Here is a 137,404-nt window from a genome sequence, read left to right as displayed (position 1 = left end):
AAATTGATCTCGGTCAGAATCACATACCCAAGGGTCATTTGACTCCCAAAATTTTGACTCCCATTTTAGGTGTCGTGTCAAAAGATCCTGCACGGTGTCAGTGTAAAATAACACATCCAAGCGTTTTTGACGCTATCATGAGGAGTTTTTATATCCTTCAGGTGTCATTTCACACAGTTGAGCGTTTTCGCAATCCGTGACTCCCTTATTAGATGTACTTTGATCCTCAGTGGTGTCATAATATTCCGTTCAAATGACTTATTGAGTGTAATATGACCCTCGGTAGTGTCATAATATTCCGGTGTCATTTGAGCCCCATTGGGTTCAAATGACACCGGAATATTATGGCACCACTGAGCGTCAAATTACACCTAATAAGCGAGTCACGGATTACGAAAACGCTCAACTGAGTGAAATGACACCCATAGGGTTCAAAAACTCCACATGATGGTATAAAAAAAACACTAAATTATTACAGAAATTGTTTTGACGTCACTGGTGGTATGCCACCATCTCTTGAATCATCGTCAAGAGATTTTCAGTGAATCAGACTCCGAATCCAGCTCCGGCTTCCGATATCGACTCCGACTCCGACTACGGCCGGAACTGTCGTTTCCAACCGACTCCGACTACGGCCAGAACTGTCGACTCCAACGGACTCCGACTCTGAATCCGTAACCCTGGTGTAGGTTCAGTGATTTGAATCAATGTCCCGAGTGACGTCATGTGTGAGCTAGCCATGGCTGGTCCGCTACGAAGATGAAATAGGCAATAGCCCAATCAACAGGCTGCACTGTCAATTTGCGGACGAAGATTTGCGGAAAAAAATGCGAGACGAAGAAATGCGGAGACGAAGAAATGTGCGGACGAAGAAATGCGAGACGAAAAAATACGGAGACGAAGAAATGCGAGACGAACAAATGCGAGACGAAGACATGCAAGACGAAGACATGCAAGACGAAGACATGCGAGGCGAAGAAATGCGAGACGAAGAAATGCGAGACGAAGAAATGCGAGACGAAGAAATGCGAAACGAAGAAATGCGAGACAAAGAAATGCGCGGACGAAGAAATGCGGAGACGAAGAAATGCTCGGACGAAGAAATGCGAGACGAAGAAATGCGAGACGAAGAAATGCAAGACGAAGAAAGGCGGAGACGAAGAAATGCGCGGACGAAGAAATGAGCGGACGAAGTTTTGCGGACGAAGAATTGCGCGACGAAGAAATGTCATGCAAAGATTTGTCCGGATACGCTACGGTATCAATTGATTTTCGGTGACCCAGACTCCGACTCCAGCTCCGGCTTCCAAAGTCGCCGTCGACTCCGACTCTGACTCCGGCCACAACTGTCAACTCCACCCGACTCTGACTCTGACTCTGTAACCCTGCAGTGCGAACCACAGCTCAGGTCCAGTGGTTTGAGTCAATGCCCGGCCAATCAGCAAGCTGCATTGTCGTGTGACGTCATTTGTGTTCTAGCCATGCCGGTCCGCCACGAAGATGAAATAGCTCGACCTTGCAAGAAAACCGTTAGGAAAGCCGTTGACTTCCAGGGGTTGACTTCAGTTGCCGGAAGTGTGCCCACGTGGGTGCGTGTGGTGTGAGCGGGGAGAGGAACTTATTTGAATTAACGCGCTTTTAATGTCGCCAAACGTTGTAGATTTACTTTAAGTAATAGTGCTTTAACGATAAACTTCAGATATTATTTGTAGTTTGCTCAACATGCGTATTTAAACAACGAGGCGCCCTGCACTCGGCGAAATTTTGAAGTAGGACAAGATAGCAACGCACCATGGAGACGGAGGTAAGTTTTTATGTCATTAAGCTGCAGAATAAGGGCCGGGCAAGTAGCAACCGGGGTGATTATTGCTACTTACTCTACCTACAGGGTGGGGCAGCATAATCGGGAATAAATATCAAACGGGATTATTTGGTCATGAATTAAAAAATATAGCTCCAAGCACTATTTTAACAACATCCCATCAATCGGTCACCTTTTACCTATCCCTCATCCTATTTGACCGCCCTTCGCGTCGATGACCTTCTCAAGGCGGGTCCAAAAGCACGCGCATGCACGTGCAGCCTCCTGCTTGTCCATGATCGCCCATCAGCTTCGTACCTTGCACTGAAGACCGTTTTTACTGATGATAAGTTGTTCATTAAACTTCTACCAAAAAACGCTCCATATAAAGAATTTGGTCGGATTTAAATCGGCGGAGTTGAAGGACCAGAAGTTTTTGGTTCATCTCAGGTGGAGGTGCCCTACACAATAACATGTCGTCCTCACTGCAGTACCAGCACGGACAGAGTCCTCGTAAGACGTGATCTGGACCGTCAGTGATCCTCTCTTCCGACGACTCCACGTGAGTCTGCCAGAGTGTGGATGTATTTACCAGAGGTGCTCGTTTTATCCGGGCTCGATGAAGTAGGGTGCACCACGTGCACCTCCCTTGAAGACCACCCATAGGTCCATCACCTCAACAGGATGTTTACTTTGCATGACCGCTGCAATATTCTCGATACAATCCCCTATATGGCATGCCATTCTTTTTTATCGTATTCCAGTCGGTGATAAGATTTTTGGTCGCTGAAGTTTTGAACATTGTTTCTTTTTAATATGCTCAAGAGCTTCTTCCTTATATTCAAGTGAGTCATCTTGTATGTCCTCTGCTAAGAGTTATTTTACGACGATTACGTTAACTTTTTGTCCTAAGTATCCCCACACAATCCTTATCGTCCGTGATAACACGTTGACCTGTCCAGCAACCTTTACGTGGAATGGCATTGTTTTAAACAAAATGTTCTTGTTTTACTCGTTTAACATTAGTGTCTATGGGCGCGCGCAAAGCACTTGGAGCACCGTCGAACTATTTTGCTGCTCTTTTCCAGGAAGTTGCATGCTCATGGATGTAGTCATGTCAGATGATGCACAACTTTTGGGCGTTTCATTGCCATGATATAATTTATCAAAATAATGCCATGCCTACTCATGACCAGAGCCCAAAAAGCATTCCCGATTATGCTGCCCCACCCTGTAAGTAAGTAGCAATAATCACCGGTTGATGGAACATTGTTGAAATGTGAGTAATTCCTTACGGTGAATGGAGTCACGGACCCATGAGCCTTACGATAAGTTTTCATTAGATTTCGCCATACATTTCGTGCCCAAATGTTTTGGAATTTATTGTTGCATATAAAATAAAGAATGACATGCATGTATTGTTAATTTACGTCACGTGGTTAACAACTGCAATTATGACTCTGTTGGAGAGTGTATTTTGATCCAATAAGGTGTATGATTCCGAGAATCATTTGACAATATCTGGTATAAAGACTGATTGAAAAGAAGACGTCATCGTCAATAGATAAAATTGTAGCTGCAAGAGTGAAGACACATGCAAGCTACATTTAAAGTCTCGTTGCAGTCTGGCTAATCGTTCCTATAAGCTTCAGAAGCAGAACATATACCCATGGGTATGTTGGTTAGTTGTACCTATACTTTTGGTCTCAAGATAAGGGCCCAGGCGACCTGTTTTTCTGATGCGATGAATATACCCTTTATACCATCGCCGCAGCTCGGTTCGAGTGCATCCCTCACCCCTGCACACAACCCAATCCCCGCACTCGAATATTACCGGTATTTCTTATATAGGAGGCCAATAGTACCGGTAATATTGATATTAGCTGATGTATGACGCTAACAGGAACAGGCTCTGAGCCGGTATAGAAAAACCATCCCAAGAGTCATTTGACACCGTTGAGGTGACACCTACGAGGGGTGTTTTTTGAAGCGTACCAAAAATGCGCAGTTTCCAGGAGTCCGATTACACCCGGAATCAGACACCCCCGAGGTAATCCGACTGGTTGGGAGTTTATTTTATACCACATGTCGTCAAATGATTCCCGGAATCATACACCGTGTGGGATCAAAATACACCCTCAAAATCCGATTACTCCCTGAAGTGACACCTAAAAGAGGTGTTTTTTGAAGCGTACCAAAAACGCGCAGTTTCCAGGAGTCAGATTACACCCGGAATCAGACTATTATGACTCTGATTTGGGGTGTATTTTTATTCCATAAGGCGTATGATTCCGGGAATCATTTGACGCCGTACGGTATAAAAATACACCCTCAACCAGTGTCTTAATACCCTAGAAAGTGTCTGATTCCGGGTGTAATCGGACTCCAGAAAACTGCGCGTTTTTGTACGCTTCAAAAAACACCCCTTTTAGGTGTCATTATTTTTTTCAGTGTACGCATTAACCCTCGCCCTGGCAGGGCATTTTTCATAACACGGCCTGGCAGGGGGGGGTCGATGCGACCCCCCCCCCTCGTGATTGGCTCCTATGGCACCTAGAAACACCAAATTTGGTAGGTAGGTGGGCCCACTGGAGTTCTCGACCCTGTGCAAATTTGGTTGCTCTAGGTCAATATTTAGGGGGGTTTTGGGGGGTATAAATGTAAAAATTTCGCTAAAAACAGGTCAAAAGTTTTTCGCTTATAACTTTTGATCTTATTAAGATAGAGCAAAACGAAAAGCACCAGTGAACTCAGCACGTCAAGACGCGTCGAATGATATATTTTTTAGCTTGCTTAAGTGTGCTTAAAGTTTTTCTTAAATTTTAAGTAAACTTAAATTAATAAATTAAGTTAAAGTTAACCAAATTGCATCATATCGCATGTCATTCGATTCGGCTGATCACCAGGAACACAATGATACCATTTTTTAAGCTCTAGCAGCATTATGTGCCAAGTTATTGGCAAAAACGTCATTTGACCTCAGTTGACCTCATTTGACCTGACCCATGGATAAGTACACCAAACAAAGAAGCACCAAGTGACCTGCTGTTAAGTACTGTGGTTTCAAAGCACAAAAGTGATGGAACGAAGCGGATATCTCCAGTATTTTCCGAATTTAGTATTTTCCCATAGGCTTAACATTACGACGTAATGACTTCTAACTGACCTCAGGTCAGTGACCTCAAAAAACCCGAACTATATCCCTCGCCCATGTAGGGGGGGGGTTGGTGCAACCCCCCCCCCCCCTGAGGCTTTTCGGAAATAGTGCAAAAACGGCGGCGCGCAGCGCCGCCAAATTTTGGGTACCTTATGGGGCAAACCTTGCGCATCTTTTGATAAAAAAATTTGACCGGGTCATGTCAGGTCACGGAGTTATGACGTCACAAAGGGAACAGCCTCCGGCCGGATTTTCACAAACTGAGTGCCAACGCCCGAGGTTTCCTGCCGGTGGTACGGACATCGGTTGATGGATCGTGATGAAACTTCCCATGCATGTTGGAGCAAGTATTGGCTATCATATGGTATAAGAAACTTGACCGGGTCAGGTCAGGTCACGGAGCTATGACGTCACAAGAGGAACAGCGTCCGGTACTATTTTTGAAAAGCGCCCGAACCACTATTTTGCTAATTCTTGTCACCTCAATGGGAATATGCAGCAATAGTAGCTTCTATAGGGAGCAAATGGACCTCCTAAATCCAAAAATACAATCAGATTTCAAAAATTTAAATTTTGATTTTTCGAATTTCTGCCGCCGACTGTGACCTTGCCGACTTCCGGCGCTCCCAACGCGCCATTTTTAGAGCTAGGGAAACGAAATACATACCAAACGATAGAGAATTGATCAGGGAACACGATAGTGAAGGTTTCAAGTCGATATCTCCTACCGTTTTGCCGCAATCGCCGCGGACAGTTGAAAAAGTCTATTTTTTCCGAAAATTTGACCTTTGACCGGTCAAAAGTAGGTCAAATATTGACCTAGGACCAAAAAATATACCACCAATCGCGAGATCTCGGCAAGAGCAATCCGTTGGTCTTTTCCGCTAAGCTCTACGACGCTCCGTTTTCAAACGCCAAGGGGGGGGGGGTCGCACCAACCCCCCCCCCTGCATGGGCGAAGGTGGCAGATCGCCGTTTACGGGCGAGGGTTAAGTTATACAACTCGGTGAACTTAGCACATCCTGTAAGTTTGAAGGAAATCAGTGCAAAACTGTGAGTTGGACAGGTGCAAAAAGAAAATTGAAATTTGACCATGACCTTGTACCGGTTTTTCCGACCTGGTGACCTGACCCAAGGTCACCTGGATCTGAAATTTTCAGGTCATATGTAAAAAGGTTGCCCCATAGGCTGTGCCAAATTTGGCGGCGCTGCGCGCCGCCGTTTTTACGCTATCTTTGAAAAACCTTAGGGGGGGGGTCGCATCGACCCCCCCCCCTGCCAGGGCGAGGGTTAACTATGTTCATAATTTACCTACCAAAATGTATGCACTAATCGTAGGTTGACTTTGCAATGTACTGTATTAGTATAGTACAGGCACCTAACTCGTGCAATTAGTGTTGGCTGCATCAACTAACGGCACGGCCAAAAACATCCTAGTATTGCCATTTACAAATGCACAGCCATCACACTCCTCCCCTCCCCCGTCTGGGTCGCCCAGGGGACAGGCAAGGGGGGGGGTATACGAGCAGGGGGAGGGGCGGGAGGCTCCCCGCCCATTCACCCATAGCCGCGGTCTTTGAATGCCTTTCCGTGGGCGGGCCTCTGGCCTGGGACCTGACCTGACCCCGATGGGTGACCAGTGTGACGGACGACTGAATACGTCCCATCTGCGTCACATCTGGCGACAAAGGCACTGAGCCGCGCGGCGTAACGAGCGGCGATTGTGCGCACGTTTTGCCGACCAAACTCAATCCGGCCAATCAGGAGCGGGCGTGAGTCAGCTGGCTGGCTGATCAGCTGACGTTTTGACGTCAGTGGAGCAGGGTCGCGCTGGCGCGGCCGGCGACGTTTTTCGACACCATCCATCTTCCTCAGGGCAGGCCGCCGAACTGAAACTGGGTGACGGGAGGTCAACTCATGCGCAGAATATAAAAAGTTCGACGTCATGTGTGCGGACAGAAATATATAGGGATTCTGAGTTAGGTTGCCATCTTGGCTAATCTGGTTACACGAGTGCGTTTTTTCGCAATTCTTATCATTTTTACATTTGTAAAAAAGAAAAATCAGACCTAGGTCACCCAGGGTCAGGTCATTAGGTTAGGTCAAGTAAGGCAAAAAGTCAATGCGTTTCCTCGCCACACCTACAAATAAATCAGGCACCAACTACATAACCTGTTGCTACACCAGCTTGTACTCAGACCTATTACAAATATCATCGTTTCCAGTCCATTGAATGTGCGCGCCTAGGACGTCTCTCAATGCCCCGTCGCTCGGTACAGTAACCCATTGTGTTTCCCTGCTCTGAAGTCTGTCGGAGTGTCCGAACTCTGTCAGTTTATGCACGCAGTAAAGTTTTGTGTCGGTGCCCTCGCCAGCTACTGTAGTTTGCTGAAAAGACCTCTACTGAAAAGACCTTCACAATATCACTCAGGCGTCCGATCAGGACGTTCTATGTATTTCGCAACACAATATAGAAGCCTTTATATTTACTGAGTTTGAGTTGTTCAATGTGCATTAGTGCTGAAGCGAGTAGTCACGTGACCCTTGGATTGTGAAGTTAAGATGCGAGACAATTAGGTCCCATTATGTAAGTTGTAGTGAATAGCAGTGCTTTTCGACGTGAAGGTTCGGAAGTTGAGGAACTTGAATTGATCGTCTCTGTCGAGATGCAATTAAGATCTTCTTTTTTCGGCCACGCCTCATGGTTCTCGCTACGTCTTTCTATTGTCGCTAACCAATGACACGGTTGAATACCTATGCATCGATAGATGATTGGCGCCTGTCTCCATCACACACGCCACACTTGACTGGCACGCGTCCAATGTCGTAATTTCTGCCATCTGACAAGCTACACTTGCACACCAGTGACGTCATCAATGCTGTCTGGCCGGGCCACTTATTTCCCAGTGACGTCATTTATGTCGTCTCGCGCCGTCGCTCACGGCTGCGCTCCATTTAACTGGCCGTCGAACGCAGCGCGGCCGAGACCAAGTCCGTGGGTGACGGACTGGAACTTCGGTCCGTGACAAGGCGATAGAGACGGCCTGAATTTCTGCTAATAGATAGCAGAGGTTCGCTTTTTTACTGGTTTTACTGCTCGGAGGGTGCGTGCTATTCCAAAACAGCGAAACAAAGAGTTCGCTGAATTGTTGGGGCGCTGATGGCGGGTGATGAATCGAAGCATTTTTTAAAGATAAAATTGGTCGTAATTTTCATCGTATAATGTTATCCTGTTAAGGCTATCCTTGTTTTATTACAGCTGTATTGTACAAACTACCAATACAGATGGCCAGTGCATTGTGAGGTAAATTGGAAATCAAGCTGCCCTCGCCTGTCATCTTCAAGCTAAGCATAATTTTGAAATAACATTTTTGTTAACATTTAGACGCTCGATTGTTGGATACAGGATAGATGCTTCACACGTTGACTGAATTATGTATCACATTGAAGATGCCCAACCGATTTAACTTATACCATTACTGCCCACAATCAGTCAGTCATTTCTAGTTCCATTATTGTCCAGTACCGCACTCGCTGTCCACCGTATGACCATTTACACGGACCACCAAATTTCACCAACCCAAGAGTTGGGGACCTCTCTGAGGTCCCCAACTCTCCGCGACCCGACCTGACCAAATCTCGCCGCTGCGGCCCGGCCGCCCGTTGCGTTTCTCGCCGACTGCCGGCTGGGTAATACATCATCGGCTGCTTTGATCTTATCCCCACCGGCTAATGATCCAAAATCGTCTTCTCCCGGCGTCCGGGATATAGATGAACGCGTACCAGACGTAGCCCATCAGAGGCGACCGTTTACTGGAAAGATGAACGGTCTCCGAAGGTAGCTCATCTTTTGGAGCATTCTGATGGACCGGTCTTTGTAAAACTCGGTCCAAAATGTCCTGTGCTGATTGTAAGACCAATTGGAGGACGCACGCGTTGGTAAAAGATTTGCTTCGAGTCACGATCGGTGTTTTGGATTCGTAAGCCATTTAGATGCCATGATTCCATTTTAATGGTCACTCTGCCGGCCGTTTGACGGATAGGAGTGTAGGTAAGCACCTATCAGGGCTATTTCGGGTATCAGTTATGGCCGGAAAGGACAGTTTCCTGATGGCCATGTGGCAGAATATGATCACTCATTTGACCTTTGACCTTAAGTTATCAAGTGTCTATTTCTCAGCCCGAATGTCTTGCTCGAAATTCTTCATCCCAAATGAGTTTTAGACAGCACACCGAATAAAAATACAGTGGTAGTGTTATAGTCGTATTGCGATTTTTTTCCATTGTACTTGCATCTTATTGCAAAAGTAAGTCGATTTAATGCACAAAGTCGATTTAAGGTGAAATATGTTTTTTGCAAGCATTTGATGCCAGAAATGAGTAGTACGCAAGTACTTTTCTCTGCCGAGGGAGCTCCAAAAGATAAACAAAACAGGTTATAAATAACCGGCTAGCTTCTAACACTGACGGGCGTCCGCATCTCTCATGACCCAATCCGAGACTCGAGCTTGTTCAATGATCACGGGATTAACTAGCATGTAAAAAGCACTCCCCAATGCGTCAGAGTTCAAAGACACCCCGCCGCGATGGTTCCAACCCTGCCCACTGCCGTGCCTCCGTGTAGGGATTACACAGGGATTTGGGGCGCATCATTGCGGCATTGTGAGGGATTACGAGGAGTTCTTGTGCAGGGGCTGACGCTGACGGGGTCAGGGCAGAAAAGGACTAAAAAAACCAGAGCGCGTGGCGGTGTTGGAGAATGCTGGGTGAGCCAGACTGTTTCAACGCCTTTTTGTGGGATGATCTGGTGAATGGCTGCTTAGGATGACGTGGCTGGAACTTTGCGCCAGCAACAAATAGATCGATGACAGACGAGCCCAAGGACTGGAACAAAGAAGTGGCTATACTTTGGCATGGGCCACGTCTTTCTTTAGTTTTACACTTGTCATCCTTTGTAATAAAATCCAACATAAATGTTGTTCATATTGTTTTGCCTTTGAGCTTTTCCTCCGGTGTTTTGCAAAGCATATGCTTCCAAGTCTCTCAATGAATGAGCTGTTACAAATCAACAAAAATGCTAAAATTGTTGAAGTCAACACAATGCGATGCTAAAATGCTCTTCTGCTTGAACAAAAGAACTGCTTCTGGATTGTTTTTCATATAGTGCCAACTAACATTGTGTTCTACATTGTCCGAATACTTATATCACTCAGCATCTAATCAGGACATAGCGCGCACCGACCAACAATGCTGCTATTGCGACGCATAAAACCATAAGCGCTACGGCAAATATGCCTATCAAACCAGGAACGCCGCAAATACTGAGCTATGTCAGCAATGTTGCACGCGAAAAGATGCGAATGAGGACGTAATCAAGGCGCAGATAAAACTGCTGTCGCCAGTGGACCACCAGCCGCGAACGACGGATACGCAGAATAACTCTGATTAGCGGGAGCACTTCAACGCCTCTTAGTTCGACTACATCTTGTTACCCTAAAGAAGTTTTTGCACCGGAGTAGACCCGACGATCTGTCTCAACTGAAAGCGAGTGTTGAGCGCACCGTAGCCACCGCGCACAGTTGGTTTAACGAAAACAGTCTAAAAATTAACCCCACTAAAACGGATCTTATTCTTATCAAGTCAAACAGGAGGATGTTAACCTCTGAATTTTCTGTTCAACTTGGCGATGCTTCAATCAGACCGTCTTCAACGGTGAAAGTGCTGGGGATGGATGTAGACGCAGGGCTGACTTTTGAGAAGCATGTGTCTGGCACAGTCAGACGCTGCTATGCCACACTCGGAGGCCTATCAAAAATGGCTGGCAAATTGCCGGAGTCTGTAAAGAAAATGATTGTAGAAATGCTCATCTTTCCACATCTCGCCTTCTGCTCTACTGTATGGGCTGGTTGCAACGCCACCCAGCGCCATCGGCTACAGAAAGTGGTAAACCACTGTGCGCAGGTGGTGAAGGGGGCGAGGAGACGCGACCATGTCACGCCGTTGTTAGCGAAACTGGAGTGGCCGTCACTCGACAACCTTGTGGCCGAGCGCGACGCATCGCAAATGCACTACTTGCTCAATAACGACCAAGCGCCAACCGGCCTCACGGCCCAAATCGCACACCGCAGTGACGTCTCCACCAGGGACACGAGGGGCTCTCTAGCCGGCTCGCTGCAGATCCCTCGAGTGCGCAGTGAACACGCACGGAAGTCGTTCTTTTGTCGTGCTGTCTCACTCTGGAACCGCGCTCCTGCGGAAGTGAGAGAGTCCCGCTCTGCCAGAGTCTGTCGGAGAAGGGCGAGAAAGTGGCTGACGACCTCCACCTAAATAGGACACTGATACTTTTTTTAAATGGTGTTGATAACTTTTAGGCGTGTTTCATGTGTATTTTAATATTTTTAGTGTAGGGTGCAATCTTACTTTTATGCTGCATATTTTACTTTTAATAGGTACCTGATTTTATGTAAACCTGACACTTGTTCCGAAAAGCCATCGAATGTGGACGAACATAAGAATACATGATGATGATGATGACCCTGGTATATTTTGCACTTGACATCTGACGACAACTATGCATTTAAACTATACTTTGAGCCGTTTTTACAACAGACTTTGACATCGTCTGACCAAGGAAAAGTCGATACTTCTCAGAAGCGACGTTTCTTTATAACAACATGGCTGTTGCCGGTCTCTATTCGTTCTGTAGGCTGCACTACTACTGGCTCTGATCCCCTGAACTGCCTTATGGCTCGGTGGGCAAGGTCGGGTGTCGCTGCGGCGGTGTTCCGAAGTGTCTCCGTCTCTGTCGGGAGATCCTGTCAGCCGTCGACCGCACAGGGAGAGGGGTGGAGGCTGGAGCTGCCTGGGGAGAGGGGTGGAGCTGTCTGGGGAGAGGGGCGGAGCTGTCTGGGGAGAGGGGCGGAGCTGTCTGGGGAGAGGAGTGGAGCTGCTTCAAGCCTCCGGGGCTGTGACAGCCAGCAGGGCGAGCCGAGCTGGTGTCAGCCGTGCGGGCATCAGCTTTGTGTTTACGGCAGGGTGGGGGTCAGCTACCTGGAATGCCGGGAGCTGACATCTGGATCATCCGCGTTTACTGTCTATAAAAATGCTACATGTGATACTTTGTGCAATGTGCATCGATGAGAAAATGTGAGAACATAAAAACTAAACGAAATGAGAAGATGCAGAACTTTCACTCCGTTTCATCAATGAAATACACTTTCATGTATGTTTACAATATTTCGCGCAGCACGAGGATTCCCCAACGCAGTCTCAGTAGAATCGTGCCATTAATTACGTTCAATATCAAGCTGAAAATGGGCCACGAATGATCATTTCAGACTGCTATTTGAAAAGAATATATCTCATTCATTCATTCATTCATTCATTCATTCATTCATTCATTCATTCATTCATTCATTCATTCATTCATTCATTCATTCATTCCGGCCGTCCCGTCTGGGCGCCATCATTGTTCGATCAGGAATTGATCGGGTGCTAGTTAGACCCAGCGGTGCCCCGTTCAGTTCACCTGTGCTGGCCATTTCCAGCGCCGCCCGTGGCGCCACTCATTCGCTCAGCGCGACTGAATGGCTTCTGACGACGCGGCCGTGTCGATATTAGGGCGCTGGTGATGGATTGTGAATGACTTCCACGACTGGTCCAGTCCACGACTCGACTGGACCGTGCAAAGTAGACCAACTGGTGCTGACGCCGAATAATACCCAATTGTGCCTATTATGCATGCCTCGATTATGCGATGGGATATGAACTTAGCGGAGGACATTAGCTCGAATGAAAAATCGACCCATGAGTTTCATAATAGGTAGGCTTGTCAAAGTTGAGATCAGCCAACGTATTTTCAGCTATTTCTATTACGGATGCCGAAGCTAAAGCCGAACTTTCCGTTGGCGCATGTCCCTTATCAGTCAAGGCTTACAGCGAGGTAGCGTGTGGTCACTGGCCATGGTGCCTCTGCTCCGCACATAGCTACCTCACCCTTGCGTCTGAGTTTGACTGATGTTTGAAAGAAAGTCAGGTTCTCAGTACTGGGCCTCTACATAGATCACTGCTTCATATGTATTTTTCAAACAGAAATAAGATATTTGTCTTTTGTCAGGAGCGTAAAAAACGGGGGCCAGTTTGGACTGAAGTGACGGAGGGAGGAAAAATGGAAGAGAAAGAGAGAAAGAGAGCCAAGGAAAGAGAGAGAGAGAGAGAGAGAGAGAGAGAGAGAGAGAGAGAGAGAGAGAGAGAGAGAGAGAGAGAGAGAGAGAGAGAGAGAGAGAGAGAGAGAGGAGGGGATAGAGCCTCCCTTAGTGGCCATTAGCGTCAGCGTCAGTCGGCGGACCGGTAGCCATCATTTGCAGCCGGTCCATCGTTCGGCCGAAACTTCCCCTCCCCCTCTCTCTCTCTCTCTCTCTCTCTCTCTCTCTCTCTCTCTCGCTCTCTCTCACGCTCTCTCCCTCGCTCTCTCTCTCTCTCTTACTCTCTCCTCTCTCTCTCACACTCAGTAGCTCAGCGTAGTGTGTAGGATAAGTTAGTTCAGTCCGATTCTATGGCTATTGACACTGACGATGTGCCGGATACCCAAGTCATGTACACAACAGGGTATTTATGGATGTGACAGAACAGTCTTGGATTTTAGAAATCAGTCATGGATGTGACTGCAACATGCAGAATGAACATGCTTCAATTGAACAGCATGTGGGATGTCTTTTTCACAACGCGTAGTATTTCCGCTCCGACTGGAAATTTCAAACAGCTGTTGAAATAAACGCCCTTTATTCCATGCTGCAAACAAGGTTCAACTCATTTAAATCTTTTGTGTTCATTTTTTCTTAAGTCCTTAGCGTTAGTTTCATTTTTTCAATGGTTTTGTTACCTGAACTGAACTAATATTTTAGTGGCCTTTTTATTACCTCACCATGCCGTACGCATGCAAACATCATACGACTGCACTGTCGCCAAGTTCAGCTGTTGTCAACCAATGGTTTAGCGGCTCCATGTGACACAATTACGTAAACAGAGGACAGGAAGACCACTTTTCATCCTGCCGTGCGGTACACTGCTGACAATCCTCACGGCCCGGAGCCCGTTGGGGTTCTGTTCAGGGAAAGGTAATGTAAACGGTGCCTGCGCACTACTGACAGTGACGGCAGTGTGATGTCACTCTGCCTCTGCTAATGCATCGCTTACGGTCGACTGTGCTGAAAACCTGTTACAATCAACAGCGGATGCTGCGACGCTGCTCATCCGAGGTCTGTTATTTTGATTTTAACCATATTTATATGATTTATTTTGCCATTTCTCCCTATGTTTATGAAACTAGCGTCTACATTTATGCAAAGTGGGAGTCTACCTTCATATTATTCCCTTCATATCCCGATATATTTTTCATATCTCTTTTTCGCTAATCCCCGCTGTTTGTCTCTTCTTCTCCCTAACCACTTCTCCCCGCCGGTAATTCAGCCAACAGATCCGTTACGTCATCCTACCTCCCCCCAGCCACTCAGCCCCTCTTCCTCTGTTATTTTTGTAACGCACCCCGCTCCTCCCTACCTCTCTCCCGGCTCTCTCACTCTCTCTATATCGATGTTGACGCCCGCAATGGATCGCTCCCCCGACGCACCAGCACGAAGAGGCTCAGGTATCGCCGCTACATATCCCAGGGACTCCCTCCGCCTGCCTCTCACACTGTCCTAGACGGGCCGGAGCCGCACTCGACTGGCAGTAAGATCGGTAGATCACATTCAAGGCTAGATAAGATAATTGGTGTTTTGATATTCAATTATGAATTTCCTTCCGTCTAGGATGTAAGTTTGTTTTTATTGTGTGGGATGCTTATCACAATTTAACTTTGAGCAGTGCACACTGCAGAGTTCTCTCATAAGCTCCTGCTATCTGAAAAAAATGTCGATAATTCATTAGGAAACGATGCAATTTAGGTATCAGCCGTTGCTTGGATCATTGTTCATTATCGCCATGGCTTGTACAGCTTTTGTTTGTTGACCTGGCATTTAATTACCAACATCACATTTGATAGTTCCTCTTTGTTTGTTATGGCAGTAAAGTTGCGGTTGTGCAGCAACATGCCGGGAATATGCATTAAATAGTTTTATTCATTAAATATTTAACCAAATTATCCGGTGATAGCCCACACTCCATGAAATTAAACATTTGTGATGCAAATTTCAGACTTATATCCTAAAGGCACGTACAACTGCAATAAATTAACATGCGGGAAACGATGTCCATTTGAAGAAGCCTCATGTCCCCATATACGCCTCACCTAGCAAGGCCGTGGCCCATGTACCTTTATCGTAGCTTTATAAAGCCGTGGGGCTGCCATTCATCCCAAACTCGTCTAGCCATGTGTACTCCATCTAAGACCCTTTCCTTGCCCATAAACGTCCTCACCTGCTGTGATGATCGGCACAGTCCGTACGGGTCAAACTGCTGCACTTAAAGCAGCACACTGACCCTTACTGATCCGCCACAGTCGACATGTAGCGGGACGTTTACAGTGCTATCATCTGCTCTGCTGAGGTCGGCAGACTGGCTGATTATATTCACCTTCACCGGATGCAAGCTCATGGCGCGGTTAATGGGACCCTCCCACCTTAACCCTCGCCGGACCTATTGGTTTTCTACATACGCGCCGGCCGAGGGGGGGGGGGCGGGTACGACCCCCCCCCCCTCGCCGTTTCGCCCCTGGTGGAGCTAGCGCGTCGCGGAAAAAACGAGCGTGTGCGCCGTTACGAGACGCAGAGATTGGTACCCGATTTTAAGGTCCTAGGTCAACCGGTGACCTCTGAGGTCAGGTCAAGTGCCCCAAGGTACGGTTCAGTTTTTGGTGAATAACTTCGCAAAAAACGGCCGCAGAGCGCCGATTTTGGCAGCATCGTGTTCGTCTCGCTCAGGCGCGTCGAATGATATACTTTTTGTCCGGGTCAGGTCAACTTGGGGTGTTGACCTCAGGTCAAGGTCAGGTCAGCACCCCCAGGTCACGAAGTTGGTCGAAAGAGGTCATGTCGCATATCATTCGATTCGGCAGGTCTTCCTGAGTCCATTGGTGGCTTTCCCGACTCGCTAGCTCAATTTGATCAAGAGTTATTGACGAAAAACTAATATGACCTTGATGACGTCATAAATGACGTCACGCAAGGTCAACATTGCAAAAGTGACGCATCTAACCTTGCAAGGAGTGCATAAAATCACGATTCTGTGTGCTTGAGATAGTTGGAGATCGTTCCCGGCGCCAGAATAGCAGTTTTCATTTTTCCCCATTGACTTATAATGGTGAGGTCACGAAAATGACCTGACCTCATATGACCTTTAGGAAAAATCCGAGATATACAAGTTGTGGGACTCATAATGGATACTAGATCCTGCAAGTTTCATTTCCCTGTGACATCTCCTCTGGCAGTGAGGGCGTTGCGAAGTTGCGACATCTGAAGACCGTGCAGAGGTTCACTTATGACGTCATAGGTCAGTGACCTGACCTGACCCAAAAATGTGGTTGGTGTCAAAAGATGCGGCTTGGATCAAAGGTCAGGTATGCCAGGTTTCAGCTCTCTATCGCCAGCGTGTTCGGAGCTATCGCGAAAAAACCCTATGGGGGGGCGGCACCCGCCCCCCCCTCGGCCGGCAAGGGTTAACATTATATTTGAGTTGAGATAGCCAAAATGGGGTCCCTGGCTCACAATTACCGGTTTCGGCACTCACAACATTGAGAAATGCCTTAAATCGGAAATATTGAATTTCAAAATTGCAGCATTTTGATTCAGAGGGGCTAATGCTTAGGAATACCCTTCTGAATGTGTGACGTCAGCGCAGATACCTAACGATTTTGAAATGTTTGACTAAAACGTTTTGTAGCACGCGGTGGTATATGCTATTTGCGCGCAACATCTGCCGCAAACGCCGCACTTCTAAAATAAAGCCGTTAGAAACAGCGGAGATCCCAAAAAAGTAAACAAAAGTAAAAGTCTAATATCTTGAAAACCGGTGAATATTTTTCGGTGAAATTTGGTAGATATTCGTTTTCGCTCTTTCTAAACCGAGCGACATCACTTTCATGCCAATTCATAAACTTTTTTGAAGGTGGGAGGGTCCGTTTAATGGCGTTTATATGCCCGGGTTTATATACTGTTGGGCACAACTGTTCGTGTCAGCTCCCATTCACTGGGGCATTCCACGACAGATCGTACCACTTTTTTTCCAATTTGACACCCTCATCTCTCGGATTTTAACGATAATTGGTCTATGGGGTAATCAGGGGCTCTGAATCCTCCTGTGACAATTTCAGGCTAATCCGATGAGTAGTTTTTGAGTTATAATGTATAACATGTTTTGGATCTTGCGTTGCAGCGCCAAGTTTGGCGGGCTGTAACTCTAAGACGGATAATCCAAATGCCAAATGCTATACGGCATTGAAATTGCATTGAAACAAAGAATAATATGCATTTTTAAAATTTTGAAATATAAACTATTTTTGATATATAACACATCGAGTTTCCTTTCATTTGCATTTTTATGCCTTTGGGACCAAATTTTTTTGAATTTTTATTCACTTAAAAACATTTTTGGATCATTATTAAGTAGTATGCAAAAAATTAGGAAGGTGTTCTTTCTATAAATGTACTAATTTTGCGTCACCGTAATGGTCTCGAGTTGTGATTTCGGGAAGAGAGCCTACAAATGGCGTGGTAAAGGTGCCTAGTGACATCACTGGTTACTGAAAGTCCAATTGAAGTCATTTTTGCCTCAGGTTTGCATTCTTGACCTTGCGTGACGTCATTCGTACGTCACTAGGGTCAAAGAGTTTTTCGTCAATAACTCTCGATCAAATTGAGCTAGAGAGACGGGAAAGCTACCAATGGACTCAGGAAGACCTTGCGAATCGAATGATGTGCAACATGATCTCATTCACCCAGCTTCGTGGCCTGACCCGACTGTTAACCATCTCTGTGGCGGCGCTGTTTGTCCAGCGCCGCGCTGGTTGGCTTTGCCGCGGACTCGGGGCGGTCACGTGATGCCCGGCGGCTGGCTGCCGGCTGGGCCGCCCGGTCGGGGAGCGGAGCCAAATACACGGCTGTGTGCTGACCCAAAGTCAGCGACTTAAGCTGACCTCACCAGAACAAACAGTATACCATTCGACGCGCCGGAGCTAGGCAAACACAAAGATGCTAAAATTGTGGCTCTGCGACCATTTGTTGCGAAGTTATCTACCAAAAAACCGGACCCGTAATTTGGGTCACTTGAAATGACCTCAGGGGTCACCAATGAACCCGAGACCTTAAAATGTGGTATCATTCGATGCATCTTGTAATGGCGCACATGCTCGTTTTTTCCGCAAGGTTCTAGCTCCATTAGAGGCGAAACGGCGAGCTGGGGTCGTACCGACCCCCCGGAAACCCATTTTGTATGCATTAAAATGAGGAACTTATAGAAAGAACACCTTTCTAATTTTTTGCATGTCGATTTTAAATGACCTGAACTTTATTTTGAAAAAATAAAAATGGCAAAAATTTTGGTCCCAAGGACCGTTATAGACAATTAAAAAAAATATTGCGACTTTTTTCAATATGTGAAGCTTTTCTTTTCAATTTCAAAAATGCTGTAATAATCTTTGATTCACCGTTAGTTCAAAGCTGTTTACCGTTTGTTGCTTGCTTAGCTCGTTTTTGAGTTATAGCTCATCAAACTCACCCTTACAATCTGAAGTTTAGAAAATATTATGCAATGTAGCTCAACAAGTTTTCATCTGAGAAGTCTGAAATTTTGACAGGTGTTTTTGGAGCCTATGATTACCCCTAGTACCAATTTTCATTCAAATCTGAGAGATGAGGGTGACGGGCCTGGTACGATCTATCGTGGAATGCCCCCACTAGCAGCCAGTGCTGCTCGATTTTACTCGATGCTCGGTGCCGCTCGAAACTCGAAACTATCGCTCGATGTTGCGCGATCCTCTGAATATCCAGCGAGGAAGCACAGGGCGAGGAGAGAGTCTAGGAAACGAAGGCGGGCATTAGACGGGTGAAACGGTTTAGCAGGCAACAACCGCCTTCAATGAACACCTGCACGGAGCGTTAATCAAGGGCGGAAGGGAGAGTTTATAGCCGGCTGCTCGGCTTATAGCGCGAATGGGCCCCACTCCACTATCGGGCTTATACCGGTGGCATGAATTAATTCCGGGCGGAAATTTGCATGTGCTGCACAGATGCAGTTTTAGGAGGAGAAAAACCGGGCAGAGTGATCGTTGATCTGCATTAAAATGGAGATACGAGACACGACATGACTGAAGGTGTGGTTAGACTTGTTTCGCACCGTGTAGCCGGAAAGTTTCCACTGACTGACGAAGCGAAGGAGTTAGATTACTTTGCTCAGCTGAGGTCTCGAGTGAAGCCCTCTGCACTAGGGGCATGCAATTAGTTGCTAATTGCCATGTTTATTTACCTTCTTGCGCTAAGTTTTTGGTATATCAGGCACCGTTGTTCTAAATGTGTTACGCTCTCATTGTTTTGACTTGTTTTTAGTAAAGCACTAGTAATTGTGTTTCAGTTACAAGCTGAAGTCCGATCACAAAGCACGTGTCAAGCCAGTGCCACAAACCACGTGTTGTGCCTCATGCCGCAACTAGTATCACCCTAAACCGAAGTCACATTTTATAAAGTTTCCAAACACGATGCATTACGATGCGTCCATTTCAGGCAGTCAACATCACCAATGCCTGAAAACTTCGGACATAATGGGCCCATGAGTTAGTTTTTACGTCAAAGCGCATTGTGAATGAGACAACGACATTGCAAATGCCGGCTGTATTGGATAACTTGACGGGAACTGGCACAAAGGACGGGAGAGTGCATGAAAAGAGCGGCTCGGCGTCCGATGGCGGCGTCATTTTCAGTCATCTCCCGTCATTTTCCGTCCCACTATGCCAGAACTCGACCACCTAACGGGTGGGGTGTCTGGCCCGGCCGGTCGGCGGGACTGGGCCGGGCGAGCCCCAAATGGATGTCGCGCATTTGTGGCCGGGGCATTCCACGTCAAATCGAACAAAAATCGGCTGTTTTGCACCTTACCATCAGCGATTTCATTATAAATTTGTGAGCGAGTTCCTGTGTCGCCCCGGACATTACATTGATGTTTTTTGCACATTCTGACCACAGGTCTTCTAAATATAGGGCATCAAATTTTTACAAAATGTTGCATCTTTATATTTTTGAACGACCATAGCTTTGGTTGTACTTGTTTGATTTGAATGAAATAAACCCTACTGTTTAGGTAATATCTTAAGCATTTGTTTAGAATTGCATCGACTTAAATATATGACCTTGAAATTTGCTTAACTCTGTTCTTAAGCACAAAAATTGAAATAGCAAAAAACACGCCACCTTCGATTTGGCTCATTTTCATATATTTTATTGCCTACCATATTCTTAACAACCTGTGAAAAAATTAGAGTGGGCCATTCATAAGTTTTGAAGAAAATGGCACATATGCAAACGTATGTTAGCACGCGCAGTGGAGGGGGAAGAGTGAACTTCGCCCCACCCCTCCTGTTTTTCGCCAATATCTCATAATATTGATGCGAAATTACTTATGGCTACCTGTCCAGAATTGAATTGCACATCTCATCGTGCAAGCAAGAAGAAAATCGGTTCACAACTGTTCTAGTAATAGCGGTGTAAAGTGAACATCCTGTCGCCGCGGCGACACGGCGACTCGGCAGCCGGCGCCGACCGCTACGCGCCGCCTGAATTGTAGACTGTGCCGGGACGGAACGGAACGGTTCCGTCTTTACATCGCGCTCCATACCGCTGATTACGTTCGATTCGCGTCAAATTTTGTGAGAAGACTAAGAAATGTACAGGCAATCTTATGGTGAAAGAATTCTGAAAATAGGTTGGTAAACAATTGAAATATGAACGTGTAAACACAAAATTGTGACTGCTGCGTTTCCCGCGTCGGCCGATCCCGCCTCAGCCGGCGACATGTCATACTCTTAGCAGGACTATAACTGCCATATTTATTATCGGATTAACTAGAAATTCCCCATACATACTCAAAAATGTATGTTCTTTCGTATAGTGAAGATCAAAAGACGTGAAAATATCGTTGCGTGATAATGTTTTCGTTGAATTTATTTCATGATGCATTTCCGCACGGCTCAAAATTCACCGCAAAATACCGTTTGCCTGAGACACTTTTACAATGGAACGTGAATGCTTGACTACGATGACTATGCATTTCCATTCTCGCAGAGTTTGGGATATCACTAATCAGCAATCATTCATTTCAGAAAGTGTACACAAGCAAGCATGTCTTGACTCTGTCTTTCAAGGTCACGCGCGGTTGCGTGATGTTGATGCATGAAAACGGCGTTTGCCGCGAAAGTTATGAATGGCCCACTCCAATTTTTTCACAGATGGTTAGGAACATTGTGACGGACATAATATGTAAAAATTACTCAAATCGAAGGTGGCGTGTTTTTTGCTATTTAAATTTTTCTGTTTTAATTCAAGGTCAAATGCATTTCAAGGTCACTTCAATTTAATTTTATAATTAAAAATCAAAGCCTTATCAATTGCCTACAAGACCCTGTTAATGTCATTTTGATACCAGAAAAGGAACCAGAGTTATAAGCATTAAAAAAATGATGTGTGGCATTTTTGGCTATATTCGATGACCTATATCTCGGCGATACGTTATCAAATTTCGAAAATATTATACGTAACTCAGTTTTGAACCATGCCCAGTTTGCCTACAAATTTTCAGAAAAATCGAAGGGGATGACGGATTTCGGTGTTTGATCCTCAGACAGGCTGTCAACTGCCCCGGGGCGATGGTCACGTGACCTGCTGAGGTCAGTCAGACCTCGCGGTGACGCCCAGGGCGATTAGGTCCGCCGCCCGGCCGCCCCAAGTTGTAAACTGTTGGGGAGAGCGAGCGCTTTCAGTAATGTTTTGTCAATAAAGTGATTGAAAAGTTGTTTATTATTTAACGTTATACATAATTAGATTGATTGCTCATTATTGTTATGGTAGACTTGTTCATCTCTAAGCAAAATATTTGAGGCTTCAAATTGGAAGTGGCTGTACAATACTTTAACCCAGAGCACGTAAAGTGTTTAATTACCAATAAGCTTTAAGTAGAAACAGGAAGTGCATCAGACAGCATGCGATTGCGCGAAAAATATCATTAAATCCCATCTCCAAGCATAATCTCCGAATCCTCCTCCATGTTTCTCCGCCAGCTGTCTCTGCGCTCGTCGCTCTGTCGAGCACCGTCCAGCAGTCAAACCCGGTCGTCCTCTGTAGCCCGGCACTTCTCCAGGAGATAAAACTGTGACGAGTTGACCCCGATCCCGGCTGTGGCAGCGCCCCTCCGCCAGAGCTGGGTCATGAACGGTCGCCGACGGGTCGACTGTGCCGCTGCCCGCACCCGTATTGTTTGCCCGGGCGATGACACACTGGCGATTTTGAGAGCCGACGGCCGAGTCGTCGGCTCCGACGGTCGAATCGTCGGCTTCGATGGGGTAGAGTGACGCGTCGCGGACGAACGGGCGCGTTTGAAGGCGGTCCGAATGAGTATCGGCCTCGTGCCGGCCCCAACAGATCACGGTTTTGATGGGAGATGTCGCGCCGTCTCCTGGAAGTGGGTGTGAGATTCTGAGAGCCATCGATGTGTCGCCAGGCCGACTATGGGTCTGGAGAACCGACGGAGCGGGTGGCTGGGTTTGAGAGGAAGAGATCGAGTCCTGGGCCTTGCTCACTGCTGCAGCTATAGTGGAGGTCGATAAAACAGAATCTACATTGAACATCCGTTGACTCAAAAACTGCTTCACGATTAAATGACAAGAGAGTGTGTCTGGTGCAACATGGTGTGCTGTGATTTAGTGATGCTCATTCCATTTAGACATGCCATATTATACTCATGTTTTGTTCTCATCTTAGCAGATAAATGTACCTACCTATCACAAAAAGTGGCACGTGATTGACATCCCGATGTCGCAATACCTGATGTCTCATGGAATGACACACAGATGGCAAAACGTGTTGTCTGTATTTTCGTTTAAATGTCATTTTCAACAAATTGTTATTTCACTTTTACATAGACTTTGTGTTACACTGAGCTTAACCCGCGCGGGGCTTGGGGGTAAATTTTACCCCCCATCCCTCGCGAATTTTTGCAATATCTCAAAAACGGCGGCGCGCAGCGCCGCCAAACTTTCAGAACCTTTCTTACATCAATTTGACACGTTCCCTGAAAATTTGAGCCAAATCCGTCGGAAATTTTTATGAGAAATTGCCGTTTTAGTGGCGTCATGTTCGCCATTTTCGCCTCAAAAACGGCAAAATTTCAAACGCCGCTAACATCTTCATTTTTAAAGGAATCAAGACGTAACAAAAAAAGGTTATATGTAATTCTACTTTGTCTATCAAATGGCTATCTCGGTTCTTTGAAAATTTTGGATTTTGGTCCAAATTATTTCAAAAAACTGACTTTTTTGGGAAAATAATTATACAATCCAAAATTTTGGGTGTATCGAAAAACACCGGAATATATGTCAGAGGAGTGGTCTATATGCACCTACATACCAATTTTTAGAAGAATCGGTTCAAAAATGTGGGAGTTATTCAAAATTGTATGACGTCGCGACACACAAAATTTTTGAAAAATGATTTTTTTTTGGAAGTTCTAGACCTCGTACGGAAACAAAAATAGCACCATTCGATTGGCTGTGAAAAACTGCATCAGGTAGACACCTTTTTAGGCCTTAACAATAGAGTTGCAAAATTTCCGCCAAAGGCTGCTACCGGCACCGCCCCGCCCCACAAAAATTTTCTGGGATACCGGCATGCTACCACGACCCAAGCAAAAACACCACCAAATTACCGGCATACTAAAAAAACCTGCAATGTTGATTCTAGCTTACCCCTACAAGAGATGCCACACTTTGGCAATTTCAGTGCCCATCCCAGTTCCCACCCAGCAGCCACCCAATGTCCAACCTAACTACGAACAGGATGATTTTGGCTCAGTTGGCCCCACAAATACCCACAATTTTGAAACTCAGTTCCAGTCTATAACTGTTAAAATATCACGTGTAATCAAAGAGGTATTGCCTACAAAAAAGCAGTAAGTAAAAAGCATAAAAAAGCAATGACAAAAAGAACTTAAATCACTGAATTGTTTCTGAAGACTGGACAGTTCAAGTTAGCAGTAATCATATTAACATTTCAGAGGTGTTCTACTATTCCACATTGTCCTAAAATGTTGCAGGAACCTACCAACCAAAATCAAATTTTGAAATCTAGATGGCCACAACATAAAAAGTACCTACAGATTCGGCCATGTGCCTGAGGAAGCGAGATCAACACCTTTTTTCCTTTTCGCCATGGCTTGCTGGCTCATGAATAAGATACGAATCATTTGAAAAATGTGAAAAACTCACTTGTCCTGAGAACAGTCATCAAATAATATGCATAAAAACGATATAATATCCGCTTTCTCGAAGAATCTTCCTCTCCAAACACAAGGTTATCAACTATCAAAGATTTCGAAACAGATGCGCCATAATAACAGATACTTTTAACCAGCTGATTAAATTGCTGCAAAAAAAAGTTTCTGAACTGTAGCAAACTGCCTGATAAATGATTTGTTGATGTAAATGATCCAAAACGATATTGAATTCTGATGTAATCAACATTGTGAGTTAAGTTCACTACAAGAAAATGCATTCTCTTTCAGGAATTAAACCAATCAGGGGAGAGAAGATCTAAAAAGTCAATCCTTGGTTCCCCTGTTATTCTGCGCCACTTTGTTTATTTTGTATGCATATTGTGTTTTGTTGTAAAGATGAGACAAAATGTGAGATGATGTTTTTCGTACTCCAGCGTAGATGGGTAGCCATACGGCTTCCACGGTAGACAGTGATGACATCAGTCATCTTTTGCAAGCTCGTTAAAGAATTTGGGCTGTACGGGGACTCGAACCCCGGGCCTTTGGATTTAGCGCTCCAATGCTCTACCTCTGAGCTATACAGACCAAGTACTTTAACGAGCTTTCTGCCAAGTTTTATGCGGATCATTCTTAGGTGTTGTTTTTATCCGCTGGGACTGAGAGCGTGAGATGATGTTTTTCGTACTCCAGCGTAGATGGGTAGCCATACGGCTTCCACGGTAGACAGTGATGACATCAGTCATCTTTTGCAAGCTCGTTAAAGAATTTGGGCTGTACGGGGACTCGAACCCCGGGCCTTTGGATTTAGCGCTCCAATGCTCTACCTCTGAGCTATACAGACCAAGTACTTTAACGAGCTTTCTGCCAAGTTTTATGCGGATCATTCTTAGGTGTTGTTTTTATCCGCTGGGACTGAGAGCGTGAGATGATGTTTTTCGTACTCCAGCGTAGATGGGTAGCCATACGGCTTCCACGGTAGACAGTGATGACATCAGTCATCTTTTGCAAGCTCGTTAAAGAATTTGGGCTGTACGGGGACTCGAACCCCGGGCCTTTGGATTTAGCGCTCCAATGCTCTACCTCTGAGCTATACAGACCAAGTACTTTAACGAGCTTTCTGCCAAGTTTTATGCGGATCATTCTTAGGTGTTGTTTTTATCCGCTGGGACTGAGAGCGTGAGATGATGTTTTTCGTACTCCAGCGTAGATGGGTAGCCATACGGCTTCCACGGTAGACAGTGATGACATCAGTCATCTTTTGCAAGCTCGTTAAAGAATTTGGGCTGTACGGGGACTCGAACCCCGGGCCTTTGGATTTAGCGCTCCAATGCTCTACCTCTGAGCTATACAGACCAAGTACTTTAACGAGCTTTCTGCCAAGTTTTATGCGGATCATTCTTAGGTGTTGTTTTTATCCGCTGGGACTGAGAGCGTGAGATGATGTTTTTCGTACTCCAGCGTAGATGGGTAGCCATACGGCTTCCACGGTAGACAGTGATGACATCAGTCATCTTTTGCAAGCTCGTTAAAGAATTTGGGCTGTACGGGGACTCGAACCCCGGGCCTTTGGATTTAGCGCTCCAATGCTCTACCTCTGAGCTATACAGACCAAGTACTTTAACGAGCTTTCTGCCAAGTTTTATGCGGATCATTCTTAGGTGTTGTTTTTATCCGCTGGGACTGAGAGCGTGAGATGATGTTTTTCGTACTCCAGCGTAGATGGGTAGCCATACGGCTTCCACGGTAGACAGTGATGACATCAGTCATCTTTTACAAGCTCGTTAAAGAATTTGGGCTGTACGGGGACTCGAACCCCGGGCCTTTGGATTTAGCGCTCCAATGCTCTACCTCTGAGCTATACAGACCAAGTACTTTAACGAGCTTTCTGCCAAGTTTTATGCGGATCATTCTTAGGTGTTGTTTTTATCCGCTGGGACTGAGAGCGTGAGATGATGTTTTTCGTACTCCAGCGTAGATGGGTAGCCATACGGCTTCCACGGTAGACAGTGATGACATCAGTCATCTTTTGCAAGCTCGTTAAAGAATTTGGGCTGTACGGCTAAATCCAAAGGCCCGGGGTTCGAGTCCCCGTACAGCCCAAATTCTTTAACGAGCTTGCAAAAGATGACTGATGTCATCACTGTCTACCGTGGAAGCCGTATGGCTACCCATCTACGCTGGAGTACGAAAAACATCATCTCACGCTCTCAGTCCCAGCGGATAAAAACAACACCTAAGAATGATCCGCATAAAACTTGGCAGAAAGCTCGTTAAAGTACTTGGTCTGTATAGCTCAGAGGTACAGGGTGTCCCGAAAGTTTTGCAACATCCGTTTTCCCATATGTTTTGTCTCTACCGCTAATATCAACGTTCCACTGGCAACCTTCCGCTTGTCCCGGGTAGACGGCGCGACTGCCCACCCGACCCAGCGGCGGTTATTGCCGCGGGGCACGGCTGACCCGTCTGGGGCGGCCGCCGTCTGACCTTAGGTCAGTCGCAGACATGAAGGTGGCCGGACGGGTAACGCGCAGAGAGGCGGTGCGCTCCCGCGCGATCGGGTTGCTGGAAGGTGGTGTGGCGCAGGGGGTTGTCGCAGAGAAGCTGGGCGTCGATCGGACCACTGTCTACCGGTGGTGGAAACGTTTTCGCGACGGCAAACCGTTAGCCGACAAGAAACGTTCAGGCCGGCCGCGTGCCGTGTCCAACGTCGCCAGAATCGTCTGTGCCAAAGCTGCTGGCAAGCGTGGCCAAAGCGTCAGGAAATTGGCCACGCGGCTGACGCGAAAGGGTTACCCGGTGTCAAAGTCGGGTGTCCATCGGTTCATGACCCAGTCGAAGCATTTCCGGTCGTACAAAAGATCAAAACAGCCGAAAATGACAAGAAAACAGAAGCTTGCAAGATTGGAATTTTGCAAGAGGGTAAAAAATTGGGGCTTCGATGAGTTCAAGAACGTCATCTGGTCCGACGAGTCCATCTTCGAAATCCAGCACACGCCAAATCGGCAAAACGATCGAGTCTGGGCGAAATCTCGCGACGAAGTGCCCCCTGTTGAAACCATCAAGCACCCCGCGAAACTCATGGTGTGGGGCGGAATGACCGCACAGGGCCTGACTGAACTTCACGTGGTGCCAAAAAAACCAGACTGTCAACACCGCATACTACGTGTCCGAGATTCTGGAGGGCTCACTTCTGCCGGCGGTCAACCGTAAGAGCAGCAATGGCGGTGTCACGGAGAAGAAAATCGTCGACCGGAGGTCAGAAGGAATTTTTATGCAAGATGGCGCACCAGCACACACCGCAAAGCGGACACAAGAATGGTGTGCGGAACACCTCCCAGGGTTTTGGGGTAAAGGGGAGTGGCCTGGCAACTCCCCCGACCTAAACCCGATAGAGAATGTGTGGGCAATCATGAAGGAGAGCCTCGACCAGCAGGAGCCCGCCACCAACCTGGGTCAGCTCGAGCGCCGGCTGAAGAAGGCCTGGAGAGACATCTCCGCGGACACACTGCGCCGCCTGGTGGCCAGCATGCCATCACGTGTCCAGAAGTGTGCCCGGCTTCGCGGTGACTATGTTGGTTGTTAGATAAAGCGGAAAGGACAACTCTGAAGTGTTTAATTTACAACGTTAAGGATGTTGCAAAACTTTCGGGACACCCTGTAGAGCATTGGAGCGCTAAATCCAAAGGCCCGGGGTTCGAGTCCCCGTACAGCCCAAATTCTTTAACGAGCTTGCAAAAGATGACTGATGTCATCACTGTCTACCGTGGAAGCCGTATGGCTACCCATCTACGCTGGAGTACGAAAAACATCATCTCACGCTCTCAGTCCCAACGGATAAAAACAACACCTAAGAATGAGACAAAATGCCAGTTTATTTGATTTTCATTTCATTTTTGGGACCAAAGTCAGGCTCAGGGCTACCTAATACCTGCCTTTTCAGCTGGATTTTCAGTGTCAAATACTTTGTAGAGTATCTCAGACCACATCTCAGGACTCAAGGCCAGTTCCCAAACAATGTGTTTTGTGGTGTTTTGATTTTGCCTTTTCCTCTAGGGAACGTTGTCATGAACATTTATTTATTTTGTTGTATTTTACCTATTACATACCATTAGACTTGCTGATTGATCGAGCTTTTGCAGCATGAATAAGTATTGGTATTCTTCCATTTATTGACCACAGTAGATTCTTGACAATCCTAATTATAACGAAACCTGTGAATCGCTGAGGTCCATGTGTTATCCCTACCCTTAGCAATGTAACTTCTACCACAAAATGTATTTTGCAGTGGCTAATATTGCTGCTATTATAATTTGATAGCCTCTTAGTGCCCAAAGTTTAAACCATATGCTGATATTTTCTATTTTTGTGCAAAATCAAAAATACCGGCATGCTACCGGCAGGACATGCCAGATACCACGAAAAAACCTGCGGTAGTGAAAATTTACCGGCATGCCGGTAGTGCGGTAGGGAAACTTTGCAACTCTACTTAACAACCAACTTCAAAATTTGACCTCACTTGACCTGACCTTGACCTGACCTCGACCTGAAATTCATCCAGAGGTGGTCCATATCACTTATTGAGTGTGCCTATTGAATTCTATGAGTAAAATGACCCATAAAACGTGTCGCACATGCCCTTTTCTATATTTTGTTTTTTGGTGACCTGACCTGACCTGACCTTGACCTTGACCTCTGAATGATATTGTATGCAACGAATATTGTCTTGGCAGCCTATGAACACGTTTTGGGCAATCAGTCTCAGTCCATGACTCCATTCTTCGGCAACTACGGTGCAAGGCCGATACTGTAGAAACTTGCAATTTGTACCCTTGACCTGACCTTGACCTTGACCTCAAACTTTAAATTAAGTACATGTTTTAAGTTGTTCGTGATGAGAGCTTTCGATTGGCGTTTGAAGTTTCCAAATCGGACCATTAGTTCGGGAGATAACAGGGGGGGGGGTAAAATTTACCCCCCCCCCCCAGCCCCGCGCGTTCGGCTGGAGACCCCAGCCCCGCGCGGGTTAATAAGCCAAACACTACGCCATCGTTGGTCTGGTGCTGAGGCGTCCTATAATGGCTGCCATGTTTCTTCTGGGCCATTTTAAGCCACTTTTGTGTGCTGTCCTGTGGGCTATTGTATTTTTTCGTCTGATCTATTATTCATCCTGCCGAGCAGATAACTGGTCAGGGAGACCATTACCAGACCCAACAGAAGAAACAACAGTCCTTGATCGGTAAATAATGCAAATACGCCGCTCCCAGCTCACATGTGACAACAGCCACGTATTTATAAATGTCGTGTTGTCGTGCTCTTCGCTCGTCGGACAGCCAACATGGCGAACACAAACGTGACATTTGGGACGGGGCGCCTTCGTTTGTTTGCTTGGATCGTCCACTTATGTCCACACTGCCTGAAAACAGCTTATAGTCGACCATCTGGAGATTTGGCGATTGCCTTGTTTGCGTATCCTTTACAAGTCGTCTTTGACAGTAGGTATGTGATGTCACGCTTCAGTTATAGCACGTTAATGACTAAGAACCCTAAAAAATGTATGAATTGATAGGTCATACTAAGTTTGCTTCCGTGCTCATTACTCACTGACGGAAAAAAGTATATCTATTAGAGCCTGTCATGTCTTTTTGCTTTGTTGAACGTTTTTTGTTTATTCTAAAACATCGGATAAGGTGCACTAATTTTCAAATATTCTTTTATATAAAACTGTTCTGTATACCTATTTCATATCAGGACTTGCTACCCAGTACTTACACACATCCATTGACCTCACTAACGATGTGGCTCAGAGTTTTAAATGTTATGATACCTGCCGGCTGCCTACCTGATTTAATTGCATTGAAAACGCGGGATATAAGGCATCTGCGTCGCCGTAACTTATCTGTTGGCCATCTTTTTACGCCTGTCCACCCAATCTATGTCATCAGACGAGCCGCTTGTCTGGGGAACATCTCGGTGTGCCGCTAAGCGCGTGGTATCCTCTTCGTTAGCCCATTATTTACCGGCACCGACAACTAGGGGCGTGGACAAAATACGGCCGAACGAAGAGGTGCAAATTGACACCACTTATCCACAGTGCATGTAATAGTACATAGATAATGCCCTCATCTGGATGTGCTTCCGCTTACCTCAGGAAGGCTTGTTCACATAAATTATTCCTAGCACAAAGTCGAAACTATTCTTCGTTAGGATTTATGATTAATGAGCTCTGCATCGGCCGTATGTGGGTTGACATTATCCTCAAACTGGCATCTCTGTCGGGTCCCCATGCCACACCGGCCAGGCTGGTGACACCTGTGAATACCGTGGAGATGGTATCAGAACACTGGCCGGCAGTTGGGTACTAATTTACCGACCAGTTAGGCGTGCTGACACGGCAGTTGATCAACGTCAACTGGAACTGACACCGCCGAGAGTCAACTGCAACTGTGATCGTGTCGGTAGCCAGTCAATACGAACTCGAGTTGACACAATGGCGGGTCAACGTCACTGCAGCTGACACAAATCGAGAATCACCTTCGTGCTATTCTACGGACATTTTCAGTTACATCCATGCGCGAATACCTTCCAAGTAGCTATGGATGTTATGTGTAGAATACGATACTGTAAAAAGATGGGTCTAGAAAACGACATACCTTCGATGGCAGAAACGATATAGATGCATGTATATAACGTGTCTCATTTGTATTACACGAATCAATGAAACATAGGCAACGGCAATTTTTTGTGCACAAGGATCGTCTTTTTTCTGGAAACCCATGAGCCGTATCTTCGTAACACGAGGTCTGGGACTGCGGACTAAATCTCGACCACACGGCGACTCTCCCATGGTCGCCAATGTCGGTATATCACGCCAGAGAGCGATAAATTTCCCCGGAAGAAAGGTTTGATTCAGACTTGGCTGACTGAGCATGAAATCAAATCACTTCTCAGCGGCGAGCAATGACGCCTGTGCGTGAGCAGACGACGGGATAAGGCCACTAAATTCGGCCAGGGTGGCCATCAAAAATGCATTCATGGATGCCTCTGTCTAGAGTCAATCGCTCGCCACGCACGAATCAGCACTTGTTCCATATTATATGTCTAGTATTTCATTAAATATTTTATTTTTCGTCTTTTGCGGCACAACTATGCAAGACAAACATATAACTTAGACGGTACTGACATGAAAAGGGTGGCCAAACACGTCCAATGCGGAAACGATGCATTTCCCGAAAATGTCGTTTCTTTGCACCTATGCAATCTCACTCAGCCTGTTCCGTCATCTCATAGACATAGACATTTTATTGCCGCACGCGGTCGACCTTCCTTGACATATGTTCCCTGAACGACACATTACAGATGCAGCCATCGCCATTGACGGCTACAAATTAATAACCAATGCGCTCTGGACGCGTCACGAATGACTTTATCTCTGTCTCAGGGTGAAGCCAATGTTTTGCCTGTTGTTTTATGACTCACAACTCGGCTTCATTGTATTCAAATCACTTTGGAGGGTGGATGCGATCGTGGCATCTTCTGCGTTGATGTGGCACATAACTCCTGTCACCTCGACAGCCAGTGTCAGATGGCCACACACGGTCAGCCTATGGTCATAGGTCGTACTGAGAGCCCGGTTCGGGAGAAGCCTTCCCATGTGTTCTCTAAATAAAGATTGTTTGAGAAAAATCACTTTATTATTCGTAGAGTATTTCAATAACAATACGTTGATGGTTAAGCACCAAAATTAGAAGATGCATCATATTTGAAGTTTTCCTTGTCCAATTGAAGTATCTATAGAACACTGCACACTGTTCAAAATTAGAAGATGCCTTACTTGAAGTTTTCATTGTGCAATTGAAGTATCTATAGAACATTGGGATATTAAATATCCAGCAGCCAGAAAGGCAGATAATTGCCATGCACGTTTCGCTTTGCACGTATTGGACATACTCCCCCAATATAGGCATAATGGAGACCATTCAACAATATCTCACTGTCTCACGTTAAAGTCGGGTCGAATTTAACGAGCCATTCGTTTGCTAGATACACGCATTTATAATTGTTATCACAGGCTAATACTCGTAACACAATTAGAAACAATGCCCAGATGGGGCATGCATAGATCAAATGCACATATAGATCCTTTCTTTCACCTAAAGTATAGGCAGTTACATGCTCTGTGGGCATGTTCAATCCGTAAAACACGGTAAAGCGCAACAACCCCTTTGATCAAAATGCCGTAAACTTTTAATTGTCATGCGACTCGCGAGATAAAAGCTCGGCGGGCCTTCACTACGCTGAGGGGCAGGCGAGGCGCATACACACAGCCTTTATTAGGAGTCCTCGAGCATGAAATGTGTCCAATATACCTACAGTGTGATGTTCAACCTCTCAGGCATGTGGAGATAGCAGAGGATGACAGAGAGAAGGGGAGTTATGGGGCAAGAGTAAGATTCAGTAATAAGATTAAATAAATTATTTGTGAGCATGAAACGCAGACAGCTGGGTATAGGATGAATTTATATCATACCCGACATCTGAATCGATTTCAATTCGACGATATTGAAAAGGCAGTAGTGTCTTTAGTGATGAGAGGCTTTATGCGTCTTTCCTATTTGCATGCCAGTTTTAATGGATCAATCGTTTGTGCACCGTTTTTCTAACTGAAGACATCGAATCAACCAGTGACATAGCTGAGCGAGTGCAGTGGCTTGCCTGCCCTCACACAGCGGCTGGGCCACGCATGCTGAGCAAACTGGGGCGGGGGCGGGGGCGGTTTCGCCGCCGCCGCCGCCGCCGCCGCCGCCGCCGCCGCCGCGGACGGGCACCTCAGTCTTGTACGGTGTGCCGCGGCGTCCGCAGTCGCGCGGGGAGGGTCGGGAAGGTTTGCGACAGTGCGAGAGGCCGAGGCACTGCTGAGGACCCAGCAGGGCACGGAGAGAGTGGTGGACAGTGTCGACGAGAGTGGTACGGAAGAGAAGAGACAGAGCTGGTGGGTGAGCCGCAGCGGTGCCGCGTCTGGTGGTCGAAATAAGTAGAAAGTAATTGATTCTAATTGCTGGTCCAAAATTATGTGTGGTATGCAAACATGATGCTCAATATGACAGGCACTTGGAGAAAGTTATAAAAGCGTCCTTCAGTTTTATCCAAATTGCAACGACCTAGGTGATGGGAAGCATGTGTTTCTGCGCGGGCCAATCTATTTCCTCAAGCCATGGGAGGTGGGAGCGTATCTTGGAAGAGGACTAAGTCGAACCATTGAGTATACTGCAAATATTTTGTTCCCTTTGTTGCTTCAGATATTGCGAACTCACCCCATGTAATGTGACAAATGGGTGAAAAACCTTTTTAGAGTCATTATGAAATTCGATCATATATAATCCGCCCTCGTAAAATATAAATCTACACTGCAATGTGTCGAAAAGCTATCCCAAATAATTTTCATCCCTGATATCTACGACCTTGTACCATTTGCATGTTTATGTTTGGAGATACCTACAGTGCAATGTGCATAAGAAGAGCACAGATAAAAACACTATTTGATGGGGAAACCCACACCACTTTAAAAAAGCTATTAGCTAACGTTGATCTTTCCATGCCAAACACATCAAAGCTGCACCCATGAATTAACTTAAACGTTTTTGACAATTTTCACTGCCAACCCATATCCTGTATCTTTATGTATTTACCACTGTTCTAAGTTGGGGAATTATTTTGTTCGAGCGACTTAAACTTTTTAAATTGTACATTTTAATTTAAAGCTATAGTCTGACAAACTTCAGAATTTAAAAAGAACGGATTTAAAGCGTGAGATCCGTTGATGCACGTACCTTTTGTTGCCTTACATCTATACGAGAACATTCCTCTCACTTTTTTTCACATAAACTTTCTCAGAACCATATAATTCACGTGCAAAGTGACCCAGGTGCCTTAACTCCGTTCTTCCTAAGGTTTGTTAAGGTTTGTTAGACTAAAGGTACTTTTTCGTGAGTGAAGGTTGTAACTAAGAATAGTTATGAGCGTATCATATTTGACAGACTAATGTTATTTATGAATTCAAATGCGACTGCCCATCCATATAGCTGTGTCGCTTTACATATTGCCAAGGGAAAAGCATTATTTAGGCGTAGAAATTGCATTAAAAAGAAGGTAACTATAATGCAAAATATTGTTGTTTTTTAATTGCTGTTTTTTATTTAAACTCAACATCTATAGCCTGTTATGTCATCGTCTTAAGTCATTCGACAGCACCTTCGCAGCAGTTCGTCATTTTCATCCCTCACTTAGCTATGGACAGCTGTATCGTAAATGAGCGTCACATCACTTTTTTTTTCGACGGAGTAGTTTTTTTTCTACACCGCCACCCATGAACAGGTGACCAGGAGTGCCCCCTCCCTCTATCCCAGCGACACACAGAACCTTACGTTAACACCAGTGAACTTAAAATGATAAGTCGCGGCACTCCCAGCTAAGAGTAAGGAAAAAACAAAAAAAATGCAAAAAAACGAGAGAAATATCAGTGGAGTATGCATGCTGTTAATATAGTAGCTTAAGAGAAGCAAAGTAGTCACAACTGAAAACAGTTGGTGACTGCCCTTCTACGCCTGAAACGCCCACTGATGCACACTTACACAGGGTATTGTTAGTGGGAGGAAGGGGAGGGGGAGCAGTCATACATACATGGAAGATGGTCGTAGATGGTCATTTCTGGTCAAATTCAAGCAAGGTCATTCACTGAGCCTCTGTAAAGCTGTCCAACTAAGCAGAGCTTGTTGTCAGACAGCCCACAGAGGCCAGTTCCGAGGTGGTTGGAGTAGAAAATTAATGCAATTTAAGCAATATAACGAAAATGAGAGGTAACATCAACGAGAAAAAAAAAACGGAGAAGGAATACAGTTGGGAAGGAAAGACGGTCAAGAGAACTACTACCCTACAATAAACGTGGTTTTTATGTTTGACGGCCAGACGGACCGCGAGCCCCCGCCCGCACCCCCGGAAAATCATCTTTCCCGGGGGTGCCCCCTAACCACCGCCCGGGCGAGGGGAGCGCCGACCCGACACTTCAATAAACAGTCGCGACATTGAGAAAGACTCGAAAAGAAGACGGAAACAAATCCCGAATATAAAGTCCGGTGTTACAGTGACACCCGCCTCTGTAACAAGTAACTATCAGATCAGAAGTCTTACTCATCTCCGAAATATGTCCATCTGTTCCACCGAACGTCACATAAAGTACGTTGGAACGCGCTGTTTGTTTTATCACCAATAATTCACTGCGAACAACATATCATGTCTAATCGGTGCACGGGCCAGCAGCGCGGGGGATCTCCACCAATCAAATCGCGTGTCGCACACTGATCAGCAGCCGTAACCAATCAAATGCGCTGATTTACACAGCACGTCACACGAGGCTCGTGCCAAAATGCCGCAGTTTCGCGGTGCTTCCAGAGCTGTCTGCTGTCTGCGGTCAGCCAGCCAGCCTGGTGTTTGACACGGCCAAGGAGTCCTGATACGGGGACGGTCTCCAGCCGGGCCGTAAAAGTGTCGGCGCCGCTCGGCCGCCGTCGTCAGCGTCGGCAGTCGACGGCGGTCAGTCTTCTCGTTCAGTGGCGACCCCTCCCCCGCTCCGTTGTCAGGAGCTGTGGCGTTTTATGGAGGTCGTTAGATCGTGCGCGTCCTCTCATTTCCGGCGTGACCACTTCAGTCCCGTGGAAGTGCACCGCCAATCGACTCTAATGCCTGTATTGAACAATTGGGCATATAGCTAACTTCTTACCGATACAAAATGTCGTGCTCAAAAAAGCTGCTCTGCCTCGTGACTAGTGTTCACATTAGTATTCATCTTTCTGTGTCCGGGGTACATTATCCGAGTTATCTTCACACCATTTTGTCAGCGATAATTTTTCTCACACCACATAATTAGCGCTCGTAAATCCGCAACGTAACACTGCTACACTGCTCTCTATATGTCATAAACAAATCACCCAAACACCCCGAAACCGACATGGTACACCGGCACTGCGCTAAAATTCGTGATAAATGGCGGCTCACACCAGACCGCAGTGTTGCAATTAACACCTGGGGTGTGCAAATCATGACGTGACATCACCCTTAGCGGCACATGTGAGGAATGGGATCCTAGATGAAGGCTCTTCGTTTGACCAAGAGTCTGGCTAGCATGTGGCCAATGTTAAAGTTAGCCTACCACATTTACACATAACTGTAATGAATGCTCAATGTATCCCTCTATAACTCTTTATTCCCGGACTGTGCTTGACAATGAACAAGAATCGTTTGGCCTGGAAGAGCTATGCGGCATTATACAGCTCAAAGCGCCTCAAAGTGCAGAAAATTATTGAGAAGTGCGTTGTTGATGCATTGATTCATGTTATCTATACGTTGAGTTAAAGAGGGATAGTTTAGCAACACTGGATCGCCAATTATCCAAATGCGCAATGATAAGTTTCAATAAAAAGGTGATTGTGGCAGTTCTTGAGCTCTCCGTTTCTGCCGAAATCAAATCTTCTGGATTCTACACCAGGCTCTCATCAGCAGGGGTTTTAGCTGCCAAGACATGGCGCACTAAGCCAGCGGTGGCCAGGTCACGTGCCAGCCCTGCTCCTACACCTGCCTTTCCAGCCTGGCGACACCGGTACCCGTCTCAAACCCTCCTCGTGCCACCCCGTCCCTCTGTCCAGAGGTCGTCGGAGAGACGTTGCCGACCAGATGGTGGCCCTGGCGACCGCACGCGCTTTTTTGGCGCGAAAAAAGCGCGCGCACGTGGGCCGCGCAGGACGTCCACTCTGCATGACAAACCGAGGTCGTCGCGCGGCACCTCTGGAACTTGTCCACCTCCATCTGAGAAGCGGGGTCATCTTGCTCGCCCAGCTCTGTCTGGGGAGAGGAGAGGAGCATGTGTCTCCTCCTTCACTCTTTCACCCACACACAGCGCTTTTTATACACAGTAAACACAGATACATTTGCAAGTCGCAAGTTAGGTTTTTGTGCTTCTTCATTCGCTCATTTGTTACTTTCATTCTTTTGCTTTCACTGACTACGTCTCTCCATTTCTCAGTGTCGTGGTCTTTTTCCTTTATCATCTGTTCTATTCACCCTTTAGCATCCTCAGACTTGCATCTCTATCATTGTCATGTCCGTATTTGCATGCTCCATGACATAATTCGCTACAGTGTCTCCATTACTGCGATTACAATGGACTATATCAATAAAAGTCCTGCCCGAGCGCGGTAGGGTACTTGTTATTCCTCTTGCAGTAGTACGATTTATGGCGCAACAAAGTACCTTACGATTCTTAGAATAGCGTTAGGTCACCTGCAAATTAATTTGCAATTAAACTTGCTTCAGCGAACATGTTATAGCTTATAATTGAGTTTTGTCAGACATCCAGCCCTCAATTTCTCATTTCGGAAAAGTTGAGCCATCAGAAGGCCCGGTCCGGAAGGAAGGTCCGGGTCCGGTGATTCGGTCCACGTCATTGTCGTGTCTTCATGCTCAGTATCTAAGTATGTGATACATCTGCAACGATCAGAATCAGAAGAAACTGAGGTAGTCTGCCCTTACCAGTCGGTCAGGCCTGACGACTCTTCGGTGCACACTATTCGGCACCCTTCGGTCCGCACTATAAATGATTAATTTAAATATCCTCTCGTTTATAATCATTCCAGCAGACAGGCTCACGTCTGCAGGGTATCATTCATGCATCAATTGATACGGATTACGGTCGCATGATGCCGGAAACTGTCATAGTTTTCCTGACTATCTCGTGCATCCCCACTCGCCGCTCGCTCCCCCCCCCCCCCATTCGTTTACTCATCACACCCTCGCCGTGATTCGACCCGGTATCCCGCTGTGACGATTGTGCCGAGTCAGTCTCACCTCGGTGTGAGATATACCGCTCTCGATCGGCGGGTCCGGTCTCACCGCCGCGCTGCACTGGGGCGGTATCACCTCTGCCGTGATACCCACTGCGCTGCGCGGGCTCACCACGGGCGGCGGGCGGGCGGCCCGCTGGGTCCAACGGCAGAGGGTAACGCTGATGCGATGGTAACGCTGGTAACGCTGATGAGCGCCAGCTTTACGAGCAGCCACTGTCGGAATTCGACCCGGAATGGACGCCAACGACCGCCGTGGTCTCAATTGTTACCGGAGACGTGGGCGAACTGATGCCCACACGCTCTGGGCGAAATTAATGATGGGATATTTTGCCGGGACATTTGAAGACTGTGCTAAATGGTTCCTAATCCTCTTGACTTATTGGTGATTTCTAAAATACTTTGATTGATCCATTTTTGTCTCGCCCTGAGATAACGCAACCCTGCTACTTTATCTTAAATTAAAATCGAGGTATCTCACTTTAACCAAAACTCCGTTACGCCCATCAATTGCGATAGTTTTCGTTACGATGCTAGTCTTATTTGCCATAAGTGCACCAGCAAACATTGTCGTCCAAGCCTACCACTCGCCGCCCGCCACCTGCTCTGCCACCTTCATATCGCCCCAGGCGGTCTGGGTGTACTTCGGGCACACCCAGAACGCGTTTGTGGCAGCAGCTTGCCGCCCCCTCCCCCGCCTCCGCCCCCGTCTGGCGTGTCGCCTTCTAGTATGCCACCGCACGCCCCAGCTCGCACAAATCCGGGTCTAAATAGGGACGTTTGTAAATCTGACTGCCGGTCGCGCGAACAGGAAAACACGCAGAAAGGCCGCCAGGGAAGGATAGAACAAATAGCAAATGGGAGCAGATGTGGAATTGCAGAAACGTATAGACGGCCGTAAAGGTACTGCAGAGTACCAGATGAGTGATTTGCTTTATAGTTTCAAGTACTGCGTTGCCCCGATGGGAAAACGATTTTATTCTCATCAGCTACTCGATCAGTTAGTGCCGCGTCTGCAGTCTCTCCCGCTCCCCATCCAATCGCTGCTGTCCGAACGTCGTGACAGGCCCGGGATCTCTCAGCACGCGATACGCAGCTCTGAGTGGACAAGCCACCCAGCCAGGATCAGATGGGAAGCCACGGACACGACCCCTGGGGGAGCGCTCGTGACCTGAGGTCGGCCCCGCACCGCCCCGGGGCAATAAAAACACGGTTCACGCGCACGGCCGGATCTGGGGCGCTGTTGATGGGCAGTCGAAATTGATAATGGCCCGAGTTGTGACGGCATTTTAGAGAGCCGAGTGTGGAGTGGGGTTAAGACAGTTTCGCGCAGTCTAGCGATTTATTGGTGCTATCAACTCAATCATAAAACTGACCATAATTCCGTAAGATTTCGCTCATTTTAATCTTCATTTTACATTCTCAGCTTCGATAGTTCGTGTATTTATTCCCATTTCCCATCAAAATGTTGACTGCCACTCGACTCGACTCAACTATGCCACTTAAAAAAAAGTCAAACTGATTTTTTTTTCTAACTAAATTAGCCGACACCAGAAAATATCGACCTAATGCTCCAACATCAGCATAGTCATGACCACCACCATGCCTCCTCCACGGCCATGGTTTCCAGTGACCCTCCCCCAGTGTCACCATCAGACGAGTACGGCCAGCTTCAGCACTGCCGGCATCATCGCATTTGTCAGCCAATGGCTTCTGCCGAGGACAAGATGCAAATTTAGCATCCCGAGTTCCGTCTGGTCGAGATTTCACGACAATTTGTCTCTGCCGGTAACGATTGTCTGCGAGTCACGAGCAACGCGGAGCGAGCCGGAAAGCACTGAGACTCGCAAAGTTTCTATAAAAGGGAGACACAAAATGCACTAGGATACAGTTTTCATTAGCCCAATTGCGCCAAGGGAAAGTAATTGCTTCTATACAATGCAATACGGATGTAGAATTCCATGGATAATGTGGGGATGTTTGTGACGGAACCTAATTCACTAAATCACGTCTCATTATTTAGTTTGCCCAAAGGCCCGAGTCACTAGAAAAATTACAGTAATGTTTTTAGAGAGTTTCGATTCATGAGCGAATAACTAAGTCTCAAACAGTAACCTAAGCTTATTCGATAGTTACAAGTCAGTAGTCACATATCATTTGGTTTACATTGTCTGGGGTAATATTGTCCATGCCATATGCCAAGTTTTGCACTCGTGATTCACTGCGTCACAATGAAGTGAAGTACCGATGGCCACCGCCTAGACTTCCTCGTGCCCTGTGATGGATCGTGCCTCCTGGAGCGTGGTGTTTCTCCTGGATTTATTTTAGCATCGTCAAAGTTTACATCAATATCATTATCTTTACATCAATATCTTCATTGGTTTCTATTCTCGGCATTTTTTGTTCTGCGCAGCTATCAGTTCAGAGATTGATCGAGCAATATGTTCGGGTATCGACCAATCGTTTGTTTCTGACATAACCATGACAGATAACAAACAAAATGTATTCGGCACGGTGCGATGGATCATTAGGCCCCATCTCTAAAGTATCAAGCGTGCACTTACAAGGCCATTGGTGCATCTATCGCGCCAATGGCGGTTCATATTTCCTCGGTCGTGCTCCATCCCATAATGGTGTGTTCTGTAATTGCTGCGATTTGTTTTACTCCTATATTTGGTCGACAGTAGTGTTAATATTCACTGAACCGTCAGAAGTCGGCTTAGTAGCTCGTTTTCTCGTGACCATACCTACTTTTAATCTCATATCCGCGTTTGAGGGATGAGACTCCGTCGTCCAGTCACCTTAAACGGTGACAGGCGATATCACTGCTGAGAGCTGAGGATTTGTCGTACGGCATCAATAGATAATGTTCGATATTTCCAACACAGCATCACAGGCGCTTAGTTTGTGTAGAAGGTAATACTAAATTTAGAAAGAACCTTTGGATATATCACCCAACCATACAAAGCAACATGCATTAATGCATCCTTATTTGGAAACAAAACCGTGTTAGTTATCCTTTCCGCTTGTCTCTTTTTTTGATATTCTTCCTGCATACGCACCACATTCTATAGTCTACATGCACTCATACATTTAACCCATGCAGGAAATAAAGTGCCTGACTAACTGTGCGTCTAACCAGGCCAGCACAGAGCACTGAACAGCGCATGTCGCCGCGCCCGACTCGGCTGACCGGGTCAGCACATTCGCCTCATTACCGTGCAATTGGGCTCGGGAAGACCGCGATTTTTCACCGTACGAAATGGCGGCCAATTCAGCGCGTCTGCGGCAGTCGCCGGTAGTGCAGAGAGCTCCTGACGGCGGGGATAGGGCATGAGTAGTAGCAATGGCGAGTGGCGGTCTCCCTTTGAGGTCAGCCCTTAACTGCGTGCATACAGAAGCGTACGCATAGCAGCGTGCGTAGTCACACATCGACATACAAACGCAGATACGCACACAGATAGACAGAAAGACAGACAGACAGACAGACAGACAGACGGGTGAGCGGACTCTCGGCTCAGCTCTGGGACAGGGTCGTCGGCCCGTTGTCTGACGATGTCTGATCATTTATTCATTAGTCCCGTGGCGTCGAAGTCCGATTCATCACTCGGCCCCGTCCGAAACCTGTCCGCTATGGGGGAACAATGTTAAATCGCACGGCATCCCGTCGCCTGGGCCGAGGTCCCACATTGTGGCTCGTGTCGCCACCACCTCCCCGTCCTCCGCCGGGAGTCTGGAGGACGGAGGAGGCGGGGAGTAGCGACTTTGGCGCCGCTTAGGGCGGTAATGAGGTGCGAGGGTGATTAGCGTAACTACCGGGCGTGGCACCGCTGACATGGCTCACACGTGTCATCAGGTGGTGGCGCTCTGACGCTGAGGTGAGAACTGGCGAAGCTGCGATGGAGGACACTGCAGAAGAGGACTGGCCGTGGAGTGGTCTGACCTGACAAAAGGCACCTGTGAAGGGCGCAAAGCGAAGCTCGAAAGCGCGAAGTGATACTGCAGTAAGTGCAGTTAGTGACTAGAGACCCTGGATCCCGGAAAGGTGCATTTATAGATCAGCTAAGCTACACATCTAGACCTTGAACTCTCACATGATCTTCACTGACATTGGGAAGCTTCCAGCGACTTCAGCGACCCCAGGCCACAACGGGTGTCTGTGAGTGGCTTACAGTGACCTGCAGTGATCCCGGAGTCTTCCAGTGACCTTCATTGACCTCCGCTGGCCCGGTGACCTCGGCTGACCTCCGCCGACCACCATGGCAGCCACGGCGGTGCGTCCGCCGGCCCTTCACAGTCCTTCCCACCAGCGCCAGCGACTCCAGGTGAAGCGCTCGCGCTCTTTACCGCACGACGAGCTGCGCCGCCAGCTAGCGCGTAGTGAGAGCGGCATCAGCGGCGGCAAGGACTCCGGCATCGTCAGTGAGCAGCCCAGTATAGGCAGTGAGCAGGCGAGCGGGATCCACTCCGAGCTCCCCAGCGCGGCCGGTAGCGATCTGCCCAGTGATGTGGTGCGCGAAGTGCAGCGCGAGCGGGACTCTCGCGCGCGGCGTGTCACCACAGACGGAAAGACGGCCACGATTCGTCAGCACTACTACCCCGAGGGTGGCTGGGGCGTGGTGGTGGTGACCGTGGCGTGTGTGGTCCAGGTGCTCTGTCACGGCCTTCACACGGGCTACGGTGCGCTGCTGCTCTTTGTGCTGCAGGAGTTCAGGGAGCAGCGCAGCACGGCCGCAGGTGAGGAGAGGCGGGGAGGCGATGGAGAGGGAGAGGGAAGGGAAGAGAAGGCGGGGAGATGGGAAGGGACGAACAGGACATGGCGGAGGATGGGAGACGGGAGAGCGGGGACAGAGGGAGGTGTGATAATCATACTGTAGAATATGGAAAAGGAAAGCACTAGCTATACGCAGTGAAATGTCGTTTTGCTATCGGTGACAGATCATCATAAGTGAGTATGAGTATCGTCTGCGGAGCATACTACAGCTGTGGCTGCACTGGCTATCTTTCGAATTAAACGCATATATTCTTCGGTACCGTACCACTCACTTAACCAGGTACAGCTACACCTACTTATCTAAAATCAGCAATATTCACGTCACCCGACCTGCAAGTCCAGATGTATGCAGAGCTATTTATTGCATTCAATGTTCTACTCTGGGTTCATCGAGCACGTTAATGATCCATTCCTTACCTGCACTGCTGCAGCATTTGCACCAGACCTGTGCAACGCCCATGCGCATCGCACCTCAGAGCCCAGCATCCAGGAACCGGAGCGAGCCTGACTCTGACCTAACACCTCTGGACGAAACCGGATCGCTTTCTTGCGCGTCTAAAAAGCGCCGGCCGCCGAGGCGCGGTGCTTTTTTGTCGCTCCTGGTAACACCAACAGAACGGTATCTGAATATAGCCGCCGCCCGGCTCAGTCTATAGACACAGTGAGGCGATGACCGGGGCACGGAGACAGGGAGAGATGGAGACAGAGACAGTGGAGGCAGAGAGACAGACGCATAGACGGAGACAGGGGAGGGCTGATTAAGACAGAGGGAGAGGTATGGGAGACGGGGGAGAGATAAGGGAGACAAGGAGAGTTGACGGAGACAGGGGAAGCTAAAGGAGACAGGGGAGAGGAGGGGAGGGAGGCAGAGACGCTTGGAACGCCTCGATTTTTATGGGTGTAAAAATATATTTAGTTCGAGGTCTCTGAAGTTGTCCTATGTAAGGCACAATGTTATTTTCCTGTGGACCTCCCAGCTCTGAGAATGTAGTGCATATTCGCCGGCTGCCAACAAGCGTACGTGCCGGTTCAAAGGTGCCCTGTTATCGAGATGGTGCGCCGCTTTCGAAAGCTCCGGTCGACTGGCGAAGGGCGCTCGCTGGGGCGCTCGCTCTCCCGCGCTGCGATCGCGTCGGTGGCGAGCGCGAGGGAATTCGAGCCGCCGAAGGGACGATCGAGGCCGACAGAGCCGACAGGGTGTTTGTGATCGCCTGGTATTGTCTGTCCATCAATTGGGCGCGGGAAGAAAGCCGACCCGCTGTTTCAGGTGTCGGCGCCCTACTGGTACGGAGCGCTGATGAAGTAGATATGTTGATTGATTGATACCTATTCATTATTGTTACGATATGCCAAGGTGATGTGACAGGCCTGTGATAATTAAAATTCCGTTAATGATTTGGTGCTGACCTATATGACTTTTATGAGCCGTTATCTGTAGACTCAATTTGTTCTCCTGACTCACAAATGCATTGCATCTCTGTGGTCTGATGATCCTCTAATAATCACCGCAGTACATACAGTACAGTATTGCGCCTAGCGTGTGTTCCGTTCTTGTACAGATCCTTTATAACCTTCTTGCTTAGGATCTTGCCTTGCCCGTTCTTTCTCCATGCTCAGAGAGCTTCCGTTCCGCGCTGGCAGCGTTTCGTCTCTGACATTTTCGGTCGCCGACCTGCCGTAGACGGCAGCTGTTGTCGATCAGGGGCGGCGGGGCGCCGTTTAATCCTATACCAGCCCTGTGATGGGCGGATGGGCTCGGCTGGTGGCGCCGATCTGATGTAATTTGCCACCACACACCGCCGTCACCCGATCACCGCCGCCGCCGCCGCCATCGTCGTCCCCTCGGCGCCACCGCGGCTCTCGCCAAGAAGCAAAGTTTGCTTGAACGATAAGACAGTTGTATTGGTCAAATCAAATCATTACCATAGTGTAATTAATAGCATAGTTTCCGTTATTTATTACACTATGTCATCACTGTACTAACCTGAGCTGGGATCATAAGAAAATTGAAGGTTGTTTGTGAGCTGGGAAATCATTTGAGGACGCGATCCCTGCAGGATGCAGGGAAACATTGTTAGAGATATAAGATTTAAGTGATAAGTTTATGATTGAATGGTGTGAAACGTTTTTTTTTAGCATGATTATGATTATAATGGAAATCAGATGGATTAGTAACCTTTGCTCATAACTAACTTGAATTTAACTTGGATTTGTTTTTGGCTTACATTAGTTATGAGCAAAAGGTTACTAATCCATCTGATTTCCATGATAAGTTTATTACAGATAACACCAATCAGGGCTAAGCATACCCAAACTTAGTAACAGGCTGGTAGCAGTCTGTGCCCATGTGGTTAGTCTCCTGGGACGCAGTGCCATTTAACTAAAGGAGGTTGTGGCTGTGAGAGCAAAGGTCAGAGTCGTATTCCTTCAGCAGTTTCACGGTGGTGGGCGGTACCCACGTTAGGTGGGCTGAATATTAAACAGCAGGAACTAGCCTTCTTCAATGTGCCATTGTGAATCTATTGACAACTTTGACACGGACTTCCATAATTCATGTTTTCGACATGTCAACTTATTGTTGTTAATTTAGGACATCTTGGGTGGGTTTGATTGAGCAAGTCATGTGTTGAGCTATTCAAAATCAGAATCTTTTCGTTTGATTTCATATAATTTAAACATTCTGAGTGTCGAACCAAGCTATTCTAATAACTTTCGCTAAGTTAGATTTATATAATTAGCATCACATTTGCTTTGATCAACGTAACTTCACCAGTTTGATGCGACCCGACACGCAATATTGCAACAATCTTGCTGACAGACCAAACTCCAAAGAGAAACTACATAGTCGCTGCCATACTGCAGCTCCCCAGGGCCAGGTGCGGCAACTAATACAGGCTCGTCCGCCCGCGATCATAGTCGGGCATCCGGACCATGTATCTCTGCACTGCGGCCTCACCTTTCACATCGTTCACACGCCGCTCTCACATCCAAGTGACGTCACAAGACCACACCACCCCCGTGACGTCACGGCGGTATTCGGCCGGCTATTTCTAGAGCTGTTTTTCTTCGCGCCTTGAACTGAACGCACAAGAAAAAGTCTCCCAGCAATGCGAACGCAACGCTCGGACTCGGCATTGTATGTACTGGCGCCATGAAGGTGAAGAATTTTCTCCGAACGCTGCTGCGTAGCTCCCAGCGGAGCGCTCCAAGGTAGCACCCAATTACCTATCATGACTCCGCCACTCGCGGGGATTTTCGGCGAGCCAGGGAGTAGGTGATGCTATGCGCGTGAGGGGCTTTCACCGCCATACGAGTTCTGAATGAAGCGTGTGCGGGGTCCATTCAGAAAGAGGCCATTCCGGCGGGGAAGTGGGAGCCATTGGATGCTCGTGGATCCCGGGCCCCATTTCCGAGCAGCCGTAAGATTCCGACCACCCGCGACAATCACCGCCGGCCTTCGGCGGCCTGCGCATTCAAAAACCGCCAGCAGGTATAGCCAATTCTGTCAGTCTTGGAAGGAGATCGGTATTCTTCGCCTATTCTTCATTTGTCTAGGGCTCTAGCGATTTTCCTGATAATTGGAGCACAAACTAATGGGTTATCATGCTCAAATACGGCTTACCTGAGGATTTGACAAGTGTTGTTGCAACTGCTATAACTAAATTTTCGAGAGCACCATGAGTCTGCTCTATGATTCTGCGATCTTCATAAGCCGTAAATATGCAGTAAATCCGCCGGAGGTAGCCGCTGTGTTTGTTTTTCATTAGCACCTTTGAGTTTTATGTTGCACGGTCCTCCATTTCCTGACGCCCAATTACGCCTTCCGTCGCTCTCATCCCGCCGGTATTCGCGCCTCCATGACAGAATGAGTTGGCTGCTGCCAAAATCGTCCCCATACGCCACGCTTAATGGAAATGTGACTTTTATCGGCCGCATTTCATCACGGGAACATCTGGACCACCCACGAGGCCCGGGTCCTCTGGTAGCCGGGATTTTCTGACAGGCCGGTAGCCGCACCCACCACACAGCTAGTCTAAATCGCTGGTACTCCCGTTAGTTTCCTAAATTCTACGCATGTGGTTTCTACGTCCATAAATTGAGTACTTTACAAACGAACGTAGGAATCAGCTCCGAGTCGTTTCATTATGCCAAACATTTCCTAAGATCACATGCGTTCAGTCACTGTGTAAATAACGAAATTAAATCGACTGATTGCCTTGTTGATGGAAATCAGCTGCACGAATGCTCATGTCGAGAGTTGGACGATAAATAGGGGCACATTGGCCTCCAGCTGACGGCTACATAGTAGCTGTGAAATATGTGTCTCTTCCAGAAGGCCAGCTACGTGAGTGGCTTGGCAATATACAGTCATATGCCAGATATATGCCCTATATGCCACTCCAGTGCGTGCCATCAAGTTGAAGCTGTAGTTGAATCGAGCTGAATGTTTTGAAATGAAGCGATGTTACCCGCAAAATACCACGACGATGAATGGTTATATCAAAACATTGAGGAAATCTTAGCGAAATATCTTCGGATCAAATCCAGTAAACGAAGCCATGGCTGTCTGATGTTTCTTTTTTCGCTTCTTTTCTTGGGAACAAAAACATGGAGCTTTCTTTACATATGTAGACATCCTAAAATAGTTTATATCATCTCTCCAAAGCCTGACAGATCCGTCTCCGGCCCTCCTCTATCCGTAACCATCCCACCAGCTGTCGGCCATCATCCCCCGGAGGTGCTTGTGACAATTCTGCCTCTCGAGCAGCGCCACTCTCATGTTTGTCGGAGACGAGCTACTGCGGCGATCCCCTGCGCCGTTCCGCGCCACATTGGCCGCTGCCGCTGCGGCCATCTCGGCGCAGCGGACACGTGCGGCGGCGCTGAGGGCGCGCCACTTTCGCCTCATATCAGCCGAGTTCGCACCCGGCTGGTTTATGCGCTCGTTGCCCGACGCCCGGTGGGCCTGATTGAACTGTGCACCCGTCTGCGATCGGGGAGGGAGGGGGCGGGGAGAGGTCTAGGCCTGCATGGCTGACAGGCTGGCTGAACATTGCAAACATGCCTGTGTAACGCCGAAATGCCTACTATCAAAAAGGCATGCATGTTGTCACAATAGGATCAGTGACATGGGGACGAGTGTCGGTATTTTTAGGGGGAGGGAGGGGCAGTGAGAGTGGGAGCTACTGCGATGCTATGGTCACTAAATATGTCACTTATCGTTTGCAATTCAGTCTCTTTTACCTAAGCAAAAATGTTATCTTGGTAACCGATCCACCCTCGGCACTGGCCCCGTCAGGTCTCCTATGCTGAACAGACCTTTCTCACCCGCGCGCGGCGGATCTTGCAGTTCATTTTTTACATTGCACTTATGGTGTCGTTCTTGATTTACGGTCACGCCGACCACAAACTATAACCCGGCCGGCAAGATGCGCCTTTTAATGGGAGATGAGTCCGGCAGTCTCCCACTAGTGCAATGGCGATCACGACCTTTTCTCATATAAATTCCCGACCCGACCGAAGTGCTCCCACAAGTGTCATACCTCGGCGAACCCCGGGAGGTGTGCACCACTTGAATGAGGGCCTGCCATGTGAGCTGCCATGTAGGTATAGGTGCGGTCATGGGCAAATGAATGGCGAATCCTAAGACAGCATGCAATTGGGCTGAAGTCGACATGAGAACAGGAAGTTACGGTCGAATGGAACCAAGAGCACAAAACATTCTGAATAAATTGAAACGTCTCTTCTGCTGACGGCTAACATTATTTGAGCTGTTCTTTTCCACACGGACCAGTCCTTTTATGCATCGCTGCTAGGTTCAGTTTGGTCAACCCAGTCGACGATCTTGCTGGGCATTTATCGTTCCTCCAACCAGCAGCAACGCGCTGGCCAGAAACTACTCATCTAGCGTGCAATGTGCGATGCGCTGTGCAGTTGCTCTTGTTACAACCAGCAGCGCGCTGATCAGTTGCCACCCATCCAGTTAGCAGCGCGTTGGCCAGCTGAGCTGCTCCTGCTTCAACAAGCAGCGGCCAGCTCGCTGGTCAGTCGCCAGCTGCTGTTCCAGCGCGCTGGTCAGCCGCTGTTTCAGCGCGCTGGTCATTAGTTGGACGATGTGCTCCGGCGCGCTAGCTGCCTCTGTACTCTGTAGCCTGTAAGTCAATCCAGCTCGCCGGCCAGACGCTTTCAGCCCAGCGCGCTGGTAAGTTGCTGCTGGTCAGCGGCTGCCCAGCAGCGGCGCTGGCCGCCTCTGTAATCACCGTCCGCGAGGCTCGAGTGGCGGCGCGTCGATGGCATCGCTCGTTAACACCGGCTCTGATGGTGGCACCGCGCCGATTGATCAGCACTCTAATGCACGAGCGGGTCTCTCTGGGGGCGCGCGGAGCCGACAGCCTGGCGAGGGTCGCCGACACCGCCGTGGTAATGGGTCACGGAGTGACCGGGGGAGGCACGACAGAGGCCCGGCGCCAGCAGTGTCCCACGATGGGGATATTAGGGAGCGGTGTTGTGTTGGTAATCAGCGTTTGTGGTGGGCTGATAACGCATGTGGAAGAATGATGTTATGGTCAAGATGCGTGAATCTGCTCAACAGGATATGCGATTTTTGGCAGCTGGTGGGAAGGGTCAAGGTGGAGCAATTAGCATAAGGTCGACCAAATGCATCCCTTGATATACCTTGTGCACATGATGAAGGAACCTACTATTTTTTTAAGTCAGAAGGTATATTTCTCGAACAAAGTGATATCAACGCAGGTGCGTTTCTTCGTCTTGCATCAAATTCATCCATATGTCGTGGCATGGTGGCTATTCCATGGCGCCCACACGTGCGCACGTGCCGACCCCGTGCGGCACGTGCGGCTCTAACCACGGCTGGTGCGGCTCGTATCAAATGGCCGCGGTTTTTGCCGCGTGTTTGCCGTCACTGATTGATGATATTTACCGTGCGGACCTGAACGCCGCTCAGTGTCGCCGGCGTTTCTCCGCCCGACGCACGTGAGACGCGCGCGTCCATGTTTCGGAGGAGGGGAGTGTCCTCTGTGATAGATGGGATGGGGTGGTCAGTGCAGCGCCGCCAGTGCATGGGGAGTACCGGCAGCTGTGCTATGTACTAAGCGCTCCTATCCTTCAGTGGACGAGCGCAGCACGCAGCATGTCACTGCGTTCGTGCTCATGAGGCACATACGCATTTAGACGCAGAAAGTACGTTTAGCTCGTATGGTCTGTTTGCGACTAGTCCGTGTACTTACATAGAGCCTCGCGGTAGCTATCGGCAGCGAAATGACTCGAAGAAAGGCTTTGCTTTGCCATTACTTTCGTTCTCGTTGCAACAACCAGTAGGTGGAACATATTACCGTCATTTTGGTGAGGATTATCACCCGAAGTGCTGGGTTCATATCCGATCCGTCGTTTCGTTTCCATCAGCAGGGTACACATTACACAAATCCTTCTCCTCCACACCTCAACCCCCTGTTCTGAGCTGAACGGGCAACTTAACCCCATGCGGGTAGCTCCACCCCAAAAGCAGGCACGTAGCAGGGTACGGTGACCGTTAGCGGGGCTGGGTGGCCTGTCCAAGCACTGGGCTCAGCCCTGATGGGTCATCAGGGAGCCCGCCTCATAGATCCATGTCTCCCCCAATTCATATCATCATCCTGAAATGGTCCCCTTTGACCGAAAGAGCCTAACCCAACAAAACAAACATTGAAGTTCTGGGATAAAATTTGCGGCTGCTAGCTGCTACATCAACCATTGGCACTTCAGAGAAGTTTCCCGATGAAAACTGAAGTTGTTTGAGCCGGATGTTGAACAATACCAGCACCAAATCAACTTCAGGTCCTTGTTGTCGTTTCGTGGTGACTGGTGTCCTATACGAGATTATCTGAGTTACACCATCGCTGCCGTTTTCGGTGAATGGATCCCTGCGGTTGCTAGGAGGTGGGAGCTGGAAGTTTCGAGCAGTGTTTGAACAGACCTCTGACTTCGGACATATGATTGACTGGACGACATAGCGTGGGTGTAGTCAGTTGATGCGATTCTTGTCCAAATTCCTGAATCAAAGTGATTTTTGTGCTTCTTACAAAGAATAACTGACGTCTAATTTTGTTTTAGCGCTGTTTTGCGGTCATCAAGTCTCAAAATTGCCGAGTTGCCAGACCATGACACCCCGTGTTGCCAGGCGGCTGTCGGACGCTCACCTTGTGCGAAATTGCATCAGTTGCATCTGTTCCTTCAGGGTCGCGATCCTCCCTCTGCTGATGAGATCGTGCGCCGTGCAGGGCGCAGATAATGACGAGGTGCTGGTCACTGCACGAGCTGCCCCGGGACCGCGCCGAGAGGGGGGATGACGTCACGCCACAGAGGGGATAGTCTCTGCTCCGCTCCCGTCCGAAACACTGAAGACTGCTCTGTATTCTTCACGCTTCACTGGTTACATGTAATTAGGTTCGGTATTTATAGCAAACTACCTTTGTTACTTCAAATTAAACTGTTTATCGAGCGCGAAATTGCTGAGTAAGTGAAGACCTCAATAGATTGAAGTCTCAGACATGAATTGAATCAATGTAATAAACTTGGAGCGTGGTTGCTATTTTGGTTCCTAGCTAATACGTGGTATTCGTGCCTCGATATTCGAAGACAGTGATCTCCGCTTTCCATCCGTGTTTGTAATAATTCGACGCATAATGGGAGACTGTCCCATCACACATGCATGCTGACTCTTCAGTTCTTGACTCACCTCATCTGCAGGTGCTGACGATTCTGCACATCAACATGCAGGCCCTCAATGACTTCCAATCGTCAAATCTGCATTCTCTCTTGATACCTCTGCTCAGCGTTCAATTCACTCGAGCTGTCGATGTGAGCTGAAGCCATCAGACCACTCAACGTGCAACTTCTCCGAGCTGCAACTCAACAATACACCCCGCAATCCGCACAAACGCGCATCAATTAAACCAAACTAAATCATGCACCGTCACTGGCGCCTGTAGTTGTCTGGTTACCGGCTGTGATTCGATCAAATCGCCACGTAAAATGTGCCTGTCATCCTAGTACCTGCCGGCGGCACTTTTCTCTCGCTGTACGGCTGAAATGGTTCCGGGATGGGAGCCGGAGAGCGACCACTAATAACTTGGCCCCGCGCACTGATCCCGGTCAGCCAATACAGTTTGGGTATGACAAATGTGCGCGAGGGAGCCGGCAGCCCGCTGGTTAGTGAACATTTATCAGTAGTGATGAGTGGCTCCGTAATAGCTCCACCGAACTCGCCGTGAGTGATGATGAATGGTAGATCAATGCACGAACGTACGACGAATAGTTGTCTTTAGTTGTTTGACTAATTGACGCAAAACATCACATGAACTAGTAGAACATCACGAATCACGATGGCTGGGTGGTTGTGATTATTCAAAGCTGTCCATGACGAGCAGATCAGTTTCCAAGAATTCGTTTCCGTTATATTCACGGACATCACGAATTCAAGACTTTGTTCGACTGTTGTCTTACGTCCTGGAATGAAATCATGTTTTTTTTTTTAACCATTTTAGCTGCTGATGCAGCTAGCTGTGGCAGTGCGGTGTCTAATCCAGTTCAAATCAACACGTCCCACCTTTTTAATATAGCTTCAGTATCTCGCATGCTTTGTTCACCACGATGAGTCGGCTGAGCACAAAGTGGCGTCTCACCTCTTGCTGATGGACACTCATTCTGAAAATAACTCGGCTGGGCAGCGACATGCTCTCCCGTGCACCTGATGTAAGAAATAAATGACGACTATCTTGTATTTCTTCTTTATATTTGAGTAGATGAATCATTTCTATGGTATGTAATAGCAGTTTACCGCATTCAATCTACCTCTGGCACCGATGAGTGGTCCCAAACTGAAAATCCCAATTGGACGGTATTGCCTTTGAAGCTCCATTCCTTGGCGCGGGGCACATCCCTCAGTGAGGGACGCTGCCCTCTCTCCCTCTCTCCCCTCTCTCCCTCCCTCCCTCCCCCTCTCTCTCTCTCTCTCTCTCTCTCTCTCTCTCTCTCTCTCTCTCTCTCTCTCTCTCTCTCTCTCTCTCTCTCTCTCTCCCGCTGTCTGAGCTTCCATCCTCTGTCGGTGGTCAGACAGCCTCCCCTCCCGTATATCGTCTGTTCTGCCCGCGGCAGATAGCGCCAGCACGCCCACCAACGCAGCCCCAACAGCACTGCCCGGACGAGCTCATTGGTCGTGACGTCATCATGGCATCAGTGACGTCAGCATGGCACGAGGTGTGATTATGTGCCCTCAATGGGGGCGGAGGTGGTGTCTATGGCGGTCTAATGCGGCCAGATGGCCGTACATCGTGATTGAGCTGGGTGCACAGGTGATTTGTTATAAATATGCGTCAATTATGGTGAGATACCGGTCGTGATCGTCAATTTTGCTCGGGTTTGCTGCACGGAAAGATATCATGCGTCTGATATAGTAGGTGAAATGTTGCGAAATGCATTATTTATTAGCAGAGATATAAATGATCACATTTCGGCGTTCCTTGAAAGTGCAAATATGTGAATACCATGCAACGTGCCACACTAAACCGTGATCTCGTGGTTCTCAACGTAGGTGGAAACGTGCACTTAGCTTAGAATAGGAAACAGTTTTCATTAACCCTTAGTTTTATGGACCTTCGTCAGCCTCCATTTCACCAGAGCTGACAATAAACCTTCGGTAAAAATCTGACATTAAACCTTGTCGGTAATCTGTGTTGAATATTTTTTTTTGTGGCATTTTTTTTCGCAAAAAACAAGGCTAGCAATTAATAGCTGCAACAACTTGTAGGCACGATCTAAACAAAGCTGCATTGTAAATGACTGTGATCAATCTGAGATTGCTACAGCCTACATGCCAATGAAAATTGTTTTATTGAAACGTTGCGTGCTCAGATATGTAAACTTATGTCGCAAACATAAGCGCGTAAATGTTCAGTACACACCACACCATCCCTGCAGTTTTGAACACGGTATGTACCTGATAGTAGAAAAAGTGCATTACCTGTGTTGCTGAAATGGTGCGCATTTGATGCAGCATATGTAGTTGATTTTGCCTCTTCTAACTGGGTCATTTGTCTTTTAAGCGCAATTTTGTTGATAGGCAGGCTGCATGTTTTGCCTTCGGCTTTCCACTTACTTACTTCCTCGGCGGCAGCTTCGTGGACGAACGGGACCCGAAGCACCGCGCCCATGTCGTCTCAGCAACCCCCGTCCTGCTGGTGTCCGCCAGCATTCTCCTGGAGATGGTCCCACACACCAGCTGACACGCCAGACTTCCAGTCGCTCCTGAGCGGCGAGAGCTTCGCGCCCATCCTCGCTCCAACCCTCTTCCATGCATCCTTTCGACCTCTGTGCTTCCGTGGCTTTCGAGTTGATTGACCTCTCTGTGGCTTTGCATGAGCAGGTGTCTGACGTCAGAAGCTGATAGAGTGATTCGACTAATCATTCCAATATTTCGGCATTTTTAACATTCTATCTGTTTAACATTTATATGCTAATTTATTTCATTCATTACAATTATTTCCATTCATGAATGGCTGATACAAGCGCCGCGGCCTAGCTCAATTCGTTTTTATGCGCATTGCTGCCCAACGTTCAAGCCTCAAAGAATTGGCATAAAAAGATGACGTGCTTGAAGTCTGAATAGGTACACAGAGGTGCTTCCATTATGGCTACATTTGTCTCCTGTTTGCGTTTGTCGCATCCATCTTGGTCGAGTCATCGTGGTTAGGCGTAGCAGCTGACGAATGACGCGTATAAGACACAAAGGCGTTTGTACCTACTCCTGCGCTTTTTTTGCCCGAGCGTCTTGCAGAAGACGTGTAGCATCAATCTATAGAAAGATATTCTGCTGAGTACCTATTCGACTTTTCTCAAGTCGGTTTTCAATTAATTCTTGTTTGATTGATGATGAAAATGATCAGAAGAAAAGAAATAAGTATAAACAAGTATTCAAATCTATTTATAGTATTGTTTATCCGGACACGAACTATTTTTTTTTTCAATACACCTTTAGTAAAAGTTAAAAGTAATCATCCCATAAAGCATTAGCAGCTCGGCTGATATCTAATGTGTTAATAATGAATACAAACTATGCATTCTGGTATAACTCCCTCCCCATCTGTTGTGCGTTTCCGAGATGTTCACGCACCGGGAGGTTTGACAGGTCAGCATTTAGATCTGTCTCGAGTCACCCCATCACAACGCGCTCCTTGTGTGAGACCATTTGTCCTTTTTGGACCGGCCCCTGTGGTTTCCGAGACGGCATAGATAGCCATCAAAACCTGTGACATCAGCACATTTCCATGTTTGGCCGCGCACGCATTCCCTTTCACCAAAAGCTCACCCGGCACGTCAGCCCTCATTCATCAGTACGGTTTTTCATCTCTCCCGTTTCACCACCACTACGGTATATGCATTTCTCCCATTTCGCGCCGTCTGACCGGGGCATTGTTCGGTGCGGGGCGGCACTTCCTCTCTGGGGAGGGCGATCGGTCTCGTGGCGTCCCGACAGACAGTCGGCGTCACAGCAGACGCCCAATAAATTAATCGCCGTCCCTCTAAGGGTCTGATTGGTATCTTTCTTCGGGCGGCGATCAGCCGAGCGGCGCGGCGGTAGGCGATCGTGGCGCACCAGGAGTGGGCGGCGCCCCACCGCGCCACTATCGTCGCCCCACCGCGTCACCATCGTCGCCCCACCGCGCCACCATTGCCGCGCCGCTGACCAGTCAGCGCCACAATTGTCACATACGGCGTCCGTGACTGGCTGGTTCTCCGTCACGGCACACTGCCTATTGTGACTGCCTCTGTTTAGCCTACCTGTCCCCGAGACGTGAACATTGAACAACTGTTGATTTTACCTATTTACGGGGAGCTATTTGTCTTTGGTGTTGTCAGCTTCGGTAATGAGGTACAACTAGTTCTATTTACTGTTAGATTACTAGTGGTAGGGCGGTGCATGATGATGCAAGATGTTTGTGTCATAGAAGCGTTGATGTTTGAACTGATTTTCAAACAACCTGGACGGTTTCTTTTATCATTAGCATCTAGCCATATACCGTTACCGTGATCTATAACGCGGTCGCAAAAATTAGTTGTTCGCCAAAGATTGCCCTTTTGATTGGAATCACCTTGCCATTATCTTCACCTAGAACCACAGTCTCAAAGGTGCTTAACGTCAATCTCTATCTTGTCTTTGGCAGCCCGCTAGTCCAGTGCTCACTGCTGTCACGTTGTACTTTTTTGGGGGCAGCCAATCAGCAGAGGTCTCTGCGGCGTCAGGCTTCCACGGTCACTGGTGGCCACCCAGGTGTGATTAGTCCTTTCATGTGTCTCTGACGGCAACATATTGCATCAGGTAGCTGACTCGAGCGAGCCCGATGCTGAGTGAGTGCGAGTTGCACAGCTGCGAAGTCTCGGTAACACACAATGTTAGCAAAACATTTTTTTTTATAAATATGTTCATGGTTTCAAATGGGACAATGATTTTCAGTGAATTGAATTTGAATATACGTTTGTTTTAAGTGCAGCATTTTGGAAAAATCACAGAGAGACAGAGAGAAAGAGAGAGAGAGAGAGAGAGAGAGAGAGAGAGAGAGAGAGAGAGAGAGAGAGAGAGAGAGAGAGAGAGAGAGAGAGAGAGAGAGAGAGAGAGAGAGAGAGAGAGAGAGAGAGGAGAGAGAGAGAGAGAGAGAGATTCAATGAGTCGCCAAGATTGTTTGCGCTAACGCATCGAGGATGGCCCTTCAGTCTGAGAAGTATCCCCTTTCGTCGCGTCACCAGCCCTATTATTCCATGATGCCTGCTTACCCATGCGTAAGCCACCGCTTAACGTATTTGGGTTATCTCAGCTATCCCAGAAGCGTATGAAACTAAATGTGCGTTATGCGAAAGAAGTTGCAGCCAATCTCCAATAATAATTGTAGTTCCAATGCGAAATCTCTACAAATGTTCCATGCTCATGAAGGTATCTGAAGAAAGAATTAGAGTGGTGAGTTCTTATTCGCTCATAGCAGTGCTACCACTCCCGCTTCAATGTCCCCATTCTCATCAAAATTGTGTGCATTGTGAAATGGGAGTGCTGATGCTTTGTAATCCAATTCTAGCAATCCCTACACCAATGCCATTCATCGCGACCTGGCTTCTCTAACGCCGATATGAAGAGGTAGCCACAATCTCACCTAATGCCACAATTAATTTATCAACTTGCTGGTATATAATTTGCGCTGATGTGACTATAATGACGATCGGCACGCCAGCCGCAACAGCAACAGCATATGCAACCCTTGTTGAACGCGTCCTTGGATGCAGCATGCCGCCCATCGGAGAGCCTGCTTCAATCTCCCTGGTAATTTAAATTGTCTCGTAATTATAGTCAGCGAAAATTATGGCGAAGAATGTGTCGGTGTGCCAAACAATTTACATTCGATAAAAATCAGGTCAGGTTTAACAACATGTGGCGAACAGGCGGGACTGGCCAGCGGCTGCCGGGGTGGGGCAGATCGTGACGAATTGGAGAAGCTGAATCAGCTAGACGACATGTTACCAAATACCAATATATACGAGTATTGGCTACTTGCATTGTCACACGTCTGTTTGCTTTTATAACATTTTTTCTCGATTCCTGATTCACCTCATTCACTTACGAAAAAATTCTATCTTTTCCAAATTCCATTCACGAGAAGTTCGGGTACTTTGACACTAGGCGCGAGATATGCATCATTGCCTTTGGGCTTTAGAATGGTAGCCGATCCATGACCTTTACAAGCTCCGAAGCACCGATAGACTGGCTGCCGATCCCATAAATCATTGGTTCGTAGCTACTCGGCGTGACGACATAAGATCCTGGTCAGATTGTGTCGTGGCTGCCCCAGCCAAATAACGAAAGAATTTCCATCTGTCCCTCTTCGGTCACGTTTAAATGTACATACAGTTTTTCGGTAAAAATACAACACTTTGGAAACCAGGGCCGCATATGAGAAATATGAAAAAATAGATTGATGGTTGTTTCACTTGACTTTAATCATTTAAACCTTAAACCATTGCTTCTCACTGTGCAGCATGCAATATGCCTTGTGATCGTGTTTACAACAGTTGAATTATTTTAAATTTTAAAATATTAATTTAAACCAGGCATTGTCAGAAAGTGGGCATCTATCATAGCGTGATCGCTTCTTTAGATACTGCTCGACTAAGCCCTTGAGGTCACATATAAAATACAATCGATTTGTCAAGTTCTTACTGCATTTTCCAGTCATCACTCAATAGTCAGTTACTCGTTATTTACGGCCCATTCCCATTCGCACTTTACGCGTGACCCTAGGTCCAAACATCATTTGTCACTGACCCCAGCTCAATTTGTCTCTCGGCTCCGACACGACTAATCTGACTAATTGTCAGCTCATGGGTTGCGCGTTTTACACGCCTTCATCCCGTGAAATTCGTACTCATGGTTTCTTGGTCCATTTATTAGCGTGAGAAAGCGACTTGACCGATAAGTGAAGGACAACGTGCGAATAAGAAAGGGAATAGGAGAGTTGCCCTATGTGAGATCATTTAAACACATGACAGGCTTTCCATTCATTTCCATTCATCCCTAATCAATGGATGCAAAGTGTATGTGCGCTACATAAGTCTGGCTCAGCTTCATGACAAACGAACTGGTGACAATGATAACTGATAACATACGCCAGGTTTCTTTTCATTTGTTCTTTTAACCCGCGCCCCGTTGGGCTCTGCCGAGCAACGCGCCCGGTTGGGGGGGGGGGGGCCATTTTGCCCCCCCCCCTAAGATCTCGAGAACCACGCAACATAGCGACAAGCGGTAAACGGCGTTGGATAGCCCCAACGGGGAACTACCTTGTGACCCAATTTTATTGACCTAGGTCAAACCGATGACGTCACAGGTCAGGTCAAAGGTCCAATTTTCACCGTTTACAGGCACTTCAAGAAATGCGTTGTAAAATCGAGTAAAATGCATTTCATTGAAAATCATCGATGGGGAAATGTTCTTCAAACACATATTTTGCTATTTGAGGTCACTGATACCAGGTCAGGTCACAGAGGTCAGGTCACGGGGGGGTCACAATATGAAAGTGTCGTGTGATACATGTTTTATGGTCCATTTTACATGACAAATGCGATTATATGGGTCAGGCAGCCTTTGGGGCCAGCTTAGACCACGTTTTGGTCAAGGTCAGGTCAAGGTCAGGTCAAGGTCAGGTCAAGGTCAGGTCAAGGTCAGGTCAAATTAGGTCAAATTTCAAAGTTAATATTTTTGCATAAAATGGGTATCGAATCGATGCAGCTCGTCACGGGGAGTTCAATGGTGGTCTTTGTTTTGCCGTACGTGGTCTAGAATTGCTAAAAATTGAGTTCAAAAATTTGACGTCATCATTTTTGAACAGTTTTTTCGCTATAACTTGGCCAAAAAACGAGATATCAATCTGAAATTTGGTATGTATATAGAAGAGCGCTGGGACTATCACATATATTCCGGTTTTTTTCGAAATTCGGAAAATTTCTGGATTTTTTCAAAGTTTTTCTTAAAAAAATCAATTTTTTGAATTTTTTTTTGGTCAAAAACCGAAAATTTTGAAAATCCGAGATAGCAGTTTTGTAGCGCCGCTTTTTGTCTACTACACCATATAAAGAACTTTGAAATTGCTTGATAACTGTAGATTTGGTGAGCGTTTCAAGATTGCATGTTTTTTGCTCATTTTTGCTCGAACATGACCTCAGTTTGACCTCAATAACTCCTGACCTAAGGTGACCTAAGACTTGAAATTTGGTGTGAAGGTGTCAAATTGATGCCCGGGAAGGTACTGAAAATTTGGCGGCGCTGCGCGCCGCTGTTTTCTTGCTATTCAGGAAAAACCACAGGGGGGGCCAAAATGCCCCCCCCCCCCAACGGGGCGAGGGTTAACATGTGAGTAATCAGTAAGCGTAATGGTATACTTGTTGCTGGTTGCCCACACATTACCGAATATCGTTACTTCATAATCAGGGTGACTCCAGTTCTCGTCGATTCCAACCACCTATGTATGCGATTCTGTTCTACCACTGCGCTGGATAGACGCAAAGGCTATTGATTTTGCATTAGCATCGAGTAAATATTTAGCGATTGTGAGCCATTTTAGTCGCCGAACACAAAACATCGTTGGTGTTCACCAGGAGATAAAAACGTCACCACTGTTTGTTTGATTTTCGGCGCGGCTGATAAACGCCATCTCCAGTGTGCGAGCAGCCTTTCATCTTGTACTAATGACTGCGGCGCAAAACGCAAACACATACAAACACCGGAAACTGGGGTCCCGCGCCACCCCCACCCGATCCCGCCGGAAGTGCGAGTAAGGCTGCGAAAGCCCACACATCCGACGTGACATGCTATTTCGGCGAGTCTACATTGGAGCGCGCTAGACCCGGGCGAGTGGCCGTGTCCGAAATTACCGGCTCGCTCGCCGACGCAGCGCCCTCCAGTGAGGGATTGCCGCCCAGAATTCCAAACATCTCCATACGCGACAGAGACAAGACAGATGGTTTGATTGGCGCGACGTAATTAATGGCTAATTGGCGTTTGGTGGCGCCTCGGCGACCGCTCAGTCACGGGAGATAATGCACCGCTCAGAGCGCGCCGCGTCCTGACTCCATTAGTCAGGGTTCGGCAAAGTTACCGCACGACAAGGTGGTATGGGGTAAAAACTGAGCTCGGAGCTCCATTAACATTCTGGCGGACCGGGGAAACCGCGCAGTGGGTCAGGACGGGCAAACAGATCGGTCCGTGGACAGGCGCGCAGTCATGGGCTGGTCCGGGACCGGGGACCAGCGCTCTGGTGTTCCCGACAGAATGGAAATCGAGGTCCCGCGCGTGAAAGGTGTGGCTGGAGAACATACTGCGATCGTGTATTTGTCTGAGATCAATTAGCTGATGTCCTGAAACCTTTTGAAGGCCGTGTTTTGTGATCGGTCAGGTAACGATAATGAACCTAATCTCCATCCATCTTTTTTTTTTTTGAATTTTGCATCCCGGTTGCACTAAGGCATACCGGGGAGGGGAAGCTAATAGCCTCCATCCATCTATATCACATACCGAAATGAGCTCCATTATAAAACGTGATTAATGTATCGCATGGCAAATGCTGAGCGGGGGTGCAAGCTGCTGTCTGAACTCTGAAGAGTCAATCCATTTTTTTCCATTGACTTCTTAGGAATTTTATTAGAAATTTGAGGCTTTTATAAACCAAAAAAGCACACCAGTTACAACTTTTATGGCAAATTGAACGTGATGTGACATACCAAAATACCAAACACCGTTACATACGACCACCATCCCTAGCTAAACACCTACCCCTCCGCCTCCATCCCTTCACCATCCCTCCCTCGGTCACGCCACTCCATAACAGATTTGTCACTGAGAGCCGCCTGTTCGGTCGTAACGAGCACCCCAGTGTCTCCGAGCAGCGTCCCCGGTTTCTTACACCGCTCACAATACCAGCGCGCGCGCCAGTGAGATTGACAGTGAACGTGCCGGCTGTGGTCGGCCCGGCCTGGACCGGCGACTACCATTACCTGGCAAAAACCGGCACGGTGCCGGCCGACCCGCGTACCAGCGGGCTCTCACAGGGGGGGGGGGGGGGACGCAAAAACCCGTTGTCACCCAGTAGAGGTTTAATGGCGCCGCTACACACCTGGTGGGTCGATTGAATGCCGACGGTCGGCGGTGGTGTAGTTGGGAATGTGGTATCGTATGGGTAGGGAAAGGAATGAATTGGAAACTTCGCTGTGCACGTGTGAGCGTGAGAGGGGTGGGCGCAATATCTCCAGTTTAAAAAAAATTATTGTTTGTTGTTATTTGGCTCGTATAATTAGCCTTTAAACAGTTTTAGTTGACCAAAATAAAAATAACAGCTGATTAACCCGCGCCCTGGTGGGGTCTGTTTATAACGCGACCTGGTGGGGGGGGCTATTTTTTGCCCCCCCCCCCTCATATCTCCGAAACTACTGGACGGATCCGCAAAATTCAAACGACGTTCGATAGCCCTGTCAAATTTGTCGAAGGAAACCAAATTTTATTGACCTCGGGGTCACCGATGACGTCACAGGTCAGGTCAAAGATAAAATGTTTCACCGCTCACGGGGCTTCTAGGGAAAGCGCTATAACACCGAGTAAAACGCATTTTGTCGAAAATCAGCGATAAGACGTCAGTTGTCTAGTACATATGTTGCTATTAGAGGTCACTGGTCATACCAGTTCAGGTCACAGGTCAGGTCACCAAAGGTCACCAAGGGTCACCACATGAACCCAACTTTACTAAGGTTGTGCGATGCGTGTTTTATGGCCAGTTTTTCATTTCCAACCCAATGGTGTTGGTTATAAGACCATCAGGCACGGTTTAGGTCACTTTCTGGTGAAGGTCAGGTCAAGGTCAGGTCAAAAAAGGTCAAATTTCAAAGTTGATATTTTTGCATAAAATGGGTATCGATTCGATGCAGCTCGTCACGGGGAGTCTAATGGTGGTCTTTGTTTTGCACTACGAGGTCTAGAATTGCTAAAAATTGAGTTTGAAAATTTGACGTCATCAATTTTGAACAGTTTTTTCGCTATAACTTCGCCAAAAAAAGAGGTATCAATCTAAAATTTGGTATGTGGATGGAAGGCGGTAAGGACTATCACATATATTCCGGTTTTTGCGAAATTCAAAAAACTTTTTGGATTTTTTGACTATTATATCCCAAAAATCTATTTTTTGATTTTTGGGGGTCAAAATAAAAACAAATCAAAAATCCGAGATAACAGTTTTGTAGCCCTGTCAATTCTACAGCTTTTATGTCCTAAACATTTTTCTGTATTTGCAAAGCTATAGGCCTGACAGCTCTTCGCGCGAAACCCTTTTTTGGGTCGAAAACGGCAGAACATGACGTCACTCTGACGTCATTTCCGGCCAACCTATCATAGCTTTTGGAAAAAATTTTGGTCACAATGTGTAAAATTGATTTCCGGGAGGGTACTGAAAGTTTGGTGACGATCGGCGCAGCGGTTCTGGAGATATATCGAAAAGTCTGGAGGGGGGGGGGGGCAAAAAATAGCCCCCCCCCCCACCAGGTCGCGGGTTAAAGGACGCTTTTGATCAAAATGTTTTGAAATTAAATCAATGATGATAAATTTCACTGTAAGGTTTACCGTTTTCTCGAGCTACTAAATCTTCACCCTCTTCTGAGATTTTAAGTGCCCAATGCTCATTTTTTCTCTCAAACACTACTTAATTCGCGTCCCTGCCGTCGACCATCTATTCCTTTCAATTTGACTCCACCGTCTATTCCTCTCATTCTCTAACCCGTCCCTCTCCCTCCCTCCCTCCCCCTCTCTCTCTCTCTCTCTCCCACCCGTCCCTCTTCCTCCCATCAATTCTCCCCTCACAGGTTTTATATTCCGCGCACGTTCCGGCCGGCTCATGACCATTGGAACTATTTTACATTTTGTCTGAGTCCCAGCCGCGTACAACGCTTGTGGCCGCAGAATTCATAAATAACAGAAAATTCACATCTAAAACTGTGTAGCATTGTTTCTCGGACGTTCTTCGCTTGCCACCCAATGACTGCTCTTAGTTGTCTATGGCTTTTGGAATGTCCTTGTGAATGATAACGGACAATCGACACTTTTCGTGCTAGATGTTGTGCACCGCATTTTGACTGTATGGCACAGAAGTGATCAGCAGTAAACACTAACTAAGCAGGTTTCATTCTGACTAGCTGCTCGTGCAAGGCTAGCCTAATGAAACCCAGGAGTCATGGGACTAAACAACACCATCCTTAGGCTGCAGTAAACTGAAATTTATTGAGCTAGCCCCGTATTTCCAAGCACTAACACTGTTCAAACCTGGAAGTAGGTTTATTCAATACCAGAGCGACGGCCATATCCAGTGAGCACGTCTTACAGACGACCCGTTAATTCTGGCCGCACGCGGCTCTGACCGCCCCTCGGTAGCCGATTGACTAGGGAGAGACCGCCGCCGCCTGGCAGATAGCAATTAGCTGGTTTTTGTGTTGTGTTCGGACCGGGCCGAGCCCATGTCTTGGCGATAATGTCTGGTATTAGTTCGACCACCCTACCGCAACTGAGAAGTTAACTCAACGAGATAACTGAACAAGTGATTGCGTGGGGATGTGGACAAGATTGAGAGCGCACTTTGGTAAAGCGTGTAATTTGGGCGGAGAGGCTAGAGAATGCATGGAAGAAGTGAGATGACTGGAATTTGTCGGCGTTTGTTTGGGCTGATCCGAGCGAAAAGGGAACAAACATTCAGCAACTAGCTGTGTCCAAGTCCGCTCTTCCTGTCTCGCATCATTGCAATTTGCATTGTCTGATTTTTGTCAGATGATGTTGCGCTCGTGTGCTAAGAAAAACGGCATGATAATGCATGACGCCCATAGCCATGAGCAGTGAGCAGGGAGCAGTGAGCATGACTGCAGGTGACGGATGGGTTGAGCTTCGTGTGTTATCATGTTATTTTTAGTGATTGAAAATAAAATCATTGACTATGCTGGCGGATCCAAGAAGGTGATGCATCATGCAGGGGGAGGGGGCATTTTCGCTAAGAAGGTTCTCAAATTTAAGAAAATTCGGATTTCGCTTCCTTGTGTCTCGCTGTGCAGAATAAATCGGATCGGACACTGTGGGAGGGGCAAATGTCCCAAATATCCCTCCTTGGATTCACCAGCTCATCGATCCCTTCTTACCTTCTAGAACATGAAATTTAATGCAGAAGTTGTACATCTCAACATGGTCACTGAAGTCTGAAATGGAGACCGAACTGATGAGTCAGTTATTCAAAAAATATGTTTATTTTTTCGAAACTTGCTAAATAGATAGAGAGAGGGACATGCGTCGAATTCCGTCGAATTTCGTTGCCGCCGACCAATCGGGCCCTCACAGTCACCGCCCTGGTTCCGATGACTGATGGCCGCCCTCGCGCCAGAAAAACGGCGGGAAGTCGCCTGTTTTACCGGCGGGGCGCGCGTGATCGGACGCCCGCTTTGTCGACAGCCCGCGCCAAAAGCTATTTGGGCTGCGTTTGGCGCGCGGTTTTTCACCCCCCGGCGATCATGACCGAGCGCGAGTGAAGCTCCCCTTGCGGCAGGTTTTGCGGTGTTCACTCTGCTGCCCGTGACATCGAAACACTTCTTATGCGTCAAGGCTCATTGGCTTTATTTTTTCGCCGCTAGGTCAGGCCTCGTTGTGGTGTATTTTAGCACCGCCCCATGGTGTTTTTGACCACGCTTTCTAAGTATCTTTTGTAGATCGGTCGACTGCCCGCAGCGTTTCCATGCTGACTTTGGCTCCAAATTACCACCAACTGGGACGCTTGGGTCGGCTGTGAGATGAGGACTCACTCACGACGCATTCTCCTGAGGACTGTTCACTGCACAGTGGGTCTTAGTGCGTTCTGTATTGTTTTTGTTGCTAACATGAATAACCAGTCACCCTCGGAAGACGATAGTCATAAGTAGATGACCCGTAGATGTCCTGGCGCAACGGACTTCGCTCCGCCGATTTCGTCCAGTGGGGAGCAGGACTGGAGGGAGCAAGGGGGCGACCCCTACTGAGCCCCTAACCCATAACCGAGGGGGCGAGCCCCTAACCCCTAAATGAGCCCCTAAGATCCCTAACCAAATCATACAACCTGACCTGACCCTCTGGTTCGCTATATCCGCTGACGTTAGGATGGTTTGATATTTTTTGCCCCATTGCTAACACATGCGTTCTTCGGGGAGAACGGGGGGGGGGAGCAATGTCAGAGAATCATCCACAGCACGCGCAGAGACGAGCTCTGCTGTCAGGAATGATTGTCCCCTGCTGACGCGTCGTTAGACGGTAGTTTGGTAAGGGGAAGGTCCTGCCGCCTGTGGGGACGCACGTTTGTTCAACAAGCAGCTCAGGCGTCCTGATAGGATCGATTTTCTGGACGGTTCGGCGTTTCGTCTCTCTTGCAGTTCTGAACTGATATTTTTAAGATCCCTACGTTGCTTGGGCATTGTGCATATCAATGAAGCGTATTTTATCATTGTGTGCTCTTCCAATAGATGACTCACTCAAACGGGAAAATTTTCCATTTCAGATTCAGATATGACAAGTCAACATTGTCACCCCCTCGGGAGTCACGTTTACTGATGTCAGCGGCACCCAGAAGGTCATTTGTCATAAAATTAATGACCGCGTCTTCACCCCGTGACCCGATGCAGACATCACAAACGACTCGTGACGTCATGCCGTGAGCTGTGACATCATCGTGCGCGTTAATGTGTCAATGCTGACAAAGCCGTTATGGACAAGGATGACAATAATGAAATGTACTCATGAAGCTGTTGAATATCGAAAATGTTTTCAGGGCACAGAACAACAATAAGGCAAAATATGAAGCATTGCTTCAAATTGCTTTTGGAAATTACACACAAACTAACGCTAGGCACAAGAAGTTCATTTTGTATCATGCTCGCAACATAATTAAACGCGTCTTTTTAATTTAATTTACACTCTGCCAGCTCCCTATGGTGGCAGCTGTCATCGTGGAACGCGGCAGCACTGAATCCCATCTCTGAGAAGAATCTGTCGTTATTTATGACAGTCCCATAGGCCATAGCACGGTTGTGTTTGGAACTGATTCCCGATCAGAAACCCATCACTCAGCGGCTAACAGCCGCCTTGTCGCATCTGATAGGCTTTCATTACGTCAGCGGTAATCTGACGAGGCCAATTTATGTTGTGTGCTGCTCATATGGCTGCGATGGATGATCAAGCATATTTACGTCTGGACAACGAGTTGCGGGGAAAAGTGCTGATTTTGTTGCAGTTTTAGGAGCCGGTGATTAGGCTGGATTTTTGGGTTACTTTTTCGTTCCGATTCATGTATTTCATAGTGTTTGGCTTTTGAATATTTTAGTTCTTTCAGATAAATATTACTTGCCTTACAACGTTTGTAAAAACGTTTCATTTTTTTATAAGCCGACGTTCAGAGTCCTAAAAATACATCAGCACTACAATCATTGTAAACAAACAAATGGAGCACCACTTGGCTCTGTTCCAAGGCCATTTTTAGTTTATCTGGTGGTTTTCTTACTCTTGTACGTCGTTTTGTTGGATGTTTTGAATCCCTTAAGATTGACTTATATCATATATAAGAAGCATGTTGACTGAAAACAATCTGAAGTATCCAGGAGGCTGACAGAGGTCCTGACTCCTGAGGCGCACCTCCTGAGCAATATCAATATTGATATCAAGTCAAAGTTGAACAGGTTATGAAATTTTGGTTGATAAACGAAAGTTGATCGGGCTCATATATCAGCAAGAAAAAGTTAAATTAAAAGAGCTTATTGGCCAAAAACAAGCTATAATATTGCAGACCTTGGAGCAATACTGAAGAGCACGCTGAGCAGGATCATGCCAGAAAATGTTGACTGATGAGCGCATATTCATGTATTGGTATGAATATTGAATGATAACTTACAACAGCAAGATAAATTAGTGCTAACTATCAAGTTAGAAATCTAGAATGAATGGACTTGGGCAGTTTTACTATGCAGTATGCTTAGATGCTATGCAGATTGTATAATGTGCATCAGGTACTCTGGCTGGCAAATGAAACATGCGATCATTCCATTGCTACTGGAGGAGAAAGCTTGGATCACTAAATCCACTTTATGTTGATTTTGATGTTAATCATCACTGTATTTCTTGAAAAAGGATTGTAGTAAAATTGTCAATGTGACAATCCATGCAACGATGTGATCATATAATGTGTTCATACTTCATAGTCATTCGTGATAGTGATTATTGGTCCAATATACAATGGCAAAGCTCTCAGCCTCAGCGTTTCTTCCTGTGGATGGCAAGTACTGACTCAGAGCTTAGAAGTATTAGTTTTCATCACAGGGTTGGGATAAAAAGTACTGATGGTAATCTTCCACCAAGGAACTCTACTTTGACATGGTATGAGATGTAGGCACAAGTAGGTAGGTGCTTAGTTCCTATAGTCAGTAGTTGTGTATGTTTAGTCAGGTTAGCTTAGATTAGATTGTTAGTTTTTTTTTTTAATTTGCCAAGTGTCCATAAAAATGTGACCTGAGCAATGAGCATACCTGACTAACCTGACAGCTGACCTAACCTCAATCATCACGTACATATTTGCAGCCTACCCAAGACCTGCATAGCAGTAGCACCCAGTTATAGATAGGTACTCAGTACTCACCCTAACTCAATCTTACCTGCTAACCTTCAACTTGCCAAAAGTTAGCTCACATTGCCAAGCTGCATCCAGGGAAACAGTCAACTGAGGAATTGGCTCATTGGGTGGCTAGTGTGAGTCTGTGCATTTAAAGTGTTTCTTCTCTGAAGCTGCTCAGCACTGCTGTATGTCATGTTAGATGCTCAGAAAATGTGGAAATGATTACTAAGCTACTTAAGTGCTTTGTTAATGCTCGAGACATGAACAAGTACAGATCCTGCAGGGTACAGCTATGAGTTAGGTGCTAGGTGAGTATGTTATGTGAATGTGCTGTTCCCTGTTTGACGATAGTAAGTATACAAACAAGCACAGTGTCAGTTATATTCAATCTCCACATAAACATACAACAAAAATGGCCATATAGCCTAACTCCAAAGTCCGAACACACCACAGATAACTTAAGCCTTTGCAGGCACAAAAATGTTTTGATTAACAGGACAGGTATACAATATATCCTCTGCCCTTGGGGATCTTGCTGCTAAGTTGAGGTACGATGACTGAACTTCAGGATTGATCAACCTTTTCTTAGCCACTGCTTATATACAAGAAAGACCAAATGCTTGTTTGTTTTGATTTACAGGACATGTATACAATATATTATATCCTCTGTCCTTGGGGATCTTGCTGCTAAGTTGAGGTACGATGACTGAACTTCAGGATTGATCAACCTTTTCTTAGCCACTGCTTATGTACGAGAAAGACCAAATGCTTGTTTGTAAACTGCGTTGAAAATTTAATGATCCACCTTCAATACTGACATGAAGGCACAAATGAAATAGTGAACAATATTGATATTGATATACACTGACGCTTTTCGCTTCATATTTTGTAACAAACGCGCTAAAACTGCAATATGACAGCACTATATGCTTCTTGACAAAATAAGAAAGTAGTAAAAAATTAGCCCTGATGGCATTCATTCTTGGTGGAAACGTAATTACAAAATGTTTTGTAGTAATTATTAAATTCCGGCCGAAAACAGTGCACGGTTTAAAAAAGAATCATTCCAATGACGGTCCATTCTTGCGGTCCTGAAATCGCCACTATTTCCGGCCTCTCCAACGCAACTCGTTGTCCAGACGTAAATATGCGATGATCAACGGCTTTGGACGAGTCGTCCGCTGCCCTGGAAACATTGTTTATAACGATATAACGCTGCATGTGTCGCGCCTTCGATTTGTGACGCATTGGATTTATGAGTACATATGCAGTATCGCTGAACTATAAATAGAGCTGAGATTGTTTTTACTGACTCAATGAAACAAAGGTGATTTGTACTCTTGTGCGATGATGCATGTTTTTTATCATTACTCACACATGTGCAATACTTGCAGTGCAAATCTCTCATGCAGCCTTAACCCTCGCCGGCCGAGGGGGGGGCGGGTGCCGCCCCCCCCCCCCCATAGGGTTTTTTCGCGATAGCTCCGAACACGCTGGCGATAGAGAGCTGAAACTTACCATACCTGACCTTTGATCCAAGCCGCATCTTTTGACACCAACCGCATTTTTGGGTCAGGTCAGGTCACTGACCTATGACGTCATAAGTGAACCTCTGCACGGTCTTCAGATGTCGCAACTTCGCAACGCCCTCACTGCCAGAGGAGATGTCACAGGGAAATGAAACTTGCAGGATCTTCTAGTAGGGGAGAGTGGGGCAAAGCGGCCACCCGGGGCAAAGCGGCCATCCATCGTTTTAGCCCTCCACAGCTGGCGTCAGTTCCAATTTATGATTTCCAATTATACTTCTCTTTGCGGTCGTTCGAATGAGCCAGACCGGGGTTTCAGACCCATCGCCATTGTTCTGTGAAACACGGAAAAGCATTTCTTGCCAGGTTACCAATTATGTTTACAATTTTTTAATGTTATTTTAATCCATAACCGTTTGGAATTTTTATAAGCGTTTTTGTCCATGCATTGCGTGGTTATCGTACATGCCTTCTACCAATTTTAATGCTTTTTACCCCATTAATAGCTGAGCTGGAATATTTTTGTCTCGGACGGTATGCGCGGGGCAAAGTGGCCGGGGCAAAGTGGCCAGCCCCCAATTGGTCATAAGTTGTTTCCATCTGGATAAAACATTATTTATATTCAAATGTGTCGTCATGCATTCATCTTGGCCACTTTTCGGTTACATGAGTTACCAAATTATGCAATTAAATGTTTTTCCAACAAAATTATTTCTTTGTTTAGCAATAGGTGGGAAGATAACAAAGTAAACATCCATCTTCCCTTAAACATTGTCACCATCAAATACCCTAGTCGTGCATGAGGCAACTATTCTGTTTCTCATATCGGGACTTGAGAAGTCGCCAGTGGCCGCTTTGCCTCAGGGATGGGGCAAAGTGGCCAATATGCTATAGGTTTAAAGTTTTGTCAATATCTCCCATATGTGAACGCCTTTGGAAATGAAACGCAGTTGGAATAAAAGACAATTTAATAGGGATCACATTGGTATAGAAAGAATCTTTCCAAGTTTAAAAATCAAGCGTCGGCATCGTTAGAAACGTTAGGGTGGCCGCTTTGCCCCACTCTCCCCTATCCATTATGAGTCTCACAACTTGTATATCTCGGATTTTTCCTAAAGGTCATATGAGGTCAGGTCATTTTCGTGACCTCACCATTATAAGTCAATGGGGAAAAATGAAAACTGCTATTCTGGCGCCGGGAACGATCTCCAACTATCTCAAGCACACAGAATCGTGATTTGATGCACTCCTTGCAAGGTCAGATGCGTCACTTTTGCAATGTTGACCTTGCGTGACGTCATTTATGACGTCATCAAGGTCATATTAGTTTTTCGTCAATAACTCTTGATCAAATTGAGCTAGCGAGTCGAGAAAGCCACCAATGGACTCAAGAAGACCTGCCGAATCGAATGATATGCGACATGACCCCTTTCGACCAACTTCGTGACCTGGGGGTGCTGACCTGACCTTGACCTGAGGTCAACATCCCAAGTTGACCTGACCCGGACAAAAAGTATATCATTCGACGCGCCTGAGCGAGGCGAGCACGATGCTGCCAAAATCGCGGCTCTGCGGCCGTTTTTTGCGAAGTTATTCACCAAAAACTGAACCGTACCCTGGGGCACGTGACCTGACCTCAGAGGTCACCGGTTGACCTAGGACCTTAAAATCGGGTACCAATCTCTGCGTCTCGTAATGGCGCACACGCTCGTTTTTTCCGCGACGCGCTAGCTCCACCAGGGGCGAAACGGCGAGGGGGGGGGTCGTACCCGCCCCCCCCCCTCGGCCGGCGCGTATGTAAAAAACCAATAGGTCCGGCGAGGGTTAATTGTAGGGGTGGTACAGTGAGTGTTATTGTAGAAATTGGTTTGGCTGCATTCAATCACCTGCAGTTCTTTAGGATTTTACACTACTGACGCGTATCTAAAACAGTATTTTCCTCATTTTTCCCCTGCAGTATTCAATTCATATTGGCACTACAGCGGCGGCCTTTGTCCTCTACGATGCCTCTTGATAGCGATATCTGAACCCTCAGCAGACACTTTCGAACGACTCCGGCTACCTAAGACCTCACAGTCTGCCGGAACCGACGGTCTTACCGCGGGTCGGCTCCTGCGGTTGCGGTTTGGCCTGTGGGCTAGGGCTGTGGATATAAATGTAACCAGGTGCTGCCCCAGCTGTCGAACAGAGAATGATCTGTGTCGTAGGATGCGAATTTAGTGGGGTATGATTTACAAAATGCATAATGTATGCGAGTCAAAAGGTTTGGTGTTTCTCATCACGCTAACATTGAGGTAAATGTCATCGGAAGTATTCTATCGTGGTCTACCCAAATAATAGTTATAGTTGTTCGTGCTCTCGCATGCAGAATAACTCCTTTCTTCAGCACCCAGGGCTCACAGGTTCCCCACAACATAAACCGAAGTCAATTTACGCCCGTTCTAAAGTCGTCCACTTCTCCGTCCGCTGAACGTTATCAACTTACATATATCCCCACTGCGCATTGTGTCCCCTGTCATCCACCTACTTTACCACTATCCACTATTGTCCACCATTGTCCACCGCTGTCCACCATCGCTATCCACCGTCCACCCTCATCCACTCGTCTACCAGACAGCCCGCTACTCTCTCGGTCCGCACAAGTACCCAGTGAACGGCGGGCAGTGCAGTCGAGACCAGACCTCGCCCGGGGCCGCTCGGCGCCGTAATTAATTGCACTGCCGGCGGCTTGAACGTGCTGCAAAAGGTATTCAAACAATGGCCTCCAGCGCTGCCGCATCACAGGCATCGCTAATTATACCATGTGATGGTCGGCGAAAGCTTTTGTTCCGGCATACGCCGTGAAATTTCATATCTATGCGAGACGGAGGGTTCGAGACCAGTGGTGCGCGAGGATTGCGGTGTTTTTTGATAGTGTGGTAATGAGCTGCATAGCTTGTGCGATACGTGCGGTAGTGCTTGATCTTGGCTTGATCGATTTCACGATGGTTAGGTACGCTTGGTGATCGTTTGTTTCACGCTGGCGATGTGATGCACATGCGGCTCAAATAATTGCACAATCGATGCGGCACCGTTGAAGCTTTGATTGTATCCTCGTCAAGGGGGGTCATCAGCCATGTAACCTTCGACCTCGTGCCTATTGACCAGTCAAGAGAAGGCTAAGCACATCATACAATCAATCATGTCTATAGAATCATGACTGCACAGTCGGCTCGGTCATGGCTTGCGCCCCATCCTAGATGCCTATAAGTCATTGTGAGTCGTGTTCAAGTGCTGTTCGTCACTCACTAATACGATGGCTCGCGATTCGCTGGGTGGTCTATGTATGGTATGATGTTTTCGCTTTATTCCTGTTCAAAAATACACTGCAGAGTGCAGGTGCAAGTGCTTATTGGACATGTGATTGTTGGATAAAGCATGCTACACACACACAGGATCCTATCAGAGCTGAGAGCAGTGATACCTGTCCCCTGGGCCCAACTCTTCCCTTGTCTTTTGCCGAGGGCTACGCACACAGCGCGCGCACTCCCTCGAGACTCCCCCGGACCGGAAGATTAAAAACCTCACCCGGTTCCTTCGCTGGCAAGTTGGCTGATTTGGCGCAGAGTCGAGTCTGATTATTTTCTCCGACGATATCGTCCGCTTTATATGAACTTTGGCTGCCAACTCCGGGTTCGTTTGGTCATTTTTCCACCTCATATATTAGGCACGCGATTTTTGGTGGGTCGCTCCTCAGCTCTGTAATTCCTCCCCGCCCTCTTTCGGTAGATTGTCAGACGCCGTGAAACGAGACTTGAGAGACAGACTCCGTAATGATTACAAGTGGAGCACTTCTGACCTGTAAGACGCCCCCTGGGGTAGGGGTTTTTGTCTATCAGAGATAAAAATGCTGGATTTTACAGCCATGAATGGTGTGCCACGTCTTTGATGACTGTGTCAATTATTTGACGAGAGAGAGAGAGAGAGAGAGAGAGAGAGAGAGAGAGAGAGAGAGAGAGAGAGAGAGAGAGAGAGAGAGAGAGAGAGAGAGAGAGAGAGAGAGAGAGAGAGAGAGAGAGAGAGAGAGAGCGAGAGAGAGAGAGAGAGAGAGAGGAGAGAGAGAGAGAGAGAGAGAGAGAGAGAGAGAGAGAGAGAGAGAGAGAGAGAGAGAGAGAGAGAGAGAGAGAGAAAGAGAGAGAGAGAGAGTTAGATGCACGTTATAGGGCCGCTGGTGCCCTAACAATTTCCATACTGCGCTGCGTTCAATGATGATAAACGGCTGAGCCCGTGGAATATCGCAGATGCCATTGCATTAGAGCTTATCTCGGGATAACGCAGACGCCGAAGATTCACAACGCAGGGAAATGATTTGACCAGTGACCACCAATCCTAAATGTCAGTTGAGGTGCGATAATGCGACATTTTTCCATTTACAACCTCTAACAAATGATATTAGCCTAACAGTGAAACGATGAATAAAACCAAACGATGAATTAATCAAAATTCCCGTATGGGAACGGTAAGTCATTTAGGCCAATATATGATGTATGAGATAATTTTCCGGCTTCACCGTACAGCTTTCACGGATAATAATTAATCACGGCTGTTCAAAGCGGTCGTGATCTCACATATGGCGAGAAACACAGCTGAATATGCGAGAAAATGCCGGTGGGATGTTCGCTTTTCGTCACCGTTGGGGTGGGCTGTGGCCGATGCGTGTTGGGAGGCGATTATCCGGTCTGAACATGGCTTTAGTGATCCGGTCTGAACATGGCTTTAGTGCTGCTCAGGGGCGTAGTGTTGCTGTCGTTAATCAGCGCTGTAAGGCAGGGACTATCGGTGATCAGCCGGGTTGGGTGTAGTTTGTAAGTGATGCAGAGATTATGTGAAATATACCATATACGTGATTTTTAGTTGAGCGACATGCAGCTCTTCTAACTATGGCGATGCATGTTTTTAAGATAAGTATGATTATAAACTGCTGATTACACCCTGAATAAATATTGAAATGCCATGAAACCTGAATAATCTGCTCACGTGAAAGTTGCAGATTTATCCAAATACATGCAATTAATCATTAACGTCAGTTGATTTTCAAGCATAACATATTTCTCGCTTAATAGCTCACACGAAATTGCCAATTTATGTTAGGAATATCATGATAGCATGTGTTTTACCACAATCGTGTTAGTATTAAGTGCCCTTTAATAAGATCCATTTTTATTCATTTCGTCTCTACATAGCTGCTTTGTTCGATATAGCCTTGTACTCCCACTTACGTCGATATGATAAACCCAGGCACGAAGTCTCGTTGGAAAAACTGGAATGTGCTGAAATGTATCAGCATGCTGATGTAGCCCAGCCATGCTAACAAATTTAGGAGAATCTTAAATCTTAGGTTTCCTTAAGAAAAGTTAGATACTTTTGAAACCTTTAGAATATTAAAACCTTTAGAATCTTAAACCTAAAGAATTAGAAGCAATATTAGAAACGTAGACTTTTGTTCTTAAAACGGCTTTGTATGCTCAATGTCAGCCAAATATGTTAGTTCCCTATTGTATGGCCTTGACATTCAAACTAGGGCAATTTAACTTCTATTGCAGTTGCAAACGTTTTACATTGACCAATGATTTACTTATGACTGAATCCATGGTTATTTTTGGTTCAGTAAAGTCAAATGTGAGCATTATTGACGCACCTGGACCAGGACGAGGAATTGGTTTGGTACTTATTGGCTCGGCCAGTGACTGGAAGGTGACTTGTAGGACGACGCGATGCCCGATAAGACTATCAGCCGTAATCCAGCCCTATCTCCGAAGTCCTGTTTTCGCGTTTCTGAAAACAGGGAACGCCAGTAAAATGATATAAGGGGGACGCACGACGAATCGATTCCACAGCAGACAGTAGGCACAACTCGCCATGGCAACATTATTTTGTTGAGTGGCCACAGGCCACCATCAAGTGAACGGGGCACCCAGCCCCCAAACACTGACTGCATTCGGCTTCAGGCTCGCTGCATATAGGATAGCCGATAAAGTTGCCCGTCCAGCCCGGAACAGGGGGTGAGGCGGGAGGAGAATGATTTGACTATCCTGGGGATGGAAACGACGGAACGGTGATGCCCCGCCCTAACCGTCGACCCCCTCCGTTCGCAGGCTGTGTGGGCGCATTCTCCATGGCCCTGTCGCTGGCCGTATCACCGCTCACCATTGCCATCTGTCGGCGGAAGTCGACACGACTAACTGCCGTGCTGGGCGGCCTGGTGGCAGCACTGGGCTGTCTCTTCACCTCGTTCGCGTCTCAGTTTCATCAGTTGTTCTTTTCCTACTGCATTGTGATAGGTGAGTCAGAGAGCACTGTGATAGGTGAGTCAGAGAGCCGAGAGGGTTGGCCACGTCTGGACTCAGGGTCCATTATGATGGCTGTGTGATATTTGACAGTCGTAAATCATCAGAGGTGTTAGCACTCACCGCAGCAGAGGGGCGAGGGCCCGAGCAGGGCATTTCTTCCCATGCCTTCCCTCAGGTTTTTGATGCTGAAGACAGCCCATATCCAGCCCAGCTTCAGCCCAGATTCGGAACACCTCAGATCGAGCTGAAACTTGCACACAATGTAAGCCGTGACATGCCCAATGCACAGCCCAAGTCATTCGGTGGCACTTCCAGCCGTTTGACCTACAGATAACAGAGGTCAGCAAAGGTCACGTGGCCCAAATTCACACAGCAGATTATGACCCTTCCAAGTGGAGCTAGAGCGCTATAAACGGCATAAAATGACTCGCAGGCATCTGATCTTACTTTCCCACTAGCAACTTGACCTCCCGCGGTCATGCGTTGGCTTAAGGTCATTTGCGGGCTATGTCGAAAATACACGTGCACAGCGGTTCTCGAGGATACGGACCGACCGAATTCCACATCAAAGCACACCACCAAAGCCCATGAGACGTAGTAACTTTTCCTCGAAACCGCTTCTCGCCATGTGACCCCGTTTGACTTGGACAGGTCAAAAGGTACGATTCTCCGACAGTCCCTAGATCGCAGCCCGGATTCAAACGCCCGGAGGTCAAACGGGGTCACACATAACTAGAAGCGGTTTCGAGGAAAAGTTACTACGTCTCATGGGCTTGCTTTGGTTTGCTTTGATTTGGAATTCGGTCGATCCTTATACTCGAGAACCGCTGTGCACGTGTATTTTCGACATAGCCCGCAAATGACCTTAGGTCAACGCATGACCGCGGGAGGTCAAATTGCTAGTGGTAAAGTAAGATCAGATGTCTGCGAGTCGTTTGGTGCCGTTATAGCGCTCTAGCTCCACTCGGAAGGGTCATAATCTGCTGTGCAAATTTGGGCCACGTGACCTTTGCTGACCTCTGTAGGTAGGTCAAACGTCTGGGAGTGCCACCGAATGACTCGGACTGTGGATTGGGCATGTCACGGCCTACATTATGTGCCAGTTTCAGCTCGATCTGAGGTGTCCCGAATCCGGGCTGAATCCGGGCTGAATCTGGGCTGAATATGGGCTGACTTGACTGACATGGGTTTTCGCACTATTCCGTCATCTCCATCCTCAAGACAGTCAGATCCTTCTCTTACATACCTACCTCTAACTGTCTGTTCGGGGGTAGGCGGTCAACTTCATCCCACGTGAGTAGCTCCTCAGGAGCAGGCTGACGCGCTGTAGGGTGACCGTTTGCGGGGCTGGGTCACGGGTGCAGTTTGCCCACTGTTAGATGCGGGTCCAACCTCGTCGGCGCGCCAGGATGGCTGCCCATGTACCAATGTCTCCCACTAATTCCTATCATCCTTTCGGCTCTGAACCGTTCTCGTTAGACCGAGAAGACCTATAAAAACAGGTTTTCTCGAATTTAGGGCCTTGTTTTTATTTTACAGGCGATCAGCTTCAGCATCAGCAATTAAATACAAATACAATTACAAATACAGACATGTGTCCTATCCGCATTTTTAGGCTGACTCGGTGTAGGACTTAAATTCGAATGATTTTGACTCAGGCCTTATTTCAGCATTTTCCTGCACAACTGAAAATGCGCTTCCTTTGCATACACTACTCAATCAAACATTTGCATTTTATTTGTGACAAAAAAGATATTTTCACAATTCAACTTAAAATTAGTGACAACTGAGTGGCATTGTTTGGGAAAAACGTGAACTTTTTATTCTAGTAAGGAAATAAACGACTAATTTCAATTAAAAATTCTTAGCAATCAATGAAACAAATCAACTCAGTCTCGAATCCTCACACCTCGTAACCTTTCGATGTCTGCAAACAAGTTGGCGATAGTGTTTGTGAGCTGGAGATGTGACTGTCAGTTTGGGAACCGCAATGTCGAAGTTTTTCTACAGCCCGAATTCTACATGCTATACAATTTTTCTAACCGAAGTAAAGTTTACCATTTTCTAATCAAATTCATGTTTTATCGATTTTGAAGAAAGCTACGGGGGATATTTTTTTTTTAAATTCCACGGATTAGTTCCATTAACCCTCGCCGGACCTATTGGTTTTCTACATACGCGCCGGCCGAGGGGGGTACGACCCCCCCCCCCTCGCCGTTTCGCCCCTGGTGGAGCTAGCGCGTCGCGGAAAAAACGAGCGTGTGCGCCGTTACGAGACGCAGAGATTGGTACCCGATTTTAAGGTCCTAGGTCAACCGGTGACCTCTGAGGTCAGGTCAAGTGCCCCAAGGTACGGTTCAGTTTTTAGTGAATAACTTCGCAAAAAACGGCCGCAGAGCCGCGATTTTGGCAGCATCGTATTTGCCTCGCTCAGGCGCGTCGAATGATATACTTTTTGTTCGGGTCAGGTAAACTTAGGGTGTTGACCTCAGGTCAAGGTCAGGTCAGCACCCCCAGGTCACGAAGTTGGTCGAAAGAGGTCATGTCCCATATCATTCGATTCGGCATAGGTCCTCCATAGGATTCGGCAGGTCTTTCTGAGTCCATTTGTGGCTTTCTTGACTCGCTACCTTAATTTGATCGGGAGTTATTGACGACAAACTAATATGACCTTGATGACGTCATAAATGACGTCACGCAAGGTCAACATTGCAAAAGTGACGCATCTAACCTTGCAAGGAGTGCATCAAATCACGATTCTGTGTGCTTGAGATAGTTGTAGATCGTTCCTGGCGCCAGAATAGCAGTTTTCATTTTTCCCCATTGACTTATAATGGTGAGGTCACGAAAATGACCTGACCTCATATGACCTTTAGGAAAAATCCGAGATATACAGGTTGTGACTGTGAGATTCATAATGGATACTAGATCCTGCAAGTTTCATTTCCCTGTGACATCTTCATTGGCAGTGAGGGCGTTGCGAAGTTGCGACATCTTAAAGGGACCCTCCCACCTTCAAAAAAGTTAATGAATTGGCATAAAAGTGATGTAGCGTGAATCACAAAGAGCGAAAATGAACATCTACCAAATTTTACCGGAAAATATTCACCCGTTTTCGAGATATAAGACTTTTATTTTTGTTTACTTTTAGGGAAATCCGCTGTTTCTATGACGTCACATAAAGGTTTTCTTTACGTCGGCATTTGGAAGCAATAGTTTGGTATCAAAGTGCGACAAATATTGCGCGAATGATGCGTTTATCTTATCAAGGTCAATATATGATGGCCAATAAAGGATTCCAGGACAATTCTTATGGCATTTCTTCGTATCGCAATTCTTTGTCTGCAAATCTTCGTCAGGGCATTTATTCGTACCTATCGCATTACTTTGTCTCGCACCAGGGTATATGAAAATCGGCTCGCATTTCTTCTTCAACGCAAATATATGCAAGAGTAAGCATTGAGGGACAAATAAATACACCGACGAAGATTTGTAGACGAAGAAATGCGGACGAAAAATTGTGCTACGAAGAAATGTCATGCGAGGATTCGTTCGGGTACCATGACATTTATGTGATTTCAAAGTCAAGGTTCACAGCTGATCTGCTAAATCAAGCCAAGAATCCAAACTATCAAAAAACTATAAATATTTGTTTGTCTGTCACAGAGGTCTCAAGCAATATAAGGTTGACATATGTTGGATCAAAAATCTACTGCCACAACTCACATCTCCTGCCTTAGTTTATCATTGTTGTTTTAACTTGCTTTCAAGAGAAACAGAAGCCAGTATCTGATATCACTTCAGATGATTGTTTCAAGATCTGAGTTCAAATGGAAATAAAAGCAAGATCAAGATGAAACAGGGATTATTGCTGTTAAAGTAGTTTGGCCATGATACAACAAGCACATAAATCATTAGCCAAATCAAATACTGGTTGGTTTGTCAAGATGTTTGTTGTCTGTCGTCTGTCGAGCTGCTATGAACACTGAACGCTCTCACTAGAGAGTAGTTTAAGTTGAATGGTAGTGAGCTTTAATTAGACAAAGCAGCTATTCAGTGCTCACATCAAGCCAGGCTAGGAAATGGCATCAACTGTGGTGGGAGGAAGCAGGTTCGGCAGCCCTATGTTGTAAACTTCTGTTATGTCTTGTGTTTGATCAACTGATGTTTTCTGCTCTGTTTTGTGCAGTGATAGTAGCAGGTAACTGCATGCTTGTCAAATTATGTGAATAAACGAATTCATAACATTGCATTTTTCTCTCCATGCAAGGAACAAGTAAGATGTTGTAGAAAATGTAATAGAGGGCTGCATTGCTGATTTTGCACTTTATCAGAGCTTTATTTAGAATTGCTTTCCTGAAAGCTACACACAGGCCACAGTGCTGAAATTCACAATGTCATAGCTTTTGGCAGAAAAAAGAAAAGACTTACCTAGGTAAAATTGGCTGAAAGTATGGCAGAGCAGGTCTCGATGCGTATGCCCATCCGTGTGCTTGCCGAAGCCGAACTGACTGCAACACATTTAACTCTGACCCACCATGGTGGCTGGCATATCCTGAACTTTCACCACTCTAAACAAGACAACTTTCAGCCCTCAGCATTGTATTAAAACACTGTACAAAACACTCAAAATTTGTTTCAGTGCCATCCACGGTCCACGGACAACATCAGTCGCCATTCACCAGGCCAGTAAAAACAGAATAGATAATAGCTTCAAACCCATGTAGTCAGAGTTACTAGGTCTGCACCTCAAAACAAAATCCAGGTGACATTCACCACGCCAGTAAAAAACAGGTACTTAGGTAACGTAACAGCTTCAAATCTGGTAACATGTTGGTCGGACTTTACACTACCATATTTACATGGAATAATATGATACCAAACAATAGTGCAACCATTCTGGACAACAAAAGTGTATGATAAAATTAATTTAGAATACTCTGGCAGCATGATTTACGAGCACAGGCAGGTGTTACCTACCAGCCTTCTCAATGCTCGTAAAACCAACATTGTAGTTTTGATTTTACCTTACATGATAACACACTTGGCTGCAATGGCACATTCAATTTAATACTGTGAAAAGACCAGTTATAACCACTTCACAAGCACAATTGCACCTCATGCCGACATCCTTTTCCAAAGACAGTCAGCAGCGTCTTTCGTCTAAACTGGAAGATAAATCCCCTTTCAACTGTTAACATCAAAAATATTTCTTCATGGTGTGACTGTGATCTCCATATGGAAACCTTGCAGGGAAAGAATTAATGTCAATTGTCAGCTCTTCAAATTTCTTTGGACTTTAACTTGCAGTACCATATCCAGTTTGCTTTGATATTTTGTTTTTTATTCCATGTTGAAGTTGAACACCAAGCTCCAGATATAGCAGGCAGCTTGATCATCTTCGGCCTTGGTATAATATCAGTCCAAGTTCCAGTGGTGGGTATCTTCTAATATTCAAATTAAAATGAAAAGCAATAGGCTTTCTCAGCGCCGACGACGGATTTCACGTTGATAAAAAAGGGAGCTCAAGGTCAGCAAAACTCGGGTTCAAGGAATGGCGGGCGTTGAAATGACTGCTGACGTCATCAAAAAACCGCTAATGGTTAAGAGATAGGGACTAAGCTGGTCCCACCCTGCAAGTAAAGGGAAGAAATTTCTTGAACACCATAAAGCTGCGGGGGTTGCGACCAGGATAAATGGTGGTTTCTGAGCCTGGCCGCAAACTTGGCTATCTCAACTCAAAACTAATGTTAAGGTGGGATGGTCCCTTTAAGACCGTGCAGAGGTTCACTTATGACGTCATAGGTCAGTGACCTGACCTGACCCAAAAATGCGGTTGGTGTCAAAAGATCTGGCTTGGATCAAAAGTCAGGTCTGCCAAGTTTCAGCCCTCTATCTCTAGCGTGTTTGGAGCTATCGCGAAAAAAAACCTATGGGGGGGGCGGCACCCCCCCCCCCCCCCTCCCTCGGCCGGCGAGGGTTAATGACACATGAATAGAGACTAGAATTATTTCATTCTTTTTGGTCAGATATCGTAAAGGTGGGGGCGGCTAGCCGGCCAAATACCCAATCCTCCCCTACTATTTGTTTCATTGCGATCGGCTTGCTTTTTGCGCGAGGTGTTTGCGAAAAACCAAGGGGGTCCGTTCCCCATATTATGTAAGTGCAATGGTTAAAAATCAATTAATAACCATGTCAGTAGGTATCAAATCGAAGTGATATTGCGCCTTTTACGAAAAAAAAAACTCAATTGTTTCTCCGCATCTCTGGAGTACCGAACTGGAAAAAGCAACCCTGGTCCCACACTTTACCTCTTACGGTTGATGTGTTAGTCGATGATATATTAATTATTCAATTCACCACAGACATCCCATCACTGTGGGACTAGGAAAGACTGAAGAGCTTATTATGATGCAGTGAAGAAAATCACAGTAAGTATTTGCTAAGCGAATGACTATTCGTGTAATGAAGGAACATCAGTTATGCAAGACATGGCGTGACGTACTGCACATTATTTACACTAGGAAGCGTCTCACAGATCTCATAGCCATGCATGGCCATACACACTGCTTATGACCGAGGACCTATGTCGGCACAGCTTTTCACCCTTCCAGTCCGAGACGCTAGTCCGGTCACCACCGCTTTGCCCTGTTGGCTTTCCTGGCCTCCTGACACCGCTTCAGCTTGTCTGGTGAGCTGAGCGTCCTCAGCACCTTGTCGTGGAGAGTGCTTAGGGGTGCTCGGGACGAGAAGAGTTTCCTCATGTTCTCCTCCGTCATCCACGTCTCTGAGTCTTGCTCCCCTCTCCGCGCTGTGGCATCGTTCCCGAACATGAACTTCCGCAGGTCATCATAGTTCCGGGAAGGCAGGCGCGGGTCCCGCACGCCACTGTCGTCGTAGCGTGTGAAGACAGCGACGATATTGCGCACCGCATCTTCCAGATGCTTTTTGAGGCGGTCGACAGACTGACGGATCTTCTCCTTGTCTTCGGGTTTACATCTGCCGAGAAGGTTGATCTCGGCCCAGAAGTAGCACGGCAGACCTTTCTCGGCACGGCGGTATACAAAGTCGAGCACCATCAGGAGACAGTCGTGGAAACTTTTCCTGTTAAGCTCGTCTTCGCTGTGGAGTTCTGCAAGCCAGAGGACACTTGTCTTCAGCAGGAAGCCCTTGATGGCCGCTTTTGGCCCGTTGACGACAGCGTTGGCGTACTTCAAGACGATCAGACAGTCCTTGAGGACACGCGGCAGAGCCTTGTACACCAGGTACTCGTGTCTGGAGAAGGACAGACGCCACTCGTGCAGTTTGGTGCTGCTGTCCGCCGAGCCGACGGGCACCAGCAGCGCGGGAGTTTCGCACAGTAGCTGCACCAGCTCTCCCCCCGGGTGCTTGTGATGGCGCTTTCTGGAGCAGAACTCCTGACTCGGCCAGTGCGGGAAGCTGATGCAGATGACCATGTCGGCGCTGGTGATCTGGTCTGTGCTCGCGACAGATGGTCCCTCGAAGGTGAAGTTCTGCAGCGATCTCACGTTGGTGGTGTGTCGAAATTTTTTGAACCCGTTCATTTTCATGGTGTTGATGAGCCTCTTTTTGAGCCTATGCCCGGAGAAGGGGATGGGGTCGTGCCTGCTACACGACGGCAGCGGCACGTGATGAAGCAGGAAGAAGCCCTTCTGTGGAACGCTGGTCTTGGTGACATAAATGGTGTCTGGCGATCGGGTCGGATTTCGTTTCATGTCTTTGTCGATTTCAACAGGTCCCAGCTGAAGCATTACGTCGATGTCCGACCACTCGAATGGGTTTCCATTGAAAGTCACATCGCTTCCCTCCAGCGCACTCCCGGACAGATGGGCTCCCTGGATCTGTAAACATGTCAGATCGGCGCAGCGACAAGGGTTTTTCATCGTTTCCACCGGTCCTCCGGTCATCCTGAACGCCTGCTCCGGAATCATGTCGTACCTGTCTGCTAGGGCGCGGAGTTTGGGATCCTCGGGGCGTGCGAACAGCTTCTCTCCGTAGTAGAACTCTCCGATCTTGGACACAGCCACCTCCTCGGCAAGAAGTTCGTGAAATCCTCTCTGTTTGAGCTTCTGGTTTCTTCCACGAAGCTGTGCTCTTAGAATCTGGTAAAGGTCAGCGCTTCTCAGAGAACCAGAGCTTTTTTGTCCGTCTTTTGATGGCATCAGCGTCTTGTTTCGGTTTCTCCCCGTCGCCATATTGAGGTTTGTTCCGGATGAAGTCTCTTTTTGGTATATCAATCACTCCAATGCTTGGATGAGAAACTTCCTTCTATAGTCCCGAAGATGAGATCCACTGGGCTCGGTTGAAGTCGCTTCCAGGGCAGCTCGGGACTCAGCTCCTGACTTCATGGCCGTTGTAAGCAGCTGATCACGCGGCGTTCGCTGCCACAGCGCAGGCTGCACTGAGGTCCGCCCGGTGCCTCTCCAAATATAAAGGCAGACATGGACCGTCATCGTTAATTCATGGAATGTGTGTTCAGAGGCCAGTCAACATAAGATGCAAGTCTTGTGCTATTTATTCACAAGGCATTCATGAGGCAACATGGTTCGGCGATCTCCAGTTTATGCGCTAGTTTAATTGCAGAGTATTTACCACGCTTTTCTACGTTACTACATACACGGTTAATTTGTCCCGTTGAATTTGCAAGTAAATAATACAGCAAGAAGTCACAACCTCACAACAACGGATCGCGCCATTCTATTTGAAGGACAAACTGTGATAAATATGCTGCGCAATTGGAGGCTCCAGCATGACCTTGCCCGTTCACCCACACTGTTGCATGTGGGGCTCCTCTCCAGACTACAAATTTATGCTTCTCAGAATGTGAGCTCCTATGCTTCCTTCGGTATGCATTTGCAATGATAGCACCCGGTCATCTTACTTTCAGGTAGTTATCTTAGCTGCACAACCGCCTTCGGTGAAGAAAGCTGAGTTTTCTTAGGGTATTGTAGCCTATTTTTCATTTGTATTGTGTTTTGTAGGTTAAAGGCGGCTGTGATTTCTACTTTTGATATAGCACATCAATCTCAAGACAATATCAGAAACCGCATTAGCGTTTTCGTTATAGTTTAAGAACAGTCGGCCAATGAAGATTTATTGCTCTTACTTTACATGTATGCTCTTGTCGATCCTTCGCATTCGATGCCTTACACTGCGTCTCTGGAGACAATGTAAAGAAGTCATGTTCGGGGTAAAATTCATTCGTCGCAATAATGGAAGACGTTCGAGCAAATGGCTCGTCGATGTCTCGTTTGATGCGACCAATAAAAACATGTTTCCTACACGAATACGAAAATTCATGCATAAATTTCTGGTCAGTGCACACTAAGGATGATGTCAATTTCACCGTTACTACGTAGTGTAATAAACAACATGTAAGTAACATGTTATTGCAAATAACATGCTATTTATTGCACCATGGTTACTATGGTATGGTTATTACACTATGTAGTGGATGCTAAAACCAAAATAAATTTCAACCAAATCACGAGAAAATAACTAAAACCGAACCGCCTTAAAGGGAGATAATGAGCTTTCTTTTTTCTTAAATAAAAATTACTCGACATCTATACTATTTCTACTGTAGTTTCTATAAAATATGAAAATTTCCTACCACATTTTCGTATGTGAAAAAGGTTTTTATTTTTGCAAAAAAGAAGCAGTACTTGCAGTACTTGCAACACCCACCGAAATGCGTTGTCCTTCTCTACAAAAAAGTCGCAGTATATGGCGCTTTTGTTTCAAACAGCGACGCTTGGGTTTTTGTTTATGTTATCGCCTTGTCGTTGCTTGGTTGTAAGGATTCTAATTTGAATTATAGTTAATTCGGTTTAGAATTAATTAGATTCTAATTCGGGGGTACATAGTGCCTACTCTTCTTTGTTTCCAAGTATTATTTTGCGCCACAAATGAACGGCATGCGCCAGAAACGCAGCCAAATCTTGCGATTGCGACTACGAAATTCATTATTTTGGCGTCAGAGCCTGAAGCGAAAAATACAAGCATATTTATTTCAAAAGACTTCAGGTTTGTCGAACGGTGTTATGAGAATTTTGATAACAGTACTGCACAAGTTTTTCAGTGATGCCGCAAAAGTGTTGTAGGTATCTATCTTCTTTTATTGTGCAGTCGGCGGGACCGATTCAAAATTGAGTCGTTGCTACTAAAATAGCAGCATATGGCGTCAGATGATGAACGGGAAAATAGTTGCGTAAATTTAGGCATAAACCACCCCCAAACCATGAATATCTTTTGAAGGCACTATAGACGACCATTAACTAACTAGATGTGATGAAGATCAAATGTAAGGAATACGCTCATTTTACAAAATTACATGCAAGTACCAAAAAGTGATGTAAGTACTTATTCAACGGTCATTTTCAGCGCTCCCCGCTAACGTGACTTCAAGTTGAGATATTTGCGGCAAGGTACCGAATTGAGCAAAATGGTTTTAATTTACATTATAACTTGTTGTGTTTTGTCAGAAAATGGTCCTAACTCAGATTTTGTGGAAAAAGGTCATTATCTCCCTTTAAAAAAAGAATATGATGCTCTGTATGTTATGTAACCCTGTCTCCTCCAGGGCTGGTTGTGGGTATGACGCCTTGTTTGGCCTTTATCTCTATCTTCCCCAGGGCTGGATGTGGGTATAATACCCTGTTTGACACCCACCTCTATTTCCCCCAGGTCTGGGTGTGGGTATGATACCCTGTTTGACCTCTATCTCTCTATTTTCCCCAGGGCTGGGTGTGGGTATTACGCCATGTTTGACCTCTATCTCTATCTTCCCCAGGGCTGGGTGTGGGTATGACGCCCTGTTTGACCTCTATCTCTATCTTCCCCAGGTCTGGGTGTGGGTATGATACCCTGTTTGACCTCTATCTCTATCTTCCCCAGGTCTGGGTGTGGGTATGATACCCTGTTTGACCTCTATCTCTATTTTCCCCAGGGCTAGGTGTGGGTATCACCGATCACGCCCTGTTTGACCCCCACCTCTATTTTCTCCAGGTCTGGGTGTGGGTATGATACCCAGTTTGACCTCTATCTCTATCTTCCCCAGGTCTGGGTGTGGGTATGATACCCGGTTTGACCTCTATCTCTATTTTCCCAGGGCTAGGTGTGGGTATGACGCCCTGTTTGACCTCTATCTCTATCTTCCCCAGGTCTGGGTGTGGGTATGATACCCTGTTTAACCTCTATCTCTATCTTCCCCAGGTCTGGGTGTGGGTATGATACCCTGTTTGACCTCTATCTCTATCTTCCCCAGGGTTGGGTGTGGGTATGACGCCCTGTTTGACCTCTATTTCTATTTTCCCCAGGGTTGGGTGTGGGTATGACGCCCTGTTTGACCTCTATTTCTATTTTCCCCAGGGCTGGGTGTGGGTATGATACCCTGTTTGACCCCCACCTCTATTTCCCCCAGGTCTGGGTGTGGGTATGACCCGAGACAGCTCGGCTCTGATGGTCGGTCAATACTTCAAACGGCGTCGCGAGCTGGTGGAGATCTTTGTCGTCTCTGGCAGCGGGCTTGGCGTCACCGTGATGTCAGTCTTCGTCAATGGCACGGTGGGGTAAGTAGGTATAAATATCAGCGTCAGTAAAAATATCTAAGCATAAATAAACTCACATACTTCAGCGCATTTTCGTATTTTGTATCATTTACTGTGAGTTTTTATGCTTATATTGTGAGTTAGATCCTGAACAAAAGGAAATTTATCACTATTTTTGCTGCAATTGCAGTTCGACAGACTGCCATTCAAAGACAATGCGCCTTTAACGGGAATAGTATGTTTTCCAAAGAGTGGAATAGCTGCATCACTTCTTTTTTTACGAGAACGATGCGGTGGCACCTGTAAAAGCTCAGAAACTTATCACTATTTAAACAGACGGATGCGCTCTTATTAGCTCCAATGGACTATTATTAGGGGGCTGCATTGAACCTTCGTGACTCATCAATAATCACATAGGTAACTATATCCGACTTTTACTGCATCCTTACCACTCTGCCACAGAACCATCCCGTACGCCTAACGCCCCTTTCTTACAGTAGCGCCGTTTGCCGATATTTGCCTCTGATGAGCCCCACGCCTGTTGGCTGTTGTCCTCTATGTTTTCAGGTGGGCTGGCTGGCGGCTCGGCCTCCAGGCCGTCACCGGGGCCGTCTTCGTCACCTTCCTCTTGGGCACGTGCTACCGGTCGGCTTCCCTCTATCACCCCCAGAGGAGGGCCATCCTGCACCTCAAAAACCAAAAACGCAAGGTCAAAGACAAGAAGACGGCAAATAAAGTGGTGAAACCGGTCAATAAGGTAATTATTGAGTTGTGTCGGCCGAGTTGTTGCAGTTGGATTCTTCATTCTAGCGATAATTTATTATAGTGATACCCTGGATGAAATAATGATAAGATATCTAATAGTAGGTACCTATTATCCCATCCATGATGACACTTGATCCCATTTCTCACTGAAACTTTTTACGTCACATTTTTTAAATCGATATAGCGACATATGTTTTTTATATCGACAAGCAATTCGGAAACAAGATGAGATTAGCGTTTTGTATGAATATGAAATATAGGTATAGTCAATTCATTTCGACAGTTCCACTTTCGAAGCAGGCCGCTTATGAACTCGTTCAAAGCAGTGACGTTTGAGTGAGCATTAACCATACCAAGGTGACCGAGTGTCAACAAACAACAGTGACGTATCGGTCGTCATCGTCTGCCCGCAGTCGGAGGACAAGCCGCCGTTTTTCGATCTGACCACGCTCAAGTCGCGGACGGTGCAGATTCTCCTGCTCTCCACGTCTCTGTCTTCGTTTGGTCTGAACACCCCTCTTGTCTACATTGTAAGTGGTCACCGCTGCATCACTATTTCAGCGATATGGCATGGCGTTATCATATCATTACAGCGTTACTGGTATGCGGCATTATCATAATACAGGGTGTTTGAGGGCTGTTAGATTCATCAAACACATTTGCACAAGTAATACATGAATCATGAAGGAATTCATACATCATGAAGTCATTTTAGTGAAACTGTTTGTCACTTGGTTGCTCCCATCTTAGTCCCAGACCTACCAGTAGTCCCATACCCCCTCTCCCCCGCAGGCGCACGAGGCGGAGCGGGACGGTGTGGAGGCCGGCTCCCTGGTGCTGCTGCAGACCTACCTGGGACTGGCCTGGGTGCTCGGCTGCGTCACCTTTGGCGCCGTGGTGGTGCAGAACAGCACAGAGTGCCGCATCGGCCGCCAGTACCTGTGCCAGGCCTCGGCGCTCCTCTGCGGCGTGTCCATACTCGGCTGCACGGCCGTCCGCGGCTACGGCGGCTACGTCCTCTTCGTCTGGGTGTACGGCCTCTTCTGCGGCGCCTACAGCTACAGCCTGAAGATGTTTGCGTATGAGAAAGTGCGCGCCCGAAATTTCGCCAGCACGTGGGGCTTCATTCAGTGCTCGCAGGCGATACCGATCGCACTGGGAGTGCCAATTGCAGGTGAGAGGAAGGGAGAGAGAGAGAGAGAGAGAGAGAGAGAGAGAGAGAGAGAGAGAGAGAGAGAGAGAGAGAGAGAGAGAGAGAGAGAGAGAGAGAGAGAGAGAGAGAGAGAGAGAGAGATGAGAGCCGGGGAGGTGAGGAAGAGAGTAAGAGAACGGGAGAGAAGAGAGCGGATATATGGGATGAAATCCGCTAGACTCGTGCGTGATAAGCAATGACAGAGGGGCAAATAGACTATAACCAAGGGGCTCGTGAAGATGTAATGCAAATTGCGATTAGCTAAAGGAGTTCCGTTATCATTTTCGCATGTCTAGCAGTGAACATGAGCAATGAAGAATGGGAGAACATATTCATTTATTTAGCAACTACGCTATCGGTTTCATTCATTTAGTTAACAAATGTTATTCGTTCCCTTTGGTTTGGACGTTCCCCATTATGGCACTTTCAAGCATATAGGATTATGTGACTCGTAACGTATGCACCTTTTTCGTTCCGTTCGTACAACAACAAGTTTCTAACGTCCCTCTCCACGTCCACAGGGTACATCAACGTCACGGCCGGCGGCAAGGCGGGCTTCTACTTCTCCAGCACGTTCGTGGTCATGGGCAGCCTGACCATCTCGCTGATAGACGTACACCGGCGCCGGCGGCGGCAGCGGCACGCGCGCAAACACCACAAGACAAAGCGAGAGTGCAGCGAGGACTGCAAGAAGACGGAGCGCCGCTCGAGCCTTCCGGAGGAGGACGTTCCGCTGCCGATCGGGATCACCCTGCAGCCGAGCTTTATCATGGAGCTGCTGGACGCCAATCAGAAGGAGCTGACGTGTATCAGTGAGGAGGGCATCGCCGACATGGACATCCCCGACCACATCCTGGAGGAGCTGGAGATCTTCGGCGACATCACCACCTGCAACCAGGTGGAGAACTACCTCATGCTGAGCGAGTATGAGAACAATCTGAACGGACAGGGCCACGAGCACGCCGACAAGAGGCGGAGACGCTCTCTTCTGCAGACGACAGAAGATGGCAGGCATACGCTGCGTGAGTCGTGGAGGTATTTCCTGAACCGACACCGAAGCATCACCACCATAGACGAAGCGTCCGTGTGACCTGACCTACCGTGACCTTGACCTTGGGAGGGACTGTGAACGACCTGGGTCAAGGACAATCACGGGGTCATTATAGGTGATGTGTGGTGTTGGACTCGGTGAATTGAAAAGCCAAGTGTCGGAAAGTGTGTAATGCTGACAGCCAATGTAAGCTGTCACAGCTGGTATAACACGATGCCGAGACACTGAATATGCGGTGCTCCTGACTCATTGAAGGGACGTTCCATCCGCAACTTGTGGTGTCAGCGGCCCTTCGCTATGACGTCACGCCATGTCAGACTTTCCGAACGGACGTCAGGTGCTTGGCTGCCAGGGGACATGTAACGTCATACGTTGGCATCTCAGCGACGAAAGGGGTGCCAAAACCCTACGATCTTCCTAGTCATCAGAATACTCGACGTTTGCGTGCTATATAGTATTACGTCATTCTGCGTTCTTGTTTATAAGAAAGGAACGGTGAGCATGCTGCGCGTTGACAGAGTGATAATGAATGTTTTGATGTATTTTAGTTGCTATAAATGAGGTATATATGTCACAAGGGAAGGTATATAATATTCATCACTGGTCATACATAAATGCATTCAAACATACATCATCTTATTAGCGTAACTTATGAATGCTGCTTCAGAGTGACAGCGGGTGCGATTGTGCCGAGTTAGTCGAATTTTCAAATGATATCTTTGACATATGCCTATGTGTTGTTATCATCATCCGAAACGTTTTGTGTGATGTGTCATGGCTATTTTGGTTTCGCAGGCATTTTGGTTATTTTAGTTTATTTCACTAGACATAAATTTACCGTTTTTGGTATAAATGTAGGTGAACAACTTGCTATACATCGACAATTGTGATGGAACCATTTTTGAGTCGTATACTGCTGACGCTGAGTGATGAGTCAGAAATAAAATGTGCATGGTATTTGCTTTTTAGAGACCGAGAGACCAGAGTAGGTATAGTCAGCATTGAACCTAAGTGCAATACATTATCATACAAATAGTTTTTGCATAATATTCTTGAGCTTTTTTAGAATGCTAGATATAGGTCAACTTACTCAGATTTTTTATAGACACCTGAACAAAACTCGCTGCAAAAAAAAAAATGATAACCGTATTCCGTGAAACACACGTCATTGCAGTGCAGGGGCGGGGGAACTACGTTCAGACTGGGGGGGGGGGCACACAATAGAGATCACCCTAGGGTACCCCGAACTCTAGTTTTCTCACCGGTTTTAGGCCACTTATTTTTCATCCCTTGGGTTTTTCAACAAAAAAGAAAATCTATGACGCTGACGCCGCCCGTCTGGGGGAACGGGAACTAGGTACACCGGACAGTGAAACAGAGCCGAAACTTCACGGGTAGGCAGGTGCTAGCTAATAAAAAATGAGTCTCGAGGTGATACCTATCGATTCACTGTGGCGAATAGGGGAGAGCGGGGAGAGTTGTATCATGTCCAAGTTGTATCAGGGCGAATTGTGCCAAACTTATCCAATGGATGGCGCTCGCGACACGACCAGCCGACGAGGTTTTCCGGGCGCCATCTTTCCCTGTTCTGTCTTGTGGCTGAGTGGACGCGTCTCGAGGTGAGAGCCGATTTTATGTTTTTTTAATGTCATTCTAAAAAAATAAGTTGCAAGAAAATGTGTGTTTTGGGCATTTAGATGTGCACGAATTTGAAAGATCTCCGTAGCGGTGGTGAGGGTAGGTTCTAAGGCTGCGTGAGTGAAAACGGATTTCTCCAGCTGTCCGCTGTTTTTTTTAGCACGAGGATGTTTTTCCAAGATGGCGACTAGGTACATGTTGTATCAGAGCCGGGTGGGGTATGTTGTAACATGTATGTATGTATGTATGTATGGGTATGTTGCTTTTGATCGCGAAAGCTAAGCCCTGGCTCGCGTTTGTAGGTAGCTAGTCAATGCTCGTTCCATTTCGGCACAATGTGTTGGCTTCTTTGCTCTTAACGGGCCACTTTTGCGTCTAGTCTGTTGATGTTTCGTTCGGATTGCATTGACCTAAGTTTGGTCTAATAAAGTGAAGCCTTTGAGCATACCTATACATTGTATTAACCCCTGTTGCTGTTATGTTCAAAACCAGTAGCAAGCACACTCCCTGAAACGTGAAATAGTGATACAAATTACCCCACCATGTGATACAACTCACCCAAGCCATGGGGCAAGTTGTATCAAAAACATTGTTCTATTCGGCAGACCGTAGAAGAAAAACTGGTAGAGGTAGCGGAAAAGTTACTTTGCACAAAAAAAGCAGAAGAATCAAGGAAGGGGACAGTATGGAAATAATGAGTTTATCACGGATAGTTACGAGTTTATGGGTCTCGGAGTAAAAACTGATACAACCCACCCCACTCTCCCCTAATGAATGTTCTTCGAATATTGTTACCCGCTACTATCGCTAGTTACTCTATCATTCCACTGAGCGGTGCAGATCTACCGAACGCCGCTTGTGGTGCCCTTACAGTGTTTTTCTCATCAGCTGGCGTCCCGGACAACCCACGACCAACGACAGGGGCCGGGAGTCCTCGAACGTGCAGTTCCTACATATGTGGCGCCCTCTACGGCTTTACCTCACAGACATCAGGTAACGCTCTCTGCCCCCATGCACCACTTTGCGGTGCCCCAACGAACCTATGGCGTCTCTGGGTGTGGTCACAAGCTACTGCTAATTGATTTCCCCCAACTCTATCAGGCATAGCCGACTGGTTCTGTATGGTCCTAAAGGCTGTACGTACGGCTGCCACTTCGCTGCTTCTTGGAACTGTTTCTTCGCTACACAGTACACACGACAACATCCTCTAGGAAGTAGGTATTCTATAAATCTATACCGTGGGCTGGGGAAAATAGCTCCCAGCAGACATCGCTGGGTCTGCAAACCTCTTCAGCGCAAAATAGCGTTTGAGTGAGTATATGACAGAGATGCCGGCTTTCTCCCAGGAAACTGACGAAACACATCGCTGCAGTGCAGGTGGTCGGGTAGTAGGAACTAGGAACTGCCAACTCTGTCAGCCGGAAGGGCGCCAGGCCAGCTCGACCCGTGCACTGCCACTGTGACGCAATTACTCTGCCTGGAGACCCGTTCAGATATCGAGTAGCAGACTCGTTCTATATAACTAGTTGCCGGCAGCGCTCTTGCGTTGCCTTGGGCCAGAATTGGAGGAACGGTACTGAGGGCACCTATGACAGGTAACCCGCGACCGCCTGGGGGGGGGGGGGTCGGATCTGACCCCCACCCCCCTCCGTTTTTCTTGAATAACTCATGAACCGCTTACGCTATCTACTTGAAACTTGGCATACTTTCTCCCCCATCAATTTGACGTCTCCTGTGCAATTTTTAAGAAACAATTTTCAAAAAATTTGAGATATATCGATTTTAGTGATGTAACTACATGGCGTTTTCAGTCACAAAAATGGTAAATATTTAAAAAATCCCCAAAAATCGCGGTTTTAAGCAAATTGCAAATTAAGGAAAGGAATAGACGCAGCTCAACGAGTTCTTTAAAGTGGCTATCTCGGATTTTCCATAAAAATGCGTTTTTTAGGTACCTCTAAAAATTAAAAAAACTATAATTTTTGGAAAACATCCAATAAAATCCAAAATTTGGGAATTTCCAAAAAAAACGAATATATGCTATAGAGCTCTATTAGAACATTAGATGTCCCAAATTTCAACTTTCTATCTTGATTTTTGACCCCCAAATTGTAAAAAATAGCTCCAACATGCATAGGGCATGGTGACGTCATAAGCATTTTCGTGAATTAGAGGCACTTCTGAACATCGCATGTGAAAACAAATGGCACCACTAGATTCCTGGGACAAAGCTCGTCTAGAAAAGTGCATTTTTAAGTCAAAAATAAAAATTGAAAAATTGACTTTTTTCTTGGCCCTCGTTTAGTTATGTATGGTATAAACGATTTTTTATGCTTTCAATGCACACTTATCCCCAGCACAGTGACTTGGGGTCACATATAACCATCACCATCGGATTCGGCGTGAAAAATAAGCCATAAAACTGTGTCGCACGCCCATGTAGCAGAAAGTGAAAACCGTGACCTTTCGTGACCTGACCTGACCTTGACCCGTACTTAGTATGACCCCTATACGCACATGGTACCTTCACTAGGCCTTTGAGGTCATTTTTGGTGAGTTTCGAGCAGCAGCTATCGATTCCGCTGTCCGTAAGACTAATCATGCAAAACCCCTGAATTTGACCTTTGACCTGACCTTGACCCGAAAGTTGACCTCAATCTTAAAATCTTAAGAGTGCTTTGGGAAGGTCTCGTAGAGACCTTTTGAACGCCGCCTCGCGGGGCTCGATACGACCATTGGTTCTCGAGATAACAGGGGGGGGGGGGTCGGATCCGACCCCCCCCCCAGGCTGTCGTGGGTACGGAAATAGCCCAGGCGGTGCCGGGGTAATAGGTACCTATGACAGAGTTATCGACGCCCCTCCGGCCCGCCGCCCAGGTCTAAAACGGTCCAGTGCTGACTGCTGGTTGTTATTTTGATCGGCCAATCTAAGGTTGTTTGATAAGCATATGGACCAAAAAGGTCATAAAAAAATGTTGCAGTTCAGTACCAGCAGGATCCAGGGGCTATAAACTCGTAGCTATAAACGCCGCTTCGAAACAGAAAAGCTACTGAAGCGGCGTTTATAGCTACGAGTGATACCAGGGTTGGTTTCATGAAGTGGGCAAAAGCAGCGGCGTTGTTTGGCATTTTAAACATCCACATATGAATTGTGCAACACCTGTGTAAACTAGGTATACAATGTGGCTATTCTCTTATGATTCTTTTAGGATATTTTCTCTTTATCAAAGGAAATGTAACCTCATTGTCACTGGTCACATGCTTGTTTAAAAGTGTATGTAAAAATCAAAACGATTGAACTGTGATATTTGCTCGATGTGTGCCTCTTGCTCTCCTTTTTAGACGCTGATGACGGTGATTTAGCCGAAACGCGTTCGTCTATCATTTTTGTTCCGTGTTATTATAAAAAAGAAAACATTTGCAAAAAATGTGCGGTATTCTGTCTCAAAGTTGTTGGGGCACCGCCCCCACGGCCCCAGAGTTGGGTGGGGGGCAGGCTGCCCCCACTGCCCCCCCCCCCCCCGGTTCCCGCGCTTATGGTAGGATCGACCACCAATAGCTTGAAAGCAAATAAAAAATATGTATATTTCACATCGAAGGCAATACCTAGACATACACATTACACCGTGAACACGTGCCTCAAACAAATTATATCCATTTTGCCGCCGTTTTTATGGACCGGTTTGTTCCTCACTTGTAATTTGTAAGTCGCGATTTCGGCCGAGGCGGACGTGCCAGTCGAGCTCCCTAACCCCACTACCTTATCCGTCCACAGCAGGGTCGGGGTCACCTGAGCGCGCGCGTACCACTAATTTCCCAGACACTCACACCACGTCAACGAGAAAGCAAGATGCGACTACCAAGGTCGCCTCCTCCCAGAAAACCTCAGCGAGTCACACAAGCATCTCAATCTGAAGCTTCGCCCAACCTGACGGACGTCGGCACGGAAACTGCGGCATCAGTCGTTGCGTCGCAAACGCCGCCATCGCATGTAAATCGCGTTGAGTCCGATGATGGCGATGTGGAGACGCGTGTAGAGGGTGCCGCCAGCGAGATCGTGGAAATCTTGTCAGATAAAGAAGGGCAAGGTAAGAAAAATGATGCTATGGAAATACCCTCGGATTCTAACGGAGTAACGGATGGGATCTTTCCCAGCCAGGTAACCGATAACGGAACCAATGACACAAACATGATTCGCAAAATTATCACTGATGTCGTCCCAGAAGTACGACGACTTGACAGTGAGGCATACAAACCATGGGGCTCCCGGTCTAAGAATGCAAGTCCCATCCCTGGGGTAGGGCCAGCATGCTCTCGGCCAGATCCGAATCCCTCTTCAAAGGACTCGGACAACCCTGATCTGTCGGTGTGCATGGGCGGACCAGGAAAGGCGGTATGTAACAGCAAAGTCAAAGATGGGGAGGGAGTCGGAGTGGAATGTGAGAGATGTGAAAGATGGTTTCACAGCAAATGCCAAGGACTGTCCAAAGGGGGCATCACAGCTCTAAACAAATGGCACGGCACACTGATATGGGTCTGTAATCGGTGCAAGAGTTCACTGAAACTGAAAGACAAAACGCAACGAGAGCCCGACAACGATCAGGTGTCAGATCTCATCCGACTTGAAGCAAAGATAAACCAGCTGGAGGCCATCGCCCGGCACACCACAAACACCCTCCGTGACTCAATCAATAATCAAGAGAAAATGTTCACCATGCAATGCAAGGTCCTTGACAAGTTGGAAGCCACATCAGTTGAGACCACGAAGCAACAAGTAACATACGCAGAAGCTCTGAAAGGCATCAGCACAGAAGTAGTGAAGCAAGTTTCCCAGAAAATGGAAAAGATGCCACAAGTAACCGTCCCAGTACAACGAAACCGCGAAGAGATCGCAGGCGTACTGGATGAAATCCAAGACAAAGAAAAACGCAAACTCAACGTCATCATCCACAACCTGCCAGAATCAACAGGGGACACTCACACTGACAAAAGGAAGGGTGATGAGGAAAAGTTCACTGGCATGGTAAAGGATAGTGGTGTCAATCGGAACTTGAATCTTCGGAATTCCGATTTTGTCCAATGTCCAATTCGGAATTCGGTTGGACAATGGCAGCAGGCTTTGGACAACTTTGGAGAATCGCTTGCTACACCTCAACATTTTCAAAAAGTATTCGTGTTTAACATTGATTGGCTATTAGAAAGCTCAGCTTTCGATATGATTAACACTTTTGAGCTTGTAACGGTACATGAAAAGCAAATTAAATAACAGTGTTGAGTGTAAACTATTGCGTAGGTGTCGGACATCTTTGGACAAATGGCTGGCTTGGACATTTTTGGACGGACAATCGACATAAGCATTGGACATTGGACGGACTTTGGACATACGTTTTCTGAAATTGACACCACTAGTAAAGGAGGGTTTGAAACTCGTAGTGAAATGTGCCAATTCGTACAGAATTGGCAAGAGGGTGGAGAACAAACCTCGGCTTCTACTCATTACCCTCACGAACATGGATGACAGGATGAACATCTTGAGGTCCGCTGCTATTCTAAGATCAACAACAGAGTGGGACAATGTGTATATCACCCCGGACCTCACATGGCAGGAACGTGAAAAGGCACGCACACTGCGGCAAGAGCTTGCCAGAAGGAAAGCCGCCGGAGAGAAGTTCCTACAGATCAGGCACGGCAGGATAGTACCTGTTATAACGTGAGCTCTTTATTCACAACCAAAGCCGCATTGCGTTATACTTCCTAGAGCGCCAAACACCGATCGCTACTACCACAACCGCGCTCCGCGCGGGCCGGCGGCCGACTGCTCTCGAACCCCGCGTCTGCGCGCCGGCGCCGCCAATGGCGTCGCCAGGCCCCCGGGCAGGGGGGAGCAACTGGCGTCGCCAGGCCCCGGGGCAGGGGGGGAGCAGCTCGCGACACCACACCCTGCCGCCCTTAAAACGGAACACATTCACTTTAACCTGCCGCCCTTAAAACGGAACACATTTTAAACCGGAACGTGGAAACAAACACATTACGCGTCGGAACGTGGAAACAAACACATTACGCGTCGGAACGTGGAAACAAACACATTACGCGTCGGAACGTGGAAACAACACATTTTAAACCTCGGCGATCAGTCGCCTCGGGCACCTCCGGCGCCGAGCGGAACGGCGTTGCGAGGGGCCCTCAGTGTCCCCGCCGCCCCTGCCGCCGCCGTCACCGCCACCGCCGGTGTGACTGTAGCCGCTGAGGTCACCGGTATCACCGCCGCCGCCGAGGTCACCGGCACTACCGCCGCTGCTGACGGCATCACCGCCGCCGCTGAGGTCACCGGCACTACCGCCGCCGCCGGGGTCACCAGCACGGCCGTAGCCACCGGGGTCACCGGCATCCCCGCCGCCGCCGAGATCACCGGCACGGCCGAGGCCGACTGCTCCCCGGTCACAGGCCTGACCGGCGACGCCGGCGCGGCTGCCGTCACCGAGGCCATTGGCGCGATCGTCTCCGACAGGGCGCCCGGCGCTGCCGCCGGCGCCACCAGCCCGGTCACCGCCGGTCGTCGCTCTGACGTCACCGCCGGTCGTCGCTCTGACGTCACCGCCGGTCGTCGCTCTGACGTCACCGCCGGTCGTCGCTCTGACGTCACCGCCGGTCGTCGCTCTGACGTCACCGCCGGTCGTCGCTCTGACGTCACCACTGGTCGCCGCTCGGACACTACCGCCGGTGGCCGCTCTGACGTCACCGCCGGCGCTGTTCCCTGGGTCCGCCGCCGCCGCCAACAGCTGGTCAACGTGGCGCGACCAGATCACGTGTCCCACGTCCACTTCATACGACACGGGACCGGGGCGGGCGACCACCGTGCCGCGGACCCACTTCTGACGACCGTCATACGAGCGGGCCCACACTGTAGCTCCCACGGCGAATTCCCTGCTCCGTCCGCCGGCCGTCTCACGCTGCCGGTCCCGAGCCGCCTGCAGAGCTGTCTCGGCGCTCGGAACCATGAGGTTCATACGAGTGCGGAGGTTCCGCCCGAACAGCATCTCAGCGGGAGTCCGTGCGGTCGCGGCGTGGGGCGTCACTCTGTACGCCATCAGAACTCGGGCGAGCGCCAGTTCCATGCCTCCGCTGTCGTCTGCTGCCAGAGTCGCCTTCAGTGAGTTTTTTAGCGAGCCGACCGCTCGCTCCGCCATCCCATTAGACGATGGGTGATGGGGCGCCACTCTGACATGTCGGATCCCGTTAGAGCTGGCGAACTGGGCGAATTCCTGGCTCGTGAACTGTGGGCCATTGTCCGTTACCAGCACCAGTGGTAGTCCGAGACGAGCAAAAACCGTCCTCATCACCGCTACGGTCCGCTCGGACGTGGTCGTCTTCATTGGGATCATTTCAGCCCACTTGGAGAAACTATCCACCATCACCAGGAACCAGGTGCCCTTCAGAGGTCCGGCAAAATCGGCATGCACCCGCTGCCACGGGCCGTCCGTCGGCTCCCACGGGTGCCGTGTCGCCTGCGGCGGCTCAGCTCGCTTTGAGACGCACGCCTGACACCCGCGAGCCAGCGCCTCCAGCTCAGCATCGAGTCCCGGCCACCACACAAAGCGCCTCGCCAGCTGCTTCATGCGAGTGCAGCCGAAGTGACCCTCATGCAGCTCCCGCTTGACGGTGTCGCGCAGGCTGCTCGGGATGACGACTCGGCCGCCCCAGAGCAGACAGTCGGCCTCAGTCGTCAGCTCCTCTCGGCGATTCTTGAAGGGAGCCAGGTCCGGGTCCACCACCGCCGGCCAGCCCGATCGCACCGCCGCCAGAGCGCGGGCGAGCGCCGGGTCTCGGCGCGTGGCCACTGCTATCTGCTGCGCGGTCAGACACGGCCCCTGCTCGGCGATGAACATTACGCCGCCTCCGCCGTACGCCGCCTCCTCTTCTGCCGACAGCCGGTTCTCCGCCTCGTCCGGCACCGACAGACGGGACATCGTGTCCGCCAGCCTCATGTCCTCCGTCCGGCGCAGCTCGATCTTGTACTGATACGCCGCGAGCTGCAGCGCATACCTTTGCATGCGAGCCGCCGCCAGAGATGGCAGCTCACGGTCCGGGTTTAGGATCCTGGAGAGCGTCCTGTTGTCGACCACCAGGGTGAACGGCCGACCAAACAGGAACTGGTGGAACCGCCGCACTCCGAACGAGACGGCTGCGGCTTCCCTCTCCACTTGGGCGTACTTCCTCTCCGTCGGAGTGAGCGTTCGGGAGGCGTACTGTACCGGCCTCTCGAGCCCCTCGGGCGTCACTTGCATCAGAGCCGCTCCGACTCCTGTCGCACTGGCGTCCGTGACGAGCCGCAGCGGCAGCACGGGGTCGTACCGCATCAGGACCGGCGCCGTGGACAGCATGTCCTTCACACGGCGCACTGCCGCGGCGCACTCCGCCGTCCATGCCCATTTGACGCCCGTCTTCAGTAGCGCGTAGAGCGGCGCTAGCACGGTAGACAGGTTGGGCAGCAGCCGCTGATAATAGCTGACTGACCCGATCAGAGATCGCAGCTCCTGCACGTTCCGAGGGTCAGGTGCTGCTGTGACGGCCGCCGTCTTCTCTTGCACCGGGCGCAGACCCGCCTCAGACAGTCGCCAACCGAGATACACCACTTCTCGGACTCCGAACTGGCACTTCTCTTTCTTGAGGCGGACGCCGTTGTCCTTCAGCCGCTCCAGCACCCGGTCCAGCCTGTCCATCAGCTCACGGTCACTGTCGGCGCCGATCAGCACGTCGTCCAGGTAACAGACGACTCCTGGAAGACCATCCAGCACCTGGTCCATGATCGCCTGGAACTGCGCTCCACAGGTGCTGATCCCGTACGGGAGACGGTTCATCCGCATCGCACCACGGTGTGTGGTCACGGTGGTCATCTCTCGGCTCTCTTCGTCCAGCTCACACTGGAGATAGGCGTTCCTGCAGTCCAGCTTGCAGAACTTTTTCCCTCGTATGCTGGCGAATAGCTCCTCCGGCGTGCGCATCGGATACTTCAGAGGCTGCAGCTGCGGGTTCACCGTGATCCGATAGTCCGCGCACAGCCGCACGCCGTCCTTCTTGGGGATGGGTACGAGCGGCGTACCCCATCCGGAGAAGTGTCCAGGAGGCACCTTCTCGGCGATCCCTTGATCCAGCCACTTGTCGAGCTCCCGCTCGATATCTTGCTGTAGCGCAAACGGCACCGGTCTGGCGCGTCGATAGACCGGTTTGGCGCCTTCCTTCAGTCTGAGCGCCACCTTCACCGGGATTCTGCCCAGTTCTTCTTTGAACACCTCACGGTGTTTGTCCATCACCTCCTTCAGCGTCGGCTGAGTCGCCACCGGGCACACGTTCAGCGTCTCCAGACCCGACGCCGTCCTCAGCGCCTTGATCCACTCTCGTCCCATGAGAGGTCGGTGAGAGCCCATGTCGGACACGACGAGTCGCAGCCGTGTCGCTCGGCCGTCCGTCTCCACGTTGACGTCGGCCTCGCCTCGCAGACGGATTTGCTGGCCGGTGAATGACGTGAGGTGCAGCTCACTCGGCCGCAGCGTCAGACCGGGGATGTGAGTCTCCGCGCTGATTATAGTCACCGGTGAGCCAGTGTCGATCAGCATGGTGAACTCCTGGCCGTTCACCCTGACCGTCGCCCACTCAGCTGCGGCTGGCTGCACGGCGCTGACTTGCCAGTCAGCCTGGTCGCCGTCCTGAACCAGCTTCACGCCAGTTCGCTGTTTGCCGCAGTCACGCTGCAGATGCCCACGCTCTCCGCACCGATAGCAGCGCGGCGCGCCGGCCCGCCATGGCCGCGCGCCGGCCTGCCGCGGCTGCCCGCTGTCCTGCCGTGGCTGCCCGCTGTCCTGCCGCGGCTGCGCACCGTCCTGCCGGGGCCGCGCGCCGGCCTGCCGCGACTGCGCGCTGGGACAGTGGCGCCGCCAGTGGCCCCGGCCGCCACAGCGGAAGCACGTGCCTGGCCCCGGGGGCTCGGTCGGCCTGACCCTCTCCGTCCGCTGCGGGCGTCGCACCAGGTGAACTGCCTCCCCGTCCGTCTCGGCCGGCGCCGGCGCCCCTGACAGCCGCGTCGTCAGATCCATCACGTCCCTGTGCGCCCGTGCCGTCCGCCGGACGTCCTCCAGAGAGAGGTCGTCACCCTTTAGCGCCGCCTCCCGGACCAGCTTCCTCTGTAGCTCACCTCGGCTGCCCAGGACGCATCGGTCTCTCAACTCACGGTCCACCTGCGCCGGCTCGTAGCCGCAGCGCAGGATTTGCGTCCGTAGTCTGCCCAGGAACTCCTCCAGACTCTCTTCCTGCTCCATTTTCATCCCTTGAAACTTTCCTCTTTCCGCCACCACATTATTCTTCGGCACCAGATACCGTGTTAGCTTCCTTTTCAGGCGAGCAAACTCGTCTTCTCCCTGTCTCTCGGCGTCCTCCTCAGGCAGTGAATCGCTGACATCGGCGAGGTCCGGGCCCACCAGGTGCAACAGGACTGCACACCGTCTCGCAGGCCCTTGAATGTCAACAGCGATCATATACCGCTCCAATGCCCGGAGCCACTTTTCAAAGTCCGTGCCTGGACGGTACGGCACCGCAGACACTATCTGCATCCCCGTTGGATCCATCGTGCCGCCGCCCTCTCACCAGCACGTCGTTTCTCCGGTCGGCTCGCCGCCGCTCCACCGTCGGCCCGCAGCCGCTCCACCGTCGGCCCGCGGCCGCTCCACCGTCGGCCCGCAGCCGCTCCACCGGCGGCCCGCAGCCGCTCCACCGGTCGGCCCGCAGCCGGGCGTCACCGCTCACACCGGCCGGTCACCGCACACGCCGGTCGGTCACCGCACACGCCGGTCGGCCACCGCTCACGCCGACCGGTCACCGCTCACCGCGCCGCCCTGCGCCTGTACTTGGCGCTGCAGCTGCGGTTTCCCGCGCTTTTCTCGACGGGGGCGTCACGTGGTAGTGACGTCACACGCACGTCACCGCGCGCGCATGCGCACTCGCCCCACACCGCCCGGCCGCGCGCCAGCTTCCCGCCGAAATTACCCGCTTCGGGGACCAGGCGCCTCAAACCGCATTGAGGCCCTCTCCGCCGCACCGATCGGCCAATCACACGCGCTACCACAGCTGCGCGTCACCCCCGGCCGACCAATCAGCGTGCAGGACGCCGACGCATGCGCCACGCACACCACACTGCCGAGGCATCATGGCCGCCACGAATTTCGGCGATCACATGGGAAACCCTGCCAGGACAACGGCCGCCGCGCGACAGGCACACTACCAGCAGCAGCGCGAAAATAAAAATACTAAGCAATACTAAGCACTAAGCATTCGTACTAAGCAACGTTTGCGCCCTCACCGTCCGTGGCCTGTCCGCCCTCGCTGACCACCGCGCACTGATCACTGGCCCGTTTCGCCATCACTCGCAATCACAGCTCCAAGGCTTCACCTTGATCTGATCCTCGTCGCCAGGATGTTATAACGTGAGCTCTTTATTCACAACCAAAGCCGCATTGCGTTATACTTCCTAGAGCGCCAAACACCGATCGCTACTACCACAACCGCGCTCCGCGCGGGCCGGCGGCCGACTGCTCTCGAACCCCGCGTCTGCGCGCCGGCGCCGCCAATGGCGTCGCCAGGCCCCCGGGCAGGGGGGAGCAACTGGCGTCGCCAGGCCCCGGGGCAGGGGGGGAGCAGCTCGCGACACCACAGTACCCGTTCCAGAGGATAAACGACACCCCACTAGCAGGACCTCAGTGACTCATACCCCTACTCAGTCAACAGGATTCCAACCAGTGACACAGAACAGCAATGGGAACACTGATGATGCACAGCCACCAGCCCAACACTATCAGGCTCCACCTGGACCTAGCTGGGTCCGCAGTACCGATCTACTGTCAACCACCCAGCACCCACAGGCCACACCTGCTGCTGGTATGTTACCATCTCTCCGTACCCTGGCTCCCGAACTCAGCGGAGTTGAGCAGCCAGCTCAGCCGGCAGACAGCAGAAACCAGATCTGACTAGGCAATGAGGATATGCGCAAGGCCAAGAGGTACAAGGCTCTCTATACAAATATTGATCAATTTGTAAATAAGAGGGATGACCTCGGCATGATGGTGGCAAATGACATACCAGACTTCATTCTTCTTACTGAGATTATTCCCAAGGCCCAGGTGCACCCCATCCCCCTCGCCACCCTCAACATCCCTGGGTATAATCTGTACCTTAACTTCGACCCTGCGGCTAACAACCTGGGCAGTTGTGGACAAAGAGGAGTTGGTATTTTCACCAAATTACCAATCAAAGCTACTCTGGCAGCATTCCCAACATCCCCACAAGTGGAGCAAGTCTGGCTGCAAGTTCCACTCCAACCTCCTGAGCAGCTTCTTGTGGGGTGCGTTTACCGGAGCCCTGGCGCCCATGGACCATTATCAACCAAGCATCTAGTAGAGCTCTTCAACCTCTGCTCATCAAGCAAGAACACACAAATTGTGATTGCGGGGGACATGAACTTTCCCCAGATTGACTGGGTCAACAGCTTCTCGAATGCTCCAGATGGCCACTACACACACCACTTTATCGAAGGCATACAGGAATGCGGTCTCATCCAGCACGTGACTGAGAAGACGCGGTACAGAGACGGGGTGCTGCCTAGTGCTGTCGACATCATTCTGAGCAATGAAGAGGGGCTTGTCCAAAACCTCACTTACCATCCTCCCATAGGCAACAGCGACCACGTGGTACTTCGATTCGACATGATTGGCTACGAACAGATTACTGACCCAACTACGCCCCGCCTCAACTACCACAAGGGTAACTACGCCCTCCTGAATGAACACATTAGGAACACGGTGTGGGACAGACCTGTTCCTCCTGACCCTCACCAACGTTACGAGTCCTTCAAGAAGACACTGACCCGCTTGACTGGGTCATGCATACCAAAATCGTGCCCAGCTAGCTAACGGCGGAGCATCTACATGAACAGGGAAGCGATGCGCCTGAAAAAGAAGAAGCGGGAGCTCTGGACCACCTACACCAAGTCGCTTGACGTCCTTCACCTTGCTCGCTACAAACGCTGCAACAACGACCTGAGGCGACTCACCCGAAACCTTAGAACGGAGCTGGAACTCAAGCTGGCATTGGACATCAAGTCCAATCCCAAAGGATTCTGGCGGTACGCTTCCTCGCGCACTAAGACAAGGACTGGCGTTGAGAATCTCCGCACAGGAGCAGGCGAATTGACGGCCAACGACGACGAGAAGGCACAAGTGCTCAATACATACTTCAGCTCAGTCTGCACGGACGATGACCTTCGCCCCATCTCCACCGCACACGACGGCACCTACAGGGGACCAGAAATCGAGGATGTTGTCGTCACCGCTGACCTAGTGAGACTGAAGCTGCTCCACTGGCGGATCCAGGCTTGCGTTTTGGGGGGGGCCAACTCATGCGGAGCCAAACCTAGGGTACCCCCAAATCCTGTTTTCTCATCGGATTTAGGCCACTTATTTTTCGTCACAGCTCTGCCACTATTAATTTTTTTTTTAACTAAAAAGAAAAATATATAAATCGTAGTCCACCCGACCCATGCCTTTATATTACTTTGTGAACACTTACCATTGCTTTTGTCGAGCAGTTAACCCGCTTCGAGTCAGTTCTTGGGTCCCTTTGCGGGCCGGGAGGTGGTAAAACACCCCCAGTCTAACTCGGCTGCTGGGCCACGCACTGATTGAACTATGTTTTATTATCGTTTGGGGGAGGGGCAAACGGGCCACTTTAGGCCTCTGGGAAAGGGGCATGGCCCTAAATGCCCCCTCCCTGGATCCGCCAGTGTAAGACACCATTGGAGCTGCAGTTGGGTACCTCAGACGTCAGGGTACGCCCTCAGATGCATAGGACTTGCGTGGAGACCTCTTATGCTGTATTGGACTGAAAGGACCCAAAGGAGCCCGTCTAGGGCTCCCGGAGAATGGAGATAGACGTGGGCACTCAGGAGCCCGCCAGAGCCCCCAATGAGGGATAAGTGAGGGATACCAAGTGCCTGCAATTGCATATTGCATAAGCCATAACGCCTTTACAAATCAATATATTATGTATCAGTGGCAGATACAAGGGGGGCCACATGGGTCATGACCCCCCTTGGTGCCCGGGGGCACCACCGGCCAAGCAGGGGCACCACCGGCCTAGCAGGAGCACCACCAGCCCGCCAGGGGCACCACAGGCCTAGCAAGGGCACCACGGGCCTGTGACGGGTCCCACAGGCTTGTCAGGGACACCCCAGGTCTGTCAGGGACACCAGAGACCTGCCAGGGGCACCACAGGCCTGCCAGGGGCACCACCGGTCTAGCCTTTACAAATCAATATATTATGTATCAGTGGCAGATCCAAGGGGGGCCACATGGGTCATGACTCATGACCCCCCGTGGTGCCCGGGTGGTGCCTGTCAGGGGCACCACCGGCCTAGCAGGGGCACCACCAGCCCGCCAGGGGCACCACAGGCCTAGCAAGGGCACCACGGGCCTGTGAGGGGCCCACAGGCTTGTCAGGGGCATCCCAGGTCTGTCAGGGACACCAGAGACCTGCCAGGGGCACCACCGGCCTCGCAGGGGCACCATGGTCCTGTCAGGGGCCCTGCCGGCCTCGCAGGCATCACGGCATCACGCAGGGGCACCTTGGGCCTGTCGGGGACATCACGGGCCTGTTGGGGGCGCTTTAGGCTTGTCAGGGGCACCGCAGTCCTGTCAGGTCCCAGGGGCATCAGCAGCCTAGCAGGGGCACCCTAGGCCCGCCAGAGCCACCACAGGCCTGCCAGGGTCCAGGGGCACCACAGGCCTAGCAAGGGCACCATGGACCTGTCAGGGGCACCTCAGGCTCCCGTGCCCCCCCCCCCCTGGATCGGCCAGTGATGCCACACCACGCGAAACACCGCCAACTACCAGCTGCCGCGCCATAAACACGTGCCAACAACAGTCTTTTTTTAAGGTCGACTCCTCTCGCGCAACTTTTGACTGACCCTCACTGCTACCATATTGCTTCCATATTATGCTGCGGAAAGCTTTACTTCACCAAGTGGCTAAAAACCTCCATCAAGGTATATTTTCTTAGCATTTTTTCGGACGTTTTGGGGGGGGCCAAACCGGCCACTTTAGGCCTTTGGGGGGGGCCATGGCCCCCGTGGCCCCCCCCTGGATCCGCCAGTGCAAGCAGCTAAAGACGTCATCTGCGGCCGGGCCAGATGGTCTTCACCCTCGCGTCCTCCACGAGATCAGGGACTCGGTATCCAGCGAGCTTGCATCAATCTACAGGGAAACACTCGACACTGGAGTCCTACCAGAGGATTGGTCCCTGGCCGATGTAATCCCTATCTACAAGAAGGGCAGCAAGGACAATCCGAACAACTACAGACCCGTCAGTCTGACGTCGATACCGTGCAAAGTCATCGAATCGATCATCAGAGACGAGATCACGGACCACCTCAAAACCGAAGACCTCATCTCCGACGCCCAGCACGGGTTCCGCCCGGGCAGATCGTGCGCCACGCAGCTGCTGATCGCCATTGAGGAATGGAGCAGGTTGATCGAACGCGGCCATCCCATTGACGTCCTCTATCTTGACCTCGCCAAGGCGTTTAACACTGTCTCGACACGGAGGCTTCTCCATAAGGTGGCAGCGCACGGAATCAGAGGGAAGCTGCTCCGATGGATCGAGGCATTCTTGGTGGGAAGGAAGCAGCGAGTGATTGTCGGCAACTCCCGTTCGGCTTGGATCCCCGTGCCGAGCGGAGTCCCGCAAGGTTCGGTGTTGGCCCCAACGCTGTTCCTGCTCTATGTCAACGACCTGCCTAGCGTCCTGAACTGCAATGTCAAAATTTTCGCTGACGACAGCAAACTCTACCAGGCCGTCCGAAATCCAGAGGATGCACTCTCCCTACAGTCCGACCTCGACGCCGCTACAAGGTGGAGTACGGATTGGCAGCTAAGTTTCAACGCTGACAAATGTAAGATCCTGCACATCGGCCGTCAGGCACTCAACCATGACTACTACATGAGTGGAACAGCGCTACAGGCGGTGACAGAGGAGAGAGATCTGGGAGTGATCGTCGACTCGGACCTGAAGTTCAGGCAGCAGGCAGCAGCGGCCGTCAGCAAGGCTTCGCGAATCATGGCGGTGATTCGTCGATCCTTCTGCCTGCTGGACCAGAAGACCCTGCCACTGCTCTTCAAGACGCTGGTGCGCCCACATCTCGAATATGGTAATATCGTCTGGGGCCCCTTCAACCGGACAGATCAGCTTCGTGTCGAGCGTGTCCAACGCAGGGCTACGAGGCTGGTTCGAGACATCCGCCACCTGCCATACGAAGCAAGGTTGAAGTCCCTGAAGCTGCCCTCGCTGCGATACCGACGTCGACGTGGGGACATGATCGCTGTCTTTCAACTGATACACGGGAAGCTGGATCTGAAGCCAGAAGAGTTCTTCGACAGAACACATGCCAGGGAAACCAGAGGACACCCGTGGCGCCTGGCCAAACCCCGAGCAACTTCACGCGTCCGTCGAAACGCCTTCTCAACGAGAGTCATCAACGACTGGAATGGACTACCGCTGGCAGTCGTGAGCGCCGACTCTCTCAACCAGTTCAAGAATCGTCTCGACAAGCACTGGGCCCATCTCCTATACACACCACCTACGTCCTATGAGCCCTAACATGATCCGTCTAGAAGCTCGACTGGACCGGTAGTTTACAGGCCTTTGGCCTCTCTAAATTCCGTTCAACTTAAGTAAGTAAGTAAGTAAGTAAGTAAGTAAGTCAAAACTAAGATAAACCAACCACAAAACAATGAAAATTAACGCTTACCGTCTTTTCGTCTTTCCTCAATGATCAGACGACAGACCGAGAAAAAATGTTTTTAAAAACTCTGTAACTTTTGTCTTCAACAAATCAGAGAACGAGAAGCCGAACAGCTATCGATCCTAGGTTGTTCCTCAATTTTGTCTGCTTTTTAGGCCCTCGAATCAACCGCTAGGTGTCGCCACTTTTCATACGCAACCTTGATTAGTTTGCTTGTTTGTTGCTGAACGCCGGTCTGTATGTATTATGTATTGTGTGTTGACTGTTGTGTTTGTGTGTATGTTGGGCAAACTAGACCTTTGGAATCAAAATATGGAGGCATCAAAAGATTGATTCCTTATGACCATATTTGGGCATAAATGCAGACCATTTCTAACTTACCAAACACTTAAAAATAAGAGAGTGTTTCAAGAAGGAGCATGCCTGATCTTGAACAGAAATGCTGGAAGTATCTCCTAAGCAAAATAATATTGCTCCTATCACAACAATTTGAATTCTATAGGTAGTGAAAGGAAATCAAGGAATTGATTCACTTTAAACAGATAATCATAATATTGATTCCCCGTCAGCTGGCTAATCATTATTTTGATTCACAGGTAATGTTAACAGATAGGCAACAATGACTTGCAAGAATACAGCATTTATCTTGCTATTATTCTCATTTAGTGGTATCCTCAGCACCACAACAGATACCTATAGCATTGTTGCACTTTACCTTCACTACATTTGATAACAATTCACAATTTTGAAATGTCAAGAATGCAAAAACTAAAGCAACAGGTAAAAACCATATAATAAATGTAAAAGCACTACAACAATGATAATAAGAGGTTTGAAAATTTCATTTTGCCATTTTACACAAATACTGATTGTTTAGTATGTGATTCATGATACAAAAATAACATACAGTGTGATTTCCTCAAAACAGCTTTTACGTGATGGACAGTGCCTCTGTCTTTTTCCCATTCACAAGGCCAAAGGGACAATTTCTTAGTTTTGAGGTAACACTTTTTGCAAACCTACCACATTTTTCTACCTTTTTAAAGAAAAATCTCACCGTCATGGGCCTTTTTTCAACCGTAACGATACATTTGAAGTCAAAAGTGTACCCAAATGAATCAAAAAATTGATTCCATGCCCATATTTGGTCATGGCTCCTCCCACCAGAATCAAATTATTGATGCCTCCATATTTTGATTCCAAAAGTCTAGTTTGCCCAACTGGTATTGATGTCCTGTCCTCAGTCCTAGAGTATATAAGTTGAATTGAGAAGGTATGTACCAAGGCTATGTAAACCGCATGTACCGTTTAGTTTAATAGTATTTGCTCAGCAAAACGTCACACGATCATAATAAGACAAAGTCAAAGTTGTAGCTTGAGCTCCAGAAAAATCCACAGCAATGAAACATTTTAATTAAGTCTCAATACAAATTTTTGTTTCAATTTGCATAGATACCTACCTGCCTACCCACTTAACAATTTGCTTATCTTGTACACAAGTTGTAATAGGATGTTTTAAATCACTTGCTGTGAATCTTGTGGACAATGATGGTTCCAGAAATGTGGTACCTTGACCTATTGTGTCGGAAGTTGTGAGGGATAGGCACCACACGAATACTCGGGCCGTACTATTTTCTGGACGATTTGCCAGCTGGCGATGTATGGTGGAGCTAGCAGAGCTTGTTATATATCAATGCCAGATACCAATAACTTAATATCTCAATCTATATTTTAATTTTTCTATGAGTGTCATTTTACGTGTTTGTGTTCAAGTTCATCTTCTACCGTGTTTATATCAATAAATAACAAAGCTATTGTACATCACCAGCTGGCCAGCCAGCCGATTTTATCCAGTTGTTAGCAAGGCCTCAATACCCCCACTTGAACAAATTTGATTACTTGAAGCTGGGCTCCAGGTAGGTTCAGACCCTTATGGGGATATTACTGATTTCAACCATGAGAAATAAGTATCAATTAATAAAATCAGTTGGGCTAACTAGGCTTGTTCAATCTAAAAGTGGACACATCATTAATTTGATTCTGATTCTGATGGGTGGGGTACTGACTACTGACCATGTATGGACATGTAATCAATTTATTTATGTAGTTTAGTGTGCTCTTGCCTTCAAATCATTATAATGACTGCACAAAAAAATGTTATGGCTTGCGAGCCAGCATCCAATAATTTTCAAAATCAAGTGAGCATTGTACAGGTCTCGCGAGATTAAGCGGTAGGTTTTGCACTTTTACATTTCCGGTTATATCTCAGAAACTAATCGATCTACGATGAAGCCATTTTACACGATCATGGCCGGCTTGTTACCCAACAAGTCGATCGCATCTTCAACACTTAAAAGCTTAAGACGACGAAGATATAGCCTGAAGTACACTAAATTTTCTAGGTGCAAAACCTACCGCTAAAACCCGCGAGACCTGTACATATTGGCCTTGGTGAACGACAAAATAGGGAGTCAATTTTAAAAATGTAAAAGCTGCTTTAAGAAACTCATCCTGTATCATTCTTGTATCAATTCATAAATCACATATTTTAGTTTTTTATTAGTCAGCAAAATGAAATTGCTTTAGCCTTGAGTTGTACCATTGTAATGCATTATTGGTTGTTAGTTGGTCGTCAGAAGTGGGGTTCCTCAAGGCTCAGTTCTGGGGCCCCTCTTGTTTCTGTTTGTGGATGATATTCCTTCTGTGGTCGACTGCTCTGTGAAGATGTTCGCTGGCGACACGAAGCTCTACCGAAACGTATCCAAGCGGCATGACAGAGACTCCCATTCAGAAGACGCTGAGGTTGTGGGGCTGGCTGTCGCTCAACAAAGAGCTGGCAGAGACCACTCCACTGAACACACCCAGCTGTCGATTGAAGAACAGCGTCGGAACACTAGTGGTGCCCTACCTGAGGTTGACGAGGAGGGAGAGGTGGCTGTCTCTCACTTCAGAGATGTCAGATACCACTCTGCCCGACCATCGTCCCCACAGCAGGTGCGAGACACAACGGCAGCGACAACTCTTCAAGGCGACATTGATGCCCTAGTGACATGGTCTGACCGGTGGCAACTCCCATTCAACGAAGGCAAGTGCAAGATCCTGCACCTGGGGAATAACAATCCCCGGATCAAGTACAGGGTGTCTCAAAAGTTCGCTTACACATTTCCCATGTCAATAAAGCATATAAGAACCGGCCAAAAATCTAAAGTTTTGGTGTCCGTGTGTACACTAGACAAATATGCATGCTTTGACAACTGATTCGGAAGGTTGGAAACCAAACCCTTTGCTGTATCTCCAAAAATATTTGCTCATACCGATATTCGTCACTCCGTCAGCTGCCGGAGGCTGATAAAAGGTTACCAGATTTCAAGCTCTTGTAGGGGAATCCGCTGCAGTTTCTGCGTCGGATTTAGGTTTGACGAGCTCCCCGGCAACATCCGCTTCTCCCTGAAAGCCGACAGCTTGCATCGACACCATCCGTGAGTATTTTGTAGGTCTTCTCTGGCGCTAACTCCTTCATGAATGACTGGCGCCGACTTCCCAAGCACCATTTTTCTTTTCAAAACAACCCCATTCCTGAACAAATGGGAAGTACCAGGGGCCAATTTTTCGCAGCATATCGTAGCAGAATGTGTCGGCCATCTGTTTCTTAGACACATTTTGCAAATTTTGCAAATCCCGAACGCTCGTAATTCCCAACGCCAAGACCTTCGCTGGGTTCCGGAGTGTTTTCCTCAGGAGAGGTTCTGCTTTGTAAACGGCCAAAACCTGTCCATCGTGCGGTTTTGTCCGGATTTTGTGTGTAAAAGAAAGCTATTTGCTCCAGATCTGCCTCTTGAAACTTCGTTAGATAAAACTTTACATTAATTGACACTTTTGGAGGGTCACTTGTCCTCAGCATTGACGATTTTCGCATTATTTTCCCTCAAAATTTAGCGTTATAGATATTATAAACAATTTTAAATGATATTTTGTCTTTATTTTATGATGACCTGCAATTTTTGAAACTGGGTAACCTCTGTCTGTGAGCTTCTAGTCAGTTTTCAATAGTTAGGACTGCATTTTCAGCTGCTTTCCGGAGCACGAGTCTGCTGCGGTACAAGGGTCGTTCAAAGCGCTGTTAGTCTCGCATGGCTTTGTCCTTCAAAAAATTTAGCCACCGTTTTTATTAGATGACCAACATGTTGTACTCATCCTCGCCGACACTTTGCCATGTGTCATTTCCGACCTAACCATTCCCATTACTCGTGAAGCAGAGTTTCTCAGCCGACCCGAGTATGCGACCTCCATTTTCATGCCTGATCCATGGTCAGAGGTGAACCCTTTTTGTGAGCTCATGAAGGGTCGAATGCGCTTGAAAACGATGAAGCTGCTTGAGGAAGGTTGTTACCAATGCCCATGCAAAATTTCGACTGTTAATTTCTTGTTGATTCAGAATTATTGACAAAAAAGCATGGCTGGTACCTGTAAGCGAACTTTTGAGACACCCTGTACACCATGCGAGAAGTCGACCTAGAGGCGGTGGAAACAGAGCACGACCTCGGTGTCCATATCGACTCCTTGCTAAAGTTTCGCAAACAAGCCACCACTGCTGCTGCGAAGGCCAATCAGATCTTGGCAGTCATCAGGCGCTCCTTCGAACTTATCGACGAATTCACACTCCCACTGCTATACAAGACTCTGGTGCGCCCACATTTAGAGTACGGAAACTTGGCATGGGGCCCGTTCAATCGGGCCAACCAACTCCTGATTGAAAAAGTCCAAAGGAGAGCAACACGCCTGGTAGCTTCCATCAGACACCTCCCCTACGAAGAACGTCTACGAGTGCTAAAGCTGCCTTCATTGTTCTACCGCCGACGACGAGGTGACATGATCCAAATGTATCAGCTGTTTCATGGAGGGGTCGACCTGTCTCCTGAGGATTTCTTTGCGGCTGCCACTGACAATCGTACCCGAGGCCACTCGATGAAAGTCCAGAAGCCCAGAGCGGAAACCAGGCCAAGAAGACAGTCGTTTAGCGTGAGGGTCGTCAATGACTGGAACAGTTTACCCCCAACGGTCGTCGGCGCTGCCTCAGTCGATCAATTCAAATCAAGACTGGACGCCCACTGGGCAAACATCAGGTAGGTCTGATACCTGATAGGAGTTAGAAAGGTCCCACCTGATACGAGCTCGATGAGAGCGGTTCCCTACAGGCCAAGTGGCCTCAAAATTCCGATCATATTAAGGTAAGGTAAGGTATTATTATTTATTTTAGGTTTTCCTAACCCTTTTTCGGATCTTGACAATGTGAAATTATTAATTTTGATCAAATGTCATGAAGGCAGTATACAACCAGGCCTAGTGCTGAGGATGCCACTTTTTGAGAATGATAGCAAGATTGATGGTAAATTCTTGCAAGTCATGATTGCATCCATATTCAGTATGCACTCTATTTGTGAATAAAAATAGCCAGCTACTTGTGGTCTGTAGAATCAATATTTTGATTCTCCTTTACCAGTCAGTCAAGTTTTTGATTGCCTATTTTTGTTTATAAATCAGAGTATGATTTTAAAAGCAAGAATTTTGTGTTCAGTAGACAGCTTAAATATTTTTATGCAATATTAAGATCATTCCCGGCGTCAAAATAACGGTTTCCATATTTCCCCATTGACTAATGGTGAGGTCACGTGACCGACCTGACCTCATCTAACCTTTAAGAAATATCCGAGATAGGTATTTATGTTGTAAGACCTCTGTAGGATATTAATTAGCCTCTGCCGTCAGGTCAATAACCGTTTAACCCGCGCCCTGCTGGGGGGGGGGGGGGGTGATTGAACATCCCCCCTTGTGGTTTTTCGCGAATATCTCAAAAACGGTGGCGCGGAGCGCCGCCGTTTTTGGTACACCTTATCATACATCAATTCTACACATGTTGTGAAAATTTCAGACCAAGATCATTCAAGGTCAGGTCACCAGGTCACTTGAAGTGACCTCACCTCATAAAAAGTTTCAATGTCTGCTATAGCTACACCGAGTGACCGATCGCTTTGAAACTTTCAGAGATTGATAAGGGTAACAGTATCTATAAAATATATATCACGGAATTTTGATATCGGTGACCTTAGGTCAGGTCAATTTTGCGACCTCTCCATTATAAGTCAATGGGAGAAAATTGAAATGCGCCTCTTTTGGACGAAAGACATTATAAACACTCCCAAACACTGAATTACAAGTGGTATAGACACACTTGACATTAAAATGGTGTCCGTGACCCCTGTTTATGCCCTGAGGTCATCTTAGGTCACGAATGGTATCTAACAGTTTTTCGCAAATAACTTTTGTTAGAGGCATGCAAGAGCGATGAAAACGCCTTAGATGTGTTCAGCTCGACGATACGGATCGACTGATATGCAACATGACCCTTTCCGGTCAGGTCATGACCTTGACCTGAGGTCAAATTTTCAAGTTGACCTTTCAAGGTCAAGTTATAGTTCATTCGATGCGTCTTGACGAGAGGAACACGATGCCGGTAAAAGTAAGCTCGTACAAGGCTTGGGTCAAAAGTTATTGCAGAAAACTGTTTCCGAAAAACGGCTATTTTGGTGTATATACTCTGGCTATTTTTGCAGTTTTTGCCCCCTGAAACCAAAACCTTTGACGTTAGGTCAAATCTGAGAGAATTACTCAGAAAGGGCGTTAATAAGGCTATCGAATGCGCTTTTCTGTGGCGCTGTAGCTTTATTGGTTCCCGAGTTATGCGTTGGCTTCCTGGAAATTGTCGCCATTCGACCTAAAAATCGGCGAAATTTTGCCTTCAATGACCTCTGGTGACCTGACCTTTGACCTGACCAAAAAATCGACTGAAGTGATTTCGTCATTATTTTTTACGCTCTTTCGAGCGCCGCCTTCCGCGTATCGCTACGTGGCCCAGGAGCCGAGTTACAAGGGGGTGTTCAAACACCCCCCCCCCCCAGCAGGGCGTGGAAATCCATGACCCCCAGCCGGGCGCGGGTTAAGAAACAAATTTCTCAGAAATTTCGTACTTGTCCTATGCCGGCTGTAACACCTTCGTCTTTGAAAGGATATGCGTTTTGACACACTGTTGTAGGCTTTCACTCTCTGTCGGTAAATGTGTTGTGCATGCTAGATAAATTGAATATTTTTTCCTCACATTTAAGCAAGTGGATTAAGAGGCTTGCATTTCTCGGGCATATTGTGCACTTTAATCGGTAGGCACTAAAACGGTCAGACCGTAGGCATGATGATAGCGCGTTTGCTGTGACCCAGTTAGATAATGACACGTGGTGACTACTGCACTTTCATCACTGCTCTCTGAACACTTCAGGTTTATCATTGGGTGTTGCAACATGCATTGGTCTTATCCTAGCACCATGTGGAAAGTAACACGCACTGGCGGTATTTTTCCGTGCTCACAGCTCGTGAGACTTAACCCGCGCCCCGCTGGGGGGGGGGATGAATCTGCAGGAATCGAGACTTAATAAAAAGAATATACGAGATTTCACTTCGTCTTTTAAATGGCTACCTCGTTGATCTGACCTTGACCGGGCCTGTGACGTTCTTAGGCGACAAAATTTGCTCTTTGGGTCCGTCTTGTAGAATGCTTTCGATTGCCGTTTTCCTTGTCTTTCTACGACCAATCGTTCGAAAATGTAACAGGGGGCAGAATCTCCTCCCTCTCCCCCCCCCCTCCCAGCGGGGCGCGTAAGGGTGACAAATGATTAAGGTACCTATTTGTGGTTACTATTGGTGGTAAGTTTTCTCATTGTTTTTATTATTGGGCAGACGGCATCATTAAGATCGGAACAAATTTAAGAACGAGGAAGCTTCACGGTGTATGTATGCGAGCCAATAGCGATGTATTGGGGATGCGTGCCACGTTAAAATCTTAACCGTTCCATGCCTAAGTGGAACAAAAACGAAACATCAGACCATTTATCGCTGTTTTTTACATTAGGAGATATTTTCAAATGTGACATAGCTTCTCAGCATTCTTCTTTCAATACGCATAGCAAAATGTAGAATGATCGAAGCAGGCTGCCAACACTCAACAGTGTCCCAGCACCCACAGTATCGTGCAACTCCGCCCATGACGCGGTTTACGCAACACGGATCAATAACCACTTCTCTGCAGGGACAGTCAGCTGGCTAGTGTTGCGCAATCAGACGCCACTGCAATCTCGTTGTCCATTACATTGGACGTCACGGGAATCGTTAGCATAAACCCAGGCCCCAGGGAAGGGTCGAACTGACTGCGCTGTGCATTAGACCCGGCCCAAACTGGTTTCTCACGCCACCGTCCTCGTTAACGGCTCATTGATTTTTAAAACGACTGCGTAGACTAACCGTTCCTTACGTTTCGTGTCCGCAGACAACACGAGCAAGCGGGCGACGCTGCGCGCTGCGTTTCTGGCTCCAGACTGGGCGGCTGCTGGTCCAGCATGTCCACCCTGCTTCGTGTCACCTCCGCCGGCTGCGGCGTCCTGGCCGTGGGCGTGCTGGCAGCGCGCAAGTCGCGCCGCCGGCCGCCGCCGGCCCCTGCCACTGACGTCCAGCGCCGGTTCCACGGCCCGTTGCCCACCCGCGCCGAGCAGCTGGAGCGCCTGCGCAGCGAGCAGTTTGACGTGCTGGTGGTGGGCGGCGGCGCGACCGGCGCCGGCTGTGCCCTGGATGCCGCCAGTCGCGGCCTCAGCACCGCCATGATCGAGATGGACGACTTCGGCTCGGGCACGTCCAGCAGAAGCACCAAGCTGCTGCACGGAGGTGTGCGCTACCTACAGAAGGCCATCATGAACCTGGACCTGGAGCAGTATAGGATGGTGCGGGAGGCGCTCAACGAGCGTGCCAACCTGCTGGAGATCGCGCCGCATCTGTCCTACCCGCTGCCGATCATGCTGCCCGTCTACAAGTGGTGGCAGCTGCCATACTTTTACGCCGGAATCAAAATGTACGATATCGTGGCCGGCTCCAAATGTCTCAAGTCGTCCTACATTCTCAGCAAGCGCAGTGCGCTGGAGCTGTTCCCGATGCTGAAGACGGATGCCCTAGTGGGAGCGATCGTGTACTATGACGGACAGCACAACGACGCCAGAATGAACACCGCCATCGCCATCACCGCCGTGCGGCTTGGAGCGAGTGTCGCCAACCACTGTCGCGCGGTGGAGCTGCTGAAGGAACCCGGGGAGAAGGGAGGGGAGCCGCGAGTGTGCGGCGCCATCTGCGAGGATGTACTGACCGGGGAGCGGTTCTCGGTCCGAGCGCGGTGTGTCATCAACGCCACGGGACCGTTCACTGATTCCCTGCGCCAGATGGATGACCCCAAGTTGAAGGAGATCTGTGCGCCGTCGGCAGGCGTGCATGTGGTCCTTCCCGGATATTACAGTCCCGACTCGATGGGTCTGCTTGACCCGTCGACCTCCGACGGCAGGGTCATCTTCTTCCTGCCTTGGATGAAGCACACCATCGCCGGCACCACCGACTCGCCGTGCGAGGTGACGCCCAACCCGACGCCCAGCGAGGAGGACATCGCCTTCATCCTCGGCGAGGTACGCAACTACCTGAGCCCCGAGATCGAGGTACGTCGTGGCGACGTGCTGTCTGCGTGGAGCGGCATTCGACCGCTGGTCTCGGACCCCAACCAGCCCGACACGCAGAGTATCGCGCGAAACCACATCGTTCACGTGTCGCCCTCAGGTCTGGTCACCATCGCCGGCGGCAAGTGGACTACGTACCGCTCCATGGCTGAGGAGACCATCGACACCGCAGTCCGCGCCACCGGCCTGAAGCCCAGCTCTGGCTGTCGCACCCAGGGCCTCCTCTTGGAGGGCGCTCACGACTGGACGCCCAACATGTACATCCGACTTGTCCAGGACATGGGCTTCGACCCGGAGGTGGCCAAACACTTGGCGGATACCTACGGAGACCGTGCCTTCGCCGTGGCGAAACTGGCGGCGCTAACTGGAAAGGCGTTCCCGACGGTGGGTAAGCGACTTGAGGAGGAGTTCCCTTACCTGGAAGCGGAGGTGCGCTACGCTGTGAAGGAGTACGCCGCCACCGCAGTGGACGTGATCGGACGTCGCCTGCGGCTGGCGTTCCTCAACAATGTCGTCGCAGAGCAGGTGCTACCTCGCGTAGTTGAAATTATGTCCGAGGAGCTCGGCTGGAACGCTGCGGAGAAACAGCGTCAACACGAGCAAGCGTTGACGTTCCTGCGTACAGAGATGGGTCAGATGGTGAACCAGGAGTCGCGCCTGCAGGTGCCCATTAGCCTGACCGTTCGAGAAGTACAGGCGTACACCCGCCGCTTCCAGGAGCTCGACCGCGAGAAGAAGGGCTTCATCACCGTGAACGACTTGCGCCAGGAGTTGGAGGACATGCCCGGAGCTCACATTCACAACATGCTCTCCGAGGCGGACCCGGCGCACCACGGCTGCGTCGACCTGGCTACCTACATGCAGATTATGGCGGGGCTGAAGAGAGGCACTCCTCGTGGCACCCGCGCACGTCAGAAGGATGCCGGGAGCGACAACGTTCGGATCCCCGTGGAAAGAAGCGGTGGTGGCGTGTGACCAAGATGCCAGTGAGACCAAGTCTGCAGAGCTGACACTTTGCGATGAGTGAATGACGCGGGTGGAAATTGAGTAACTGAAAAGATGCCGGATATGATAAGTAACTAGATCTGTTGAAATGCAAATTATTAATATGCTTCAGTGAAGCAATCATTGAGGCTTAAAGCAATCGTGCAATTGAAGTTCTTTGCGGGAATGAAATACTTCATATAAAATAACAATTGTGATATTTTACTTTTTATTGCAGTGAATGAAACTAAAAATATTTGTATTCGCGTGGGCACATAAAAAGCAGGAATAGTGGAAGCATGTCGGACAAGCTACTTGTGTTACAAATGGAAAGGGTAACTGAATTGCGCGGTTGATGTATGGTTGACTAGTGTTTACATGTTCCCGAAATGACATTAGCAATGCTTGGTGGTAATGCTGCTAAGTGCACTGATCCAACACGTTTCTGCAACGACCTGTGGTGATATAGGATCACCCTCTGCCAGAGTTGGATGTAGAAAGCAAATCAAAACTACTAGTTACTGACGAAGTGGTGCGGGGCCCCGGGGGTCGTGGTAGTCCCCCGTTCACCTTCACTTACCGACTGCGGAGGTCACACTCGAGGGCCACGGCCCACTGACTATCTGGGCCGTGTTGACCACTGTAACACCGCCGTTCAGCGCTGCGCGTCACTGATACGCCTCAACGAACACCGTGCTCTGGCGACTGGCGACTTCAACCATGCGCGACCATGCGAGCTACATCAACCATGTCACCGAAACACTGGCGGGCGTACCGCCAACTGTGACAAAGACATAATTCGGCACTAAACATTTGTGTGCGTGTGCGTAAGTGGTTACTTTCGCCCAAGAGGAAGCTAAGTAAGCGTTTTGTTGTTGCTGCATGCTTACCTGTCTTCCATTCTGTCGAAGGAGCGCGGTGATGGCTGATGCTGAGTGGTCCCATGGATCATGTAGGTAGTCTTGAAGACACTAGGAAATTGGTCAAGAAAACAGTGGCTGGGATACTAGTGTCATGATTGGTTTTGTTTACCTTACTACCCGTGCTCTTGCTGTTGTGAGATAGCGTGTTTGTGAGTTGTGATTGGTTGCTCACAAAACTTAAGTTCTTCACATGAGAGAGCGGGTTTGTTCTTGTTTCTGTTCCTTACCTAGTAATTTGCTTTTTGTGTTACGGTTTTTATTGGGTTTCGATAAATCTAATAGTTTTATCGGAAACAGTTTGTGACGTTTCTCCATGTCATGGATCCGGTGCTGCCCTCGGCTTTTCATGTCAAATTGTGCTGCTTAGTGTTCACACGCTTGGTAGTTGTAAGCGCGCCGAGGGCTGTTGTGGCGTTTTCCAGATGGATTTTATGTGACGGTACTGGTATGAAGGACTAGTCAGTCTTATCTAATTTATAAAATGCGTCGTTCTGATCGTATTCAAAAAACAACGAAGTTACGGGAAATGTGCGTTTTTCAGTATTACGTTTACTAAGAATTGGATGAATGCGTTCTACTGTAATTTTGTAGTGATATGCACTTGCCGTTTGCCGATATTATCTTCAAGACATCTGTTGTCAAAAACCTAAGTTTGTCCCACGTTTGAACTGAGAAGTGTGGCTAGGTATGCAGAAGAAAAGAATGATAGCCCTGTTTGAGCGCATCTATTAGACCCTTTCGTAATGCCGACCCCCATCGCGAATGCTGCATCTCGCGCGGTGTTGCTGCAAATACACTGCATTTACGTGACAAAAGTGTGGGCTTTGGTATTCAATGGAACGAGCTGTGAACAGGAAGGAGAAGCTTGGGAGCACTGGCCATCCTACTTGCATCCCTTCACCCGTGACATGATGCAGAGCATCAGCCAGGGCATTGGGAATTTTAACCGGGGGGGGGGGCACAGGCATGGGTCGCGTCATACTCATATCTAGACCTTCGAAGCCATCTGTAGTAGCTTTGAAGTCTAGCTCAACTTTGTCGCCTCCCTAACGTTTCTTTGTTGGCTTGGCTATTGGGTACTCAAAGGTCATCGAGCATGCTGCCGGTCGAATCAATGGTTTTATATTTCACCTCTGGTCTCGCCGCACGTTCTCATAGAGGATAGCAGATGGATAACAACAGGCGGCGACTACTCGGACTCGCGAGTTACGCTGCGACATCTGTTACATTGTCATGTGTGACTACTAGCTCCACCTGCGAAACCTAACAGCAAAGGGCGCATGGATGGTGCGATACGCACTTACGCCCATAACGGTGACCAAAGATTACCCAAGCTTTATTGCGCTAATATAAATGACATTGACACCTATAAATATGCTAAGGACACTGGCGTAAGCACCAAAACCCTCACCTAAATAGCATGTTACGCTGTGACATAGGAAACATCTCACATCCACTGTTGGCTTGCTCGAAGTGCCGTATAGCGTATATCTGCACATATGTTATGGTTTATAGACATGGGCGCTTGATGAGGCTCGCTCTTATTGTTGCAGCTGACGAGTATGCACTGCGCACTGTGCCGCCATCCTGCTGTGAGTGAGGGCATGTTCGGTACGAGAGCAAAGCTAACACTTCACTCGCAGTCTGTGAGTTCGTGAGTCGTTGTAACACACTCAAGACGATGTGGGTCTTCTGGTAGTTCCCTCAGGAGCACAAGAGTCCTTGAGTTGCAAGAGCTCCCACGGCAGTCTCATAATGAATTTTTCGCTTTGCGGCCCAATCACGGAATCTGAGTCTCGTCCTATTCTTCCTACGGGGCATCATCACATATCGTCCCCACAATCAGCACTGCACAATCAGCACAGTCCAAGTCAGCGACGACACAGCACAGCCCAAATACGGCATCATGGCACGCACCAGTCCTAAAAACGCGTCAGGCTGGCCGAGGGCTATCACATTGCGTCACACGATCGCACTCATACGCTCAGTATTTCGTTCTACACGACAGCACGGCACTGGTAGTTCTGGATGGACGGTAGAGTACACTGGAGTCTGGATCCAGACAGGCACACTACCCGAGGTAGCTGAGGAGGATGATGACCAATATGACGATTATGACCGCCACCAGAATTCCACATACGATCCGCATCTTCCGGCCTCGCTGCTGCTTTTTCAGCGCTCCGTGAAGCTGCTCGGCACCTTTTTCTGCTTTCGCAGCCGTCTGGAACGTCTGTGGAAATAACGAGCTTTAGTTAGCCATTTAACTACGAAATATGTATACGCAGTACGCTCACATAAATATCATGCCACGACCAGTGTAGGTATATGACCTATACATGTATAGCCATTACATAATGCATTACATCATGAGAGCTGCTGACAACAAATGAACTATCAACTTTAGGTACGTCATGTTCGACTTTCGAGGCAAACAAAGTTAAGTAATAAGTTGTTCCGTACAAATTGGTCACGAGTTTCCCGTTCTTATTAAAATGTCGGCTGTGCTGTGAACTCTTGACTTTTTATTCTGATTTATCTCCCAACGCGTGTTTTGTCTGTCAACCGTTCTCCTCGTCGCTTCCGGCCGGCCGGCCCTCGGCGGCCCGAGCCATGTGAGGCCATGTGTGGGCCACTTGTCACCGTCCTGGGCCGACGGCCGCGTCCAAACCCGAGCAGTTGTTCAACGAGTGTCGCCAGGGAGAGGACCCGACAATCCTCTTCCTGGCACGACTGAATATAACCCCGGCCGACAGCGAGCGTGTCGATTGAGTGAACCGCGAGCCGCGATATCGAACCGAACAGCAACATGGTCCTCCGGGCCGGATCAAAGGTGACTAGTTATCCGGTGATACTCTTCTACTTTTATCCGGTAAACAGTGACAGTGTGAGAGCGTGAGTAAATGGTGAATAGAAACGATTGAGTCTGAACTGAGTGACGATGAGCGAAAGATCGTTCAGAACAGCGAGCGAGACATCAGTGTCCAGCGAGGCCCGACGCAAAGCGGCGCTCGCCCAGCTACACCTGTCACAGGCGCGCCGCACACGCGACTTGGAACGCCGACGACTGGAGCTGGAGCGCCGACAGCTGGAGCTCGAGCTGGAACAGCTGGAGCTGGCAGCAGATCAGAGACTGCAGGCAGTAGCCGATGAAGCCGAGGAATTGGAGTTGCTTGCACGCCTGATTGAAGAAGAAGATAACGATGCAGTTGTCCCAGGAAATGTACCGGACGAAAACGAAACGGAAATGGAAGAGAAGATTGCACCTGACCCACCTCTTGAATGTCGTTCGAGGGACAACGACGACGCCTACAAACGACCCACCTACAACGGGGATTGCCCCACAGAATGCACGCTGAGCGACAGATATCAACAGCAGGTCGAACGACCAAACTCTCGCGTCACCTGGATCGACGCGCTCGAAATCAGTGGCAGTGGAAGTAATTGCGCGACAGAAAGAAGAGGAAAAGTTGGTGTGAGCTCGTGCCCCCTGCCGCCACTGACGCTAGAGAAATTCGACGGCGATCCTCCGCACTGGCCGAGATGGATAGCGCTTTTCAAAGCGCTTGTGCACGACCGCACCGAGCTATCCGACGCCGAGAGACTCGCTCATCTGCAATCGTCTTTGACTGGACAAGCGAAACTGGCCGCCGGTGGTCTTCTATATGACGGCAGGTTTTACAAAGAAGCGCTGCAAGAGCTGCAGTGTCAGTTCGGCGACCGAGCCACAGTGGTCCAAGAAAGCCTGAACAGCGTGTTACGGCTGCCCAGCGTGCGGGAGTACGACACATCCGGTCTGACTGAGCTCTCGAGAATCCTACACTCGACCGTCAGCGTGCTCAGCTCGCTGCACTACGACGCCGACCTGGCTGCATCAACGAACGTGACGGCAGTCGTATCGAAACTCCCGACATCTCTCGCCTGGAAATGGGGAGAGCATCTCCAGACTACCCAGAATCAAGATCCGACTCTGAACGACCTAAACAAATGGCTCCGGTCGCAAGTGTTAGCGGCACGTGCCGTCCCCACTGAGTCGACCGTCCAGACCAGGGAAGCGAGGGAAACGACACGCCCAAACGAGAGCCATAAAGTCATTCGACGGGACCGGGCGGCCGGCGTGTTGGTGACGGCCACGTCCTACTCTGCCAACAAGGTCGAGGACGAACGGTGCGGCGTCTGCGGAGGGGAGCACCGGCCTGAAATCTGCGAGCGATTGACTAATATGTCCGTGGATGAGCGTGCGGTGGCCCTGATGAGGCGGGCGATGTGTTTCCGCTGCCTCGAGCCCGGCCACCGTGCCCGAGAATGTGCCTCGACTCGAAGGTGCTCCGATTGTGCTAGCCGTAGACACCACCGATTACTGCACGACATGAGAGAAATCGACCATTACGTGGGTCAAAGAGTCAACGCACGACCTGATCTGAAGAAATATTGAAAGTCGATACTCAACGCCCCTACCAGTCACCAGAACTGACAGTGCGGCTGAAGCCTCGTCGATTGCGCCTTGTTTGGGCTTGTGTAATGTATTGAGCCTTCAAGTACTCTTGATTTGATTGTCGTCAGTCGTGTCCTGTTTTTACTCGATAGATACCTACCGAAAGTGTGCTTTAGACGTTGCTTGGGCCTGAATGATTGTGTGGTTCGCAAGCGTTTCGACAGTCAGCTTGTATGACTCGAATTTGTACGTTGTTCTGTTTTAGAATTAATCCAAGAACCGTGGATAAATTATGGTGCGGCTATGTTCCGTACAAATTGGTCACGAGTTTCCCGTTCTTATTAAAATGTCGGCTGTGCAGTGAACTCTTGACTTTTTATTCTGATTTATCTCCCAACGCGTGTTTTGTCTGTCAACCGTTCTCCTCGTCGCTTCCGGCCGGCCGGCCCTCGGCGGCCCGAGCCATGTGAGGCCATGTGTGGGCCACTTGTCACCGTCCTGGGCCGACGGCCGCGTCCAAACCCGAGCAGTTGTTCAACGAGTGTCGCCAGGGAGAGGACCCGACAATCCTCTTCCTGGCACGACTGAATATAACCCCAGCCGACAGCGAGCGTGTCGATTGAGTGAACCGCGAGCCGCGATATCGAACCGAACAGCAACATAAGTTATTACCACAAAAAAGTAGAGCGACGCGACTCATAACCCATACTATGTTTAGGTACATTTGAAGAAAAATAGCGTATCATTCACTTTGACTACATCCGTTGAACTTTGACTTAACCCTATTCCTGGCGGGGGGGGGGGGCCTCAGGAGCCCCCCCCCCTGAGGTTTTTTGGTTATATCTCCCAAACGCGTTGAGCTAGGAAGCTCAAATTTTCTGACTTTTCCTAAAAGGCTTCTACGCAACATGTCTGAAAATTTTGAGTTGATCTGACCTCAGGTCAGGTCACCAGAGGCGGTTTGGTGACGCTACCTCAGAAAAGTTTGCAATCACGCCAGAGCTAGAGTTTTTGACCGATCAATTTCTTCTCTTCAGGGTTTAGTTAGGGTACCAGTATGTGCAATTTGTATATCTCGGAATTTTGATATCGGTGACCTAAGGTCAGGTCAATTTCGCGACCTCCCCATTATAAGTCAATGGGGGAAAAATCAACTCCCTGTTTTTACCACTAAAACGGGTCGGAATGGCCCCATATACCATACATGACTTCATATACGATCAACCTTCACTACCTTGAGGTCTGTTTTGCTGTTGGGCAGCTGTGAGGTCATGTGACGTCATCAAAGGTCACCAAAGGTTTTTGGCCAATAACTCCGTACAGGAACAAGATACAGACGCGTGGATGGTCTCATTGTGTTCAGCTCGTCAAGACGCATCGAATGATATACATGATGACCTCGAGGTCACGTGACCTGAGGTCAACCTTTGACCTTGACCTTTCGAGGTCAACATATATATCATTCGATGCGGATTGACGAGAGGATCACGATGATGCCCTTAGTTTGTTCCTATCTTGACTAATTCGAAAGTTATTCGAGAAAAACTCTCTCCATATCTAGTGCCGCCATTTTGACTTTTTCGACCCCTGTGACGTCATCTTTGACCTGACCTGAAAATGACCTTATTAAAAATTGTAGATCTTGGCCGTGCGTATCCGATGCCGTTTACCGCTTGTCGCTATCTTGCTTCGTTCTCGAGATCTCAGGGGGGGCCGAATCGGCCCCCCCCCCCGCCAGTTTCTTGTCCCGGCGGAGCCCGCCAGGAATAGGGTTAAGTTCACGCTGCTGCGCAAAATTCGGGTAAGCGGTTAATTCGGGAAGCGGTTTTATAACTTTTAGGACAAGGGAAACGGGAAAAATCGAGAACACAGCTCTAGTCGCGAGTAACTAAAAGAAATTTTGAGACAGCGACACAGTTCAACTGTCGTCATTACAGCACGTTTGATGCGTCTGAAGCGATATTGCCCTACAATACTCAGTAACTGTTCTTATTGCTTTTCGTCCATAAATGGCAGTAGCAAAACGCCTGGTGAGTGATACACTGTCGCAATAATGACATATTCGCGTTGCGCCCCTAGATGGCAGTAGCAGAACGCCTGGAGTAATACTGTCCCGCAATGAACTATACCTGCACCTTTCGCCCCTAGATGGCAGTAGCAGAGCGCCTGCAGATATACTGTGCCGCAATGAACTATACCTGCACCATTCGCCCCTAGATGGCAGTAGCAGGACGCCTGCAGATATACTGTGCCGCAATACCTATCCTTTTATAGTGAGACGCAAGGCCCTATATACCAAGGTGAGACGCGCTGGTTAAAACTGAAACTGATCGTAACCTGCAAATACATATTTCACAAAGGAATGCACACTCAAAAAATGGCATGCAAACAGCAAACCTTCATGAATAGAGTCAGAAATAGTCAATCAGTCGCTAAATAGGTTATCAGTGCAGAGAAGAAAAAAAATAACCATCTGTGGACCGTGTTCTCACATTTTCCTCGATGCGGTCGACCATCTCGCCCTGCTGCTGCACCAGCAGCGATAGCTGGAGGAACATCTCGTGCAGCTGCTGAATGGACATCTCCAGTGCGCGGATCTGCTCGTACCGCTCCTCGGCTTCGTTCAGCTCTGCACGCGCTGTCTCCACGCGCATCAGAATACCTGCAGGGGGAGGCAGGGTGGTGGAAAATGATAAGCCATGATAGAGTAAGAGCTACGAGTACATCATTATTCTGCAGTCTGCTTGCCTACCTTCCGGAACGAATGTGAATTTGGAAATGTAATCTACGAAACATCAAAAATAGTGCTAAGAAATGCCTACAGTTCAAAACTATACTTGGGACGTCATTTTTCTGACCACAAATCACATGGCCTGCATCTAAAAATACAAAGTAGGACAGTTGTCTCGGATCTCATACCATATATTTTTACGCTATAATAGTTGGGAACGATTCGTAAGAATCAGGGAGTCGATCTTAAACTGTATCTACATAAAGTCAATGCAACTGGCACCTTTTGCGCAAAGTAAATGTGTTATATGATGTGACTGTATAAGTCTACATGGCCTTCAATGCAGTGGACGAGTAATGGCCCTCAATGCAGTGGACGGCGGCCTTAGCCCTAGAACGCCTAGGGGGGGGTGTATCAACCCCCCCCCCTGAGGTTTTTTCGAAGTGCACGCTAAACGGCTTGTCGTAGCGGGCTGAAATTTTCAATACCCTCTGGGGCAACCTTTGCGCATCTTTTGCCGAAAAAAATTAATTGATCGGGTCATGTCAGGTCACGGAGTTATGACGTCATAAGAGGTACAGCCTCCGGCCGACAGTTACCAAACGTGTGCGCCGAATCCCTAGGTTTTCTGCCGGTGATACCCACATTGTTTGATGGATCATGATGAAACTTCCCATGCATGTTGGGGCAAGCATTGGCTATCGTGTGGTGCAAGAAAATTGACCGGGTCAGGTCAGGTCCCGGAGGTATGACGTCACAAGAGGAACAGCGTCCGGTACTATTTTTGAAAAGCGCCCGAACCACTATTTTGCTAATTCTTGTCACCTCAATGGGAATATGCAGCAATATTAGCTTCTATAGGGAGCAAATGGACCTCCCAAATCCAAAAATACAATCAGATTTCAAAAATTTAAATTTTGATTTTTCGAATTTCTGCCGCCGACTGTGACCTTGCCGACTTCCGGCGCTCCCAACGCGCCATTTTTAGAGCTAGGGAAACGAAATACATACCAAACGATAGAGAATTAATCAAGGAACACGATAGTGAAGGTTTCAAGTCGATATCTCCCACCGTTTTGCCGCAATCGCCGCGGAAAGTTGAAAAAGTTTGATTTTTTCGGAAAATTTGACCTTTGACCGGTCATAAGTAGGTCAAATGTTGACCTAGGACCAAAAAAAATATACCACCAATCGCGAGATCTCGTTGAGAGCAATCCGTTGGTTTTTTCCGCTAAGCTCTACGACCTTCCGTTTCGAAACGCCAGGGGGGGTCGTAACAACCCCCCCCCCCCTGGTCGTTCGTGTTATGAGAAATGGCCTGGTCGTGCGAGGGTTAAAAGTCAGTCGTACTTTCGTTGAAGATCTGGGCGTCGCCTCTGTCTATCAAGTTCTCCAGTTCGTCGTCGTCCATGTCGGCGCCAGTGATCTGTAGTTGCCGCTTCAGGTGATCCTTTTTCCTGGTAGCGCAAAAAGCAAAAGGGATGTGGAGTGACGACTGAGACGTCATAGAAGGTAACGGGACTGAGATAGCAGCTTATACAGGGGCGGCGTAACAGGTAACAGAGACGGGGTGACATGTCACAAAAAAATGATTCGCAAGTCGAAGAATGTATATTACTTTGTTTTTCGTCATCTCTATTAATTATGAGCAAAGGCTCACTATCATCATTCATTATCATGCCATCATTATCATCATTCTCACACCATAAGTATATTAACAATGCTCATCACAGCCATCAATCATATACCTATATGTTATCACTCAATGAGAGCCAAATAGAGCAAACGCGTGTCTCGGCGTGCATACTTTGCCCTGAAGTTCATCTCTTCCTCGTTGAAGCGTTGGACGACAGTGAGCAGCTGGGTGCGAAAGCCGTTCACCTGATTCTGCAGCATCTTGGCCTGGGTCGTCGTCAGCTCAGGCAGGGACTCCGTCAGCTGGTGGAAGGACCGGTGACGTCATTAGTCTACGTCGTATGCAGGATTGTTTACATGTCGCTGTTTACAGCAGTCGGATGTAAGTTTGCTTTGACTGACAGGCATTGTCAGCGCACTTGGATACTACATGTTCAGTGGTTTAGAGAAGCGTGCAAAACGGGATCTTCCTGATTTTTGCATCTCATGAGGGATTGGTTTGCGAATCAGTTTTTCTCGCTCCGTCTAATGCTGCTGGAAGCAAGGGTTTATGCCGATTGCCGGGCCATCTATTAACCCTATTAGTGGCAGGGGGGGGGTTGTTTTTATCCACCCCTCAGGTTTTTCGGGAATATCTCCGAAACCGCTGAAGCTACGATGCTGAAATTTTCTGACTTTTCCTAAAACTAAATTGGGCACATTCCCTGAAAATTTCAAGTTCATAACTTTACCAGGGGCGGCTCCAGACCACTGGGAATTGGGGGGTCCTATTCGTGAAGCGAGTCATTTGGGCAAAGATCACGATGCTGCACCAGTTTTACGAACAGTGAATGAAATGTATCATGTGATAACATATACAAAGTTATTGTGCATCCTCTTTTGACACGTTTTTGCTATAATAGGCGGATCCAGGCGTCCAAAAAGGGGGGTCATTTTTTACCTCCCAACATAGGTGCCCTGACGGCTGACACCGCCTATGCATGACCAATACAATTTTAGTCGTTCTCTCATAAGAAAATTGTAACATAACAAGACCATTGCCACCCTTTTTAGAAACAGTACCAACAAAAACCTTATTTGCTATACTTTTTGTGTACCCCCAATCTCAATGATCTGTATCCGCCTATGATTTTTGAAAATGCATATTTTTAGGATCCATGTGAGTTCCTGGTTTATTCTCTATCGATCGGCAAAAGTTGCGTTAAGATTGGTTCAGAAACCTGGCCGTGATAAACAGTCTAAAATGTATCTGTAATTTGCCCGTTTTTACCCCCTCTATTGACATTTTTTAATTTTTTTTTTAGAAATGTAGATCTCGTTGAGCCAAATCGAATGCCGTTTGAATTTTGAAAATCGGCCAGTTAGATCTCGAGATATCAAGGGGGGGTCGTAAACAGCCCCCCCCCCCCTGCCACTAATATGGGGTAGCCAGGAGCCTGCCACTAATAGGGTTAACCCTATTAGTGGCAGGGGGGGGGGGTTGTTTTTATCCACCCCTCAGGTTTTTCGGGAATATCTCCGAAACCGCTGAAGCTACGATGCTGAAATTTTCTGACTTTTCCTAAAACTAAATTGGGCACATTCCCTGAAAATTTCAAGTTCATAACTTTACCAGGGGCGGCTCCAGAGCACTGGGAATTGGGGGGTCCTATTCGTGAAGCGAGTCATTTGGGCGAAGATCACGATGCTGCACCAGTTTTACGAACAGTGAATGAAAGGTATCATGTGATAACATATACAGTTATTGTGCATCCTCTTTTGACACGTTTTTGCTATAATAGGCGGATCCAGGCGTCCAAAAAGGGGGGTTATGTTTTACCTCCCAACATAGGTGCCCTGACACCGCCTATGCATGACCAATACAATTGTAGTCGTTCTCTCATAAGAAAATTGTAACATAACAAGACCATTACCACCATTTTTAGAAACAGTACCAACAAAAACCTTATTTACTATACTTTTTGTGTACCCCCAATCTCAATGATCTGTATCCGCCTATGATTTTTGAAAATGCATATTTTTGGGATCCATGTGAATTCCTGGTTCATTCTCTATCGATCGGCAAAAGTTGCGTTAAGATTGGTTCAGAAACCTGGCCGTGATAAACAGTCTAAAATGTATCTGCAATTTGCCCGTTTTTACCCCCCTCTACCCCCCCTATTGACATTTTTTAATTTTTATTTTTTAGAAATGTAGATCACGTTGAGCGAAATCGAACGCCGTTTGAATTTTGAAAATCGGCCCGTTAGATCTCGAGATATCAAGGGGGGGTCGTAAACAGCCCCCCCTGCCACTAATAGGGGGTAGCCAGGAGCCTGCCACTAATAGGGTTAAGGAACTACGGCCTACTCGAGTCACATAAGACATCCCTATTCTTTTGACGGGTGCTAAGAACGTTACTGAGCATTTCCCTCCTCGATTCCATTTCCCTGTTGCCCCGCAGTCATTCAAAGTGGTCAGTCTCATGCGAGCGGTGTCCGATTCGAACGATCACGAAATCTTATCTGTATCTCAGTACAACTGCTTGTGTTTGAAGTGGCATTCCACCCGTATCATATTTGCACTGCACTGTTGAGCGCTCTGGCAAATTCCTCATAATTTTACGATATTACATGCCATGGATGGCCCACGTGGAAGTCAAGGCCAGGCATCCACGGCCTGGCAGATAAGGTAGCGACCGAAACAGCCAACCAAGCATGCCTCCATTCATCTCACGACTCACGACCCACGAAAAAGCGACGTCCTATCTCACCTTCTTCTGGAGTCTGTCCAGCTTGGTCTTGATCCTGCTGATGTTGGCGAGGGCGGCGGCGGCGCTGTCCTGGGTCTGCTGCCACGCCTGCTCCTGGTGCCTCGGGGAGTTGAGCTGACGACACTGCTGCCGGCTGACCTCGTCCACAGCGGCACGCGTCTCGGCCAGCGCGGCGCTCAGCTCGGCCAGCTCCTGCTGCAGCTGCTGCACCAGCGGCTGCTCCTGCTGACCGGCAGCTGCCGCAGCTGTCCCCGCAGCTGCCGCGGCCGGGGCACGGCGGAGGAAGCGCGCCAGCCGGGAGGGACGCGAGACGACCACCACCGGCTGGCCGGCCTCCGGGTCAGAGGAGCTCGCAGGAGCTGCCGGAGGTGCGGGAGCCGCCGGAGCCGCCGGAGCCGCCGGGACAGGCGCTGGGGTGATGGTTGGAGCATTTCCGGCTCGCTGTTGAAGCTCTAGAAGACGATCTCGAGCCATCGTGACTGATGTCCTGTCAGACTCGGGAAGCAAGGGGCCCAGAAGAGGTCACTTGAACTTGAAGAGGTCCTTTGAAGCGGTATTTCGAAGCAGTTTTGAACTGGACGCTTGAATAAGTCGTTTGAAGAGGTCGCTTGAAGAGGTCGCTTGGAAAGGTCACTTGAAGAGGTCGCTTGGAAAGGTCACTTTAAGATGTCACTTGAATAGGCCCCTCGAAGATATCATTACTATCGAGAGCGTGTCACCAACAGTGTAGTCAAACCTGACCGGACCCAGCCAGTCAGACCTGATCACAAGGTAAGGTCACGCTACGCGGTCAGACACAAGGTCACTTCACGAAGTTGAAGTGACGATATTGTCTCAGGTTGCGACACTAAAGCTGCGTTTTAGTGCCCATTGCAGGACCACTTGATTGATGGATATGTCTAAGAGACCAGCTGCGAGACCGCTGTTTATCAGCTAACCTTGCAGCACCATGTGGCACGGCGCCGTTTGGCGGCTCTCTCTATCGTCTGGATAAAAATAGGCCCCGCCCATCCCAATCAGCTGCTGCATGACGAGTTGATGACGACAACCACTACTTACCAGCAACCAATCTAGGGATAGCGTACGTGACAGTAATGGTGCAGCGGTTGCAAAATATTGCATTGTTATTCAAACGGTTTTTGCTTTTTGATTGTGATTGTATTGAGATATGTGATTAGATGAGGTGTTGTTGAAGGCAGGTATTTTTTAAAATATTTTTTGACAATTTTTTGCCCCCTTGTGCTGAACCCGGGACCACCTGAAGTCTAAACCTCATTTTATATAACATGTCAATGCTGATGCTGTCCAGCTCAGAGTTTTTTTTTTGGGGGGGGGGGCAAACCAAAACAATTTATCGATTCTTTCCATGCATCGTCCATAGGCGTAATGTTAAAATTATGCCGTTTGGGGGGGGCAAATGCCTATTTTGCCCCCCCTGGATCCGCCACTGACTGCTCCGATCCTGGTCATGCAACCAACGTTCATGGGTGGTGTTTCACGGCAGAGCACTGCAGTGCGCTGCGTGTGTCAGAGCATTGGGTTGCCATGGCAGTGTCAACAAAGTTCACTGTGACGCTAAGCTATATGACAGCATCCCAGAACGCTAGCACGCTGCGGTACCAGCACCAGCAGCATGCTAGCAGTATTTGAACTCAAACCTCTGTTCTTGGTACGGTTTTTCAGAACATCTCACTCTGTTCCAAACGCGATTCATCATAAACTAAGAGATCACATGCAACGTCATTTGAGTGATGCTATGGTATGCCGTAGCTACCAGTGCACACAGTGTCTGGATGGTGAAACAGGGCCATTATTAATCACATTTGCTTTGCTTTGTTTCAGCAGAAACCTGTCTGCACATGGGAGGAGCGCAACAAAAGCCCATCAAGTTCATGCATGGCAGTGGATCTCAACAGCAGAAAACCAGAAAGAACATGGATGCTTGTAGATTGCAGTTGTACACTGCTGTTATCACGTGATGTGTGTGGCTGGCATTGCTCCTGGCAAGAACCACCTGCAAGTGATGAGATGGTGCCTCAGTCGTTGAGTGTGCTGCAGTGTGAGAGGCGCCCTGATCTCTACTTTGTGATGGGTTTCCATTGGAAGTTCAACTGAGAAGTGAGAAGTGACTGTGACCATGCTCGAGCATGCCAGTGGAGCTTTACATGCTTAGGGCAGCTTTTGAACAGATGCTGACCATGGCATGTCCCATCCAGTTATCACGTGCATAGAATGGTGGGGGGAGGGCAACTCTGGTTGAGTCAGCCCTACTGCGCTGGGGGTACAGATGGCCGCTTACGTTTGGTGTGTCCTGCACTGCATTATCAAGCCCAGTCTGCTGCCACAGGCAATGGATCGGGCTGCACTATATTAAAGGCAGACTATCTTGCAAAGGAGGCTGGCATCCTCTCCCATAATGACACACCAATTGGCAATCATCGCTGCGATGATCACGAGGGTGTCCGCTTATCTAACATGGTGAGGTGGAGAGCCAGCTCAAGCTGGCCTGAGGGATGGTTTTACTTCATCTGAGGCCCCCTTTCCCCGCCTGCCAGGTCCGGTCAAACGACCGCTTCACAGTGAACGACTTGCAGTGGATGCCGTCCCACAGCGCAACGAGCGCGCCGACCAGAGGCGGCGGCCAAGAGGCGGCCGCGCTCCCCCAGTCGACGGTCCCGGTGGACGTCGGCAACGCCCACCGCGCGACCATCAGATCGGCTCGCGACCGCGCCGTCGCCGACTGACCGCATGACTGGTATCTGTTCTTGATGTGGGACCGACTGCCACCGCCGGTCGCGGAAGGGCATCGCTCATCGGCCATCGACGTTCACCAGCTTCGCGTGGGTCACTGTTCGGGCTGCCACCAATACACCGAATCGGATGGAACCCTGTCGGCGAATGCCGGCGGTGCCCCGACATCGACTGCGCGGCGGCCAGTGCATCGCGTGCCGGGAGGAGGCTGGCACCCCCGATCGGTCATTGGTCACAAACCGTGTCCCAGCTCATGACTGCATCCAGCGCAGCTCTGTGCGATGTTCTGCTGCAGTCTGCCGCGTGTGTTGAAAGAAGAATGAACACGAGAAAACCTCAAAACTTTATGCCTATTAGTATTTGACCAGTATTGGAATAAGTTTGGATTTTGAGAATTTGTGTCCCTGTGCTTGTGCCTGTGTGAAAAGGCATGCTTTACGGTGTACCATCTCAATTTGTGCGGCTGCTGACAAGCCACCTGGGTGCCAACGTATGTGCGAATCCGCGAATACGTTGTGTTTCGTCAGTCGGTATCGTTCTGAAAATATTGACTGCAATAGGCTATATAGCGTATGACGGTTCAGCCCAGCAGTAATAACTGACCATTGATTGGGCGAATTTTGTGTGGTGGTTCGCTAATACATAACCTAAAGAGTGTTTTGCCGGAATTGTTTAGTAGCAGAACTGACCGGAATATAAGTAGAATGCAACGGTTTGAATCGTTAATTTGTTGAAACGATTGTTCTCTGAGACCACTGTGTAACTTTTGACCTGAGAATCACCAATTATAACGACAATGGTGGAAGCAGTAGGCACTGTAGAGTGTAGGCAGCACTATATAGTTGGCACACTTACGCAAGCACACGACTTACGCAGTGGACATCTGCATCATGCATGTTAAGGTTTACTGGGAAGAGTGAGAAATTAGTCAAGGCGATATTTCCAATTGAGCTGGGGCGGAGAGGGGGAGGGGACGTATGGTCAGCTATGCCAATAATTCATTCTCGTTATGCAGCTGTGTAAAAGGGCGTCGTTTTTTTCTTGGGTGAGACCTTCCCCATTGGCCATTTCCAAGCTAAATCGTGGTGGAGAGTCTGGAGACCTCAGCCTCGGTAGTCGGTACCCTGCGCGCTGCGCCACCTTGCGAAACATAAAGCAGCAGTCCTGACATCTACAGGCGTTACTTTTCATGAAAGCGTGGATGTGTTCGCGCTTATGCGAAGAAAATTCTTCCGAGTATGGTTGATAATGAGATTAATTGTTGTCATTTATTTATTAATTCATTGGCAAAAGTACCCTAATAAATCGGTAAAGTAGCTTAAACTGTATCGTATTTCCTTGAGAAAAAATGACGAACTCATCCTAAGACATCCAGATTATTGGATGCGTTCGTCAGTTGTAAGTAGTTCAAGTTTTTGGAAAAAGTTGCTTGTGGAAAATCATAATATTTCAAAGATATGCCTATTTTCGAATAGTTTATGCATTTATCTGCATTGAAAAATGATTGTAAAGCAAAAGTGCAAACGATTGTTGTCAATTTATTCTCTCAAATCACTATTTACGAACGCACAAAACTCCAGCTTTTAATTTAGTGCGTGTGCGAATTGCGGTCAGGAAAAAAGATTTAAACTGTCTATATTCCTCTTAAAACAATGAAGGATGAATGAGAAAAACGCTGTTTTGAACAATTGTATGTTTATTTTTTCTCAATTAAGCAAAAAACCAAAATTTTCAACTATTATTACATTTGCTCTCACAAAACCCATCACTTTTAAGCATGACGTCATGTCAGCCAAACTTACTAGCGCCATCTCTGGAGAGCATCTTTCGAAACCTCCAGACGATAGAGAGAGCCCGTTTGGCGGCGTCTGATGTCTGTGGTCGACTCACTGGGATCCAGAGCGCCGCACCAGCCGGCGCCGCTGACCGAATCACTATCGAGTCACGCCGCAGTCACTACCAGACGCCGACAACGACTCCTGTGACACTGACACTACGATTGACACATACAGCTGACACCGACACCCGTGACTCTTCACTGCAATCCAGCGTGGCTTTAGCACACTGTCTTCACGGGTGTCCGCCCCTATCACCCCGCGTCCACCGCCCCGCGAGTGTGCACTGCGATAGGGCGCCGGCCGTCCCAGGGCCGTCCGCCCGCTCCACTGCCAGAGGCGGCTCCAGCGCCGCAAATTTGGGAGGCGGGCTCTTCGTTGTCCTCCCCGCACCCACCATAGGCAGATCGCCAGAACCGCGCAGAAGACAAACAGCGTCACAGCTGGCAAACACGTGTCGCTGCGACGCTAGGCGGCCGATCGATTCAGGGGCGGGGCGCCAGGTGCCGCGCCGCCGCCGCTCGTGCACCTGGCGGA

At 48.5% G+C, this 137,404-nt stretch overlaps 4 protein-coding genes across 15 annotated transcripts; 2 read left to right on the top strand and 2 right to left on the bottom strand.

Moving 5' to 3' along the window:
- Window positions 1–33,253: 33,253 nt before the first annotated feature.
- On the top strand, window positions 33,254–91,710 carry LOC122394561 (monocarboxylate transporter 10-like). Of its 2 annotated transcripts, XM_043391528.1 has the most exons (8): window positions 33,254–33,414; window positions 42,171–43,051; window positions 75,981–76,166; window positions 87,619–87,766; window positions 88,313–88,502; window positions 88,924–89,040; window positions 89,303–89,684; window positions 90,224–91,710. In XM_043391528.1, exons 2-8 carry the CDS (start codon window positions 42,574–42,576, stop codon window positions 90,790–90,792), a joined length of 2,070 nt encoding a protein of 689 aa, XP_043247463.1. In that variant the 5' UTR covers window positions 33,254–33,414; window positions 42,171–42,573; the 3' UTR covers window positions 90,793–91,710. The 2 variants fall into 2 exon arrangements, with proteins under 2 accessions (XP_043247463.1, XP_043247462.1); XM_043391527.1 differs by lacking the exon at window positions 33,254–33,414 and having other exon boundaries at window positions 42,131–43,051.
- Window positions 91,711–96,385: 4,675 nt separating this feature from the next.
- Window positions 96,386–121,546, top strand: LOC122394568 (glycerol-3-phosphate dehydrogenase, mitochondrial-like). 8 transcript variants are annotated; one of them, XM_043391538.1, is made up of 3 exons: window positions 109,464–109,484; window positions 110,476–110,504; window positions 117,603–121,546. In XM_043391538.1, exon 3 carries the CDS (start codon window positions 117,673–117,675, stop codon window positions 119,797–119,799), a length of 2,127 nt encoding a protein of 708 aa, XP_043247473.1. In that variant the 5' UTR covers window positions 109,464–109,484; window positions 110,476–110,504; window positions 117,603–117,672; the 3' UTR covers window positions 119,800–121,546. The 8 variants fall into 8 exon arrangements, with proteins under 8 accessions (XP_043247478.1, XP_043247476.1, XP_043247475.1 ...); XM_043391539.1 differs by having other exon boundaries at window positions 109,467–109,508; XM_043391543.1 differs by lacking the exons at window positions 109,464–109,484; window positions 110,476–110,504 and adding an exon at window positions 96,386–96,479.
- On the bottom strand, window positions 96,947–103,802 carry LOC122394564 (uncharacterized protein K02A2.6-like). The gene is made up of 4 exons (XM_043391530.1): window positions 103,742–103,802; window positions 102,387–102,877; window positions 99,207–102,137; window positions 96,947–96,955 (listed from the first exon to the last, which is right to left on the bottom strand). The coding sequence occupies exons 1-4, from the start codon at window positions 103,800–103,802 to the stop codon at window positions 96,947–96,949; spliced, it is 3,492 nt and encodes a 1,163-aa protein (XP_043247465.1).
- A 291-nt stretch (window positions 121,547–121,837) lies between the features above and the next one.
- Window positions 121,838–137,177, bottom strand: LOC122394567 (syntaxin-4-like). 4 transcript variants are annotated; one of them, XM_043391535.1, is made up of 6 exons: window positions 136,899–137,177; window positions 132,282–133,255; window positions 129,702–129,832; window positions 129,245–129,351; window positions 127,656–127,825; window positions 121,838–122,961 (listed from the first exon to the last, which is right to left on the bottom strand). In XM_043391535.1, exons 2-6 carry the CDS (start codon window positions 132,753–132,755, stop codon window positions 122,803–122,805), a joined length of 1,041 nt encoding a protein of 346 aa, XP_043247470.1. In that variant the 5' UTR covers window positions 132,756–133,255; window positions 136,899–137,177; the 3' UTR covers window positions 121,838–122,802. The 4 variants fall into 4 exon arrangements, with proteins under 4 accessions (XP_043247470.1, XP_043247471.1, XP_043247469.1 ...); XM_043391536.1 differs by having other exon boundaries at window positions 132,282–132,982; window positions 136,835–137,176; XM_043391534.1 differs by having other exon boundaries at window positions 132,282–132,982; window positions 136,923–137,176.
- Between the last annotated feature and the right edge of the window lie 227 nt (window positions 137,178–137,404).

This window comes from Amphibalanus amphitrite, unplaced genomic scaffold (genome assembly GCF_019059575.1).
Source record: "Amphibalanus amphitrite isolate SeventyFive unplaced genomic scaffold, NRLGWU_Aamphi_draft 000599F_arrow, whole genome shotgun sequence".
Lineage (NCBI taxonomy): Eukaryota > Metazoa > Arthropoda > Thecostraca > Balanomorpha > Balanidae > Amphibalanus > Amphibalanus amphitrite.
Note: the sequence above shows the minus strand (reverse complement) of the source record. Positions and strands in the feature narration are given on the sequence as shown.

Bases quoted from the DNA above. Each gene is read 5' to 3' on its own strand.
- LOC122394561 (XM_043391528.1), top strand. From the start codon at position 42,574: ATGGCAGCCACGGCGGTGCGTCCGCCGGCCCTTCACAGTCCTTCCCAC. The intron at 43,052-75,980 runs GTGAGGAGAGGC...CTCCGTTCGCAG, and splicing joins GCAGCGCAGCACGGCCGCAG to GCTGTGTGGGCGCATTCTCC. The intron at 87,767-88,312 runs GTAAGTAGGTAT...CTATGTTTTCAG, and splicing joins TTCGTCAATGGCACGGTGGG to GTGGGCTGGCTGGCGGCTCG.
- LOC122394564 (XM_043391530.1), bottom strand. From the start codon at position 103,802: ATGGCGAAACGGGCCAGTGATCAGTGCGCGGTGGTCAGCGAGGGCGGA. The intron at 102,878-103,741 runs GTGAGGGCGCAA...GACGGTGTGCAG, and splicing joins GGGCGGACAGGCCACGGACG to TCCTGTTGCACCTGGTGGGC. The intron at 102,138-102,386 runs GTCAGGCCGACC...GGGCATCTGCAG, and splicing joins GCCCGCAGCGGACGGAGAGG to CGTGACTGCGGCAAACAGCG.
- LOC122394567 (XM_043391535.1), bottom strand. From the start codon at position 132,755: ATGGCTCGAGATCGTCTTCTAGAGCTTCAACAGCGAGCCGGAAATGCT. The intron at 129,833-132,281 runs GTGAGATAGGAC...TCCTTCCACCAG, and splicing joins TGGACAGACTCCAGAAGAAG to CTGACGGAGTCCCTGCCTGA. The intron at 127,826-129,244 runs GTACGACTGACT...CTCCCCCTGCAG, and splicing joins CGCCCAGATCTTCAACGAAA to GTATTCTGATGCGCGTGGAG.